Below are 144179 nucleotides of genomic sequence, written 5' to 3' on the forward strand. Positions count from 1 at the left end.
GGGGACCGGCTACTCAAATATGAGATTCATGGGGGATTCAAATCACTACAGCAGGTTCACTTCCAGATATCCATTAACACAAAGAAAGAGTCTAAAGTGTCTGGCCCACTGCCTTTAGACCCCCATATACATTTTCTTTACATCCTCTATATCCGTCAGAAATCATATAACATTTTAATTTTCCTATTTATCTGTTTCCTTTACTAAAAAGCAAGGTTGAGGAGGGCATAGACTGTTGGACTTGTTCACCAGTTTACCTCTGTTACCCTGAAAATACTACATACATACTAAGATGAATATTCAATAAATGAATTCAGAAAATGGGCATTTTTATTACTTGGCTAAATATATGCTCACAGTCTCAAGGCACACCCTCCTGCTTTATTATTGACCTTGTCAGATGTGACATTTCCAGTGTAAACTATGTCCTATCCTATTCAAACCACCACTGGTGAATATGTAATTTTCATCAAATACTAATCAGAATGAAAAGCCTCCTTTTCCAAATGTCCATTGACCTTGACCGTCTCTGGTGTTTGAATAGTGATGTTAAGAAGACCACATTTGAAGCAGCCTAGGGATCTGTTCTCTGCTGCAGGCAAGACAGGGAACAGCAAATCTAATCTAATCAATGGAGGAAACTGAACAGTGAAAAGTCAAAGCTAGCATTTGAAAGGATTGATGAAATGTGCAAGCCTTTGGTAAGATTATTCCGGGAAAAAAAATGAGTAGAACAAAAAGAACACAGGGAATGATAAAGGGCCTACTAAGTGCAAGACATAGTGGGTGCTTAGACACTGTGATCCCCATAGATTCAAATCTTAGGCTGGAATTTTACAGCAATTATAACTTCGCAAAATTAAAAAGAAATATAAGCTCAACATAAACCATTAAACCATCAAATATTATATATGAACCCATTGTAAGGTGAGAAGAGGGTGGTAGAAATCCTTAGCTCATTTTACAGCAACGCAAACCTTGACAGCAGAATACATAAACCTATCCTAAAAACACCAACTAGAGAGCAGGATTCAGTGCTGACTGTTTACAAAAACTGGAAGTGAAGGGAAAACAGATGGGGACTCTTTAATCTGATTAAAAAAGCCCAAACAAAGATAAGCATGAAGGAAATAAACACAGAACTCTGATCCTCATGGATAAAGCTGAGCAGGTGTGTAGGGCTTTGTTAGCTCACGGTCCAAAGAAGGCCTTGGCCTTTAGCAGCACATTGATCTTTGGGCACAAGCCTCTGGATGGGTTAGAGCAAGCGAGTCCACCCCAGCTTTAGAGGACCTGAACTTCTATCAAAGCAAAATTAGGCTCCTGTGCAGTCAGCCTGAGACAGAGAGAGAGAGAGAGAGAGAGAGAGAGAGAGAGAGAGAGAGAGAGAGAGAGAGAGAGAGAGAGACAGAGACAGAGAGAGAGACAGAGAGAGAGACAGAGAGACAGAGAAAGACACACAGAAACAGAGAGAGACAGTCAGAGAGACACAGAGTCAGAGACAGAGAGACAAAGAAGAAGAGAGACAGAGACAGAGAGATACAGAGAGACAGAGACAAATGAATCACTAGTTAATAAGGGAACTATTATGAAGCCTCAATCAAATCAAATAATCTCATACACAGAAAATCAGAACTCAGGAGGCCGAGGCAGGTACATGTGTGTGAGTCTGAGGCTAGCCTGCTCTGCACAAAAAGTTCTAGACCACCCAGGGCTACATAGTGGGGCCCTGTCTAAAAACAAATAGATTATTTATTTGTTTAATTAATTAATCAACCAAAATTAAAAGCTAGATGACTTCACATTCCTGGGGCAACAATCAAGGACCCATCTCCCGAGAACAGTGTGTTTATGTTTGGAAGACAAGACTCAAGTGCATTACAGTCAGCTTTCTTCTGGAGTGTTCAGGTAAGAAAAGCAGACCCCTGCAGACAGCACCCTGGGCAGGACGCCCAGCCACCCCCTGCAGACAGACAGCACCCTGGGTCACCCCTGCAGACAGCACCCTGGGCAGGACACCCAGTCACCTGCCCATTTCAATGTCCTTCAAAATTTTTCTTGAAAGTCTAAACTTCATCTCGATGTTAACTGTCTTTAAATACTTGATTTGAATGAACTTTTCCACTCTGATATTTCTGATTGGCTGTATGTAGAGTTCTCAGTTCCTTTTAATTTCAAACAGAAATCACTGAAGCAGTATACCGCAAACAAGCCTATGGGAAGTGAGCTAATGCTAACTGGTGGCCCAAACCACTTCCCCTCCACTAGCAAAATACCTGCAGGGACGTGCGTGCGTGCGGAGGACACCTTAGGTACCTTTGTGCAGCTGTTTCCTAGGAGTGGAGACCGTCTCTCCTTGGAGGAAAGAGACTCCTGAGTGTGGTGGTAATCTAATTGTACTGAAATGTGATTTTGATTGTATGTTAATAAATAAAGTTGCCCGGGGGTCAGAGCTATTAGAGCCATAGCAAGAGTGTGGCGGTGGTGGCACACGCCTTTAATCCCATAGATATCTGTGTGTTCAGGGATATAGCCAGCATTGGAGACATATGCCTTTAAGACCTAGGGGGCTGTACATTCAGACAGTGACGAGGCAGTCACGTGTTTGGGTTTACAACCAATGAGAAGGCAGAACAAAATACTTTAAATAGACGAACAGACAGGAAGAAGAACTCTCATTCGGGAAGCTGGGACACCGCAGGCGGAAGGGTGAGATTTTAGCTCTGAGCTCTGACCTCTCGGCTTTCTCTTTTGCATTGTTTCTGTGTTTCTTATTTAATAAGACAGTTGGTTACATCTATACCTGAGACTCAGGAAGCATACAGTACCCAGGAAGCTCATGAAACTTACGGCGCTTTAGAAGCTCACCAAGTCCATGGTGCACAGGACCCCTCCCAAAGGCTACAAGAGTTGCTGAAGAGAGAAGATTCACTGTTGGGGCTGCTTGAAAGTTGGACAGGGAGCTCCTGAAATACAGCTTTTGTAGTGATCACCGACGCTGGGGTGGGCTTTTCAAAGATGCAACTGCCTTTGAGTCATCCATGCGCCTGTAATAACCACAATAAACTTATAGATTTGCCATATCAGATGTGGATGGGACATTTTTTTATTTTGGGATGAATACATATTTGTTTAAATCAACCTCAAAACATAAATCATCTAAACAATATTATTTTATAGCTTTATTCCCAGCTCATTTTCTTGTTTCCTTTTTGTACCCAAATATCCTTTTTGGCTAGGGTGTCACGTATCGGGGGGATGGTCTTAGAGTTTGGGAAAGTCAATTGTTTCTTGCGTACTCTCCCAATATCCTCAGCTGTGACATTCGCCTAGAAGTTTCCCAGGAATAAGTGGTTTAGCCCCAGGGATATGGACACACGGTTTGACAAGCAAGAGATTGGAAGGCAATGAGCTATCTCACTGAGGAAAGAAGTGTCAGAGAGCCAAGGGCACTATCTGAGGAGACTGGGAACAGGCATTAGAGGCAATTCACCAGAAAACAGCGACCCTGAGGAAAGAAGCCGAGCTCCAAGGACAAGATTCCCCTCTGCGTCAGTTCTTAGCCCCATTGGCAAATGCCAGGGTACGCCAATGCAGAATTTCCAAAGCTGAGGAGCAGAGGAAATATTTGGGGCTGGAACTCACCTGTGTTGTTCTTTCAGATAAAAGATATTAGCTTCTCCGGTTCATCGACCTTGTGCAGACCGGGCAGCCCCTCTGCCAGCTCTGGCTCCTCGTGAAAAGGATGCTGCAGGCAGCAGAGACTGGGCCTCTTGTAATAAAATCAGCCCAGCAAGCCATTCCAAAGACTCATGATAGGGATCACTACCCAAATTAATTTGCTAGCAAATAAAGAATGGGATGCCAAAATCAACAAGAGAGGGCCGCCAGCTGGTAGGTCACAAAGGCTCTTGTTCCCCTATGTTCTTGAGGCTGCTGCCGAGTTAGAATGCTTATCTTTTCTAAATCATGACTTAATTTTGCTCATGATATTTATTTATTTGGGAGCTTTTAAAATACAATTTTTATTTTTTAGTTTAAGTTTTTATTTTCAGATGATAAATAAGTTTCCATGCTGATAGGCCACAGGGAGGTATTTTTCGATATCGTGGAATAAAGGATAATGCCAGGCAGTTGGCATATTCTTCACCTCATTGACACGGTTACCACTTTTTAAAAGTTAACTCTTTAAGTTAATATGAAAAGCAATTGGTTTCATTATAGTGTTTTCTTTTTCTTTTTAGGTTACTAATGTTGCATGTGTATCTGTGTGTGTGTGGTCAGAGGACAAATTTGTGGAGTTAGTTCTCGCCTGCCACTTGGGTTTTTGCCTTGTGAAGCGTGTGCTGTTACCCACTGAGGCATCCTGCCAGCCCTCACTATGGCGTAATCATGCTTTGTTCCAGCCTGCCCTCTCCCACACTGCTCTCCTCCGGCCTGCATGCCACTCTACTGGCTTTGTCAGCCCCTCTGACAGTTTCTTTTCATGTCACACGAATGCAAGTCCTTCCTTCCCTCTCTCTTACTCCGTTCTGATGATTCCCTTTCTGGTTTCACACACCCCCCCCTATAGTAGTTTGAATGTATTTGACCCCCATAAGCTCGGAGGGAGAGGTGCTACTGGGAGGTGTGGCTTTGCTGGAGTGGGTGTGGCTTTGCTGGAGTGGGTGTGGCTTTGCTGGAGTGGGTGTGGCTTTGCTGGAGTGGGTGTGGCTTTGCTGGAGGAAGTGTGCCACTGTGGAGGCGGGCTTTGAGATCTCCTATATTCTCAAGCCATGCCCAGTATCTCAGACCACTTCCTGTTGCCTGTAGGTCAAGATATAGGACTCTCAGTTACTTCTCCAGCACCATGTCTGCCTGCATGCCACCATGTCTCACCATGAAGATAGTGGACTGAAACTCTGAACTGTAAGCCACCCCAGTTAAATGTTTTCCTTTGTAAGAGTTGCTGTGCTCGTGGTGTCTTTTCACAGCAATAGAAACCCTAACTAAGACATCCCATATACACACAATACCACATACGTGAACACATATACATACACACATTTACACACACATACACACATAATTTTAAATCTGTGTTTTATACATGAGAGAGAAGATGTAGTATTTGTCTTTTCAAGTCTGGATTATTTCACTTAACATAATGATTTCCAGTTCCATCAATTTACCTGTAAATGTTATAATCTTATTTTCCCTTATGACTGAATTAAAATTCCATGTTGTGTATGTACCATGTTTCACAATCTCTTTCTTTCATCTGTTTGGACAGCAAGGCTGGTTCTTTTTCTAGTATCATCAATAGTGCAGCTATGGTCATGGATGTGTAGGTATCTCTGTAATACGTTCACTGGAAGTCCTTTGGGTGTGCCTCCTGTAAGAAATAAAACGTAGGTACTGCAGAGGTGACTCAGTGGTTAAGATCACATGCTGTTCCTGCAGAGAACTCAAGTTCAGTTCCCAGAACCCACATCCGGCAGCTCACAACAGCCTGTAACTCCAGCTCCAGGGAATCTGGTACCGACCCACTTGTGCCCTCTGGGGGCACACAGGCATACATATATACAAATAAAAATAAAAGAAATCTTTAAAAATAAATAAAATATAAACATTCTATTTCTAATATCAGAGGTTCTTTAGACTTAAATTTACCAGATCACAAACAAGCAAGAGGCACCGGGCCCCTGTCTTCCCCAGCATCAGTTGATGAGAACTTTTAGTTTTTCTTAGGGTGAAAATCTGCAGTCAACTATGTGGCTCAGCCCACAAACCAGGGGAGGGACGGGAACTTGGAACCCAGGTATTCATCAAATACAGCTCTGCATCCTTGGAGTACTGACAGCAGACTGGATGGCTTGGGTGGATAGGACCCTGGTGTCTCAGTGAAGACACAAGCAAATCCTTTCCCACCCTCGACTGTAAAACCTGTCATGCCAGAGGAACTTGAGTTCTCTAATTTGGGGTCAGAGAAATGCTTTTGATCCGAACGTTGACTTTAATCAAGAGTTGCGCATCGGGAAGTAGACAGTGGGGGGAGGAGATGCTTTGTCACTGCAGAGTCTTAGGAAGGACGAGATGATCCTGTGGCTCCATGGCTTCATCCGATGGAATCCACGGTGACCTGCCCCTAGGAAGGTTTTGCTCTTGCATTTGCATTAGGATTCTGCATTTGCACATTTTATATTCATGTTATAAATTATTTGGACAATAGGCCTACACATTGTCATGACATGTTAGGGGCCCCCATATCTGTGTGGTGATATATTGTGTATCAAATAAAGCTTTCTTGAAGATCAGAGGACAGAACAAGGCACTATTAAACATAGAGGTCAGTCAGTGGTGGCACACAACTTTAATCCCAGTCCTTGGGAAGCACACATGCCTTTAATCCAGGAAGTGATGGCTGAACAGAAGAAAGGTACATAAGGCGTGAGGAGACAGAGGAAGCCTTTTTAGCTAGAGGCCTTTTGGCTAGGCTCTTTCAGCTGAAGCCTTTTGGCTGAGAGGAACCCCTTCAGCTGAGAATGCAGAGACATTCAAACAGGATTCGTGGAATTGGCGAGGTGAGAAGTGGCAGTGGCTTGTTCCTTTGTCTCTCTGATCTTCAGGCAAGCTTTATTTGATATACAATATATCACCACATATCTGTTAGGATTTAACATTCTATCAAATCAAGTACTGTCTCACAATGACATTTAATTTTCAATGTTTTATTTCTTAACCAGGTTACTTAGAGGTGTTCTTGGGGTGTCCCAAGTCCCAAGTTAGGGAAACATTGCTTTAAGCCTTGCTCAAATTCTCACATGAAGGTTTCAAGCCTTGATGATCGCTAGAGAGATCTGTGTTTTTCCTTGTAACCATATGAAAAATCTAAATGCCGCTGTATACCAGGAATATAGTCTGTTGATTAAAACATTGCAGCTGACTAGGTGAGGAGCAGGGGCAACATTATCAGCGGTGGTGGGTTCGAGTGTCCCTGGCCTCAGATAATTGTTCTCAGTCCTTTGACAGGGGATGAATAAGAAAAACAACCAATGACTGGAAAGTATTTGACAGTGTTTTGTTCCTTCGAAGGGTCCAAAAGGGGGCCATTGGCAGCTCACAAGTAGTGTGAAAATGGGGACGACAAGGGGGAAATGGCTGACTCGGGTGAATTCCTTAAACCCACGGTGTCCTGGCTGCAAGCTCTCTGCCGGCACATAGTCTGCGCCTGGGCCTTTCCCTATCATCCCCACCTGAACATGCATCTTACCCTAACAGACAATGAAACGGCCTTTGCCCCAGAGCAAAATGACGTCCTTCTGGGTAACTCAGCTGGTTCTCAGTGATGCCAAGTACAGGGTCTGGACATAGGCAGGTGATGGGGGATAAAAAGAATAATTCCAGAGGCAGTCAGGGAGCTCCTAAAATGAAAGAGACAATTAAAATGCAATCCCAGGATGAGCTCAAATACAGACTGTCTCCTATTGATGAATAGCTTCTAGAATCAGTGTTTCATCATAGAGGGAGCCAAACCATAGTTGAAATAATGAAAATAAAGGACCAGGAAAATCGTCTCCATTAGCTAAGTTTAGGAACTAATATGGCTTCCTGTGTGACCAGCTTCCCATATGCAGTAAACAGTAGAATATTGCTGCTTGTTTTAAAAAAAATGTATTTGAAGCATCAGTTTTCAAAAGAACAGACATGAAAGCATCTGAGGTCACTTTATGCTTCTGCCAGATGCAGAACAGGATGTCCTCTCCATTGAGGGTGGTGGATGCTTCCTATGGCTTCACAAAGGACAGCATGTGGCTTGGTCATGCTGACTGGGGAGAGACCATGGGTGGCATCTTTGATGTCTAACCTCAAATTATTCACTCAAGCTATTTTCTTGTGATAGTAAATTTTATGCATCAATCTGGAAGTGTTTAAGGTGAGGTTAACTCATGGTGAGAGAAGAACATTTTACAGTATGGTGTTTGGATCTTAAATGCTCTCTATGGGTCTTATGTTCCCTCACAGGATGGACCACACCCTCTGAAACCAGGAGACACAAGGAACCTTTCCTCTGGCCTGTGTTTCAGTTTGTTAGTTTGTTTTTAGGGCAACAAGAAAAGTAGCAAATGTACTCATACTGTGAACTTGGACTTGTTAACCTCTAACATAACGTGAGCTAGTCCCACATGCGTGCGCGCGCACATGCGCGCGCGCGCGCGCACACACACACACACACACACACACACACAGACACATAGACACACATACACAAACACACACACACACACACACACACACACACACACACACACACACCCCTTATTTGTTTTCTTTTGCCGGACAACCCTGATCAATAAAATTTCACTTGATAAGTCAAACTTTTGTGGAGTCCCTGTCAGCTAAACAAAAAGTTCTCCTGGACTCCTGAGTCGATCCTTGAGCACTGTGTGTAAACATGCTTTGCCCCTTGTGGACAGTTGTGCTCTGCTTCCTTTAGATGTAATGAACCATCCCTGGAGTGGCTGAAATACACAAATACTCAAGCAGACAATGAGTTCAAACCCAACCTCTACCTCTTGGGCAAAATGCTTAATTGTTTTAAGCCTCAGTTTCTTTATCGGTAGTAAGAATACCTATCCCATGGGATTGTTGTAAGACTTGGGTCAATTCAGGCAACATGCTTTCCTATGCATCAGGTGCTCAGGAAGTCTTTATGCCAGCTAACTCAGACTAGAAACCTGTGTGCTGAAACATGCAAGTGTTAAATCCTTGTGGGACAACATTAATAATGACCACAGTTTTGTTATCAACACTGCAGGGTGTAGCCAACCTTAATTCATTTCTTTGCTCAGGGAAAAGGGTTCATTCAACATTGGAAATGCAATTTCTTCTACCAAGCATTTTATTTCTCTCACCTAGCAGAGATCATAGGTTCCACTGCTCCAGTGTTACAGCGCTGAGCCTTGGACTCATCAGCAGGCAAGCAGACAAACAGTGTTTCACATCTTAGATATCAGGGAGCTTTCCTTTGGAACTCACCTTTGGTAATAATGAGGAAGAGTTAAAATGCAAATGTACAATTATTGACTAGCGTTCTGAGGTCATGCCTGGTGTATTTCATTCTGAACTTCTTGCTCAATGCCTTTCAAATCTCTCTTGCTAAATTTGGCTCCTTGGAAATTATTCCTCCAGGGCAGAAAATTGGCATTCAAGTAAATTTCATTGGCCTTTAGATCATTGTGTTTTTTAACTTGTAATTTTCCATTGCTCTCTGTTCTCCATTGACTTTCCATTGAAGACTACATTACATGTGGGGTAGCAGCATCGATCTTGACCCATGATACATATTCCCTTGTCAAGAGCCGATCCATTAGGTAGGCTTCCTTCAGGAGTGAGTAGACTATGTCTGTGAATGAAGAATGCCATGTATAGATACACAGTGACAATTATAAATAACTTAAAAACCTCTGCAGAGAGGATGCTTCTCAGGTGCATTGAAAATGCACCTTCTTTATTTCTATCAACTTACATCTATCACGGGCAAGTAGTTTGTGAAAAAGTTCTCAGTTTGGCCAATTGCAAAAAAGAAGCATATAACACAGGAGGAGAGAGAGAGCAAACAAAACATAAAGGCAAAGAAATGGTAAATAACAGGAAGTTAGAGCAGTATGCCATAAGTTTGTTTGGATGTATTTCAGACATCCAAGTGGAGGTGTCAAGACAAGTTGGAAAAAGAATCTAAAGTTTAGAGAGAGGTTCAGGATGGACATGCACATTGCCGAGTCATCAACATGATAGCTTAAAGTAAGCAGTGGAGAGTGCTACCTAGGGAATAACTAAGGAAGAGAAGTGGGTCAAGGACTGCCCATGGTGATATTTTATTTGTGCTGAAATATGATTTTATTTGTATGTTAATAAAGTTTGCCTAGAGATCAGAGGTCATAGTGAGACAGGGACAGCAGTCAGGCGGTAGTAGCCCACGCTGTTAATCCGATCACATGGCAGGCAGAGCCTCTGTGTGGTCAAGGACACAGCCAAGTGTGATGAGACAAGCCTTTAATCCCAATACCAACCATAGAGACCTGGAAGTCTGTACAGACAGGCAGTGATGAGGAAGTCATGTGGTTGGGTTTAGAGCCAATGAGAAGGCAGAATAGGAAGGCAATAAAACACAAGTCACACAGGAAGAAGGTCTCTCTCTGGGGAAGCAAGGTGGAGAGGTGGTAAGATAAGGTAGTCATGACTCTCTGATCTCTTTGGCTATTTACCTCTGTATTTGACTCTGTGTTTCTTATTTACTAGGACTGTTTAGAATTTCATCTACAACTGCCCATTGTATGTTTTGAGGATATGGGACATTGGGACTCTTGAGACATGCCTCAGGGGTTGAGATGGTTGAAACTCAGCTTTGAAGGAAGTATAAAAAAATGACTGGTGCACTCCAATGAAGACTTCAAGAAGGATGGGAGAGAGCAGCCCGAACCACTAGGGACACAGGGTACCATCAAGCAAATGCCTTCACTTAAAGACAAATGGAAAAGATGAGAGTAATCATCATTATTATGAAAAAATAAGAATTCTTGTGAAAAATAGAAGAAATTTGCTTAGATCGTGAAAGTTTCAGTTTGATTTTAGTCAAATGGAAGCTATGTAGGTGACCTTCACCAAACAAGTTTCTAAAATCCTGAATGGGGTAGGTCAAAAAGAATACCCAATGAGAAGGTAAGTGGGTGTGTGTAATTCTGAAATAGCTGTGATCGAATGCACAGAGATAATAAACAACCAGAGCAGCAGCTGGAGGGGATGTAGACCGGAATCCATGGAGATATCTTTTAAAGGAAGCTCATATTCGCACAAGCAGCACTTGTCTTTCTCTTTCCTGGTCAGCTAAGATGTGAGCAAGTAGCTGCCACCAGCTCTGACCACCATGGAGCAGACACAATGCTCGCCCCATGGACTATATTCCCTTAAATCAAGAACCAAAATAAGCTTTTTGTCTATTAAGCTGCTTCTTTTCACAGCAACAAAGAATGCAGATAATAAGAAAATTTGAACCAGGAGTGGGGTTGTTGGTATAAATCTGACATAGTTCTTAGGACTTGGGGACTGAATTACAAGAGGAATGAAGAAAGTCTGAGATTACAGACTGGAGAATCCCTTGAATGCTGCAAATTGATTATAAACAATATTTGCGTGTGAATTAGAAAAGGGCAATAATCAGGGCAGTTTGCTTCCCCCTTACAGTAGAACACAAGGATCTTTTTATTCAAAGAAACTATCAGACAATCAACATGTCCATGAAGGTAAGAATCAAGGAGCAATTTCCAATAAAATAAATCAAACAAGGGCAACATTTTATTTTATAAATGATTAATGTAAATGATGAAGGCAGTATATAAATTATGAAATTATATTAATATTAAATATTGGGGAACATTTTAATAATTATTTAAAGTCAGATCTTTAAAGTTAAGGTTATAAATATGTGAAGTGGAAGATTTGTACATTTATAAAGGGATAGGCTTAATATTAATGAAGAATAAGGAATCAGGAAGGCATGCTGGTACATAAATAAACAAACAAGCAGTGTATCCTGAACAGATTGTATATACTTGGGAGACATGAAGGAAGTCTTGATTTATACCCAATGGGCAGTAAGATACCACCTACCAGAGAGTGATCCTGGATTCTTGAATGAGCCAATACAATGACTTACTTTGCCCAAATCAGTGGATTTATGAATCATTTACTCTAAAACTATTCTGTTTTGTTTTACAGAGAAAACTTGGAAATCAAGAATGTTCTGGAATGATGAGGCTCTCCATGCCAAGACCTAAAGCCCAGCCCAGCACTAGTCCGTCCAGTTCATGCTGTGGCAACTCCCTTGGAGCTCATTTTTATTGTTAGTTCTCATTTGTTACCATATTTAGTGAACACATACTTAACTGCAAAGCTGTCATCAATAAGAGCGCTCATAGTGCCTCATTGTGCAAACATCTTTCATGTGTGCTAGGCATTTTCAAAAGCTTAATAATCTGCATCTGATTTGCATCATCTTATTTAAACAAAGGCAATATTGGCCATACTGCCTACAGAGACAGGCTTTGAAAAATTGCAATAATTTTTGCAGCTATGTGGTAACAATCTGCTTCTTCTGGGTTCCCAGAAATGGTTCTGCTTTGTGTGTTTTTACAAAAACAGGGACCGTGAGTGGGTAGATGGTGGCTGGGAAATGCTTCTGGGATTAAGAAGGTTGAGACCTGAGATACTTAAAGAATGAGTGGTGTATTCTCCTTAAGTCTCCCTCACATCATGGCAGTGACTGTGCTCTTTGCTGAACCCTTCCCAGTGTGGTGGTGAAGCCTTGGATTCCATTTCTTACTGCTCTGGGAAACCCCACAAAGCTGATGTTCCTGACCCATCACCAACATTGTGGTCTGTGGATATGCAACTCTGGAATTGATTCTCGGTCCTGTGGGTTGTCTGCCAATCTTTGCTACAGAGACAGGACTGTACACAGCTTAGTGAGGCACTCTGGGAGAAGGTGACCCATGCTCCTCCTTTTCTTGTTTAGCATAAATCTGAGGATGATGTCTCCACCCTGTGTCATTCTGTACTTAGGCTTCTTGGAGGAAACTAAAGTTTCAGCCAAGTAGTGAGTGGCTGGTCAATATGGAGAAATATAGATACAAGCTCAAATGAAACATAAAAAAATGGTTCAGAGCAAGATAGAATAGTCTAATACAGAAATGGCACAGTCGTGCATGCACATGTGTACACACACACACACACACACACACACACACACACACACAGACACACACAGAATGTTGAAAGCGTTATAATAAATCGGAGTCCTTTAATACTCAGTGCTCTGAAAGCCTGGGGGAGCGGCTTTGCTAACCTGAAGAGAAAGGACAAAGAGAGCAGGTGAAATTCTTGTGTCTTGAGCTGTTAGTGATCCCTGAACTTGAGGATCCACTGGTAAACGTGCAACTTTCTCATGTCCGCATCGTGCATGAGGAGCAGTGTGAGTGGTGGGCATTGTGCGTACTGAGCAAATGCTGGGCTTCACGGGTGCTGGGCACTGCTCCGTGTGAGCTCACGCTGCTACCCTCCTGATGCTCACTCGTGTTCCTGTGAATTCCACATCCGGTGATTACACAAACCTGGAATTCTGTGGTGGTTCTAGTTGATTATTGCTGCTGGTGATCACTCTTGCTCTTCATTAAGTCGGTTCTATTTGAGGTTTAGGAATTCATACTTACATGGGCTTCAGTTTCGGCGCCTGGACCGTCAGTGAAGTGTCCTCTGACTGGATGCTCAGCATGGCTGGTGTCACTGCTTCCGGTTTCTTGCCCTGCTCCCTCCCGACCTCATTCTGTCTATGCCGCTCATTTGTGACACTAGATCTGTGACCCTGTAAAGCAAAAAGCAGCCTGGCTTTAACCAAATACAGATGAGCAAAAGATACACCGTTCATACAGATCCCCTGCTACACAGTACTCGGGAAAACGCCTCTCACTGTCTCCTTAAAATTCAGTCTTAGTTGCCTCTTCTGATGCCAAGCTGTGGCTTTCCAGGTTGGTTGGTCAGTGTCAGGAGAGGCAAGTGCCTACCTGAGGCTAGTTCCAACTTCCCTACGCCTTGTGCCAACAGAAGGGGCCACAATTCCAGCAACATGTTTCAGTTCTCCGTTACCCTATATCCATTAGACACTCGGAGACTCATTGTATTCATCTTAAAATAATTAAGTTAGTTAATTTAATTTGGGGAGGGGAGGGTGCCTGCCACAGCTCACACAGGGAGGACAGCTTGTGAGAGTCAGTTCCCTCCTTCCCCCATGTAGGTTCTAGGGTTCAAACTCAGGTGGTCAAGTTTGTCAGTGGAGACCTTGCCTGCTGATCTAACTCACTGGTTCCGCTCAGGGGACTCTGGCAGGAGAGGCTCTTAGACTCTCAGTGAGGCTGTGGTCTCCTCATGCCCAGAGGCCATCTTGGCCATTTTCCTGTCCCACCAACCAGCCGGAGCTAAGCATGATGGGTACCAAGCTGCCCTCACCCTCACACACACCTGTGTCTTCAGTGTGTAATCAGCCTAGCTCATTGCCTAGCATCTTCTCTTCATAAGAACATCTTTCCCCCGGAAGTAGACTCTCAGGACACTGTGCCAAACCTCAAGGTTTTGCACACATCACTTGTCATTTGGATTTATTTCTAGCTATACAATCTTTGCTTTCCACACCATGTCACATCCCCACGACTTCGTGGTCCCCACCTCTGGTCCCAGGTGAGCTGAGTGAAGTTCCATATTAGAGATCCGCAAGGTCTGTGGTTCGAGAGCAGTGGTTCCGTCCAAAGGCAGGCAGGTTCTGCTGCTGACAGCATCAGCTTGGTGTGTGTTTCTACATGAACATCAATTTGATAAAGACACTGACAGCAGAGTCCGGAGGGCTGTGAGGAACGGTCCTACCCCTGTGACAAGCAATGCAGGAAAGAGAAGAGGAGACCAAGCCTCTGGGGCTGTGGATATGGCTCAGAGGTTAAGGATACTTCCTGTTCTTCCAGAGAACTCAAGTTCAAACCCCAGCACCCACACTAGACAGCTCACAACTGTCTGGAACTCCAGAACTAAAGGATCCAACACCCTCTTCTGGCGCCCACAGACACAGCACACACACAGAGACACATACAAAAAAGTAGAACAAATGTTTTTGAAAGGAAGATGTCAAATCTCTGTGGGCAGAGGGGATATTGTTTGTTTTGTTCTAAAAGGAGAAGAAAACAGCTCTGGGCTCTAAACACAGAATGAAGCCAAGGGTATCCTGAGAGAAACTGAGTCTTGAGGACTCTCAGCTGCTCTGGTTGCATGGGGCCATCCACAGGAGGTTTCAGGATTGGGCAAAGCATCGGGTACTTTGGCAAGAGGGCCGCATCTGGCAACCCTCTGCTGATTTGATGAAGATGAACCCAAGAAGACGAGTGGGACAGCTTCTGTCCCTTCCTCTGCATGGGCACTGCAGCCCCCAGGCCCCTACCCAGTTCCTGCTCATCCAGCTGCCTTCACAGCATATGAGAAGACTTCATATGGACTTCAGATGAAGGCAGGGTAGCCTTCCAGGAGTCCCAAGTCTCTAAGCATCTGGCTTCAGACATCTAACATAACCTCATTGCACACCAGCTCTGGAAAGTCGATGCAAGGGTATTTACCATTCTCTTGCAGAACTTAATGAGATAATCTATAGGGGATGTTTAGCACATAGTATGACCACAAGTCATAAAAATAGCTTCCTCTCCCACTCCTGATCCTCGGTCTCTGGTGATTTCACAAGAACCCCCAGAAAGCATTGGGAAACTCTAAATCCAAGGACAGAGTTGGTTGTAGCCAAGCCAGACTTTGACTTCAGACTTCAACTGGAGGGAAGGTCAACTCGGCCACTAGGGGGCACCAATTGCATGGAAAAGAGGGTAGCTTGAGCTGTTCTGGACAGAAAACTTTGTTGAAATTTGGGGCTGAGTGCAGCAGTAGTGCTTGTTGGTTTTGCTGGGGACCTGGGAGGTCAGGATGGGGTCACATGACATGAGGAAGTGCTCTCAGATCTCTCCCCAGAGACTCAGCAGCTATCTACCCGGCACATGCACCTTGCCTGTGTAACCCAACACCATTTACTTTTTTCCCATTCTCCTCAACCTGAACTTGTTCTGACGTCCCTTTGAGACTGACAATCTGTCCAATGGACAGAAGAGGCCTGTGGGAAATGAAGCGTCGCCACTTTAAAGTGTCTCAGATTTTTCTTTTCTGCATGTGTATTTGTGTGGTGTACATGTGTGTTCACATGTGTAGACATGCACTTGTGTGTGCAGGAGGCCCGAAGGTGACAAAGGGGACCTCTGCAATTGCTCTTTACCTTGTACGTTGAGGCAGGGTCTCTCCCTGAACCTGGAGTCCTTTGAGTTAGAGTTTCTCATTGCTCTCTGGGGGTCCTTGGGAGTTCATAAGAGACTGGGGGTCCGGAGTGGGAGAGGAAGCTACTGCTCTGACTTGTGGCCATACTGTGTGCTGGACACCCCCTGTAGATTACCCCACTAAGTGCTCAAGAATGGCAGCTCCCCCTGCACCGACTGTCCAGCGCTGATGTGCAAGGAGGTTACGTCAGAAATGACCCTGCTTCCATCTGAAGCCTGTGCTTCTTCTTGTGTGCTATGAAGGCAGCTAGATGATCAGAGACCGGGTGGGGCCTAGGGTGCAGTGTACCTGCAGAGGAGGGGGTGGAGGCTGCAGAAACCCCATTTCTGGAGCTCTGAAGTCAGGTCCTCGTGTCTGCACAGTGAACGCACTAGCCACTGAGCCATCTCCATCCTGGATTCTTCTTCTTCCCACCCAGATCAGAGACTCGGGTTTGGAGTTTCACACTTAGCTCACAGGCAGACACACAGTTGTGTTCAGAGATCGCCGGGGTCTGTAGGAATCCTTCGATCAGAATTAGTCCACAATTGCCTTTGAAGGTGACTATACGCAGGGTGCATAAATGTAATGGGTGTCTCAGAATGCACATCAGGAGAGAGGAAACTGAAAGACAGTGAATTGACCTGTTTTGTCCAAAACAGAATCTGACCAAGGTGGGAGGACAGTTCCCCAGAAGGAAAAATGCACAGTGTCTAGCAATGGTCTGCTCAGGACTCTGAACCTCAAAAGGGGCTCATTTCCTTAGTTTGGGAATTATCTGTGAGAAGATTCTCCCCAAGAGAACCTTCCAGAAGATGGGTGCTTTAGTGATCATTCACAATTATGTCATATGTGTAGGCTCTCTCATGAATACTGATAGATCCTCTTCTGAGATGCCAGATACTCCTTGAATGTGAATTACCTGGGACATTTAACTAAATTCAAGTTCAGACCTATGAGATTAGACACCCTGGTGTATAACCTAGGCATTTACAATAAATTTGCAGCTGATTTTACATTTCTTAAAAATGTTAAGACTCATAGATCTAGAAGGTAATTAAACCTCTGCCAGTATTGGAAGTACATTGACTGTGTGCTCCCTAGTAATACCCTTGGGTGGTGTGAGTACTATGAAAATCCCAACCAAACAAGCATGCCCCAAATGACCGCAGTCAGCCGTTTCCATGTCCCAGAGTCACACAGGTGCCTGACACACTCAGTGGGATGGCTTTCTTTGATTTGAGACCGTTAGCTTGCTTATCTGATGGCCCAGAGCTGCAAACCAGTGAAGTAGGACTGTGTGTAAGATGTGGCATCTCCATTACAAGAGGTAACTGATCCACAAAGCCAGAGGGATGTGGGCTGGGAGTTGCAGAGGGGAGGGGAAGGGCCAACAGCAGAGGCGTGCTGTGGAAACTGCTGCACCATCAAACGGCCCAAGGCACAAGAGCACAAAGGACACACTAGTCTGTGCAGCTGACACCATTCTGATTTGAATGACACCACCACCACCACCACCACCACCACCACCACCACCACCACCACCACCACCACACCACACTACCACCACCACCACCACCACCACCACCACCACCACCACCACACCACCACCACCACCACCACCACCACCCTCCGCATGCCAAGAAACCTCCACTGGAATTCAAGGTGAGCTCAGCCATAAAAACAAGATCACCCCACTGTTCTCCTAAGGAAATGAGATGGAGGTCTGTAGAGGAAACTGCTTTTCAAACATCCTGTGTCCATTGCTGCTCCCAGAAAACCACTTTTAGATGCATCTGGACTCTATTCATCTTCCTTTTTGGGTTTCCAGGCAGGAGAGTAGCCAGTGGGTACTGTACTGGGCAAGACCCTGACCTGTCAGCAAAACAGGAAGGCAAACCACCAAAACACTCAGAACCTGAGAGAAGTGCCATGCCGGACACCTTCCCTTAGAGCTGTACCCTTGAGAAAAGTCCTTTCTTGTGTCTGCACAATGTATAGATTTGACACATTTGTTAATGGTCACTAAAGCACCTGTCTTCTGGAGGTCCTTTGGGGAGAATCTTCTCACAGATAATTTCCATACTCACTAAGGAAATGAATCCATCTTGATGGACAGATTAATAGGACAAAGGGCCATGCCTAGACAATTGCCCAAGGACCCCATTCAGAAATGCCCAGTTCTTGTTTTCACATTATGCCTTGGCCATCTTGAAAGTCTTAATATTGTTTGAACATAGAGTCCTGTGTTTTCATTTTGCACTGGGGTCCATGACTTAGTCAGTTCTGGTAAGGTGACTAGGGAACTAGGTAGACCTGAATAAAAGTTGGTTATCTACTTAGTAATTGCCATCTTAGGCAAGAGAGAATACTCTCCTAACATGAGTGTTCTCAGCTACAAAGCGGAACTGCTGAACATCTCTCATGGCATTGTGGGACTATTGTGAAATCACAGGGTTCACCTAGTGAATACAGGTAGCCTTGGCCTGGGTACCAAGCCAGTAGATGGAAATGATTTGCCTGAAAATTAATTAAATTACATCCAGTTCTTGAAATATATGCTTATGCAACTTTAATAAAGTGTGTATTTCCTGAGCAACTACTATACAGCAGCAACATCTGTATTCATAATGAGTTACTGCAGGGCCAATTTCAAGCTTGAAGGATTCTTTTTAATTATAGTTTCTATTTGTTCATTGAAAATGCCATACATTCAAAGCCTCTGGATTGCCCTGGGAAGGGGAAATAGATGAGATCTCCCTGAGTAAACTGAGATCAAGGGGGTTGGGCAATAGAGAGTAGGGGATGGGGGATGAGAACATAAGGGAATGGGATGGTCAATTTGGAACAGGGACAGAGTGGGAGAGCAATAAAAGAGATACCATGATAGAGGGAGACATCATCTGGAACAGGGACAGAGTGGCAGAGCAGGGGGAGCTGGGCTTCCGGTTTGGCATTTCAGAAACAAAATCCAAGTATGGTCTTACCAAGCAGTCGCTGATGAGAGGTCATTAAGTAATAGTATCTTGAAGATTTTAATCAATGACTGTCTCTGAGGGAGGCAACTTCATGATATACAGATGTCTGGGGCCTGGGGCCTTCTTCCTAAGAGCTCTCATGGTAACACCAGAATTAAAATTTGCTTTTGCTTTATGATCATTCAAGAACTTCTATATTTATTCTCAAGGGACTGTGTACAGCAAAGCAAGAATTCTCTGTAGACAAAGGACTCGGAGCCATCACCCTCCTGAAGGCATGTGGCCACTCCTCTTCCAGTGCTGCCTGGCTGGAGCTGGTTAAGAGGTGTTATGTAAAAGAGCAAGGCACGGAGCATCTCAAGCAGGCCCCTTACCTATGCAGGACTCCAGTTCCCTTTCTATACACAACAGGCAAGAAAATCTAGATAATGAATACAGATGGGAGACTCCGCAGGCCTCCCTCTCCTTACAGTCCAAGGTTTGATGGCAAGCACATCCACTGGACACCATTACTGGACATCTGTACCTCCCCTTGCTGTGGCGCCTTTCACCCTTCTTCCCCAGATAAACAAAGGTGGCATGTACCCGTCCTTGATGGTGACATAGGGACCATGTGGAGCTCCATCAGTTGATTCTGGCTGGGCCTTAGAGCTGGGGAAGGAAAGGATGGTCCTCCCTGAAGTCGTCTGTCTTTCTCTTGCCACGGCCATCTGTTTCTCACCTGCTTAATGGCTGAAGCCTGATTTCCATCTGGTCATCACCCCCAAAACACAGGGTACAGAATATGACAAATGGTGATAGATGGGAAGAAAAGAGTCATAGAAGTTTCAACGCTGATCATCAACAGATTTACCAACAATTATAAAATTTGGCTCCTTTTAATTCATCTTCATCTGTGAGCCAGCAGCGGTTGGTTGTATTAAAGGCCAACATTGCTGCTGCGTTTTTCTTGCCAAGTCAGTTGGAGACCAGATGGTGACACCGACCTTCCCCGTGTGCCTCATTCTTCCCAGGAATGGGATATTCGAGGAAAAGTTCGACCTCTGGGCTTGACTTGGGAACTCCAGTTTTTGTTTTTGTTTTGTTATTTTGTTTTGTTTTGTTTTGTTTTTGTTTTTGACTCACCCACACTCCCCAAGCCTCTAACTTCCTGCCTGTTCCTCTCAGGAGAAGGGTGCATGTTTACACTTGAAACTAAGAGCTCCTGTAGACAAGGCAGTCTGTTTCGCTCTATCCCTGAGCCCTCCTGAAGGTAAGATGGCCACCTGGTAGTATGGCTTCTCCACTCCCAACCAAGTCGCCTTCCTGGCTAGTGAATGCTTTTCTCACCTCCCAGAGTTCATCAAGACCTATGCTGGTCCCTTACAAAACCGAAAGGATACAGAGAGAAAGCCATCCTCTGGAAGTGAGCCCACATTCTGACGCTTTCCAGTTTCGCGGTGAGAATGAACTGGCAGGACCCTGTCCTCCCACCCGCCGTACTGACATCAGTGCTGTTTAACTGCTTGAATCTGTTACTACTCAACAACGTCGGGGTGGAAGGGTAGGTTGGGGAGATAACAACAGACCCCACGCTCCAGAGAGTGGGGTGATCTGGACCAATCTGGAGAGCCTGGGCTCAACCTTAGCTGCTAATTGTAAAACGCAACTGAAACTTTTGGCACAGAATGAGTGTACTGTTTGCCAAGCTCTGCGGGGCATCTATCTTATGCCCTGCTAACCACTGTCTTGCTCCTGCAGCACTCTGTTTTCATAAATCTAGTCCTGAGTCAAGAAGCTGCCATCACCTTATGAATGCTCTCACATGGTGACCCCCAAGGATGGAGTCTCTAGCTAGCAGTCAACGTATACGTCAGCGTCTCTCATTCCCTCCTCCGTTCTTCTTGTTCATGCACAGCTCCTCCACTCTTGCCATCTGGTGTCTCTGGGGCTCTGGAGTGAAGCTCTGACTCTGTATCAGCAACTGAAGCAGAATTTACCTGGTTTTAACTCACCAAGCAAAAGCACGGTGTAGAGCTAGGGCAGCCACAACCGTCCTCCAGATGAGGACAAGGAGGTCTAGAGGGGTGAACCCAGCTGAGGCCAAGGCTAACAGTCGAGATTAGAACCAAGACCAAGGCCTTCTGGGTCTACAGCTGTGCTGTCCATTAGAACGGAACATGGGCTTCTCAATTGTGAGCGGTTGTGCATTTGACAGGGGCCTCTTGGCATGCCCGGGACCTTTTTGGTTGTCACTGCTTCTGTGTCTACCTGGTAGGGCCAAAGATGCTGCTACAATGAATAGGACAGCTTACAGCACAGAAGTGTCCTCAGGCATGTTCACAGCTGAGATGGAAAAACCCGGATGAGAAGGAAGCACAGCACATGTGCACATGGACAGAGTGAATCTATTACCCGTGTACTCTGCCTGTCTATGTACCTATCCTCTCTTTATCTGCCTCTCTCAGCTACCTACTGTGATCTATGCCTATGAACCTTTTCTATGGCATCTATGCATCTAGCTATTATCCATTTACCATTAACCTGTCATCTACCTAGTTACCTGTCATCTATGATTATCAGCCTACCTGTATATCTGTGTATCTTTCATCCATTCCCTTAAAACTCTTAGTCTTCTGATAGATGGGACTAGGTCCTTTCAGGGTTTGGCTTTTAGACACAGAATACCTCGTCTTTTGAAAGAGACTTAAAGTATTCATAATTCCGAAAGCCTTTAAAATATTCTTAAAGTTTCTATTTATTTAGTGTGTGCATGTGTCTGTGTGTGTGTGTGTGTGTGTGTGTGTGTGTGTGTAGCATGTGGGTACCTGTGTGTGTGTGTGAGTGCATGTGTCTGTATGTCTGTGTGTTTGTGTGTAGCATGTGGGCAACTGTGTGTGTGTGTGAGAGAGAGAGAGAGAGAGAAAGAGAGAGTGTGTGTGTGTAGCACATGGGCACCTGTGTGTGTGTGTGAGTGAGTGTGTGTGTGTGTGTGTGTGTGTGTGTGTGTGTGTGTGTGTGTGGTGTTTGGCTCCTGGTTGGTTCCTGTGGACTTTCCCTTTGACTGTGGAAAGTCCGGGTCTTCCCTGAGACTTTGGACCTGTATTTTTGTTTGCACACAACAACCTTGAGACAAGACCTGTGCCAAGAGAGGTTGTTTGAGCGAGGCTTTGGTCAAGGCCACCCTTGCCTTCACTCCTGTTCTATTAGTATCCAATTTACTCTAATTCCATGTGGCTTTAGTACACTGCCACGCATTATATCAAGACACATTGCACATGTGTTAACGTATTACATACTATGTTAACAAACACCACACTAACGCATGAACCATTAAGTCAGTACCCATGGTATACTATAGTGGCAGTTACATATTGTATCAATATATATTACATATGACATTAATAATACCTTGAATACTATACCAAAAATGTATACTGTCTCTTAGTTTCTTTTCCAGTTGCTATGATAAGAAAACAAAATCAAAAACAAAAACCTGACAAAAGTGACTTATAAGAAAGGGTTTATTTGGCTTACAGTTTGGGTTACAGTCTGTCATGGCAGAGGGAAGTTAGAATGGCAGGGGCCTCAGAGAAGTGGACGTGCCCTCCATCCACAATTGAGACCCGAGAGCAATGAATTGATGCATACACACTAGCACTCAGCCCACGTCTCCATCTATAGTCTGGAATCCTCCATTTAGGGAGTTGAGATGGGTCTCAATAATAAAAATATAGTTAATCACTCACATCCTCAGATGCTAACCTCCATCCCATCAGTCCCTCACAGGCATGCCTAGATGCTTGCCCCCAGGTGTCAAGTTGACAGTCAGTACTAACTTCACTATGATGCGCAGTATACATTATTTATAGCCTCTATACCACATCATGAACACATTACACATCATACTTATACCCATAACAGTACTGACTGACACACACGGTATTACATTGACAGCACAGTGCATACTGTATCAGCAAGTATTTATGTGAGCAACACATTATGTATTATACTCAATACACTCACACTACATATCACAGTGGTGAGCATGACATACTGTATCATCGACCCCCCACATTACAGCAACAGCATGATAACACAGACACATTTTTATATTATATTAATAATACATCACTCTAGTAATATGCTGCACGGGTAACAAATTACCTGCTCCATCTGCACACAACAGAAACACACTGCATAGTACAAGGTGAGTGCTTTGCACATCCTGTTAATGTGTATCACACTTTCTATCAATATGTGCATCTCGATGTTGAGCTAGAGGAAACTTCATCCCCTCTGGTCATCTCCAGTCCTGAAGCTGGTGTACACACACCTGATTCCACAACAACCAGACAGTTCCCTACCATGTAGCTCCTACCCTTGCCCTCACGGGGTTCCTCAGCTGCCTGAGAGATTCCCAGTCTCCTTACCCCTAGCATGCCTCAAGGCAAGCAGACAGACAGTCCTTTGGCATGACATTCACCCCAAGTGGTCCTGGTCCATTGAATTCACTCACCAGTAGCTGCTCTGCTGGAGGACACACACCAGCCAAGGAGGTTCCAGCTCTCGGTAGCACCCATGGCCCAGATGGCCATTTCTGTGTACTCACCAGGCCCAGTAAGACAGTAACCAGTCCCTAAGCTAAGGAGAGAGAGGATACCACATAGAGGTTGAGATGACTTCCCTGTCCTCAGAGAGGGAGGTGGTGCCCACCCATTAATGAATGACTTACATTTGAAGGCAGTGTGACATTGTATCTTAGCCTCCAGGAAAAACTCATCTGAGTCCAATATTTAAGCCTTCCTGCAGGGTCTGGAGATGCTTACTTGACTCCTGCCTCCCTCCTGGTGAGTTGTTTGTTGGCTTGTCTTCACACACTCGTCCCGCCGGACTTCGGCTCCTTTCCTCACACAGGTTTCTGTAAATGTAAATCTCCAGAGCAGCAGATGGCTGAAGCTTTCCCCTGCCCGGAGCCTCATCCGCCCCATGACTGCAGTCGTTCTAAGTGGACACATGGCAGGAGGTGTCTGCCTCATGCTCACTGTGTGGTGGCCCGCTTCCATCGACGCTGCTTCAAGTGTTCTTTCAGTAAAGTGGCGGTGTGCAAGAGCCCCTGGATGTCGGGCCCTGGGAAGGACCCTGGTGACTCCTGAAGGATCACACAGGGCTGGGGTCCAGCTTCAGCTGTGGGACCTGCAGTGCACTGGTCTCTGCGGTGTCAGGCCGTTGGTGGCACAGTGACATGATGACACAGTGACAGATGACACAGGCTGCCATGCAGGGATGATACTAAGGGACCACACAGTGGAGCAGACAAGTCATGAAGTACACCTTGTCCCTAGCCTTCCTCCCAACACTGCGAAGGTCCGTCCGTCCGTCCGTCCGTCCTTCCTCAACACCGTCCTGCAGACGATGAAAGCGAAAAACGTTGACTTCCCAAGGCCAGCGTTGTGCCCTCAAGTCCAGGGCTGTCCCTCACCTCCGCCTGTTCTCTACTCTGTGAAGGATCCGGGTCATGCTCCCTATCCCCACAATGCCTGCCCTGCTGTCCTCATGCCCTGGGGTGCCTGCTCCAGAATTACCCAATGTCCCTGCCACACAGTCCAACCCTAGCTGCACCTTAGGCTAGCACTGTTCAGGAAAAGCAAGGTGAGGGCATAGGTCATTGAGCTCTAATTCTGCCAACCTAGCCACCCACTCTCACTCCTGATCCATGTGAACATCCACACTGGACAGGAAGCCACACCTCCCTCTTCTCCTCAACTGCATTGTGAGGGGTTGATGAGGCATCCGACGAGTGTGAGGTTTTGCTCTAACTGGGACACTCTGGGGGTAAAAGAGCATTGCTAAGAACTACCCTAGGACAGGAGGTGGAAACTAGACACGCCCACCTCGGATCCTGTCCCCTCCCACTAGCAGAGGCTAGGGGACCACGTGACCGGAGGGAAGGATGAGCAGCTTGGTTTGGTCTTGGTTCTGGATAATTGAGAACAGGAAGCTGTCACCATATTCCCAGACCACACCCGTGGGGGGCGGGGCGAGGGGGGCAAGGAGGTCATATTTTCTTCCCAGAGTCGCCCGAGACCATGCTTCTCTCACCAGGAAGGGAGCAGGAGTGGCTGGTGGACAAGGCTTCTCCTTTCTGTGCAGCCCAGGCTTTGATGGACCCGGGAATGAAGGGACTGTTTGAAGCCTTCCAGACCGACTAGCTGTGAGACCTGCCGTCTCTGGGCCCTTGTCTCCTGGGACAGAATAGAGTTGTTAGATTTCACCATCTCCACATTCCTTCTAGGACTGTCACCAGCAATCCCAACCCCAAACAACTTTCTCTACCCCTGAGAGAAGCAGGAGAAAGGGATCAGGAAAGAAGCTGATATACCATGGAGTTGGGGCGGCGAATGGCCCCATGAGAAAGGCTATAGTCCACTGAATAAAACTAGAAAATCAGGGCAAGCAAAGACCTCTCCATTTCGCCCTTATTGATGAAAATGGCTTAAAAGCATGCGCCACTTAGGAAGTCAAGCCGAGGAAACACAGTGTGCTGGTTCTGAGTCAGGTGCTGGCTGAAGGTCAGCATTTGGGCTCTGAGTGAGTTTTCAATCGGTTAACACTACAGCCAAAACACACCCTTGAATCACCTAGTGCTTCAGCTAGGGAGAGACCTCAGAACACATCCAGACACTCCGGCAACTTCACCTGGAGGTCACGCGCCACTCTGCGCACCTTATAAATATTTACCCACTTGGTTATCACAGAAACCCTGTCTGCAGGCAGTACTACTATCTCCACTTGACAAATAGGGAAACTGAGGCAGAAGCTAAGTCATACATTCAAGGACACAGTGCTGATAAGTCATTTATCTGGCTGAATTGGATCTAAAGCCACTAAACTGCACCCAAGGTCGGAGGACAAGGAGGCAAGCCCAATTTCTCTAACCCAGAAATGTGAGGGAAGAGAAACAGTTTAAATCAATTGGTTTCACAATCTATAACTTCCTCTCCTTCCCAAGAAAAAGGGAAATGCTTTGTGTTCTCTCTCTCTCTCATTTATTTCTTTGGTCTAGAAATACCTAACAGAAAGGCAGAAGATAGTGCTATTTCTGAGCAAGACACGTTAGGTTCAAGCTTCGGGTTTCTGTCTTAGATTGGAAAGAGTGTCAGGAAGCTTATCATGCTACCTTTCTTTATGTGTGATCCTTACATCAGTTCACTTTGCTGAAAGCACAAAGCACTGTCACCCTGTGATTCTCAGGCTCACCTCTGTGAGGGAGAATTCAGTCTTGCAGAGGATAGTGAATAGTCGGAACCCCTAGGGATCAGCATGGCCAGGGATCAAGGTCAGCTTTGTATTCCCAGGCCTCCAGTCCAGCCTGGTGAATTTTTGCACAGGGCAGGTCACCGGGGTCAGAAGGAAGTGCTTGTCCTGGTTTGGAAGGGGCACAGGGAACTAGGAGGGTATCTGAATTCAGGAAGTCCTTGATGGAAGTCACGCAGCCTGGACTGGCCTAAGGGTTTTGTTGATTCCAGATTTACAACCTGAGCTCTATTGATGTTTGACACTCTTGGTCCTGGAGGCCACCCAGAGCACTGTGAGATGGCAGACGCATCCTAGGCCTCCACCACTAGATGCCAGCAGTGACCTCTTGTTGTCACAATTTAAAAAAAAAAAAATCACCACTCAATCAATCCAAACTCCAAAGAATCCTCTGCTGAGAACTGCTGACTTACTCTATAACTTTAGAACTGATAAAGATTGGAATTAAATTTAAATTTAAATTCAGACCTGACCAAAACCCTCTGGACTAAACCCAGCATTCACCTAAATTTCCCAGATATTTGGGGATCAGCCATGAAATGGCCTCTCACATTGGCTCAATGTAGGAGTGAGGAGGATGGAACCATTTGGAAAGGGCTCTTCAGGAATGTCTATTAGGCAGGAAGCTCTCTCTGTCTCATCTGAGACCCTTTAGAGGACCTACCACAAACAGCCTAAAAAAACATGCCACAGTAGGTGAACATGCTCGTTAACAAGGAGGCCCTGAGTGCTAAAATAAACAACCAAGAAAATGAAAATTCTAAATCTTCTGTCCCTTCTCCTGGAGTTCCATTCTTGTCATCGTTAACATTTTCTAGCATCCAGCTAGCTACTGAAGCACTGAAGACCCAAAGCTCGGACGGTGTGTAGAAGTTAGGAGAGCATGCCTGGAGCCAGGAAGGGGCCTAGGCAAGAGGTACTCTCCTCAGACATCACTCTTTTGTGTGCTGAACACGTTTGCTCCATTATGTCGAGCACCCTCAGCACCCGGCTTCCCTACAACAAGAACCCTAAGGTGATGAGGCTCACACACACCAGGCCATTGTATTAACTGCAAGCGCCTTCTGGGATATCTGTGTTACCGGTGGTCCTCAGATTAGAGCCAGAGATGAGTCAAGAGTTGAGTAGATCCCAGGTTAAGTCAAGAGTTAGTTAACTTTCAGAGTGCCCATTCTCTTTGCTGGGAAGCCATATGTTAGCAGATCCTTGCTTTCAACAACCAGATCCATTTCAAACACAGAAAACATTCCAGATGGAAAAGAGAAAGCTTTGCAGACAGCTTGTTTTCAGTGTTGTCCAGAGAGGTATAATTTTCATCTGGGATAGGCAGAGTTCCAACCTGGCTGTGACCTTGAACAACTTCTCCTAGAGTGGGGATAAGAGCTGTGGGCAGGATAAGGCATGACTTCTGTGACTATGTTCTACACGGTACAGGGATTTATGTGGCTAGATTAAGGTCCCTAAACAGGTCATGGGAAGAAAGACCTCCTTTAGTGGACCTGACCCAGTCAGGTGTGCTCCTCTGGTATTGAAGTCTGAGATGGACATCAGAGAGAGCCATGTTCTGATGGCCTGGACAAAGCAAGCAGCCATACTTGATCAGTTTATCTCAGTCATAGTGATATTTTATTTGTGCACCCCAATAAAACTTATCTGGGGATCAGAGAATAGTCAGCCACCAAATTAGACATGGAGGTCAAGCATGGTGGCACACACCTTTAATCTTTTTTTTTTTTTTTTTGTTTTTTTTGTTTTTTTTGTTTTTTCGAGACAGGGTTTCCCTGTGTAGCTTTGCGCCTTTCCTGGAGCTCACTTGGTAGCCCAGGCTGGCCTCGAACTCACAGAGATCCGCCTGGCTCTGCCTCCCGAGTGCTGGGATTAAAGGCGTGCGCCACCACGCCCGGCTCACACCTTTAATCTTATCACTCAGGAGGCAGGCAGAGATTCGTCTGGATCTCTGTGAGTTCAAGGCCACACTGGGAACAGAGCCAGGTGTGGTGGCACAAGCCTTTAATCCCAACACTTGAGATCTCATGCCTTTGCTTGGGAAGCACACACGCCTTTAATCCCAGGAAGTAGTATGGCAGGACATAGAAAGGTGTGCAAGGTGTGAGGAAACAGGAAGTCTTGCTCTGGAGGCTGAGGTGAGATGAGGTTGGCTGTGACTTGTTCTATTTCTCTGATCTTTCAGCTTTCACCCCAGTATCTGGCTCTGGGTTTTTTAATTAACAAGACTGTTTAGCAATTTGTGTTACACTCAGTGGTCATGAGCTACCATGACTGTGACTGGCATGGTGACTTTTATAGTCATAAGGAGCTGAATCCTGCAAATGCTTTGTGAGTCTGGAAGCATGCAGAGCCCCAGCTAAGACTATGCTGTTTCTACATGCCAGTGTACCCCAACAGGAGTGAGTAGAGGGCACCCCACCATTGTGTCAGATCTTGACCCACAGCCATGGTGATTTTACCATTGTTTTTAGCATCAGAGGTCAAGTCTAGGCATCTCTAAGAAGCTGGGCCTGGCCACCCATCCTCCATAGCTCACCTGAAGAGAAAACAACAGTGAAAAGCAGAGAATACCTACCGTGAGAACAGCAGCAGAGCGGCCCAGCGACCCTGGCATCCATCTTTGCGGTCTGGACATGTCCAGGTTAAACAGTGGGCAAGCGGCATACATAACTAAGCTGTCCTGGTCAAGGTGTGGTTCTGTCCACCATCACTGCCTTAGCCTCAGTCTCTCCATCTCCAGCAAAACGGTCTGACAAGTTTTCAGAGCCATGTGACATCTCTCTTGGGAGTCAACTTCCTCTTGTCTGGCACCAAAGTTTTGCTTTTCCTTTTCCTGGTGAGAGACTCCTGGGGAAATGTCAATTCCTTGGGGGCTCATTGTTTTTCAATAGATTGGTAGCCAAAGGGAGGGACACAAGCGCCATTTTAAATATGCTTTCAAAATTTATTCTTTTATAAGTTCATACATACACGTAACATTCTCTGATCAAAGTCTCTCCCTCCCATCCTTCTTTATCCCCCCTCTCCCTCCCACCTTGTTGTGGGAATTTGTTCCGCCAGTAGATTTGGGGTTCAAGCCTTGGGGTGTGGTTTCTTGTCTGTGTATGTGACTGCTTTAGAGGAGAGGAGGGGGGGGGTCATGCTGTCTCCTGGATGGTGAAGACCAGGTCAGGCTACACGAAGCAGCATGTGGTTGGTCCCCAGCTCCCTTGGGCAACACGGAAGGACTTTGTAACTGGATATACCTTGTTCTGTATCTGTGAGTCTAGTCTATTTCCCATAGCACCCCTTAATACACACACACACACACACACACACACACACACACACACACGCACGCACGCACGCACGCACGCACGCACGCACCCATGCACCCATGCACACATACACACACATACCCCTTTGTGGTTCTTGTTTCAAGTGGTACCCAATGGGTGGAGCCCGACAGCCCAGGGTATGCACTAGTCTTTGCAGCCTCCATCTGTGGCCAGACTCCGAGGCAGCCCACGCTTCCCGTGGCCCGCAGAGCCCCACCCCCGACCCCCCAGCATTCCCAGCTATAAAGACACCACCTCTTCTCCCAAGCCCCCTTCTTGTTTTCAAGTCACTCTGTATTTGTGTCTAACCCACTGCATTTAATTAGGGCTGCTTCTACGAGCTTGGGTGGGGGGTCATTTGCTTGAGTGGGGCCAGCGTACCAGTGACCCCATCACTGAAGCTTAAGGCATCTTCTTTCCCGCTAGGACGGTTACAGCAAGATGATAGCTTCGTGATAAGCTAAGTCTGTGTTCATGGGTCATGTAGTCACAGAACCAAGGCGCCTTCGTTTTACTCTTGTTAAATTGTGGGCTCACTGGGTTTTCTTATTGTCTGTTTCTTTTTTTCAAGACTAACAACATTTATTTATTATTTATAATGAACAAGAACTGTATTCTTGATGCTCTGTCATCTGGCCTTGACTAGGGGCAGGGAGTTGAGAGACGGAGAAGGGACCGGCCCTCCCAGGATTAGACAAGTTCTAAAGAGACTGAAGCTTGCCCTGGAGCAAAGGAGCCAGCCCAGTGTCCAAAGGCTGAACCACCTCCTCTCTCTGGTTCTTTTAATGCAGGAGGCAAGTTTTCTCCAGCTGAGTCACATCAGGACCAGGTACCAGACAGTCAGAGATATCTCTGTACTCCAAAGCCCACTGCAGGGGTCCCCATCCAGTGCCCTGCGCCTGCCAGCTCTGGCCACTGTTCCTTGCTCATTCCTTCCCCCAAATCTTTCTGCCCCAGCTCTCCCTCCTCCTCCCTCCTCCTGAAGGTCCCTTGTGCTTCTCCACGTGTTTCCCACGGTGTGGGTGTCTGTAGTGGGTGGCTGTGTGAGCCGTGCCCTGAAGCACTGCCCCCCCCATCAGGCAGTGTATCTGTTACTCCTGCCTGCGATCTTGAGGTACCCGCCCCTGGGGCGTGGCCACCAGGGACCCTTAAGACCTGGGATGCACTAAACCCCTCTCTTGGCTACCTCGTGGTTTTGGATGCTGAGATCTTGGACCAAGCCGTTCAGCGTAGGACATAGCTCAGCTTTCCCAGACACTGATAAATCTCCTGTGGTTGTGAGTTTACCCTGCCCTCTGCCCCAAATAAATTCCTTTGATCATTAAATAGACTCTGTGGATTAATCCCATCAGGTGTCCTCTCCTTTGGGGAATCTTGAGCAACAGACTCTTTTCAATGGCAGTCATCTTTCCATTTATTGCCCTGTGGTACCCAAGTCAGAAGAAATCTAAAGCTCAACCTGCACATCAGTAGGGAAGGAGGATTCAGTGGAAGAGTCAAGAAGACTTAAAAGGCTCCGGACAAACACTAGTGTGTTCCGTAAGCGCATATGGGTTTCACTTTCTATTCACAACTTCTGACAAATGCCTTAAAATTGAAGGCCTCGTTTCTCTTATTAAAATAGTGATGCACGTAGCAGCTCTCTGATGTGATTGTTGAAATCCTGAGAAGCAAACAGCGCGGTGCAGAGGTATGGCAGATATTCATGGAATATTGTCCACTAACATCATTTTCTCAGGTGATGCCGTTTGCCGATGGCCTCTGTGGTTTCACTCCATTTGCCTTGTAGAGTATTGACAGAACTTCATTTAGCTCCACATTTTCTTCTAGAATAGTGACCGATTATAATACCGTCTATAAATTAAATAGAAAAATTACTAGTATTTATAGTTTTTAGGTTGAAATAACTCTAGTCTTTAAAAAAAAACAAAACATGTATGTGTGTGGGTCTGTGCATATAGGTGCCTGCAAAGGCCACAGGAGGGTGTCAGGTCCCTTGGAGCTATAGTTCCAGACAGTTGCGACTGCCTGAGGTGGGTGCTGGGAACTGAACTCAAGTCCTCTGGAAGAGTAACAAGCACACTCAAACACTCAGCCATCTCTCCGGCCCCCAAAGTCAAATCTTAATTCAAGGACTTTGTGACCCTTAATTAAAAATTGTAATCCTTTTACTGTTTGAGGGTTAAATCAGCCATGGGAAAACCACACAGGAAACAATACTTGGGTTATGTTACACCCACCCCTATATTTCTCAAGGGCTGAAGAAGTCTTTTTAAATCTAAGTGAGAACAGTTCTCCTGACCCCAAAAAACAATGAAACAATAAATAAATAAATAAATAAATAAATAAATAAATAAATAAATAAATAAATAAATAAATAAATAAGCTCAGACATGGGCATTTGGTTTTCTGGTCACTGTTTGAAGGCTATGGAGGTCTATTTCTCCCTAAAGCACAGTTTAAAGATTTCTTTTATTTCTTATAATGAAATTCCTCATGATACTTTAAAGATGATTTTCTGTAAAATAGATTAAAATTTGAAAAGCGTTGACAAGAATTGCACTCTCAGCCAGGAACTGCCTTTTAGTTGGCTGACAAGGGGCCAGGAGGGCGGAGGGGGAGTGGATTGTGGTCTTCATCACTTTTATTGCCTTGTTTCTTGTTCTTGGAGCTTGCTCAGTGTGTAAGTGCCCAGAGATCCCAAGCTCGGGCTCTCGGATTGATAGCGCCATTTATAACTGCAAACGATGGGGCAGAGAGTTGCGTCCTCCGTTGCATCCTCCGACAGCTGTACCGCTGCTGTCCCCTCAAGGCTGTCACAGGAGACCAGTAGAGACGGGAGTTTACACTGACCTGAATAAAAAGACACTTCATCTCTGCAGCAAGAGCCGGGAGGGGTAAGCTCTTCCCTGCTACAGATGTAGGCAAAGGGTTGTCCCTTAATGCCACCCCAGTGTGACTTTCTATATAGCTCTGCTAAGTGGCTAGGTGCATCTGCGGCTGGATGTGAACCACCTGCACCCACTGTTGTGTGTCACACAATGGATGTCATTATGTGAGCGCATATGCTTCCTTCTCCTGGAAGTGCCTCGTTATAGGATAACGAGGACAGCGGTTACTCTGTGGATGGTGGGGCCTCTGTTCCAGGATCCATGCTAGTCACCCCAAATCCAGGGGTTGTAAGTCTGCTGCAGGTGAGGCTGTGTGTGCACAGGGAGGGGTGGGTAAGAGCAGCTTGACCCCGTTGGGAAAGGTCCATCCTCAGAGGTCCTGAAATCCGAAGAACCACACAGTGCTTTGCAGCCCCATGTCTTTTCCTTGCTGCTGTGGAGTTGGCTCTAACAGTCCCTGGGGCTCTTAGCTGAGGGCTTTTGTTTGTTTGTTTTCTGAGAACAGTTCCACAAACAACAGTATACAGCACAATTCTCACATCTGGAGAGACTGCCAGTGTTTGAGAGTTTCCTCCCAGGAGACAAAAAGTAAGCTTGCTGTTTCATCTTTGGGCTTGTCCTGACAGTCCCTTGGCCAAACCTGAGCACACCTGCGGGGGACCCAGGAAACCCAAGCTGGGGCTCAGCCACCTCCCCACACAGACAAGGAAACAGTGCTGCTGGGGAACAAGTGTGCTGAGTCACAGTCACCAGGAACTGTTCCCCACACAGTTTGCTGCCCGATAAGGGAGCCTGGGGACAGCAGATCGTGCACAGACCCTGTGACCCCCTCTGTAAGGTCCAAACCCAAGAGGAACATTTGAATCTGCTGATGGTCCAAGTAGGCGTTATGAAGTCAGGAGACTCTGAATGTGTTAGTGTCGCAAGGGTGATAAGTCAGGTTTGAGACAAAGGCCAGGGAGACACAGCAATGGGAAAGGGCGGTGAGTCCAGAGGACCCCGGGAGCCGCCCATGAGAAGACCATGAATTCAAACTGGAGAAAGGTGAGAGATGAAACTGTAACCTCCAAGGTCCCCGAGGGACTCACTGGATTAAAATTTTGACCAACCAGAGAAGCAAGTTCCCGATGGACCTTTCCAGTTCTTCCTTCAAAGGGCTAGCTCAATTCAGAATCCTGACACTCGAGGAATGAAATGCAGCCATACTTCCTGGTGAGCAGATGTGATACATGATCGATCAAGTCGATGTTGTTGGGTCACCAAAGACTTAGAGGGTCACTTAAAGGGATGGATTTTGCATGGCTTCTTGTCCAGGGCACTTTCCAACTTGTTCAAGAGGAAATGGACGGAGCTCGTGCAGACACCTGCAGCCTCGTGGTGCGTGAAGTTTTGGGGTACAGTTCCCAGCAAGCAAACTTCTGAACGAGGGGAAGAGACAGAAAGTAAAAGAGCCGCAAGGATGACAGGAAAACTGCCACCCACGAGGGCAGCGGCTGCGGTCCACCACCTCTGAGAGAGAGCGTCTCTGAACAGGTCTCTAAGACAAGAGCCCTCCATGCCTATGATGATCAGACAGTTGTGGACACGTGTTAGAAACAAACCATCACTCACAGAACAGAAAGAAGCCAGTGTTAGAAGCTAAAGTTGTGGTGTCGTGAGGACTGTAAAGCATCCGTGTAAGTATGTACAAGGATTTAAAGGAAAAGATGGTCACAATGAGTCGGTTGTGAATGTTGGCAAGAGAAAAGGAAGACAGACAGACAGAGAGAGAGAGAGAGAGAGAGAGAGAGAGAGAGAGAGAGAGAGAGAGAGAGAGAGAGAGGTTGTATGCACATATATGTGGAAGTAAAGGTGATGCAACAATTATAGCACTGAAGAATATCTGAGAAGAAAACTTCAGTTATTCACCTAAAAGCAGGCAGACAAGAGGCAGTAAAATACACAGGTGAGAAAAATAAAAAACAGGTAAAAAAAAAAACCCATAAATGTGAATCTCACCAGATAATTAACCCCATAAACACAGATGGAGGAAATCCATCAGGAGGGAACAGGAGAGAATATTCAAATATAAAATCAGCCTCCAATTGGCCATGCTTTGGGCTAATGGAATTCCAACAATGTCTGTGGAGGTCAGAGATCAGGTGCAGGTGAGGGAGGGGAGGGCAGAGACTCCCTGAGGGTTCTGTGGATGCTCAACCACATGTCACCAGTGCCTTCTGCTGAGTCTGCAGATGGCTCCCTGCTTTCTCAGCAACAAGGATGCTTGAGGTTGCCTGATCACCTGTGGCTGTGTGTTTTCTGGCCCTCAAGCCTCAGTACTTGGGAACTGTTTTAAGATAACTGTTGGATGAATGGTTGGATGAATGGTTTTCTCCCACAAGCTTCCTGGAGGCAAGGGGTTGGGAGCTCAGAGTGGGATCTGCTCCCAGGAAGTTCTGCCCTGGATCTGATGGGTCAGAGGCCAAGGCTGAGACTTCTACTTGCCCACGATCCCTAGAAAGAGCAGAATTACTTTCATTCTTTCATAGCCCCACGGAGAGAACGTCAGGGTGATGGACCGCAGATGACCCCAGAGGGGGAGGTCTGGCCAGCGGGGCCCAGAGGGAGGGTGCTGGTGTCTTTGAACTTGGAAGCTGAGACCCACTGTAGCACCACTGTGGGAAGCTTCACTCTGTTTGCTCTGAGGCGGTCTATGACTCTGGACAGAGCATTCTCCCTAAGACGGAGTTGGCTCATTGGTGATTAGTGTGGACTGTGTCACTACGATTCTCTCACAGGCAAAAGGAAACTGCAGAGAAAACGTCCCGGAGCCGCCAGGGAGCTCACTGGTTTGCAAAGTTTGTGAGACTAGAGCACACGACTGGGGGTGCCACCAGGACTCTGTCCTTTCCCCTCTAGCTTGTGATAGCTCAGATCTCAACAGGGATGCCTGTAGTAGTTTGAGTAAGAATGTCTCCCACAGTCTCAGAATATTAACATGTAGACCCTGAGTTAGCGGTTATGTTTGGAAGGTGTGGCCTTGCTGGAGGAAGTGTGTCCCTGGAGGTGGGAGTTAGAAAGATTCACACCATTCTCAGTTTGCTCTCTCTGCTTCCTGCTGGTGATTTGAAGATGTGAGCCCTCAGCTTCCTCCCTTAGTTGCCAAGCCTCTGCTTGGACTCTCACCCCTCCTGAACTATAAGCCCAAATAAACTCTTCTACATTGCCTTTGTCATAAGGTTACATCACAGCAGAAGAGAAGCGAGTAAGAAAGTTGGTAGCACGGAGTGGGGATCTTCCATGATTCCAGAGAGCCACTGAGGCTTGGTAGCATATGACAGGGGAATTCCTACATGGAGAACCTAGCAGGCCATTGCATTAAGCTATGGAAGTGAGCTCTGGATTGCATTGGAGACTTCAAGAAGACAGAAATGCCACACCCATGGGCATCTGCCAAGGAGAGATGATTACAGCTCCCCCAACAGCTTGCACATGAAGTATGCATGAAAAAGCTATATAGAAACACATGATATTGCAACTCAAATATAAAATATAATAAGATGGGATAGTTAAATACATGTGATATGAAAGGGTGAGGGGAATACTGGAGGATTAAGGTTTAGGTGGGTGATGTGGGCATGGGTGACAGAAAGGAAGGGGGAGGGGGAGGGTTAAGCAAAACTAAAGATTTGTGGGAAAGTTTCCTGAAAACCAGTAAGTTTTCTTTAAAGGTAGTATCATTGTTTTATTTTAAAATTTAAGCTAATTCATAGATGCAATGTTACAAAGGATTTTGAATGAGGCATTCCACATGGCTTGAGAATGATGCTTTCAGAAGCATGATCTATTAAATGAAAAACTCAGCCAATAACTGGATATTTCCCCAATGAGCTATTGCTCAGTGAGGCCCTAGAGGCTTCCAAAACCACACAGGCTCTTGATTGCCCACCAGAAGCAGACAGCAAGACCCTGTTGCTGAAGACACTATATTCTTTGGTTGCAAAACACAGAGAAATCGACCTTGAAACTCATTTCATTTTGAGGAATGGTGAACTTCCATTGTGTTGGGAGGTTAATAAAGATTCTTAAAGAGGAATTTCCCTGAACTTTGCCTGGGGAGTAAATGGGACCTCATTCTCTCTTCTTCCTGGATTCCAATGAGCTCTTTGCCCTCTTTTCCTATAATATCTATCATCCATCCAGCCATCCATCCACCCACCCATCCACCCATCCACCTACATATCTACCTACCTACCTACATACATATATATATATATATATATATATATATATATATATATATATATATATATATCATCTATCTATCATCATCTATCTATCTGTCTATCTATCTATCTATCTATCTATCTATCTATCTATCATCTATCATCTATCTATCACCATCATCTATCTGTCTATTAAAACAATCATGGATACCATAGAGATTTTAGAGACCACTTGCACGGATCTTTGCTCATTTCCCTGATGTGTGGAATGTCCCTGCCCACCTGTCATCCACTGCCCATCATCTGAGCTGCTCCTTCCTCTGCTGCAGACAGAAACATGGTGGCCAGGCCCAGCCCCGCCCCCCAGCTCCCACATGCCTTGTTTCTTCTCTATCTTCTCTGCTTCCTCAGGCTCTGAGTCTCTTCCTGTGCATAGCTCCTACCCCAAAGTGGTAGCTTTGGGCCTTCTCTTCCCTCCACTGTGTGTGTTTATCTGTGTGAGAGTTTGTGTATATGTGTGTTTGTTACCACCCCCTGCCTTAAGTTGACTGTGAAATGTAAAAGCAACAAACAGTACTTTAATTCAACAAGGATTTAAAAATGACAAAAACGACAACTTGTGAAGAGTCAACTGCCTAAATTGATCAATGAATTTAGGGCTAGTTTAATAAAAATATTGAGAAGTTTTAATGGCACTTTGTCGTTGTTATTGTTTAGGATCTTACTTTGATTTTTTTTGTTGTTGTTTAGCCAGTCAAAAATTGTTTAATTAAATCTTACAAGATCTGTTCAGCTTGTAGCTTAAGTAAGTGTTCTTCCTTCTTTATGTATCTCTGCATGTGTCAAATACTGATAACGGCTTGAGCAATAACAGACCCTTCACTTAAATGAAATCGTGCACTTACACATCTAATTATGGAGGTCATTGGTTTGGGAGCAATCTATTCATAAGAGTTGTGCTAAATAAGTAGATAAATGTTTGAAAAGCACCATTTCAGAGGGCTTGAAAGATGGCTCATCAAGAGCTCCTAGTGCTCATGCAGAAGACCTGAGTTTGGTTCCCAGGTAGGGTGGCTCACAGCTGTCTGTAACTCTAGCTCCAGGGGAAGTGTCTTAGTTAGGGTTACTATTGCTGTGATGAAACACCATGACTGAAAGCAATCAAGGAGGAAAGGGTTACACTTCCATATCATTTTTTATCACCTAAGGAAGTCAGGACAGGAACTCAAGCAGGGCAGGAACCTGGAGGTAGGAGCTGATGCAGAGGCCATGGAGGGGTGCTGCTTACTGGCTTGCTCCTCTTGGCTAGCTCAGCTGCTTTCTTTTTTCTTTCTTTCTTTCTTTTCCATTTTGCCTTCTGCTAATTTTTTATTATTATTATTATTATATTTTATTTTATTTTACAATACTATTCAGTTCTACATAACAGCCACAGATTACCTTGTTCTCCCCCTTCCTACCCCCCACCCCTTCCCCCAGCGCACCCCCCATTCCCACCTCCTCCAGAGCAAAGCCTCCCCCCGAGGACTGAGATCGACCTGATAGACTCAGTCCAGGCATCCCTTCCAGTGTGCCAGATCAGGGGCGTCCTTGTCATTCTATATTGACTCTCGTCAGCATTCACTGCATTCTTCCTCATTAGTTCACTGTGCTTCTGTTTACTTAAAGAAAGGCTTCTTCCCAATTTGTGTAGTAACAGGAGCCCCACAGATCAAACTTGCAACTTCTTCAAAAAGAAAACCTCTTCTTGGCAAAGAACTGGAGACCACCACTTCCTTCTACCGTGGCACAAGGTTTCATTGCCTCTGTCCCCCTGGAGTCTCCCGGGCTTATTTGAAAATCTTCAGTTTTGTCTTATCTCCCCTTGATTCTAGATTTAAACCTCACCATAGAGCTCGTTCTCTCCACCTGCTCCTTAGAATTACTTTCTCTGTCTCTCCTTTCACGGCCTTTTTCTTTTCTCTACAACCCACAGAGACAGTCAAGCCTCTGCCATACTCCACCCTGCTTCCAGGACCCAGGCTCACTAACAGTACTGTGTGCTGCCTGTAATGGATTCTGCAGGATTCTGACAAAATAAGTGCTTTGTATGACTGTCCGCCGAGGGAAAGGTATGGTCACAAACGGGCTGCTGAGGAGTCCACTTTCAGGGCGTGGGGTCTGGAGGACTTTGTTGTCATGTAGCTCAGAACTGCTTCACTTCCCCGTTTATCTTCATCCCAGTGATTTCTGGCTCTAAGATAAAGAAAAGTTAATGGGTTGCATATTTCACCAACTGAAAAAATCCAGACTGTATATTTTGAGTCCTGATCAATTAGAACTCCTTGCCTAAACGAACCAAGTTAATGGCTTCCTTCTCTTTCAAGTTGTGAAGAGACTGTGACTTCCTTGGTGCCCCTTTGCAATGGCCAGAAGGCAACCTTGAGAAGAACAAGCACCAACCTAGCCCTCCCTGCTTCATGCCGGGGCTCTGGAGAGTAGTGTGATCTCTGAGGCAGAGGTTGGGGAGGCTGCCTGTGAGGAAATCTTGTAGCTCTGGTTCTGGGCTAGGCTCACATATACCCAGTGTGGACACAGGCAAAACCAACTTGTTCCCATGCTGGTTCAAGACCCTCACTTTTGAAAGGGCAGAAAAGGAAACTTTGGGATTTGATCTTTACAGGAAACAAAACCAACTGAAATCTTGCCCAGAAAGGTTGGGTTTTTGTTGTTGTTGATGTTTTGTTTTTTTTTAACCCACTTTCTTATCCTTCTCTGTTTCCTTCTGTTTCTGTTTTAAAGGCAAGTTATAAAATACAAGACAGGGAAGCTTGGTGTATAAACAGGCATCAGAGAAAGGCATCTCCTCCTGATTTCCACTGCTACCTGCTAGCATCAGGATACTGACCCACAGCCTTCAGTGGTTCACCTGTGATAACAACTTTGAAAGCAAATTGGAAAGATGGAAGAAACGTCATGTACTGGGTTCCCGGGATGCAGCCAGTGCTAGGGGAATAGTAACCCTCCGGTCCAGTCTGTCACCTGACCCAGCCACCTCGGGATGGAGAAAGCCTGCCCTAGGACAGCCAGCCAGGCTGGTTCCTGCTCCTCACTGTACTTTCTAGAAATCTCACTCCCTTTTCATGCTGACTTGGCTCTCCTTATGAGAGGAGATGTCACGTCATCTCTTCCATTGCGTCATTAAAGAGAAATCCTGAGAACAAATGCCCTCAGAGACTTTCCAGAGGGAAGGCACAAAGCAAAGACTGCCCAGGAGACTGAGGAATATCTATAGCAGTGATTCTGAACCTGTGGGTCACAACTCCTTCGGCAAACCTCTGTCTCCAAAAATATTCCCATTATGACTCACAACAGTAGCAAGATTACATTTACAAAGTAGCAATGAAAATGATTTTATGGTTGGGGGTCACCCCCACATGAGGGGCTGTGCTAAAGGGTTGCAGCATTGGGAAGGTTGGGGATCATCGATCTGTAGGAAGCCTGTTTCCAGTTAGCAGGATCCTCAGTGTGAGCAGCTCTCAGTCTCAGGAAAGTGCGCATTGTACAATTATTTCATCACAAGCTGAGAGCCAGCAGCTCAGAGTCTGGCATGAACCAACATCTGAAATACCTTTTCCCTTAATCCCCTTCATCTGAAAATAAACTCTCTCAATGAAAGTCTCAAGAGGAAGTTACAAAGAATTTGTTTTTCCAGTTCCTTTTAACAATCTTTCCTAAAATAAGGGGTCATTCATCCTGGCATCTTCCACGCAATACTTCAGTCAAATATGTAGTCAACATGGCCATACCACTTCTTCCAGAATGTTCCTTGGAATCAGTGAATGAAGAACAGGCACCTGATATAACAAGTGGGTACCAGAACGCTGGGGTTCCAATTTTCTGGTGCTCTTGACTCTTGGAGTGAATTCACTTTTTAAGCCCTGCCAAGACAGATGTACCCTTGAACTAGGTAGCATAGTCCTACAACAGATTGCTTAAGGAAGATCAAATGCATTTTGCTGTTTTGAAAGGCTAGAGCAAATATTTCTGAAACCTTCTCCCAAAGCTCCTTGGAACAAGCATCAGTTACTCATTACAGGAGGAAAGGGCCATGCATACATGATGTGCCCTGCGTCAGGGAAGCGTCCACTGGGGATGGTACACGGAGCCTTTTAGAACCAGATCCTAAGTTGGGCCATCATAGCAGAGCTGAGGATGGGGAATTTTTTTTTCCTTCGTAATGGCCATGCTGAATCCCAAGCTGCCCATGGTGTTAGCAGGAGCTTCTAACACTATGTAGAAATGAGTATACAGACAGAATTAAGTAAATAGGGAACTGCTGGGAAAATTAGCAAAGAATTATTGATTTTTCTGAGTATAGAAGCAGTACGTATGTTCTTTGTAGACACCACAAAATTGCTCTGCTATGACACCTCTTAACTGCTCTCTGATGAATGTTTTCTTTTTCTATAAAATTGTCTCTGTTTTTTTAATACTTTTTTATTTTATGTGTATAAGTGTGTGTGTGTGTGTGTGTGTGTGTGTGTGTGTGTGCATCACATGTGCTCAGGTACCTGTGAAGGCCAGAAGAGGGTGTCAGACCCCCTAGAATTAAAGCTACAGGTCATTGTAAGTTACCCAGTGTGTGTGCTGGCTCCTCTGCAAGGGCAGCGGGTGGTCTTAACTGTTGAGCCGTCCCTTTACCCACCTAACTGTGTTTCTATAAAACTCTCATCTAATTTCCATGATTTTTCATTTAATTTAATCATATCCTTGTATTATAGTATCTAATGGCCAACTGCCTACAACACATATCACACACCAGTATTTCTTTGAAATCTGGAGTTTTACCTATAACATTTATTTGACTTTTGCAATCAGGCTGAGGGTGTTGCTCAGTAGTAGAGATTTGCCTACTATCCATAAGCTGCTGGGTCTCATCCTCAAGACTTCAAAAGTATTAAAGTCAAAAGAGTTTTAACAGTTTGCCGTTTACTCCAGAGTATGTCCATATGTTTAAGCATAAAACATAGAGTATATAGAGATTGGAGAGATGGCTTAGCCATTGGAAACACTTGCTGCTCTTCCAGGGGACCCAGGTTCAGTTCCTAGCACCCAAGTGACAGCTCACAACCGTGTGTGGTTCTAGTCACAGAAGATGTGACACCCTCTTCTGGCCTCTGCAGGCACCAAGCATGCACATAGTGCGCAGACGTACAAGCAGGCAGAGCACCCATACCCACGAGATAAAAATGAATACATCTTTAAAAGTATGTTGCCTATAAACATGAAATGCAGGTAGATAAATATAGCACACATAAATACAAAAAGAACAAATAGTACATAAAGGATATCAAAAATAGTGCAGGCCTATTTCTTCAGAATGAAATCTGGTGCTTCCTGCCCTCTTTGAAGGTTTACTTTTATGCCATTTAAATAGCTCTATTCAACACATGTCTAAGAATTCCTTTACCAAATTTGAAATAGCGCACTTAAAATACTCGATACGGCGGGGAGAAAATACGATGTGTGCCGCTCCCCACGGAGCACACGCAGAGAGAGGAACGGCCTCTATTTAGGGATTTCTTAAATGCAGTCTCAGGACATGGAAGAAACACTCTCTTCCAAGCCTAGCATTGTTCTGATGAGACCCCCCTTCACTCCACAAAGCATCAATTTCCAGGAAAAGAAAACTCATGGGTCGCAATTTTTCGCTTCAAAATTCCATCCCTTCAGTCTCAAGCACTGCTTGCCATCTTGTTGGCCCGGGAAAACAGGAGTCACGGCACAGCAAAGGGGGGCCCCGGGCTGTTTACCGGAGTCCCCCAGGCTTGTTCCTGTGTTGCTCTCGTCTGCTGCTGCATGTGGCATGTGTCTAACAAAGCCATGCTTTCTCCCCGCACAGCTTTCCCAGTGGGATTAATACATATCAAGATTTCCTCACACAGTGTCAAAGCTCTTTGGTACTGCTTGACCCCTGACTCATGTCACCACCATAGGGGACCCGCCCCTGCATTCGGTCATCAGAAATAACGATGGACAGAAAGTGGAGACAGCTTTCAGACCCAGAAGGAGTGTACCCAGCTTAGCTCGGGAGCTATTTAAAGAGACGTCTCTGCCACATGACTCACCGGAGTCTAACACCCAACAGTCAGCTCTTCAGTACTTGGTCTTTAGTCCACAGAGGCTACGTCGTTTTCTGCAGTGCAGATATCACCAGGGTAAGGTCATGAGTTTTAAGCTGTCATTTTCAACAGTATCTTGTTGAAAATGGGAAACGACCAAGCTGCCCATGACAGTGCCCTGCAGAAAGGAAAAGGAGTGGAAATGGGAAGAGCCATTTGAGACTTCTGAGGCCCACCTTCAAGAGCCTGAGTCTACAGATCTGGGAAAGCCCTAGAAATCTCTCCCAGGGTTTTTTTGTGGACGTTAGACCACGAGAGCCTGTCACTCCACCAAGATCAGAGGTAGCTTCCCTTGGAGCAGATGAGATGCTCACTAATTACTTCGGTAATGGCCCCAAAGAGGCTTCTGTTGGGCAGTGGACCTCCATTTATCCTGCACTGGTCACCTACTGAATGCTTTCTCAAAGAAGGTATAGTAACTCCTTTCCATGAACACAGTACGAAAGAACACAGTCAGGGCCATGCCACTCTGTCCCCCAGGAAGAGGTTTATGTGGCATCCATTAAACCTCTTCCACCCACTGGGAAATCCTGTTTTCATTGGCACTCCTGACGCTCAGAGTGGTCTGGATGGAGCTGTTTCTAACAGCAGGTGGAAGCTGTCATCAACCGCAGCACACAGCCCCACTGTTCATTTTCTGGCACTGCTGGGATCCAGGCTGGAGCCTTCAATGACAGGCAAATGCAGTCTGACAGTTCTGTTGACCAGGATTCTAAGATGGGCAGGGATGAGGGGGTGGTCTTCTGTAATCTGCTCCTCACCTGGCTCTAAGATGGGCAGGGATGAGGGGGTGGTCTTCTGTAACCTGCTCCTCACCTGGCTCTCGACAGCCTCAGGCATCCTTTGGCTTGTAAGCGGCCACCTCCTTCTTCTGTCTTCACATCTTCCCCATGTGCCTATTGCTATGTCTACATTTCTGCTACTTATGAAGACCACTCATGTTGGATTGGAGCTAAACTTGGTAATTTTCCATCTATTTCTAGATAAACCCCTATTTCCATGAACGGGGGGTTATGACCTCACCGCTTTTGGAGGGACGCAGTGCAGACCATGCTGCCTCCCCAGGTGCCCCCTAGACTGATCACAGCTCTGCCACTCTGTGTGCTTGGCCCTAAGCCTGCTGTTCCTCTTGGGTCTCCAGTCACCGAGTCCAGCCACTGCTAGACTTACCTCTAGATCTTGCTGAATGGGTGGAAATTCAAACACCGAATGTTCACGTCCAGCCATCAACCTCAGGGTGCTCTTTCCAGACTGCCATCTACACCACTGCTTAGTGGACTTCCCCAGACACTTCCAGGCCCTGAGTCTCCTGGTCACCTGGGGAGGTGGAGTTGCTCACAGCCACCAGGGACACTCGGACAGGTTTGGGCAGAAATGGCTAATGTACCAGAGATTAGGTTTAGCAGCCTCATACCAAAATCTGCACTTATGATTGTTGGCCTAACATTGGGAAACCTTGCACCACATCAGTGGGTTAGGTGTGTACTCCAGAGGTCACAGTGAAACCTGATGCTCTCTCCACTGGAAAGATCCCAGGCTTTACTGGAAAGATCCATTCTTGGGAACAACCAAATATTCATTTGTTGTAGCTGTTTCCAGTCATAAACAAACATCCTAATTCTTTGGCTCATTTGAATTTTTTTTATTTATAATGATTGTTCTATTTAAACATCTATTATCTATGGCTGCATAGCAAATTACCACAAACACAGGAACATAAAACACAAATTTTCATTATTTCACTGGTGCTGTGGTGAGGAGGCTTCAGTTGGACATTGGCCAGGATTACAGACATCTATCAAGTGGAAATAGGAAGGAGACGTCAGCTACTCTCTTCATGGACCATTCCCTGGGGTTGTTTGGTTGTCTTCTCTATGATGCAGGGTGGCTTCTTCCATAGCTAGTGATCCATAGCTAACATAAGGTTAGCTTCAACGCATTTTTCATCCTAACCTTGGAAGCCGTGCTCCATTTTTTTTGCAAATAGATGGACTCAAAGGGATAAGGAGACACGAGCAGACGGTGCAAATGCCAGAGTGTGAGGGGTGGCTTCCTCATATGATAAAAATCAGATGGTTCTAATTAAAAAATGACCAATTTTTCAGAAAACTGGCAACTCCATGTGGTTTTACCAGGAATGATTTCTTACTCCATGAAACTAGTGAAGGAACCCACCTCACAAAAGCAAGGGCCATAAAACATGACTAAGCCTTCAAGAAACCTGCCACCCATGGAACTTCAGCAAGTCCCCACCCCTCATCACCATTATAATGCCCAGATTGTGGGGACCCCCAAAAGACCACCATAGAGACTGAATCCCATATGTAAAAGCAAAGAGCCTTTTATTAGCTTCAAGCTCCCGGGCTTGGTCTGTCTGTCTGTCCGACACAGCCGTGAGAGCAGAGAGCCCTGAGCTCAGGTGAGGTGGGGTTTTTATCATAGCAGAGGCTGGGGTGAGGGGATTTCCAGGGTCCAGGACCCTGATTGGCTGACATTTGTCTAGGGATGTAGGGAGTGTCAGGTATTTCCTCTTAGGTGCAGGCCCCACTGGGTGGGGTCAGCTTATGGCTCTTCCTGGGTCCAGGTGTTGCCTGCCAGAAGCTGTGTCTGGGCCTCTAAGCCTGTCATGGCAGCTTAGTGTGGTCAAGCTGTTTTGGGTCCCCCTACACACAATCACATGCCCTGGAGCCTGAAGACTCAAAACAGGTGATCCAGTTCATCTCAGGGTTTGTGAAAACAGCTTGCCAACAAAGGAGCCCCTGGACATGGTGAAAGCAGATAAAAACTGATCCTCAGACCCTGCACAGTGTGTTCTCCTGTGCTCTTGGATACTGAGCCCGGCCACACGGTCTAAGATGCCAGTTTCTCAGACCAGTAAAGGATTGCTGTAGCCACTCTGAGGTTGAACTGACTCTATTCTTTCATTCTCCTACACTGACTTCTTACATTTGGTGCCAGAACTCAGGAAGGGCTTTCTGGTGTGTCTGGCTGGACCCAGCCCCTTCCTTAGCCAGACACCTTTATTTCTTACAGCTAGAACAGTCTGATACTCACTCTAACATGGATTAAGCCTGGCTGTAAAGTTACAGAAATTTAAAATGCGTGCTATTTCATCAGAGCCAATTCAGTCAACTAAAAAGCTGATATTGGAGGACCTGGGAAGCTGGTCATTTGCTTAGATGTTTGGTACATTGTAAAGCAAATGGCATCTTTAATTGGTAATAAAAGGATAAAATGCCCAATAAATGCACTAAAAACATTTCATTTTCCAAGTAGAAAAAAGTGAAAGTGTAATTCTTGCTCTGTACCATCAAAAATAAATTCCAGATGGATTAGACTTAAATATACAAAACCAATTTTAAAGTATTAAAAGAACCTATAGAATAATTTATGTATGAGATTGAGGTAGAAACAAAAGCTTAAACCTAAATATAAAATTATAAATTGTAAGAGAATCTTTGGCAAGGGGACTTACGCAAGGAAGAGCACCCTGTGAGAGAAAAGATGACAGAAAACTCCAGGAGTGACTACTCATGACAGGGGTGTTTACAGTGTGCAACAGGAACGGACTAAGGTGTATAAAAGCATCCGGAGTCACCACAAATTGACTAAAAAGACCCAAACACCAAATAGACTACTCAGAGAGCAGTTTACCACCACAACACAGAAGCAACCTGAAACAAGGTAACAGAAAAGTACTATTTTTATCCCCTATTCTACAAATTACCAAGTAACAATTTCACTGAATTTTCCTTATTTACCATTGAATTTACTTTTTTCAAGTATTCAGTTCTGTATTTGGTATACTCTCAGAGATATGTAAACACCATTGATTGAAGAATATTTTTGTCATTGTCCCACAGAACACCCATATCCATTGGCCGTCTCTCTCTATTTCTCCCTCCCCACCACCCACAGAAAACCCTAATCAACTTCTTGTTCTTATAAGTTGTCATATTCTGAACATCTCATATAAATGGAATCATCGCATGAGGACTTTTGTGACAGGCTTATTTCATTTAACACATTGTCTTCAAGGTTTGCCCACACTGTGATCTACAGTCACACTTTGTTGCCTTTTAAGACTAAATAATATTTTGTTTGGGTATACCTTTATTTATTCACCCAACCATTAGTGAGTAAGCATTTAGGTTGTTTTAACCATTGACCATTAGAAATAATTCTTCTATGAACAGTCCAGGACATCTTCCATGGTATGGTGTCACCACAATTAAGATGTGTCTTCCTAAATAACCTAGGATAGATAATCATGGACTTGCCTAGAGGTTTATTTATCTAGTAAATTCTCATGGATGTGCTCAGAGTCTGGTCTCCTACTTGATCCTAGAGTTGGCAATATTTTTTTTTATTTAAGAAAAATTTCCACTCATTCTACATATCAAGCACAGATAACCTGTCATCCCTCCTCCTACTCCCCCAAAGCCTCCCCTCCCCAATTCACCCTTCATCCCCTCCTCCAAAAGGGTAAGGGCTCCTATGAGGAGTCAGCAAAGCCTGGTACATTTAGTTGAGGCAGGATCAAGCCCTCCCCACCACATCAAGGCTGAGAAAGGCATCCCACCATAGGTAATGGGCTCCAGAAAGCCATCTCATGCACCAGGGATCGATCCTGATCCCACTGTCAGGGGCCCCTCAAACAGACCAAGTTACACAACTGCCTCCCATTACAGAGGGCCTAGTCTGGCCCCATGCAGCTGTTGGTCTGAAGTTCATGAGTTCCTACTAGCTTGACTGAGTGACATTATGGGGTTAGAGAGAAACCTGGTGTTAGGGAAATTCCTAGGAATCCACAAGGATGACCCCAGCTTGGACTATTAGCTATAGTAAAGAGGGTGTCTGAACTGGCCTACTCTGGTAATCAGATTAGTGACTACCTTAACTGTCATCACAGAGCCTTCATCCAGTAACTGATGGAAACAGATACAGAGATCCACAGCCAAGCACCAGGCTGAACTCTGGGAGCCCAGTCGAAGATAGGGAAGAGGGATTATATGAGCAAGGTGGGGTCAAGATCATGATGGGGAAATTTATAGAGACAAATGTTTTTATTTCTTTGGAGTATGCCATTAAAGTTGGTGGTGTTTACCAAAGTAGTTTGAACATTTTGCCATCCCATCAATTTCTCCAAAGATCCACCATTACATGGGTTGGTGTCTGCCTTTTGGTAACAGTCATCCCACAAAGCAAATGGGTTCATACTGCAGTTTGAATTTCTGATTTCCTAGTAACCAAGGATGTGGTGGGGTGAATGGCCTTGTGTATGTCTTCTTGTGAGAAATGTCTATCTGAATTCGTAATTTTAAAAACCAGGCTATATTTGTTGAACAGAAAGAGCCCTTTATACATTTTGGAAAACACAGCAGCATCTTTGAGATGTAAGTGATGAGATAATTGAGATATTAACGTTTCCTCAAACCCTCAAGATGGGAGATGAGGAAACTGGGCGGCACATGGAGAAACGACTCATTCCAAGTCTCTCTGCAGTGTGCCCATCAGTTCTCACACAGAGCAACTTGTCGATGCAGCTGCAGGTCATGATAGGCGTTCTCGGTATTTTTCCTTTATTAGTAGCTTATTCTTTCGATTTTCTTTTTCTCTCACCAGATTAATTTTCACCTGTAAGTCCTTTCCTCCATAAATTTTCTCATAATTTACAGTTTTCACATCGTATTTTAAAAGCCAGTTTCTATCCTGATGACAAATGTTATTCTTTATGCTGTCCCTACAGCTTCAAATTTTCCCTTACACATTTCTTCTTTTAAGTATTTATTTTTTTTATTTATATGAAAGGGTTTATTTGTCCGTGTGTCATGTATGTGCATGTATGTGCAGGTACCTGTGGAGACCAGAAGAGGGCATCGGATTCCCCAGGAGTCATAGGAGACTAGACTATCTGCTGTGTGTGTTGGGAGCTGAGCACTGAACAGTGTTTCATCGTAATTGCTGAGCCAGCTCTCCAGTGCTCTGTTTCATATACATAAGGAGACCACATCAGGGATCTTTACTGCAGCTCTGTCCACCAGAACTCCAAGCTGGAAATAATCCCAAGGCTTGTCAAAAGCGGAACAAAGTATGTGAGATAAAGCCGTGCAAGGGGCTTTCACAGGGAGTAATCAAGTTGGTCTATCTATGTGTGTGGGTAAAACGCAGGAAGACCTGTGGATGGCAAAGGCAAGATGCAGACAACACTCTGGCAGGGCCCGGGCAATCGCACCCTAAACCACGTCTTCCCTGACTGGCTCCATAGCTCAACCTCCTTTGCAGTTAAGTGTGCCACGCGTTTGACCTATGGATGAGGCCAGATGGATAGACCAATGTGGGTAGCCTCAGGTCCTGGCTATGGAACCTCCCATGCTACCCTCTTTGTCATAGGCCAGCTTCTAGGGGAGCCTTGAGTTCTTAGCAGCCACAGTCTGGAAGCGACTACAAAGAGAGAGCCCTTGTCTTCTCACTCCAGATCAGCTATGCTCTCTGGCCACTGAGATAAACCTCCTCTGAGATTCTTCTGCTTGCATGTTACAGAGGCATGCAGTAGCTCCTGGAAACAACAGTCCAACGAGTCTCAGCACTTGGACCAGTTAAGAGTCTCTGAATTAACTTCTGCCAGCTGTAGAGACAGTCCACTGGCTAAGAGTGAGAGTAGCACACATCTGTGTGCATAGACATAAATATTTAGCAGTCAGGTAATGAAACAGTGGCGAGTTTCTACATAGACCCTTTACCTTCCTTCACCATGGGCTTTTGACCAGATTTAAAATACCAAGCATGAATTCTCCCTTATGGAACAGGCCTCAGATCCCATCAGAATGCGGTTGGTTACCACACAACAGTCACGCCTCCAGTACATCAGTGAGCAGATCTTGGTTGACAGGTCAATATTGAAACATTCAGGGTCCAGTGCTAGGTAAGACCATTGATGCCATTTCTCCCCCACTGGCCTACACAGCACTTCCAACACTATGAAGGGAGGAAGTTTTCAGGTCAGTTCTAGCTTAAGTCTGATGTGTTGTGTCTTTAGTGATATGCTCTTATCATTTGTTAGGGTGGGCAACCAAGAACAAAGACAGTAACAGTCCTAACCAGAAACCTACTGTCTTAGTTAGGGTTTCTATTCTGTGACAAGACTCCATGGCCAAAAGGCATGTTGGGGAGGAAAGGGTTTATTTGACTTACACTTCCACATCGCTGATCATCACTGAAGGAAGTCAGGACAGGAACTCATATAGGGCAGGATCCTGGAGGCAGGAGCTGATGCAGAGGCCATGAAGAAGTGCTGCTTACTGGCTTGCTTCCCCTTGGCCACCTTCTTATAGAACCCAGGAGACCACCTGCTTAGGGACGGCACCACCCACCATGGGCTGGACCCTCCCTCAATGATCACTAAATGAGAAAAAGCCTTACAGCTGGATCTTATTAAGGCAGTTCCTCAACGGAGGGTCCCTCCTCTCTGATGACTCTAGCTTGTGTCAAGTTGACACACAAAAACAGCCAGTACACCCACAATAAGGTTTCCCACACATAGCACTGAGATTTTCATGTCTTCTGGGGTAAGCATAGTCTACTCATGAAGGACACCCAGGTTTAAACTCCTTCTTTAAAAAAAAATGTCATTATCTTGTAAAGTAGTGGGTTTCCATAAGGGTTTTTTATACACCCTTAGTTTTGGTTAACCTGTCTCCAACCTTTCTTGTCCCCTCCTCCTGCCTCCCGCCAGTGTTAACCCTTAACCCCCAGTAGCCCTACTCTGCCTTCATAGTGTATTCTACTATCTCCTCACCCTTAAGGTTCCCCCTATAGGTCCTATCTATCTTTCTGACCTCTATAGATACCCTAAATTAAGCACACAAATCTAGAAATTTGAACCAAGGGTCTATCAATAAGAGAACATATAACTTGTCTTCCTAGGCCTCGGCTACCTCACTTAGTATAATTTTTCAGTTCCACCCATTTCTCCTGTAAATTTCATTTTTCTTTATAATTGAATAAAATTCCATTGTGTGTGTATCACATATTCATCACCTGTTCTTAACTCTAGGCTGATATCCGTTTCCTAGCTATTGTGAGTGGAGAAGCCACAAACGCGAATGTGCAGGTGTCTCCACATGAGGATATGAGTTCTTTGGGTGCACTCCAGAAGTGGCATAGCTGGATCACATGGTAGTTATTTCTGGCTTTTGAGAGAGTGCCATGTTTATTTCCATGGTGACTGTACCGGTTTACAACCCCACCAGCAAGAGGCGAACTTTCCCCTTTCCACACAGCCTCATGAACATTGGCTGTCATTTGTTTTCTTGACAGCCACGTTGACTGGGGGGAGTGAGAATCCCAGTGTAGTTTTTTTTTTTTTTTTTTTTTGGTTTTTTCGAGACAGGGTTTCTCTGTGAAGCTTTGCGCCTTTCCTGGAGCTCACTTGGTAGCCCAGGCTGGCCTCGAACTCACAAAGATCCGCCTGCCTCTGCCTCCCAAGTGCTGGGATTAAAGGCGTGCGCCACCACGCCCGGCTCCCCCAGTGTAGTTTTAATTTGTGTTTCCCTAGTGGCTAAGGATGGTGAACACTTTTAAGCATTTTATTAGCTGGAAGTTTTCCTGTGTCCCGCCGAGCCCTGAGGTCCCACAGCCACTTATAAAATAATCATTCAGAGGTTTATATTAATTACCAACTGTATGGCCTATGGCAGGCTTCTTGCTAGCTAGCTCTTTCATCTTAAATTAATTCATTTCTATTAATCTAAGTATCGCCACTTGTTCCGTGGCCTTACCTGTGTCCCATTACATGTTGCTCCTTGGAGGCAGTTTGGTGTCTCCTCCCACTCTCCTCTCTCCTCTCACTCTCTCTCGGATTTTCCCCCCGTGGCTCCACCCTGCCCTACAATAGGCCAATGCAGCTTTATTTATCAACCAATCAGAGCAACACATATCCACAGCATACAGAGAGATATTTCACATCATTAGGCATTTGTATTTCTTCTTTTGAGAACGTGTTTGGTTCTATAGCTCACTTTTAACTGGGCTGTTTATTTTCTTAGTATTTGGTTTCCCAACTCCTTGTGCAGTCCAGCCCTCTCCCTCAGATGCACAGCTGGCAAAGGCTCCCTTCTTCAGGGGTCTAACCTTTGACTGGCACTTTCCTTTGCTGTACTAAACATCTTTAATTTCCTGAGACTCTATTTGTTGATTATTGGTCTTATTTCATGAGTGACTAGAGTCTAATTTAGAACTCTAGGTGTTCAAATGCATCCCCTGCCTTTTCTGATAGCAATTTCAGGGTCTTGGGTCTTCCACGGATGTTCTGTTCCATTTGGAACCAATTTGGGGGGCGGGGGTTGAATGATGAAGATTTATTTTCATTCTTCTCTGTGTAGATGTCTGTTTTCTATACCATTTGTTGGAGATGTTGTATTTTGTGCAGTATGCATTTTTGTTACTTTAATAAAAAAATCAGGCGATTGTAGCTTTGCAGTTTGTGTCTGGGTTCTCTATTCTCTTTCATTGATCTATGTATCTGTTTTTGTGCCAGTGCCATCCTGCTGTTGTTATTATTATTATTTATTATTATTATCATTATTATTACTCTGTTTTGAAATCAGGCATTGATACTTCTAACAATATTCTTTTTATTCAGGATTACTTTGCCTATCCAATGTCTGGTGTGCCTCCATATAAATATTTGGATTATTATTTTCTATTTCTTTGAAAAATGTTACTATAGTATTGATTGGGATTATACTGAATATATAGATTTCTTTTGGTTACACAGTCATTTTCATAAAATTGATTATTCCAGTCCATGAACCAGCATCCTCCACTTGAGGGTATGACAGTCCAGAATAGATGGTCCAGTTCCTACCAGTACCAAGCACCTGTAGAAATTGCTTTTGAGAAGCATAGTCTTGAAAATCCGTGGTTTGGGGTCTTGGTTTGGGCAGTTCAAGGTACCCTCTTAACTTACATTATACATAGAGCAGCAGAGATACACTAAGCCTGTGTGCACATAAGTGAACACATACACATGTACACACACACACATGTTCAAATGCATTCAGATCTATAAGCTCACATACACACACACACACACACACACACACACACACACACACACACACACACATCTGAACTGTAGTAGTTTTAATGAGAATTGTCTCCCACAGTCTCAGACAACTGAACACTTGGTCCCTTAGTTGGTGGTGCTGTTTGGGAAGGTTTAGGTGGTGCCACCTTGCTTGAGGAAGTACATCACCCAGGGCAGGCTTTGAGGTTACAAAGTTTCACCTACATCCAGTCCACTCTCTTTCCTGCTCATGGTTTGAGAGTGAGGCTTCTGCATCCTGCCTTACTGCCTGCTGCTGTACCTGCACTCTCGTCAGGGACTGCCAGTTCTCCAGAACCATAAGCCAAAATAAATTCTTCCTGAGGTCACACTTGGTCATATTGTCCAACTGCAACAACCAATACAGCTGCACACTCACACGCGCTCACAAACACAGTTACACAGTCTTGTGAGCACAGATGCATTCATGCACGCTCCAGGGCTTTTCTCACCTTCTCTCCCTCAGCACTCCTCAGCCCCAGAGGTTCTAGAGGGACAAAATATGGACCAGTGTGGAAAAGTCAGAATTTTTTTTTTTTCGAAATAGATAGCTCTGTGGCTAGGGCCCTCATTCTTCCTCACGCAGAGCTAAAATCACCTGGGACTTTAGAACAAGGTCCACATGAGTGAGGCAGAACTGCAAGATGGAAAATGTAGGATTTCATCCGCAGAAGAGGAGAGAAACAAATTGAAAATATTTACATGAGGGTACAATGATGACAGTCTCTCTGAATGGGAGAGGCACTGAGTGAGGCAAGAGGCTCCTAGGGGACTTCGGAGGCATGCTCAACCATGCTGCTGTCATGCCCGCTGGCCAGAGGAGGTGCGGAGGTAGAATGCAGAGCCTGCCCCCCGCTCCACACCTCGACACACACAAAGGTAGGTGCCCCTGAGTGACAGAAAGAGCATTCTGTGCATTTTGTTGAAGAGGGGAAGTTCTTCGCTGTGAGATATGCAGCTATCTTAACATTATAACTTAACAGTCTGTGACAGCTGGATTTCCCACTCACTGGGGAGCAATGTTGAGCTCAGAGGATGTGTGTTACAAACTGAGATTATTGCCCATTACTTTGGATCATGGTTTTATGGTTCTGCTTTGGATTGCTGGAGCTCTTCCTGGAAGAAGGTGATGCATGTCCTTTACCAATAGCCGACTCACCAAGCTGTGTCTTCTCATTTAACTCTGGGATTCTCCCTTCTGACTCAGGTCTCTCCTGGAGCACCAACATCGGCCAGTGCGTTCCTCTGTTCCCCTCCTCTCTTTGAGTCGGGGAGTTTTGGAGAAACCACAAACCTTTTGATGCTCCTGCCAATCAACTTTTGCATCTTCCAATCAGTGGGGTTCACTAAGCATCATAATAACGAAGTTACCAAAAAACTAAACTCATATTAAGCATTCTTGTTTGAGTTTCCATGTAATTTTTTTTCCTTTGCAGGAACATTCATGGTATTTATTTGATCACCAAGCCAACTTAGGTTAAAAAAATACATTTTATTATTCTTCTCAAAACACTTCCTGTTTAGGACTGCTGCATTAATTGTATGGAGATCAAACTTGACACAGGGGACCCTTGGTGCCTTTGGAGTATCAGGATACCCATGTGGACCAATACACTCAGGTCTATATGAAGCAACACAATGGTTGTGTATAACCTGCAGACATCCTTCTATATACATAATCATTCCTGAATTACAGATAATACTCAGTACAACACTAATGATGTACAAACAGTAATTACCTTGCATTGTTTATGGTATAATAACAAGAAACATCTCTACAATTTAGATCAGACAGAATTTTTAAGAGAGAGAGAGAGAGAGAGAGAGAGAGAGAGAGAGAGAGAGAGAGAGAGAGAGAGAGAGAGAGAGAGAACCTTCCTTGCTTATGCCTTGAATAAACATCTGTATAATAATTAGTTGTTGTAGCCCAGGGCTCCTGGCCAATCAGAGAAAAACACTCCAAAAACACTTCTTTCTAGGGAAATGCAACAATGTAATTAATTGATATCATGGCTGGGCCTGAGCTGAGGCCAAAGGTCCCCACTAAGTCCTTAAGGACAGTTTCTCTGGGATTCCTGCTTTGACCGTGATGCTCTGAAGTTACCTCAGCTTCTTCAACATTGTCTTTTCCTAGGGTTAGTGAGAGCCAGTACGAGAGAGCTCCCACTGGCATCATCGGGGAGCTCCTTCAGGCCTATCTGAGCTGCTCAAAATGTGTGTCTTTATAGTAACAGATTTTCCTCTTCGTGGGGAAGCCAAATACTGAGTGATTCTTTCTTTTTTACCATTCTTTCCCTTGGTTTTAAAAGCTACCTAAAATTAAGTCAAACAAGCCCAAGAATGGAGCAAACACAAAGCGGTGTTCTGTGACATGTGGCTAAGCCACACACCTGCCTGCAACACCTGCCAGGCAAGTTGGGTAAGCTGCTAGATCACTTTCTCCTGCTCAGACCACATCAAGACAGGAGCCCTCACCTGCCTTATCAGCCAGGAAACAGCAAGACACAGAAGAAGCCAGAACCAATTATCCCATTCAAGGGCATGCCCTTACTCAGACTGTCCCTCTAGGCTCCGCCTCTTAAGTTTCCCCACATCTCGCTACTGGGAAGTGTGATCTTGCCTTTAACATGTGGATCCCTGGATGACATTCAACATCCAGATGAGAGCATCCTGCCCCCACCCTGACCACCTCATAGCCATGTCCACCTTCCACCCCCCTCTGAGCCCAAACCAATGGTTAGTGTGGAAGTTCCGAAGCTGTGAGCCACACTGAAGCACTTTTCCTTTATGAGTTCATTGTTACAGGTGACAGAAAGCTGAATAATTTGCTTGTTTTTAGAACACATCCAGTTACAAAAACAAGAATGTTCTGTTAGTTTGAGCAGCCTTATCTATCCCAAAATGAATTCAGCACTGGAACTATTCGGTGATTGCCTTCACGGTGGGATCCCCACTAAAGCCTGTGCTCAGGGGCGGGACATGCTTTATGACCAGTTCACACCCCAGGAAAAATACTGAGGTATTTCCAGTGAGGAGGTAGTGGATTGTATTCCAGCCGTGAACTTTACATTTGAGGCTATCTCTGGCTTCCAGTGGCTGAATGAAATAAGGTTGATAAAGACTGGAGATGCACACAAGCAGGTGGTTTGGGGGTAGCATGCAGGCGGAAGTTTCTCTCCGGCCTGCCTGTTCCCAAATACCCAGGAGCCGCTTCTTAAATAATTGACTCTGAGGCTTAATAATACCTATAAATGCTTGGCCAGTAGCGCTTACACTTAAATTAACCCATAATTCTTATTTATGTTTAGCCACGTGGCTTGGTACCTTTTCTCAGTTCTGCCTTCACATCTTGCTTCCTCTGCATCTGGCTGGAGACTCCTGACTCCACCCTTCTTCTTCCCAGAATTCTCCTTGTCTGCTTATCCCACCTATACTTCCTGCCTGGCTACTGGCCAATCAACGTTTTATTAAACCAATTTGAGTGACAAATCTTTACAGGGTACAAGAGCATTATCCCACAGCAGGAGAGTATCTTAGTTACTGTTCTATTGCTGTGAAGAGACACCACAGGCCAAGGAAACTTACAGAGCAAAACATTTCATTGGAGGCTTGCCTAACAGTTTCAGAGGGTAAATTCATAGCCATCATGGCAGGGAGCCTGGTGGTTGGTAGGCAGGCATGCAGGCATGGTGCTGTAGCAGTAGCCGAAAGCTTACCCCTGACCCACATGGAGGTAGAGAGAACCAAAGACTGGGTCTAGGGTAAGTTTTTGAAACCTCAAAGCCCACCTCCAGTGACACACCTCCGACTCCTTCCTAAACAGTTCACCAGTTCAGGACCAAGCACTCAAACATATAAGCTTATGGGCCGTTCTTCCTCAGACCACCACAGAGGGTCTCACTGTGGATCTGACCGCTCCTCCCTGTCCACTCAGTCTTCCTTATCACCATGCTTGTTACCCCGTATCATAAGACAATGGCTGGCCCAGAGTCAAGACGATGCAGGGCAAGGGGCAGAGAGGACATGTCCTGTCCGCACACTCATTTAGAGAGGCGGGATAAACTTTCACCCACAGTTTGGTAGAAACTCTACCAGGAAAGCCAGGAAGAGTTTCCCACTCCATGACGAGGTTCCCACAGGAGTGTAAGGTGGACTCTCAGATGACGGAAAACTGTCAGGTGAGTAACGGAAGGTGACGTGCTGCACTGACCGTGGGTGGAGGATGGTCATAGCACTGGGGCAGGCATGTGTGAGGTCTGAACTTGTCATCAATGCTGATGGAGAGAGACCTGGGCTTTCCTATCAGTTTCCTGAGTGTGAGGAAAAGGAGATGAATGAGGAGTGAGATAGCTCAGTAAGTATTCCCGTGTGCATATGAAGACCAGAGTTTAATACCCAGAGCCTGTAAAACAGACAGGTGTTGTACCACACACTTTTATTTTTGTCATCAGGAAGCAGGAGTGGATCCCATGGTCATTTCACGGCTGATCAGCCAGCCTAGTCCAATCATCTAGGGAGACCCTGTCGCAGGAAAGCAAGGCAGACAGCACCCTGCAAAGCAACATCTGAAGCTGACTTCTAGCATGTGCGCATGCGTGCGCGCGCACGCACGCACGCACGCACGCACGCACACACCACACATATCTACTCCCTCATACACATATAAACATGCAGACATGTGTACACTTATACATACACATACACAGATAAACATACATACACACATACATATACACACACATACACACTCATACACAGTCACATACATACATATACATACATATGCACATACACATATATACATGTACACACATGCACATAGACCTTAACCACTCCCTCCACACACATGAACATGCACAGACATGCACCTTTGCAGGATTATTTCACCCCAGCTTTCTGTCTCCTTCCTGCTCACTAGCAGTGAGGTGCCTCCTCTGTTCCCCACTCGCTGTCAGACGCACAACTCTCCACAGACCTGCTGCTGGGTGACATTGTTCTGACAAATAAAGCTTGCTTGATGTCAGAGGGCGGAGCTAGCCACTAGTTAACCATAGAGGCCAGGAGGTCTGTACAGATAGGAGACAGGAAGTGATAAGGTGGGTCAGAGACAGGATCTCAGCCCTTTTGGTTGGAGGATCTGGAGAGGAAGTGACTGGCTGTTCCCCTGCTTCTCTGATCTTTCAGCTTTTACCCCGATATCTGACTCCTAGTTTTTATTGATAAGATTAATTAGGTTTACACATCACTCTGCAACATCAGAGCCAAGCAACCATGGTTAGAAACCTCCGAAACTGTGGGCACAGATGAACCTTTCCACCTTGGATTGTTTACCTCGGGCATTTTCTTGTAGCAATGGAAAGTAACTGATATGTGTTGATGATCCTCCCTTGAGAGCTCATGGAGAGAAGTCAGGGGCTCCGCTGCCCCAGTGGACAACCATCAGTACAGAAAGAGACGCAGGCAGGGGTGAGCAAGGGAGTGGCAGGCTCACCAGCCCAGCATCAGGACCCTCCTGTGAGAGAAACATACAGATGCAGGCATCTTGACATTTGTTCCAAATGCTGCTTCCTTTGGTGAAGAGCAAAGACAAAAATTATGATTAAACAAAACAAATAAACAAAAATAGTCTAGGGGCTGGGGAGATGACTCAGTCAGGAAAGTGCTTCCTTTGCAAGTGTAAAGATCTGAGTTCAAACCCCGGAACCCATATGAGGAAGCTGGGCATGGTGGTGCCTTTGTGATTCCAGTGCTGGGGAAGTGGAGACAGGTGGACAGGTCCCTGGGGCTCAGTGGTCAGGCAGCCGAGTCATCAAGTTCCAGGTAAAAATGAAGGGAAAAAATCTTTTAAAGGCAGATGGTGTTCTGAGGAACGACACTCCAAGTCGGCTGCTGGCTTCCACCTGTGTGAGCACACATGGGTGCACCCATGCACACACCCATGCACTCTGCTTCATATACACACATGAGAGAGGGGGGGGAAAGAAAGAGGGAGGGAGGGAGAAAGAAAGAGACATAAGACAATCACACACACACACACACACACACACACACACACACACACACACCCCGTGTCTAACTCTGGCTTCCAGGCTAGAGGGTGTAATGTTTTAAACCCTAGATGGAGCATCATCTAAAAGATTATTCCTAAGAAGAATTTTCCACAGTGGAAGGAAAAGAGGGGAGGGAAAATGTCAGAAGAATTAGATAAAACTTTTCCAATACACGGCTGTCTAGGGCTTGCCGTGGAAGAACAAAAGTGTAGGAAAAAGTGTGTCTCCTTCCAGTTCCCCAGGCTCCTACCTCTCCTCTCCTCGTGAAACATTCCATCTACAGATGTTGCTTCCAGTTAAAGAACAACCCCGAGGACGGGAATCTAAGGACATGGGACCCTCCCAATAGGATGTAGATATGACATCGAGTGTCTGGGCCGAGTCTGTGCCCAGGTCCATCTGCAAAATCCAGTCCCTTCCCCCTGAGTCACAGACACTGATTTTTGGCCTCTCGTTACAGGGGAAAGAGAGGGGAACACCCTTTCCATGTGGGGCTGATGGAGAAGCCAACGAGCTGGCTGCTTCAGGGAGCTGCAGGTTCCCGGCAATGTGCTCACACTCATCTCTAAGGATTCAACCAGAAATCACTTTGGTTTGACATTTTCTTTACAACTTTGATGTGTTTAATCCCTTCTGTGTTTCTTCAAGGTTTTTGTCTGACTAGTCCAAGTTCAAAAACCCACAAACAGAAAGGACATAAAATTCAACAACCAATATAGATAGGTATCCAGCTAAGGTGTCCTGCCTCCCTTCCCTCATCATCCCCTGAGAGCCAGAGGGCTCTGCAGACAGAGATGGGCACAGGAGGTCTGAAAGACGTCTTCTTAGGATCTGACTCTTTATTTTTCCCTCTTTTGAAGCACTTGAAAAAAATTCCACTGCAGCCTGGTCCACAGGAAAGGTGCTGACTTTAACCACATTTTTGGTACTCCATAAAAGCTAAATAAGAATAATAAGGTTGTGTTTTTGTTTTTGTTTCATGAGAAAGGTGCCATAGAGAGGCACAACACAGCCGCAGGCCACCGAGCAAGCCAAAGACAGAGAAAGGCCCCATCCTTCCGGCTCATCTGAAAACAAAAACTGGGGTCACAAAGGAGATGGCCACGGTGGCAGCATGGGCTGGGTGCCCCCTCTGCTCTAAGAGAAAGCAGAGCGTGTGTCTCCTGTGCTGGCCCCGTGGCTCTGACTGCCCCTGCCCTGCGGTGGAAAAGGACATTCCTCCTTGGATTTATCATTTGATGCAGATGTTTGGCTCAACTTTCCTGATCTTGTCAGCAAAGCTGATGTTAAAACCTTGGAACGATCATCCTGCTTGCTTATGTTTTCTTATGAGGTGTAAATTTGTAGAATGGGCATTGCTTTTTTGTTTTTTCTTTTAACTGTAGCCTCAGAAGGAATTTCCACTTTGTATCTTCTTGATACACACACACACACACACACACACACACACACACACACACACACACACACACACACACACACAAGCAATATGGACTTTGACCGAGGCGTTGCAGATGGCTAACCCTCTCTCAGCCTCTGAACTTGTCAAAGTCTGCAAAGGACACAAACAAAGAGGAATTTGCTGGATTCTCAAGTTGAGACCTTCCGTAGGGGCAGACGACCGGATGCCAGTTCACCCACCCAGCTTCCTGGTCTGAAATGGTTAACGAGTAGCTCGCAGGTCCCGAGAAGCCAAAGAGGCTGTGGTAACAAGTTAAGCATTAGGGAGAAGCCGCTCTTGAGCTTGAGTGCCGAGGACCGGCTGCTCCCAGGAGAGACCTACACTGTTGTGGACTTTCCTATCTGAGATGAACGGAAAGTTATTTTCAAATGCATCCGAGCTGCCGAAGATCCATTCTGTCGGGGGAAGCCATTCCTTTCTGAAGCAGTGTCCATGTTTACAGACTCTGACTTTAAACAGAAACATTTATTTTCTCACTAGCTAAGTTCCTGGCACCCTCTACGAGGGAGGTTTACTTACTTTTTTTTTTATCAACTAACACTTGACTAAACATGAATTTCAAAACTGACTTTTCATTTTTATTTTAAAAATATATTTCTTTTGCTAGGGAACATCATATTTACGTGTTTGGTCCATAAAACTCAGCTTCTCTGAGCTGTCTTTCAACTGTAGCTTTTATAAATGGCTTCCACAATCAACAGGTGGGACCAGCCACACGCATTCTGCTTACTAAAAACATCCTACATGTGTATTATCACTGCTATCGAATTTAATGATCACCCCAAACCTGATGCATTCATTTACATGATTGATGGATTCTCTGCAATTTACTGGAATTAATGAGGATAGAGACACAATTTTTTTTAAGTGCCCAGGATCTGGACCATCACGGAACATATTGTACCTTATTGTAAAACAAAAATAGCCTTGGACAGACCGTGGAATGTGCTCTCGCAGGATAATCAGTTCTTTACTGCGGCTTTCCTGCCAGCCGGGGAGCCCTGCGTCACACAGAGCGGATGCCAAGTGTCTGGTTTGCACTTTGGTAAGACATGTTTTTCTTGCTGCGAGTTTTCAGGTTTGCAGTTTCCCCCTGAGTGAGCACAGAGCCTTCGGGTCACCTTCCCATGCACTGGGAGCCTTGCTTTCGTTCCAGGTATTTCAAAAAAATGGTCGGCATATTGGAGTTTCAAACACAGGTGGGCAGGAGGAGCCTCCAGACTTGGGGTGTTGCCTGCTGGACACTGTCGATCTGTGGGTGGACATGGAAGTCTGGGGCAGCTTGGTGGAAGTGAACTTTCTCCTGGCTGAGTCCTCTTCTATCAAAAACAAACTTGTTAACATCTTCAATGAAGTGTTGGAATGACGCCTTTGATGAACTTGGGTGGAGACATGTTTCTGATCTAATAGTGGGTTTTTTATCCTCATAAAAAACGGGACGATACCTCTTTGGAGTCAAAGATTTGAGCGAAAAATTTGCTCTCTGAACCCCTTGTCCGCTTGGTGCCCATGGTTGCTGTTTAATAACCTATCTGCAGACAGAGACTGCAGGACAGTGCAGCAGTTTGATGACTGGCAGGAGCCCTCCGGGGTCTGGTGACCTCTCACTCACTCTGTTCATGCCTCACGCTGCTTAGGGCAGGCAAGACTGTGGCGCACTTTCCTAGTTTCTCTTGGATGTTTACCCAGGCAGAAAATGCAGTCAAAGACCGCATTAGGCATCCAATGCTGATGGGCTTTCCAGGCTGATTTGAGGTTGTTCCCGAATGTACACTCTTCTCACACATCCTTCTCTGATGCTGGTTTCTGCCACATTAGTGCTAGTCCAGGTCACCTGTGAGCCAGGATTTCACATGTGGTCACTTGTGGAAAGGCACTCTACAATCGCTGTTACACACACACACACACACACACACACACACACACACACACACACGTCCTCATCCAAGGCCAAGCTGGGGAGACACCTGGGCTGAGAGGAAGGACTTTGATAAGGAGAGGATTTGGGGGTGGGGAAGTGGCTCAGTCAGAAAAAGACTTGCCACACCAGCTTGAGGATCCACATCTGATGCCCCCCAGGTGTTAAAAAAAAAAAGCATGGTCACATGCCTATAACCTCAGTCCTGGGGAGGCAGAGACAGGAGGATTCCTGGGTGTATTGCCCAGCCTGTCCAGCTGGATCAGTGGACTCCAGGATCTCTGACAGACCTTGTCCCAAAAAATAAGGTTGGGAGTGACTATGGAAGACACCAATGGCAACCAATGGCTACTTTGGCCTCTGAATACATATACATATACATATTCACATACGCATACATACATATATATATATTCACATACACTTACTTGCATATACAAATTCACATACACATACGTGTTCACACACACACACACACACACACACACACACACACACACACACACATTCTTTTGCTGAAAGTCCTCCCGGCTCACACAGTCCAGTCCCCACATCAGGCTTCCCCAATGAGGCTTTCTCTGTGACTGCTGGTTAACTGCTCCACCCTTCAGGGCTCTGACAGCTCTCTAGGTAAAGGTAACTGGGTACCTGGTTGGTTTTATTTATTGCTGTCACCGTAACACAGGAAGAGTGTCCACCCACAACAGATGCCTGACTAAAGCTTGGTAGATGCTAAGTCAATAAAATTATTTAATCAAACATTACAGTGTCCAGGGAGAGACAAACTATGAAGACTCCATCCTTGCGTTCCTTGTTTAGACTCCGTTGACAGCTGAGAACAATACATTTTATGCTCTCTTGGCAAACTTTTATCTAGAAAAGGCCAGCTTGCAAATAGTTTTAGCTTGTGATACTGTTTCTTTGTCAAAGCCATGTAACTGTGCCATTTTACCCGGAGAGTCTCAGTAAACAATCTGTAAACATATGAACATGGAGTCTCAGTAAACAATCTGTAAACAGATGAACATGGCCACTGTTGCAATAAAACTTTACTGAAACAGGTGGCGGGTTGCATTTGGCCTGGAGAGTGGGGTTTTCTGGTCCTTTGACTAGACTTTCATTCCCATCCAAGAGCCATTTCCTGAGAGCTGGAGTGAGCTGTGTTTCCAAGTCAGGGACACGCAACCACTTCCGTTTAGACTGTTGGTCCTTAGTCCTCAGATAAAGACTTGCTAAGTCGCTCTCCGTCTTGACTCCTTTTCATTCTGTCTTTAGATTTGATACCAAAGCCTGACCCACATAAGAAATGGTCTACGCATTCTCTTCTTTTTCCTCCTTCCTGCTTCCCTCTCTCCTCAACTCACCCTCTAGCAGACAGGCCATGGCCCACGCCAGCCTTAAACTCCTTCCTGTAGAGCTGAGAAGGACAGAGAAGCTCAGACCCCTCCCTCCGCCTACACCCCTGGAATGCTTGGCACTATACCTGCTTCCGGCAGTGCTGGGGACTGAACCCCGGGCTTCTGCGCGCTGAGCATGCACCCGGCCAACTGAATGCCAACCCCTGAATTGTTTTCCCTTTCTGCCTCATCTTTTAAAAATAACACCCATCCTTGTGAGCATCTTGTTTACTTAAACTACAGAGATGGGGCCTGTGGTGTAGAGTTCCTGAGCTCTTTGTGGTTAAACTGGTTTCTCAACCACCAGATTCTAGACAGGAAAAGAAAGGCCTAGGGCGGATTAGAGACCTTTGCCAGGGGACCTGTGTGTAGAAGCCAGGTTGTGCCTCCTTCAGTGTTCCCTGGCCTAGAGTAAGTGTTCTCTGTGGAAGTCGGCGTAAAGGCATGGACTTCTACCCCTGTCGCCAATTGGCTGGGCAAGGGTTCTTTTCCTTTAAGTGGACAGGGCTAAGCTCTTCAAACACTGGCCACACCACTGTCCTGACAGCAGCAGCAGCAGCAGCAGCAGCAGCCGGCCGCCGCCGCCGCCGCCCTGGGGAGACAGAAGCTGCTGCCTATGCTGCTGTCCCTGTGCAGACCTCAGCCTCACAAGTGTCAGAGTTTCACCTTGCAGGCCTCGGGTGTCAGGACTTTTTGATCTGGGCCGGTGGCCAGTGTAACATCTCTGAGACTGAGGACTGAGATCTTCAACACTGAAGAGTTGGCAGTTCCCTGAAACTCTTCAGATGAGACCAGAGCCTGCCGGTTCTCCTTGCTGGCTCCCCAGAGACTTTCATGGGTTCCCTGCTGTTGCCAATCATCTCTCTCCCTCCCCCTTCCTTTCATCCACCCTGGCACCTTCAGACTATTCAGCTCCTCTTTTGGTTGTCAGAGGCAGCTAACAGGCCTGGGGCACTGCCTCTGTTGGAGCAACATGGGAGCGACAGATTGAAACTTGGATACCTGCTGTTGCTAAGGGTTAGGGTACCCAGGGGGCAAGTCAACACCTGGGTGCCAGGTTCAGCCAGGACCACTCATCTGCAGACCTGCCCTCTCATAGGAACAGGATCCTGGCAGGTATATAGGGTTATCTGAATGGAATTGGTAGGCTGTCGGCATCCACCAGGTTCATGCTGCTGCTGCTGCTGCTGCTGCTGGCTGGGCCAAGGCCCCTATAGGTAGCTGTTCCTTCTGGCCTCAAGCCGATGCATGAAGGCCTCTGCTCTAAGAAGTAGCATTGCCAATGTTTTTCTATGGCAAGTCAGGGACCAGCGCTGGGGAGCCATGTAAGCAGGGCTACTCAGTGTTCGCCCATGTGAACACTGGGGTGGTGGGCGGTGTTGAGTTTTCACGTGACCACAGGAAGTCAGGGATCTATGGGTGACACCAAGTGATGTTGGGCTTGCATGGCCATGGGATCTTCTGCCGTCCAGCCACCGGGTAGTGCCCACATTGCCCAATTTACACAGAGCCCGTGGGGTCAGGGTGCTACTTGTCGACCTGCCAAACCACCTCTGCAGCCCGCTGTCCTCCTCTGATGCTTCTTTCTTCTCGCTTCCAGCACAGCCCGATGTGCTGGGTGGAGGCGAGACCCCTCCAAGGCCGACTTCATTTTACCTGCCACTGCACTGCCGGGTGAGGTAGCTTAGCAGTGTCTGCCAGTGAGCGAGCCTAAGCAACCTGCTTACTCAGCCCCAGGAGGGGTCTCTGGACCAATCACAGCCACTTGCTTGGCCACTCACAGTCTTGTCCCTTAGCACCAGGCACAGGGATTAAGGTTTGTGTCTTAGGCAGGTCATACCCTTGTCCTTCAGCCCTCCCTGAAGGAAGTGTCCCCCTTCACCAGACAGGGTGCAGGTGGTTATTTGAGAGTTAAGGCTGCAAACAGCTGGTCTAAACTGTTTCCAACAGCACTGACTGGGGCTGAACCTTCACGACAACCAGGACAACCAATCACAGGTTTTTATATAGCCGTCTCAGGGTGTGTTTAAGGAGCATTAGATGCCCGGTGATAGCAGAGCAATCTGACTGTTAAACTGTAGTCCTTTTGCTCAGGGCAGCTTGGGCAGTTCAGGTGAGTGCAGCAGCTGCCAATTAGGCATTATTTATTGCCTTTGCTTAAAGAAAAATGAACAGCAGAAAGAGTGCTTACAATCTGAATTTACAGAACTTTTGTTAACAGGGGCATTGATTTTAGCAGATCTTCACAGCGCTTTAACAATGCTCTATCCAGTGACCAGAGGGACATGGGCCCTCTCTGTCTCACTGCCACTGATGCTAAAGTGAACAAGGGAGCAGAGTCTGTATTCCAGGCTGAACACAGACACCGAAGCAGAACTGGACCTTAGGACCCCAGCATAGACATGCTGTCTGTCCTTAGTCTGTACCTGACCTGTGCTGATCTCAGGTTTCCTCTACAAGAACGGGAGTAGATTTCCCTGGCAGTATGGGCTGCCCTGAATCTCTCCAACTTTCCAACTGTTCTTGCTAGGCAGAACTGAGTCTAACAGCTCCAAAGAGATCGCTACCTCTGGTTCCATCCTTTCCTCTGTATTTTTGCAGAGTTCAGAATTTTCTGGGGAAAACTGTTCATCGCAGGCACTGTGGGCAGCGGTACAGGTGGGAAATGACAGTGGTGGTCAGCCTTGCGCTGCTTTTTATTTTAAAGGGATGTGTGTGTGTGTGTGTGTGTGTGTGTGTGTGTGTGTGTGTGCCGCGCGCCACTGTGCACGGTATCAGATTATCAGATGTCCTCTTCTACTACTCTGTGACAATTCAGTTCAGACAGGGGTTCTTCTGTCCCTGGAACTGGCATTTCATTATTTTTCTCAGCTGGTCTGGAAGCCAGCAAACCCCCAAGATCCACTACCCTTGGACCTGGACTACAGACATTTGCAGGATTCCAGGCTCAGATACTGGTATCCAAATTCTGATCCTCATGATTGCTTAGCAAGCATTCTTAACCTTTGAGCCAACTCTCCAGTCCCAGACTTGTGACTTTTAAGGTGTTTATTTTATAGAATAGATAGCTCTAAGTCCTCTGAACCAATGATAATCTTTTTCTTCTTAAGAAAAGATATTCTAAGTAATTGGATTGTGGGTTGGATGCAGTCCAGATGGCTAGCTCAGGAAATAGGACATATCCTGATACAGATAACCACATGGGCACTGTTGGCCTCATATGCTCTTTAAAGGGTGGTGACTGACCCAGAGCTGACAGGAAAAAGCAGAGTGACCTCCATGGCCACAAGAGGTTGCTATAGGTACCATCACCACAAAGTCTGAGGACAGCAGAACGGCCAGGGAAGGGCATAAGGGGCTCAAGACCATGAGAAGGCTTGGGGACAGGGGTAAAGCAGTCAGAGACTGAAATCCAATTTCACCCTGTCCCTGTTGCTGGTCACTGTCAGTATACGATGGCTGTAGCTAGAGTTTTCCTGCCTTGCCCACAGTCAGGACAAATCTTTGTCACCTGCCAGTCCCACAGCCGCTCAGACCCAACCAAGTAAACACAGACTTATATTGCTTACAAACTGTATGGCCATGGCAGGCTTCTTGCTAACTGTTCTTATAGCTTAAATTAGTCCATTTCCATAAATCTATACCTTGCCACGTGGCTTGTGGCTTACACACTGCTTGTCATGGTGGTGGCTGGCAGTGACTCCTTCTGCTTTCCTGTTCTCTCAATTCTCCTCTCTGTTAGTCCCACCTATACTTCCTGCCTGGCCACTGGCCAATCAGTGTTTTATTTATTGACCAATCAGAGCAACAAATTTGACATACAGACCATCTCATAGCAAATGGCATCTTTCTACAATGTGAGGCAGATCACTCTGGGCCTGCCTTTGATTTCCTTGGAGCTCTTGGCCATTTGTGTGAGGGCTGTGGTTCCTTTTAGGTTTCCACAGATGACCTGGAGGGAGTACATTAAAAGTCTAGTAATAAAGTGAGAAAAGGCTATGAATGTAATACCTGATAATCAGAATGAGAGAATAAACCTCAGTATACAAAGTTAACATCTGAAGTTTGTTCTTTATAATACCATAAATGCATTCTTGGGACCCAACTGGAATAGAGACCTTCTGACAGGAGGTTTACATGTCAGACATTATCCTTAGCTATAATTTTAAGAGCAAGGCCAAGTCAGATATAATTTTAAGAGCAAGGCCAAGTCAGACGATAAAACTAGAAAATGAAAGATAGGTGATGTCTACATGAATGCTGTCATAATTTGAATAGGAAACATTCTCGACAGATTCATGCTTTGAAGACTTGATTCTCCTGCGAGTGGTACATTTAGAAGGTTCTGGAAACTTTAGATGGGACCTAATTATAGGAAGTAGGTCACTGGGGCTAGGGATAGAGCCTTGGAGATCTCTTGTCTGTGGTCCCTCATGGTATCGTTCTCTACTGTCTGCCTATGGAGAGCTGAAGGTGCTGTAGGTGCTCTTGGGCACACATTCCCTTTGACATAATGTTCTGCTCAAGTGCATAAGACTAGCAACTTGGATTGACCTGTCTAAAACCATGAGCCAAGAAGCCTTTCTCCTTCAGATTGGTTCTGTTGGGTATTCGGTCACAGTGGTACATAAGTACATACAGGTAGACAGACAGAAGGAAAGATGGAGACATTGATGGAATGATTGACGAGAGATAGTCACTGGCAGGAAAGCCAGCTCTGAGTGCTCCTGTACTCTTCATGGCCACTTGTCAAGTCCACCTTATGATGGAAAGTTGGCTCTCCTCTTATCATTCCCAGTTCATCTTCTACCTGAGCTCTTTGTTCTCTCACAGGCACATGGCCAGCACGTAGAACCGAGAAAAGTACTTTCCACTTCCTGCCTCCTTCACCCTCTCTGCTCCCTGAATTCTGAGGAAGAAACTCAATACCCAGCAAACACTCGAAAGTGCTCTACTGACGCAGACTACTCTCTTAACTAAAAATTCCATCTCTAGGACTCAGTGAACTGTCAAATGTCATTACTCATAAATGTGGGCCATGCTGGCTCTACCCATGTGAATTTCTGTAATTCAAATGGCAGTTTGGATGCAGAGAACAGCAGACAGTATTATATACACACACCCCACTTGCTCAGATCAGCACACTATTTCTCTCTGTTGGCTGACTCAAGGTTGGACCGCATAAGCACTCTGTCAACAAATGCTCAGAAAGGCTGTTCCAAGCACCATCAAACATTATTTTAGATTCTGCAATTATGATAGGAGATAGATTCTCACACTTGATTTCTGGAAATGCAAGCACATGATCAAAGTCAGAAAATAATGCTAAATAAACCAAGTGGCATAAACCCTACAAATTACTGTCACAGCACAAGGCACTCCAGGAAAGTTAGCTTGATTAAATCCAGTTTCCTAGGAACAGGTTAATGAAATCTATTTATTTGAGTAATATAACCTATTTAACCACTCAAAGGATTTGACCCTCCCCTCACCAAAAGAAACAGAGTAAGACACAGGAACCCACAGGGCTCCCCACTACTCTTCTTGGGGAAGCTCTAGTTCTTTGAAAGAATGCAAATTTTTGGGGAGTATTTTAAGGTAGCTCAGAGCCACAGAGTGCAAATGGTGAGCACACAGATCTCGAAGGGACTGGGGCGTGCACAAATGAAGAAAGACCTGTAGATTTGCACAGGGAGGTTCCTAGGCATGAGCTCAGGTAAACACATAGCAAAGGACTTGCTGCGGTGATGAGCAGATGAAAAGCAAGAAGTGTGACTTGATTTTAGGCACTTTCACTATTGAACTCTGATCCTTCATGTCTTCTCACAGGAGACACACAGCACAGGGTCACTCCACGCTCTCCTCCAGGTGCATCGCGCAGGAACCCTGGAGGAGAATTTGTTGTACTTAGCTGACTAGTGCAAAAAGCAGTTTGGATAAGGGGTTAACTTTTCCCAGGCCACAATTCACAAGCAGCATCTCCAGACTCTGAACAAATGGCTAAGAGGAATCTATATTCCCCTTCACTCTTCCATGTCTACTCAACTTCTTGCCCAGAGGGACCAGTGTGTCCGTGATCTGGGTGAGGACTGTAGCGCTGCTCTGGGCACTGTAGCCAAGACTTGACTCATAAGACAAGCCACTGAGTAACTCAGAAGTCCTGCTTGCCCAAGACATTAAAATGAGGTGAAATTGGTAATCCAAGTACTCTAGTTGGGGTGCATTCTTCACGGGGTACTACGAATCCTTCGCTCATTCATAAATCAGAGCCCTAGACCCTTGGGAATACCACTGCCTACCAAATACACACAGATTTCAGAAAGGAAGTCAGCTGAGCTGAGGCAGTCAGCGATTAGCGGAAGTTCCTCAGTGAAAGTCATCACTGAACTCCCACTGTGGGTTAGGGTGACCACAGCAGCAAAGCCACGCCAGTGGGAAGACACGAGTGACAGAGGCAGAAACTCTGCCCCGGCGGGTGACCAGGAATGAACGCAGCAAAGAGGCTGGGGGATGGCTTCCCGGGTAAAGCGCTCGTCGTACAAGTGTGAGGACCTGGTCTCAACCCCCAGCATCCGAGTAAAAAGCCAGGTCTGGGAGCACATGCTCATAATCCCAGCACTCAGGAGGCAGAGATGGGCAGATCCCGGGGGCTTGCTGGCCAGCGAGTTTGGACTAACTCGTGAGCCCAATATCTCAGTGAGAGACCCCATTTCAAAAATCAAAGTGGATGGTCTGAGAAAGGATACCTAAAGTTGACTTCTGGCATCCACTCACACACATGTGCTACACACTTAGGAACACATGTGGACAGACAGACACACACACACACACACACACACACAGAGAGAGAGAGAGAGAGAGAGAGAGAGAGAGAGAGAGAGAGAGAGAGAGAGAGAGAGAGAGAATTAACACAAGGTGATCCTTTCTTAATGGAGAAGCTAAGTAAATCCCCTTTTCAGTCTGTATGAGTGTCAAATGCTGAGATCAATGGAGTCTTGTCAGTTTTGGGAGCTTGACCTTGACTCATTCGTAACTGTTTAGCTGCTTTAATTTTCCACGCTGGTTTGTTGAGGGAAAGGACAGTCAAAACATATCTCCAGGGTGTCTCCATGTGCTCTTCATTCAGATGGACATGTGGGAGTGAGTCCAGTGAGGTGACCATGGATGTGGCCACAGAGAAAACAGCCAGGCTCAGCTCTCCTTTCGGCTCACCTTTTCATTCGCTGTGTGTGCATGGCTTTCTAGATAATGCCCCACCAATCCCCACCGTGACTTAGCTAAAGAAGATAAAAAGTGGGTAGCGCTTGCAGCCAGGGATCTAGAGTTAGAGGCACCCGCTTTTCCAACTCCTATTTCTTCTTCAGCGCATTCTTGGAGACCTTAATGACAGCTTGGCTGGGCTCTGTCATTTGACATTGTTTAGCCAATTTTCGTTGCTCAGTTTTTCCACCATAACTGGGATATTTGGCAAGAAGTGACAGCTGTGCAGTGGGAAAATTTCCAACATCAAAACCCAAAGGGCACAGGTGTTCTCCCTTTCCTGCTTATAACAACACTGCAGATGTGCTTAGGGGCGTCTAAGCTTTCCTGCCCGTGTGCAGGGTGGGCACAGGGTGCTTGTGAAGAATTGGGGTGACTACAGGGAATCCATTAGGGTGTTTCAGTGAAGCTTGCAACATAGTTGTACCACTAAGTGCTATAGTTAGATAAAATAACGGCCCTCAATTTGCAATATGAACCCATGGTCTCTGCTGGAAGCCAAGCACTAACTCTGAAAAAAGTAGTAGAGAGGCCTTGTCTGTGTTCAGGAGTGGAAGTTTCATCAAAAGGCATATAAGAACTGTTGGGACCTAAAGGGAGGAATCTTGGTCAGTGTGATGACTGGAGGTGGCAGAGGACAGCAGCTGCACTCAGCAGATAGAACCAGGCGCCTCCCCTGATGATGGCCCTCACCAACCTCAAAAGAGAGGTGCCCCAATACAGCATCCGGTGTATCACCAAGTGAGGACCCCTGGGGAAAGAGCAGAACAATCTACACCCATCTTCTCCAGCTGTCTTTTAAGTTACCCAGGCTGACCATCACAAGGTCTGCAACGTTCCATTGCAATATGTGAAACATGGTCCTTGGGGTGTTGGGCTGAGAACATTCTCTGCTAGGCCATCTGGTGGAGACATGCCAGGACATCTCACTGTCTGGCTTAGGTAGTTGCCCATCTATTCAATGCAGGTAGATAACAATAAGACAGAAAATAAGAATTAACATAAGCCAGCCAGCCTTCAAGCACACCTTCAGATGAACGCCCAGGTGAGGATATCGAAGGAAGGGAGGGTGGATGTGGTTGCAGTGGGCCAGAGCTGGTCCTTCTACCCTCAGGCAAGGCTCAGCTATTCACCAGCTCACCGTGTCAACAGTGAAAACTTGTCTTCCACCTGTTTTTACGAGAACTGCCAGGAAACGGTTCCATTGCTGAAATGTGTTTGAGGGGAGCAAACTGTACATTAAACGCAGTTGTAAGGTTGCCCAACAGAAGCTACCATAATAAAGTCTAACTTGGTTGAGACCAGAGGAAACATGGCCACCACCCGGCTGGGCCAGCGGGTCCTATGCCATTCACGGACACCAACTGTGTCACCAAGAGGGACCGAGAATCACCAAACAGCTCAGGGGGGGTTGAAGAGTGAGCGGTTTCTGAGCAGAGGCCCACGTGCCATGAACTTAACTTTTTAAGAACTGTCTACTTAGTGCGACCATGTTAGACTATTAGAATAACAATTTTTATTTTCAAATTAATTTTTAATATTAAGCAGGTAACTTCAAAAAAAAAAAAAAGAGAGAGAGAGAGAGAGAGAGAGGATGACCAGGTGTAGTCATGTGTAGTTTTAATCCCAGTTACCTAGGTGGATCTCTGTAAATTCAAGGCTGGCCAGGGCTACATTGTGAGACCCTGACTGAAAAAAAAACAAAGGAAAAAAAAAACAAAAAACAAAACCAAAGATCCACCCTGGAATAGGCAGGGAGTTTGCCTGGGACTAAGGGGGTTTCTTAGCATTTTCAGTGCTAAACCCAGGGTTGTCACCCCACAGGAGAAGAGCTTGGAGGCAATGTTTCCACTGAGTCTCTTTGTGTTGTTGATTTCATGCCATTTGGCTAAAGGAGAGTTGGAATGAACCCTGAGGTTGCCTTGCTCCTTCTTCCCAGAGGGGAATCCTTCCTGCTGCGGATGGTGCTGGGACCTCAGCAAGCCTTCTCTAAGAGGCCAGTGGTGGCCATCCGTCCAGACGGGTGTGTGTGTGTGTGTGTGTGTGTGTGTGTGTGTGTGTGTGTGTGTGTGTGTGGTTCCTGCTCCATGTCTAACCTGACTCCCAGAAGCTGTTCACAGGTAAATATATAATTGTTCCTCTCATCACACTTCAAGGCTCTTCATGCTTTGATCCAAGTCAAGAGGATTAAAGCAGTGAAGCTTTCATGCCGCCCTTTTAAGGATGACTCTGGGGAGCTGGAGCTCTTGAAAAAGCCAGATACAAATGCAGATTTTAGATTATACACTATGCAAATTAGACACATCTATTGCTTTAACTGAAAGGAAAGAAGAAAGGGAGGGAGGGAGGGAGGGAGGGAGGGAGGGAGGGAGGGAGGGAGGGGAGGACGGATAAGGAGATTATTGACAAATCACCCTTCTTGGGTTTTAGGCTACCAGATCAATTACTTTCACCAACTTGGACGACAACACCCAGTTGTGTTGTATCACACAGCCAATCCCAGACCCTGCCACTTAAAACTCTGCACCTTAACCCCAGGATGGGGAGCAGATTTTATTCACTGGATAAAAAAAGGGACAGAGTGACACAACGTATTTTTTTTTTGCCAGGATTAAAAAATGTTTTCCTACTCTCTTCAGCCTCCAAAATTTCCAGAAATACCTAGCCGAGTCACTGGGCTATTAAGTCATGCAAAACAGTGTCTGTTTCTGGTGACTGAAGTCTCATGGAGGGTTCTTCTAGAATTTTCTTACTTCCCCAGTGAGCACTCCGTTGTGTTTTTTTAATGCCTCACTCTATTTGGCGAATTCTTGTCAGATCTACAACCACAGGATCTAATTATTGATATATTACCATTACAAAGAATGAAAATGTAAACATTACCACAATGAAGAATATTGTCTTAGAATTTAACTTTTCAAAGGTGTTTGTACTACTTTTGACTAATTTTCTTCTTTCATTGTCATTATTATTATCTTATAAATTATTGTCATTTTCTTCATTTATATAAATGAATTTTGGCTCTACTAAACATGAACCTGCAAGAAACCAAACTTGCAACTATTTTAAACTGCATGGGGTACATTATATACTGCTCAAAGGAACCTCTGTACACACGTGTGAATATCCCTAGTAGTCAAACAAGGGAAATGCAGAGCAATGAAACACACACAGGCTGAGGCTGCGGAAAGGGCTGTCTTGAGAGTTCTCTGCACCCTGTAGATCTGACTTTGGGCAGATCAGTAGCTCTGGCTTTCCTTTTCTTCCCCATAAGCAACAACTAATCATCTGCTGTCCTGGTCTAAGCATTGAATAGGTAAAATTTTTGTAAGAGTTTTATACTTTTGGGTAAGAATATTCAAATAATTGATGCCAATGCTGGAAATATGCATCAAATCCAGAAGAACTGAAGCTGTGTTGTGTTAACTATATCCTCCAGGCATGGCCTTTCAATCTACTTGGCAAATACATATGGATTATATATCCTGATACATATAATAATACCAGTAACATGTAAGTATGTGTAAAAATCATACAAGGAGCAAGGATACTTATATGGATTACGCTGTGTTAGATGCTCCTGGAAAGTCACATCTAATATACAAGACAAGTGAGGAACTTGAAAATGGAACACAGACAGTAAATTTAATATGTCAGTGGTGATAACTGACATATTAAATATCAAGGTGCTGTGGGATGTTCTGTATGTCCTGTGGGAGCCCTTCTTGGGTTCTTTGTGGCGTTACCCAGCAGGTCCGCATAGAGGATGATTAGGACCATGGGCCTGAGTGCAGGTGTCTGAGATGGTCTGCACTTGGCTGTGCTGGGGGATGGTCTGTATGTCAAGTTGTTCTGATTGATCAATAAATAAAACCTGATCGGCTGTGGCTAGGCAGGAAGGATAGGCGGGACTAATAGAGAGGAGAAATAAAAGGACAGGAAGGCAGAAGGACTGACTGCCAGATGCCGCCATGACCAGCAGCATGTGAAGATGCCGGTGGGCCACCAGCCACGTGGCAAGGTATAAATTTATGGAAATGGTTAATTTAAGATAAAAGAACAGTTAGCAAGAAGCCTGCCATGGCCCTACAGTTTGTAAGCAATATAAGTCTCTGTGTTTACTTGGTTGGGTCTGAGCGGCTGTGGAACTGGCGGGTGACAAAGATTTGTCCTGACTGTGGGCAAGGCGGAAAACTCTAGCAACATCAAGGAAAATGGAGATCCAGAGTTGGGATAGGCCTATGTTAGGTACGATCACCCTGGGGACGCATGCCATGTGGGCCTAGCCTGGACCAATGGTAATGACATGGGCCTTGAACAAATACAGAGGTGTAGGCACTTGGCAAAGCAAGGGAGGGGCGGGCTAGTATGGCATCACGTTCTTCGTGATGAAGAGACTTTGCTCCTTCTGGTACTTCCTTTGGGCCGGCAAAGGGCATCTCTACTCAGGAAGCTCCATGAGAAGCTCATTCCTCTCTAAGGACACTCCAGGATCCCTATATACACTGCTATAAGGCGGCAGAAGGGTATCGAGGCTGTGGACTTCCCTCCCTGGACTTAGGGGAGATGTAGGAAGTTCGCAGACCCACAGATGGGTTCTAGAGTACACTCACTCTGTTTTCACATCGCAGAGCTCTCCCTGTAGGGGCTGCTCCCAGTATAACTGACTATTTCTTAATAATAATAATAATTAATAAAAAACAAGACTCTGAGCAGGAATGCTAAAACCCTAATTCTAACCCAGAACCTCAGCCCAGCTCCGTCTTGTCCTGAAGAACCCAGCTTTACTCTTATCTTTCTAACGACTTGACAAAATCGGTCCAAAGGAAAAAAAGTCACTGTGGCCACAGAGGGCAGGACTACAAGCAGCGGTTCCCTCCCCACGTGACATTCTCCTTGGGCATAATCTGGGGTAGATATGCTCTGAGTGCCTTTGCTGTCCCCTGCTTTCCCGGGAGCCAGGGTGCTGATTAGTATTCATCTGGGGTGGGGAGAGGGAAGAGGGAGGGAGGGAGACAGGCGATTCAGACAGGCTCCTTAAGAAAGATAATCTGTTTGTTTATAGTTTACTTAGGCAAAGAGACCTTCGAAAAGACTTTGATAAGAGGGGACAAAGTTTCCCCAGAAATGGACTGGTGTTCTTTAGTAAGGATGTCAGTTTCTCCCATACACAGGTGCCTGGAGAGCCAGGGAGTCGGTGCCATTCCCAGCCGCCCTGGTCTGGTCTGTACATTTCCTTAAGACCTTAAGTCACGCTGACATCACGGGATCCTTTCTCAGATTCCTCTCTCTCTCTCTCTCTCTCTCTCTCTCTCTCTCTCTCTCTCTCTCTCTCTCTCTCTCTCTCCCTCCCTCCCTCCCTCTCTCTCTTCTCTTTCCCCCCTCCCCCTTCTCCTGTCTTCCCTCCCTCCTTCTCTGTCCCTCCTTCCCCACTCAGCCTCTTCCAATCTCTTTCTTTCTCTCTTCATTTCCCTCAGGTAATTCCTACAGAAACTTGTACCAACTTGTTTTTGACTGACAGCGAACAGCGAGAGTGTTTCTTCACTTTGAACAACCTTCAGCACCTATCTTTCCAAGGCACCCTGCGTGGACTGATCATTTCCCTGCCTGGTCATAATTTCCCATCCACCCAGGAGCCGGCACTGGGCACTCTCTGCAGGTAAGGGGCAGGCGCCTATGTCAACGTGGGGGCACTCAGCGTTCCGGAGATGTTTCTGAAAAACTTGACTTCTAAAGGTAATGAAAACATTGTCATTCTTTTAAAACTTTCTTAAGTCGTTCAAGCCGGCCAAGCTTATCTGAGGAAATTTACAAGTGCTGTTTACATGCAGGAAAAGGGTTTTTCCTTAATGATGGGGCAAAGTCGGGGGAGAGTGCCTTAACCTTGTCTGCAGGAAATAAAGTAAAATAAAACACGCAGATGCCGCCCAGCATGCCGAGGGTGTAAGGGGTCTAGAGTAGGAGAATTACTGAGTGCTCCTAGGAACGTTTTCCTGGGCTGTGTCAGAGCGAGCGTGTTACTGATTTTCAGTGACTGCATAGTTCTTTTTAAGTCCCCTGGCTGTCACTTTCTTCTGTCACTGGAGAAGTCAGTTTAGGTGGAAGTAAGACAAGTCCTCAAGCACATATTTAAGTCTGTCACCCACCCTAAAAAAAAGAAAGGGTCTGTTAGTTTCTGTGGTAGGTCCAGGGGTGGAAGGGGTCTGATGTGAGGAACCGCTTTGCTCACGGCCCATGGAGAAAGCGTCTCTCCCTCATGGACATACAATTTCACGTGGATTCAGACTGCTTTCAGCTAATGAGCACATTGCCGGGTGAAGTCTCCCACCGGCCCCTGCAAAGCCTGCTTTTGTCCACACTTCCGCGTTCGGTCGCCTGAAGGAAGTAAGAATTTGTTTCTTAGACATTTCATGACCCCACGGATGCTTGAAGTCACAGGTTTAGAAAACGCACAGGAAATGCGGAAATTAAGTTTGGAAAACTGCAGTCCAAACCTTGCCCCGCACAATCCAAATGTTCAGCTTCCCTTCTTTTTATCTGAATGTGCACGCCCCTCCACCCCAAACCCCAGTTTATTGTCAAGGTTATTAATGAGCTTCCAAGTTCCTTTTTGGCAATCTCAGATCACAGGGTCACACTCACAGAGCAGCCTCTGTTACTTCAGACCTTCTCTGTTCTGCCCTCCCTCCTGGAGGTTTAAACAAACAGGTCACCATCCCTAACAGCCTTGGGTGACAAATTCTCTCCAATTTACAACTGTGCTTAAAAAAAAAAATCAAAGGAAAGTGTCACATAAACCTGGCATGTGCATTTAAATGCCATCCACGTGTGAACACAGCACATGGGGGTAACTTAAGATGAAGAATTAATTACAGACTCACCTCACACGTGGCTCCCAGGGCAATGCTCTTTCCAAACCTTCCTGGGGCTTGATTTCCCCACAGCACCCCCCTCCTGAAGTAGAATAAATGATCACGGACCGTGACCCAGAGGTCACGTGTGGGGCTTCCACACAAGGCTGGAGACTGACAAACTTTAGCCGGATCGCCTGGAGTCCTAGCCTCAGAAACATGAGTCAGTAACAGATGGAAGCCTTTCTCCTGGGTTACACACGTGAGTACTGTGAGGGTCTTAGGGAAACAGACGTAGCTAAAGCGTGTGATTCCGCGGGCTTCGGGAAAATGCATTTCTAAGAAGCCTTCTCTCCTGCCGCTCCTTCCTCCCGCCAACATCCGTGGCCACTTTACACAAAGTGCCACGCCCCCAATTTCCTACCTCACACTTGTAACCAGTGTGGACAGCTCACATTTCGGGGGGCAGAAGAGTGAGTCCACAGTCATCTCATGCCAGCAGGCTCAGAGCTAACAAAAACAGGTTTTTTTCTGGCTTCTTTCCTCGGGGCTGAGGGCATGCCTCCTCCCTCTCTTCAAGGAAGAAATCTCTAAGGGCTTCTGTGCTTGTTGTATGCATGTTGCATGCACATGTATCTATGTGTGTTTGTGTGTGGATGCATATATGTGTGTTCTTGTATGTGCACATGTGGATATGTGTGTATGTATGTGTGCATGTGTGCTCATGTGTATGTTTTATTATATTTACCCGAATGACAGAATGTGCTGAGGACCAGAAAGCCCACCCAAGTGGCTTTAGGCAGCACAAACAGAAGAGCCTTTCTCTGCTTTACACAATCAATGTCAGACACGGCCTTCCCTGGGCAGTGGGCCCCCTGTTTGAACCTGGGTGTCCCCCGAACGTGTCCCTTTAGAGTGAGGCTGGAATGAGTGTGTCCACAGTCCCAGGATGAACACAGCAGCAGCGGGGAGGGGAAGTGGTCAGAGCCAACGCCAGTGCTGGCCTGGGGAGCATCTGTAGGGGCTGAGGTGCCTCGGGAGGGTTGCCTTCCGATTTTCTTACAGAAGCAACAGGTTTTCACTCTCCCCTGTGCACCAAATGCAAGGGCCTGGTTTACATCCTCGCCAGTGAGAACGGCGGTTACGTTCTCAACTGCAAAAAGAGTCAGGAGGTTCCTGTAAGGATTAATATTGGTTTTCACACCGGCAAAGCAGAGTGGCTTGTGGGTGGTCAGAGGCTCTTAAAGAAGGAAAGCAGGAGGAGGCTATCCCCTGCTCTCCCGCTACTGTGTGTGCCCTTCACATCTCTCTCCTCAGAGCTACCTCCATTTTCCTGGAAGGAGGGGGTGGCGGACAGAGCAGAGGAGCGAGGCACAGACAGGCCCGGCCCGGCCCTGTGCTTCTCAAGGGCACGGTGCCCTGCAAAGAGGCAGATGTGACCCAACGCGCTCCTTGCTGCTGCTCAGGTAGCTTCCTGGTGCCAGTTCCCCTGACAGGTAAGAGAGAGCTTTGCAATCAGAAGTTCAAAGCCAAGCCACCCCAGGAAAGCAGATTCCTAGAGTCCTCACTCTGAGGGGAAGGGAGGGAATCAGCCTTTTCCTTACTTTCAAAGGGCACGCTGAGGGCAGCATGTGGAGAAAGCAGTTAGCTGTGTAAGGAAAGGACTCTCAGGCAGAAGTGTTATTGACTAAATGGTGCTTTGTTAGGAACACAGACAAGGGCAGAGCTCGGTAGTAAAGCATGTGCTTAGCAGGCACAAAGCCCTGGGTTCTGCCTCCTGCACAGAGGAAAAGTCAGGAGAGAGTTGAACTTGAGAAAGGCAATTGCGCCAATGTGTTCTCTGGATTCATTAAGACAACTCTAGGTGAGTGTCCTCTTACAATGCAGCTAAGATCCTTGTAGAGAGTTACACACATCCCCAGGACATCGAGTCACACACACATTTGTGCCTTTCTTTAACAAGCGGGCCAGAGAAATGCAGCAACCTGCATTCCCTCAGGCAGTGGAAGGCTTCAGTGAACCAAGGGTTAACCAAAACCCAAGCACAGAGCCCTGAGTGTTTCTCTACCCAATGCTCTGTACCACAAATCCCAGCTATTTCAGTCACACTGTGACAATGAATCAAGGTTGCCTGGTCATGCTTACCTCAGAAGACACACAAGAAGAAAACAGGGTTCTGATTTGGGGCATTAATGCACACAGGTGCCCGGAGCTGGTCTGTGCCCAGTAAGAAGCAGTTCCATAGAAATGCATGTGTGTGCCCCATCCCAGCTGAGGACATAGAGAGAAAACCATGGGAAGAATGAGGGGCAGAATGATCTGGGTCTTGTTGGATGCTCAACCTATGACCCCACAGTTTGCACACCCTAGGCCGCCATCATCCACACCAGCAGAACTACCTTTGATACTAGGATGCTCAAAAATCTCAGTGACAGCCCTGGATGCTTCCACTTTGCCCAGGAGCCGGGGGTCAGTCAGGGTAAATAGTATCTCAAGTCTACCGTGGCTCTGAGGTGCTTAACCATACAGATCCACTGAAGTTCAAGGTGGGTGAATTTGACACAGAGAAGGAGCAGGCCAGTGAGGAATGTTCAGAGGACCTTGGAGGTCTGGCTTGAGTTCATCCTGTTTCAGTCAGAGCCATCTTGGTGTCAGGCTGACTGTTACAGAATTCTTGTGCATTTTTTCCCCAACTGCTCCAAGCAGGGGCTGGTCAAGACTTCACAGAGCTCAAAGATGATACAATACAGGGCTTCCTTTAAAGAGCATAAACTCAAAACCATGACTGTAAAACTAGAAGGAGGTTTTGGAGAGGGTTTGTGCATGTAAGGAACCACACAGCCAGAGTCCCATCAACTCACGATAAGTCCACTCTGGGTCTTATGTCATGAAGCCTCAGTGTGATTCCTGGGGGAAGGGACAGATGAGTGTATGCAAATGGTAGTCACTAGCTGCCTGATGAGGAACTCTGGGAAACAGGCAGAAGTATGGACCTGTGCCTCTACATATCTACTCACCAGTGGGACATGAAAATTCAATCTCATGATGTCTGGAATGCTTCTTATCTCACTGGCAAATGACCACAGACAGATTTCCATATGATGGCTGGCCCTCTTGGTCACATGTAGGCCTCAGGGTAAGATGCAATCAGTGTATTCATTCCTCTTGCTGTAGAGTACATGCACCGAGTCCATGATGTACAGTTTCTACCCAGAAAGCCCTGACTTACGACATAAAGAACAGTTTTCGGATCATGAGCCTAGAACCCAGAATGAAGCCAGATTCATCAACAAGGCATATCTTTTCCAAGGAACTCTGAGTAGCTGCCTCAGTGAAGGCCTGTGTGCCGGGCTAGGGCTCTCCTTCTCCCCCCTGGTTTCTGTGAAGGAGGGCGGTTTCTGATTTCTTATATAGCTAACTGTCATTTCTTGGGATGAATGCTTGCTAAACTCATGCCGACCAACAATGCTCTTCCTCGTTGACGTTTGTGCTCGCTGGTATTTCTTGGCCCATATCTGCTCTGTCCTTATCCCCTCACTAAAGAACACAAGGTCGAGTTCCACACCTTGCTGCCTCCATTTACCTTTTCTATATATTCCTATACTTACAAAAAAAAAAGTTCACATCTGGTGAGCCCACCTGGCCATCATTTCCACAGACCTGCTGGGAGTTAGGAACATAAGAGTCTGGACACAACTGGCTGTTATGCAGTGTCAGACCTGCTGGAATACTACATAAGGGTCCTCCGGGGTTCTTCCGTAAAGTCTGTGGAAAGAATTTAGACATGGCCAGCAGGCTGCACCACACACATGTGTATGCAAGCAAGTGACACACTGTGGGGCCTTTTGGCAGAACAGTAGTAATAAAACTAAAATTGTGCAGGTCTGGTCTGTTCTGAAGACAGCCATGTCAACGCAGCTACGTGTTGTTTTCAATAACTTGTTCAATACACTTCAAATCTGAATTTTAAAAAGATTTTGTTTTTATTTTATACTTAGGTGTACTCAGAGGCCAGAAAATGGCATCAGATCCCTTGGAGGTAGAGGTTCAGATGGCTGATGTAGGGGCTGGAACTTAACTCTGGTTCTCAGCAAGTGCTGTTAACCACCGAGCTGCCCCTCCAGTTTCTGTATTCTAAGCGGTCTGTCCTAAAGGCTAACTGTAGCTGATATCAGTTGATAGAGTGCTTGTCTAGCAAACACAAATCCTTGAGATGTATCCCCAGCCCCACACAAACTGTGTGTGGTAGCCTAAGCCTGTCATCCTGGCTTTCAGGAAGCAGAGACAGGAAAATTGGGAGTTCAAGGTCATCTTCAGCAACACAGTGAGTTCAAGGCCAGCCTGGGAACACAGGACTTGTCTCAAAAATCATCAATAAATGAAGTATAAAGGTTACATGTGAAGAGCCAAGTCCTCTCTGCTGATTTTTAAGTTCTCCTATTGCATATACGTGGTACTAAATGATTCTAGCCAAAACAGTGCTGTGACCCCCCAACCAACATATACTCAGGAACCCAGCTTCTGGCCCTACGAACCGAAGTTTCACTCCCCTGGGATATTGAGAACACTCTTAGATACTAGTCCTGTTCTGTCTACTATCACATAAGGAGCGTCCTGGTCTGTTACACTGGTGTGCAGAGTCCAAGGAGGGTCCCATGCCACTCCAACTCTACAGGAAACAAGAGAGTCTTGCTCTCGGGTTCAGGAAGCCCTTCCAAGCCTGCAGGTCCTGGGCATTAACACATCAAACCTCCAAACTCCACAGCAGAGCGGCCTTTAACGGGGACACCCTGCTGTACACCTGTGCTAGACAGAAAACTCACCTCACCCATGACTGTTTACTCTCCTGACTCATTTTCATATGGCTGCACTGGAGATTAGGGTGGACAGTGATTAGTGTGGAATGTCAAGGCGTCATGCGATCCCTTTGAGAACATTGTGTAATGACCTTACAGTAAGTTGTGTCATAGGGGCCTACGTTGTCCCTGCAGGTGACTGCAAGTGATGTGCACCAGGGTACAGAGTGGACCTGTTCAGTCAGCCCTCGAAAACGTATTCTACACTTTGTCTCAAAGCCAAATGTCATTCGTTTCTCTTTAGCCACTTGGTTCCAAAGTTTCAAAGAAGCCGTTTGATTGAATCTCTTACACAGACATTTTCTACAAATCACAGCTAAATGCACTAACATCCACAGTGGCAGAATCTTGTTAGTAACTTTGAAATTAAACATAGCTTTGAAACATGCTTTGTGTTTGAATCTGGGAATATACTGGGTATTCGCTAGAGCTAGTTTTCTGTTTTGTTTTGGTGACTCTTCCTTTTCCTTCCTCCCTTCTTTCTTTTGGGTATGAATGTGTACGTGTATACATGCATGTATGTGTGCACATACACATGTGTGTACCATGTGATGTGTGTGCAGGTCAAAGGTCAACTTGCAGGAGATGATCTATTCTTTCTTTTTTGTTTTGGTTTTGTTTGTTTGTTTCAAGACAGGGTTTCTCTGTGTAGTTTGGTGCCTGTCGTGGATCTTGCTTTGTAGACCAGGCTGGCCTCGAACTCACAGAGATCCGCCTGGCTCTGCCTCCCAAATGCTGGGATTAAAGACATGCGCCACCACCGCCTGGCCTGGTCTATTCTTTCATGTGGTCTCTGGGGATCAAACTTAGGTCTTTAGGCTTGGTGGCAAGTGCCTTTACCTGAGCCATCTTGCAGGCCCCATGAAGAATTGGTTTTGCGTTCACTATTTTATATTCACTATTTTATAACCCTTCTGAAGACACTTTCCGTTCTCTGTTGTGCGTGTTTTTAACTTTGCCCGCTTCTTTACATTCCTCTATGTATCATTCAGTTGCTGACACTGATGTCGTAAACGTTCCCCACTGGTTTACTCTCAGATCTAGCCTCAGCATGAGGACCCCATCTCTGGCTTACAAGACTGAGGCTAGCACCTTCCAGCATTTCCTCCCATTCCTGGATATAGGTATTCCATCGACATTATAATAGCCTAGTTACCCCTCCCTGCAGTCCTGAAGCCCCTTTGGCAATGGAGATTTTGCAGCTTCTCCTCTGTGCTGCCCACCTTTCATGGGGGAACCCCTCCAGCCGAGCTGATTGCGTCTGCATGTGCACCCACAGGAAGGTAGAATTTCTCATGTCTTTTCCTCTTTGCTGGCCTTCCACATCTATCCCAGCACAGACCTCTCCAATGAAATGTTTTGAAATACATTTCTGAAAACTAATAAGTGAAACTTGATCTCCCTGGGTGAACAGTGCGGTACAGTGGCCTAGCTGCTGGAATTGGACTGGTGGGGGACGCGGGAGGGAGGTGATTTTCATAAGTGAGAGGGCACCAACATCGTGTGCTTACAATACAGGGATGCTCTACACCCAGAAAGGGGAACTGGGAGACACTCAGAGCGTTTTGGGAAGAAGAATCTGGAGAGACCTGAGGAAGAGCAGGAAAGAGCTCAGAGGCAGCAAGGCACAGCATGGAACTGAGGGCCGGCACATCTGACCTCAGGGAGCCAAGAGGAGCAAGGTGCAGCCTGGGGTGTGGAAGGGGATTCGATCCACAGCAAGGCCCATTCAGGAGCCTGCTGAACTAGCATGTGTTAGCCTCCCTCAGATGCTCTTTGATGAGGGCTGTCCTGGGTACATGGCATTAAAGGTATTTGATTCTCAGAGGTTTTCAGGTTTTAAGTCAAAAAGAATTTTCTAGGTTTTCCCGTTGAGAGCATGAAATACTCTTTCAGACCCAAAGTCTGAAGAGCTGCACTGTGCGTACAATCAAAAGTGTCTTGTTCCAGCTCGGAGAGGCCCGGCCTCTCTAAGCCTTCGTGAGAGTATGCATATTTAAACACAAATTCTTGTAATTATGGATATTAACTTGTCTAGTCCAATATCCTGGGGAGGTTTCTTAAACTATGCTTTCCATGCAGCCGTTTGTTTACTTTTCAGTATCTGTAACTCCTATGGTTGGTAGAAATGTTTGCTAAATGAGATTGAAATCAACTTCCTTTGTATCTTGACTACTTAGGCTCTGACCTTCAGTTACCTTTCCCCAGCGGGTTCTTGCTGAGAGCTTTCTCTATTGGAAGTTAAGCAATCCTTTTTATCTAACCAGATGACAAGATTTAGCCCTTTCAATTAATATTTTAAAATTGCGTTTATTTGGTGTGTGTGTGTGTGTGTGTGTGTGTGTGTGTGTGTGTGTTCCTATATGTGTGTACCCCTGTGTTCATATTGAGGTTGAAGGGCAGCTTGTAGGAGTCAGGTCTCTCCTCTACTATATGTCTTCTGGGGATCAAACCCAGACTGTCAACCTTGGTGCCAAGTGCAATACCCACCAAGCTCTCTAGCTGTCCCCAAAACTTAGGTCTTGACCTTAGAGAAAGTCTGGCTGTTGCTGAGGGCAGGTGTGGGTGGGAGGGGGATGGGAGAAGCACAGACACCCAGGCCTGCGAACACCTGTGGTCCCTGGCAGAACGTGAGAACTGAATGAGGGACCTTTGCAGAGGGCTGGGGAAAGTCAAGGGGCAAGATTATGGGCAAGGTACTAGGGCATTTGAGACAAGCCGCGAACAGAATGGACTCCAGAAGTGAAGGTAGGAAGGCGCCATCAGAGGCCAGAGAGCAATGGGAATGAAATAAGGCTAGCCAGGCAGTGCAGGGTGGCTGTCATGTGCCCAAGGTTTGGGTTTGTTGTGGGGGAGGGGCAGGAAAGAGATGCAACAGTTAGCGTGCCTGACAGACTTACCACACACAGAAGACTGGACACCGGGCTGAGCACCTCCAACCCGAACAGGGAACCTTATCACCAGCCCCATGGAGGTCAGGGGAGCATCGGACAGAGAGTCAGGGGAGCAGGGACAGAGGGTGAGGGGAGCGGGGACAGAGGGTCAGGGGAGCGGGGACAGAGGGTCAGGGGAGCAGGGACAGAGGGTCAGGGGAGCGGGGACAGAGGGTCAGGGGAGCGGGGACAGAGGGTGAGGGGAGCGGGGACAGAGGGTGAGGGGAGCAGGGACAGAGGGTCAGGGGAGCAGGGACAGAGGGTCAGGGGAGCAGGGACAGAGGGCAAGTCTTAGTTGCAGACTCCAGGAGGGGCAGTTGACTTGGGAAAGGCGCCGCCCGGGAGAAATGAGTGAATACCTGGCTTTTGCCAGGGATGTGCTTCAGTTTTCCAGGACATCGAACAAACTACAAGCCCGTTCTTGAACGCGTTTCCAATAAACTAAAAAACAAAACAAAAAAGACGAGGAAAGGTACTGCCGGGTCCAAATTTGCTAATTACTGCCGAGATCAAAGCAAGGCCTTTCATGTCAATTCTTTCATAAGATCTGAGACCTTGGAACACAGACAGGACCTGAAAGTCAGTAATGCCAAGACAGCGCGAACAAGAAAGCCATGCCAATTTCCCGTGGGCCCTGGGCCTTCTTACCGCTCCCAGTTCCTGTTTCCGGGTCTGTCTTCAGGGTTTTCGGAACCGTGCTGTGACGATGCAGAACCGCAGAAGCTGTGGTAGTCCATCCGTCGCTTGAAAAAGTCATCGCAGCTTGTTTGTTTTAGAAAGAGTAGAATGAGATCCAGGTGTGGTCCAGAACCTTCCCCAGCTCTTGGGAGACAGAAACGGGTCTGTAGGTTCACAGTGTGCCCGGGCCATATGCTGATGGGCACCTGAAGGAAGGGAAGCAAGAAAGACAGGGAGAAGGAAGGAACAGAAACTAATCAAAGGAGCAGTGCACACTCTAGACGTTTGTGTGACAGGACAGAGAACACAAAGGCATGATAAGACTGTCTAGAATTATGAAGAGATGAGATTGGAGAGGTGGAGAGGAGAGAGAGGTAGAGAGAAGAGAGAGGTGGAGAGATGAGAGAGGTGGAGAGATAGAGAGAGAGGTGGAGAGAAGAGAGAGAGGTGGAGAGAAGAGAGAGAGGTGGAGAGAAGAGAGAGAGGTGGAGAGAAGAGAGAGAGGTGGAGAGATGGAAGAGAGGTGGAGAGATAGAGAGAGAGGTGGAGAGATGGGAGAAAGTGAGGTACAGAGATGAGAGAGAGAGAGGTAAAAAGATGAGAGAGTGAGGTGAAGAGATGAGAGTGAGGTAGAGAGATGAGAGAGAGGTGGAGAGATGAGAGAGAGATAAAGAGATGAGAGAGGTGGAGAGATGAGAGGTGGAGAGATGAGAGAGAGATAAAGAGATGAGAGAGATAAAGAGATGAGAGAGAGGTGGAGAGATGAGAGAGAGATAAAGAGATGAGAGAGAGGTGGAGATATGAGAGGTGGAGATATGAGAGAGAGGCAGGCCCCTAGGGTGTGGAGGAGGAACTGCTGAGGGTCACTCTGATGAGACAGGCAGCCTGGCCCCATGCGGTTTCTGGTCCCTGGAGTCCAGGCATCCCTGATGTGAATTCCCGGTGTCAGCACTGCAGGCACCAGTCAGGTGTTTCAGACATGGTGGAAGTGGTCCACGAGGATAGATTTCCCTCAGCAGTCTGGGCCCCACCCTTCCCTTTACCCTCATCCTCTTCCTTTCCCAGCAAGCAGAGTGCATGCTCGTTCCTTGGGTTAGTTTCAGAGAGAAGGTGTGAGTTGGAGAAAGAAGGCCTGGACGGGTCTCCACTCACAGGGGCAGCTTCATCGGGGTGAGCTATCTACCTTTCCCTACTGGAAAATCCCACAGAAATGCCCAGCACAGGGGTGACGAGAGGCGCATGGGATGATTTTAGTTGAAAGTGTTGGTAGCCACAGTCTTGTGTTATATGAACTGATAGGGAACAAATGTCCTCACATGACCAGAAAGATAATTGCTAACTTCCCCCCTCCTAGGACCCAAGTCCCTTATTAAACAGTTCTGACTTAAAAAAAAAAAATTACACAAAGAAATCCTAAATTATTACTCTTACAAAATGTTTAAGAAGTGTCTTTAACCTATAAAGGGTATCACAGGGCTGGGGACATGGCTTTTTGGTAAAGTGCATACCTTGCACCATGAAGACCTAAGTTTTACCCTCAGAATCCATGTTAAAACAATGGGAGACCCTGTTTCAAATGATAATAATTTGAGGAAGGGCACCCAAGTGTGTCACACACACACAAGGTATCATGGCCACATCACCACCGAAACTGACAAACAAGAGAGAACTGATTAGCTGGCTTCTTTCTGGAAGCACTGTTGTTTTCTATGCAAAAATGAGTTAGCTATTGTTCTTCTCATTCTTCGGGAGCCTTCCTTCTTGTCTGCGAAGAATGCACAGAGGCCTTTGGAAGGTAACGCGCCTGTGTTTTAGTTAGAGAAACGAGTGACAAAGAGTAAAAGTCTGAACTTGGCACGCAAGTGAGCCGTGCTCTGGAATCCGGGTGGGTCTAGGAAAAAGCACAGACCTCAGTGGAAAACAGAGATGGGTGTGCAGGAAACCCCCATAAACTATAAACTGGCTGCATTCTGTTCGCGCTGGGATGGAGAGAAACCTCAAGGCGGTTAGAAATGAGGAGCAAGAACACCACGTACCTCCGGCTCTCCAGGAGCCTCTCTGCTCCCCTGGGAATCGGAAGGAGGCTAACCACCAACAGCTTAGACGCATCCCCTGAACCTGAGCATTCAAGGCACCTACCATTGTAGCCTAAGTGGCTGGGAGCATGGGGAAGGGGAAGCTGGCCCTTCAACTCACCCTCACACCCGTCCCTTCTCTCCCTGTGAGGTCCTACTCAGTTGCCAAAGGGTTCTTCCTCATCTCATTGCAATGCCCCTTCTGGGAAAGCCAGTCTTTGCTTTTCCTATTAGCACCTCATTATCCATTCCCCCAAGACTCTGAGTCCCCCAGACTCTGATTTTCAACCTCATAAACATGGCCAAGTCTGCATTCCCCAAATTTCATCTTCTCGAGGCCGAGCAGGATTTCAATATGTCTGTGATGTGTCTGTGACTAGTGGTCACTGGTCTGCATCTGAATGTGCGTTTGGGGTAGATACCTTTGCATGCTCAGGAGACGACAAGTCCCTAGAGGACTGACGACATCTTGTGCTTGGCTACCACAGGGCCTGCTATCCTTTGCAGGGCCCAGCTCTGCGTCAGAGTTAGGTGGGGATCAATGGTTACCAACAGGTTTATTTGGCTTACAGATCATCCGTCATGAAGGGAAGCTAAGACAGAAACCTGGAAGCAGGAACGGAAGGCCACCTGCTGGCTGGGTCGTCCTAAAAATGGAGAGACCTACTGGGGAGGGGCTGGGGCAGGGACTCTGGACAAGTCTGGCTTTCCTTCTGCTCCATCCTTTGGAGACAGTGCAGTGGAGAAGGTTCACCTTCGCTGAAGTGGAGTGAGCTGCTAGGTGGCCCTAGAAAGCAGGTCCATAAGCATGAGCTAGGCAGACCTCTACGATGTGCTGTTTATATCTCAGTATCCATAATCTTTAGCAGCTGTCATTCCGTGCAAACTGCCTGTGTGCTATCCATGCAGGGCACTGTGGGACTAGACATGTAGAGCTCATGAGAGCCTGGTTAGGTTTTATTTCCTATTTAACTTTTATAAAGGTATTTTATTCTATGTGCTTGCGTTTTGTGGTGGTTTGGAAGGAAATGGCCCCCAGAGGGAGTGGCACTATTAGGAGATGTGACTTCGTTGGAGGAAGCGTGTCACTGTGGAGGTAGGCTTTGAGGTCTCATATTTGCTCAGGCCATGCCCAGTGTCTCAACCACTTCCTGTTGCCTGCACACTCTCAGCTACCTCTCCGGCACCATGTCTGCCTGCACACTGCCATGTCCCACCATGATGATAATGGACTGAACTTCTGAACTGTAAGCCACCCAATTAAATGTTCTCCTTTATAAGAGTTGCCATGGTCATAGTATCTCTTCACAGCAATAGAAACCCTAAGACAGGTTTCTTGCCTGAATGTGTGTCTGTGCACCATGTGTGTGCAGTGCCTATGGAGGCCAGAAGAGAGTGTTGGATCCACTTGAAATGAAAGCACTCACAATTATCAGCTACCACATGGGTTTAATAATTGGAATTGAACCTGTGTTCTCTAGAAGGGCAGCCAATGTTCTTAATTGCCAGGCCATCTCTCCAGCCCTTATTTCCAATATTTGAGAGGGATAAAAGAGGAGGTCTGTGTATTGCTCTGAGTCCATCTGAGCCCCTGGGGAAGAGGCACATTACCATAGCATCCTAACTCTAGAGAAGCCCCATTTGCTCTCAATTTTCATCAAGCAATCAGCCATTTTGCAAGTACCGGGGACTTAAAACATTCTTAATCATTTTCTAGATGGCCTGTGTCAATGTTCAATCCACCTCTCTACCAATTACCAGGAACAATTCTCCAGACCCCTGGAGATTCCTCCCAGCAGAATTTAGATTGTGTATTTTCAGAGGGCAATTTCTTTTAAAATCAGGTAGGTTCCTAAAACCCAGAGCTTTGACGGTATAGGTCTGGCACTGCATTTTTGAATATGGATAGCTAAACATTCGAAACAACCGTTAAAGATGCCAGTGGACACTCAGACTTTTCACCTTCACCATTCACCAGGCTGGAAGAGAACCCTGAGGTCATTTCGCCCAAACCTCTCATTTTACAGATGAGAAAAACGGGGCTAATTGATAGCCAGCAATGCTAAATTACAGCTCTTCTCCAGCCAGACAGCAGAGCCAGCGGGCTCCTCCGAGTGTTCCGTTAGTTTAGAGATTGCACAAGCTGACGAGTGAGCTATGACCCTAAGAATCCACCTTCTGTGGCTTGCAAGTGTTTATGTTTCTAACGTGGGGCTTGCAATCTCCTGCTGCGGTGACCTTTTGGGGCCTGCAGTCAGAGTGACTCATTTCTTCCATACTCAGCCAGCATTTTCAGGCTTCTCAGTATCTGTGAAGTATAACAGGTGAAACAAAGCGCAAGTTCACGCTTGGGACCATGACAAGACCCTGATCTTGGCCAAAGGCTTTCTTCACACTTGCTGCCTCCTACCTGTGATTCAGAGGGCAGCCTAAGTTTGTCCAGTGTCCTGGTTCCCTTGGCCCTCTTCCACCAAAGTACCTGTGTTCACACCCTTGAGTGGGAGTTGTTGTCCTCCTTGTTTGTTCCTGGGCGGGATCTCAAGTAGCCTAGGCTGGCTTCAAATTAGCTATGTAGTCAAGGATGACGTTGAACCTCTTCTCTCCACCACTCACGTTCCAGAACCAGAGACACGCTACTAGGCCCAGTTTCTGTGGCACTAGGAAGGAAAGCCAGGACTTGGTTACGCTGGGTTGGGACTCCACTAGGTGAGCTACATCCCATCCCCATCCCTCTTCAATGTGATCCCATCATTTCACATGAACAGAAACCCCACGAGAGCAAACATCTGCCAATGTCTAAGCTGCACACCACTGTGCATGTAGTGGGTTTGTTCTCTGAAGCAGGTGACTCTTCCTCTCCAACCCTTACCTCTGTGAGCATTAGTGCCTCTTTGTCTTCCATCAAACCCTCAACCAAGCAGCCTTCTTAGTTAGCTATTTGGGTAAACTTTCTAACCATCTGGTGGCTTCTGTTCTGGTCCCATTCTGGATAGCTCTCCTTCCTCTTGGTACAGCAGATCACTGGGCTTGTCTCACCTTCAGTACCCTTTCTCTGTGTTTCTTCCCCAGTTTCTCCATCGAATCAACAAGTCCAGAATCCTTCCCACTTCCAGTCACCCATCACCTCTTCATGTATAATATTCTGTGTGAATTTTACCTGATGGCAAACCAAGGGGAGGGTCTACCTGGGCTCTTGCACTGTTCATCCAAGTTCAGAATCCTCCAGATGATCTCCCAAGGGCACTCTCCTGGCCCTCAGTTCCCCCAGCTGTGAAAACCATTCTTCCTGTCTGTTGAACGATCAAACTCCCCAGCCTGGCCCCCGTCTCCTTAGGAAGGCCATTACTAGTGTGCCGTGCCCACAACCTGGCCTTGTTCTACCTTTGCTCGTGGTACCCCAGTGATTCTCAACCATGGATGCACATTAGAAACAAATAAGAGCTTTAAAAAAAGAAATGAGCAAGACTCAGGTCCAACCACATGCTCCCTCCAGGGGATTCTGATTTGATTGGCTTGTGCTGGTGTCTAATGAGCACCCTTACCAGCCAATGGAGAACACTGCACATTCTTCACCAACCCAAATGTTTGCCTGGGTGATCGCTCCCTTGTGGCAAGGCTTTTTCTCCTGTCTCTTCTTTGCTGTAAGAAGTTTGCATACCCTTCTTTGACTCTTTGAGTTGAAACAAATCTGACTTCCTCCTGGGAATCCCCACTCTTCTCCACTGATGACATTCATTCAAGCATACGCAGCCAACTCTGTGTCAGAGGCAATGTGGAGGTGCAGACCAGATCATTATCCCTTTTCACAACCTTTTGAAATAAGTGAGACACGTGAAACAGGGAATGCTGAATTTTATCATAGAAATGGATAAGCATCCATGAGTAAATGGCAACTATTTAGACATGAAGGGTCTGTTGTGCTAGGTATAAAAACAATGTCATACAGGGCATCTCCTCTACCTGATGATGTATGTTTGAGTGTTTGAACATTATCATATTCATCTTTAAGTACTTGAAAGACCAAAAACTGTTAAATGCTTTTAGAATGAATGAGCAAACAAAAGAATAATGTTTTGGAGGTGAGGCCTAACTGGGAAAGAATGGAATTTCTGAGAAAATAGCACCATAGTTCAGAGTTTAAGGCAGGAGTAAGAGGTTCCACCAAGGCTCAAATCAAAGATTCATATCATAATTTGCAGTCCTAAATCATTATCCGATTTCTACCAACCCCTACCTTCCTGCAGTGTTTTTAAAGTGAGAATGAGAATAGCACATTTAAACTAGGTCCTGGGCTGGAGAGATGGCTCAGCCGTTAAAGGCTAGGCTCACAACCAAAAATTTAAAACTAGGTCCCATTTCTAGCGACTAAGAAGTCAAAGCCCCCCTTGACATTAGGAAATAAATACTGGAGATGAAAAGTGATACTTAGGTGGATAGTGGAAAGAATTGAGGAGCATTAAGAGAAACCCACCCAACAGACCCGCAGGCCTTCCCTCCTTCTCCCTTGACCTTGACACGATTCCCAAGTTGAACTCTTGGGCTTCTTAAAAGTGTTATTGATAAGGCTATTTTAACGGTCGCCTATGAGTGTAGCAGTGTTTTCGGTGCTAATTTTCTGTAGATGTGCTTTTCGGTGGAGGCATGCAAAGTAAGTGAATGATGAGCTGGTGTGCATATAAAGGCTGATGCTTTCCTCGGTCAAAACCCCTGATCAAACACAGCCTAAGAAAGGACAACATTCTTAGGAGAGAAGCTGCCTCTAAATGTTGCTGGGCTCGCACTCTCAGAACACCAGTGACACCTTCAAGAGTGTCTGAATCAAGATGGATAAAAATACATGCTTCTTAATTCAGAGGATACTGGCACCACGAAAACTCATTTCTCAGAGAGTCATAGCAATGTGCAAGCACAGGACATTTCAAAGTCAGAAATTTAGAAAACTTTGCATGCAGTGATAAGGGCATAGGAACCACTCATGTGTTCTTTGTCATGCTTTTGATGGTAATTTATGTTTCATCTTATGAATTGACTAATAATCCATTTCCTGGTTCATGTGTTGACACATTTCTAGAGTCATGAGTCATAAAAACAGTTTTGGAGAGACCAATCCTATGCCAGGGTCTGCTACTGAGAGCACAGGATGAACTCAGCCTAACCCATGTCCTTGAAGGGTGGGTCCCCTGTCATCCAAAAAGGAGGAGCACAAAGCCCTAGAGCATTAGGCTGCGGGAGTGATGGCGGTGATGTCACACTCCCTGGTGGTGAATGGGAAAGAGAGCTCTTCACTGAGTCTGCGCTGGGAGTCAGGGGGAACAAGCACCGATGACAGCTGGAGGGGACTTGATATCAGCATGGTTGTCATTTCACACAGGGAAGACAGTAGGCGACGTAACAGGTTGAAAGAGACAAGGTGACTTGGACTGTGAGAAGCAACTCCAGAGATATGGCCAAAATGGTAGGGGTCTAGATGAAAGAGATCTGTAATATGGGTGCAGAAGTTGAGAGTTCATAAAATAGGAGATGAGGAACAATGAGGCTGAACCAGGGTAGACTGGGATGGGAGGCTACAGGTCCTTATCCACACAGAGGTTCTCATTTTTGAAAAACCGTTTTTGCATTTTAGAAAAATTGACTATAAAAGGGGGATGGCATGAAGAGGGTCAGTAGAAGCCAGAGGAATAGCAGCCAACATGCTAAAATAATTAGCAGAGAAGACACATGGGGTCTGCACCAGGATATTTTCAAAAGAATAGAGAATCAGGGATGGGAACAAGATTGCACAGGAGGTAAAACAAGATTACAGGGCTATGGGCCCTAAGGAGGGGAGATGAAGATGAACTCCTGCTTCTGGCTTGCATGACCACGGGGCCGTTCAAAGAACATGGAACAATAGTAGGTTCAAGGGAAAGGTTGATGACTTCCCCTTTGGTGACTTCACACCATAGCCTCCAGGGAATGCTGACATCTTCCATCAGCAAAGAGTATGTATGGTACAGAAACAGATATCAGTCGCTCCCTTGACTCAGCTCCTAACTGTAGCTGATATGTAGTAGACACATTCATTATGAGACTCTGAGCTACTACTCCACAAGCGGCAAGTTCAAGTTCCCTTTCCTTTTATTCATTCATGCACGCACTCTACATACACTACAACTCTGCTGTGTTCTGGGCCCAGGCACATATAGTATAAGTTGTTGACACTCCAGCGAGAAACTCTGAGCTATGGTGGAGGTAGGGCTGGCTTTGGAGACAAACAGACCAAGGTCTAGGCATGATCTCAGGTCAACTCTTAAGTTTATCTGGGCCTCCATTTACGTATTTTTATCAGAATTTTACCAGTCGTTCTGAAATTTGGAGTTAGAAGTATCCACACTGTCAACACAGTGCTGGATGCCTGTACATTCTCACCTCTCAGGTTGCTAATTACCTTATTCTATATAGTCATGGAAGCAAGCAATTCCACATGCTGAGCTGAGGGTTCTTGGAGATAAAAGCACAGTCAAGCATGGAGGGAAGGCATTGAACACATCACCACAACTAAGGAAAGCACCTGCCTAGAAAGATCAGTGTCTCAAAACAGAATCTGAAAAAATCAGGGGCGGGGCAGGAAGGAGGAGGGCTTTGCAGAAGGGAGACCACGGTGAAAGGGTGAGAGGCATTGTCAGTCAACAGGGCCAGCTCATCGGGACAGCTGTGAGTCACTCAGCTTGTGTAGGCAGAGGGCTGAGGAATGGTTGGTGCCAAGGCCAGCAGATGGGGTCTTATATCCATGTTCAAAAGCCCAGGAGTGAAGTTTTGATTGGCAGATGGTGGATGCTGCTGAGCTGGACAGCCAATGGCTTTACGGGGACCAGTGAAGCTGCAGAATGCAGAACATTCTTAAAGGAAGATAACTTGAGACAGGAACCTCAAGTGAGAGGCTATTGTCATCAAAGTACGAAGTGATGGGTTTTACACCAGAAGAACCTACTAACTGGGGACTTAAAAATGTTTAAAAGTGTAGAAAGTTTCAAAATGCAAAACTTGAATGTGCCCCACACGCCAAGCCCTGTGGGAAGTCTGTGCTAGTGAAGAGAGGTGTAACCACACCCTGCCAAAGTCTGGAGCCTCCCCCAGCTCATAGATGCCAATCTTTGGCCCACACAGCCTGAGCATTGTTCTCCTTGAATCTTCTCCTTATACTATGTGCTGAGGATAAAGTCCTTCCTTCTATCATTAGCCTATGTTTTTTCTTTGTTATAATTCCTTTAACAAACTAGTACAACTATTTTCTAGAAGCAAAGCCAGGAGAGCAGGGCCAGCTATAGATCCATGTTCAAAAGGTCAAGAGTGAAGTGTCAACTACCAGCCCTAACCTAGACATTTGTGGGCTCTAGAGGGATCACTGCGGTTCCACTATGCAGAACATTCTAGAAGGAAGATGACTTGAGACAAGGACCTCAGGTATGAGCCTGTTGGAGTTTCACCAGAACTAACACAACCAGAGATGACTGGAAGTTGCAGAACTGTGAAGGAGTGCCGGCAGTTGTCTGGGGGATGGCCAAGTTCATGCTGTGGAGCAAACTAAGAATAAGCAGCTGGAAAAGACAGAAGACTGATCTGCAGAGAAAGTGAAACAGCTCCCTTCAGGACGGGAGGGGACCCAGAGCTGAGAGTCCATGAGATGGAACCTCTGTTGAGTGTCCTGTGGAAGGCCCACGAGTCCTCCTTTTCCCTTACTGGAAGTCCTCACAGCCCCAAGACAGGTATCTTGGGTTTTATTTTCATCTCATCTCATCTAGTCTGTTGGTCTAGCAATGACAAAACCAACTGGAAGAAGTGGGGCCACCAGAACCATTGTGAAGGCATTGCCAAGGATTGCCAACCGCAGTCCCAGGCCCAGATCCACCTCCAAAGTGGGAGCTCTCGTCTGCAGATCCAAGCAAGAATATGGGCACTGACCAACTAGCTTTTATAAGAGTAAACTCATTTCAACCAGTAAACACTATGTTCTTCAGCCACTTCCATCACTCATGGGCTTCTTCCGTCTTAATATCATCTTCCCAGACACCGAATGATTGGAGGGTGGCACTCTTCTGCTTTGTTTCAGCTTCTGTGAGCTGTGGACCCAACTTTGGTGGTACTCACTCCCATATTGTTTCATTTCCCACTACATCCAGTTCCACAGTAGAGCATCTACGTTATTTAAAAATTTATTTCCAGGTCTAGGGCAATAGCTCGGTTGCTTAAGTGTTTGCCTCGCAAGCATCAAGACCTGAGTTTGATCTTCCAGAAACACCCAAGAAAGCAGTGTAGTGGCTCATTCAGTCTCCACAGTGGGAAAGCAGAGACAGGGGCATGCCTGGGTATCTCTGTGTAACCCACCTTGTCTATTTGGCAAACTCTAGACCACTGAGAAATCTTGTCTTAAAAACCAAGGTACATGGCACCTGAGGAGCAACGATCAATGTTATCCTCTGGTCTCCATGTATACCCACACACAAGTGCACATGCATCCCCACACATGTAAACACACACACACACACACACACGCACGCACGCACGCACGCACGCACGCACGCATGCACACACATGCATGAGAACAAATCTCCTTTTCAACTGCTTTTGCAAAATGCATACATATAAAACAAAACAAAAGTAATCTTTGGGAAGCTGTCATAGGGCACACAAACGTGAATTGAGAGTTGATTCATTTAGTCTGTGATGCTGGGTCTGTGTGTGTGCGCATGTGCGTGCGTGTGTGCGTGCGTGCGTGCGTGCGTGCGTGTGTGTGTGTGTGTGTGTGTGTGTGTGTGTGTGTGATGCTTCTCCTCTCATATTGGATGAAGAGGACCTGTCTTCCCTCCCTCACAGTGTGAGTCTCATCTGGTGACTTCTGCAGCCAGCACTAGTCAGAGTGACTGAACCAGAGCTGCCTGTCCTGACTCAGCACTCGCAGCTTGGTGTGATCCCCACAGGAGCTGCGTGACCAGGAGAGGTCAAGACCTCAGTCTCCAGCTATGTTCCCCAGCGGGAAAGCTCTTACATTAGAGCCGGCCCTGGGAAGGAGTTGCTGACTACAGGATCCTTATATAACACTGCACAGTGACATACAAATGATGCTTTCAGCCTTAACATTCTCCAGAGAGAAAGCCTTCTGTTCAAGCAGATTTCCCTCAAGGCCCTTCCTTATAGGGATCTGTGGCAGAGCCAACCTCTGTGTCTCTGTGCCGTGATTTATGGGTTGAACTACCTTCCCTTTTGTGCTTGGGGTGACACTAGTATCTGCCACCCACAGGAGGAATGGGAAGTCAGCCACTCAGGTCCCTTCCTGTGTCATGTGTGCTGTGGTTCAGATGGGGACCCAGGCTCACCACTGTGCTGTGTGAGCTGTGGCCCTTCAGCCCTAGTTGGCATCACATGGGGTCAGTGGGAGCCGAAGCTCCTCAGACATCAGCCAAGAAATTCTGAATAAGAATTTTCATGCTAAGGGATTCCCAGGAAATGGGTGCATATTTTGAAACTCAGTGACCATTTGTCTCTAAAGCAATGGGTTCACCAGGCTTGGTGGCTCATGACTATAATCCCAGTATTCAGAAGTCAGAGGCAGGAGGGACACCGTGATTTCAGTTCCAGGACACTGTAGGCTGCATAGCTAGACCCTATCTCAAAAAAATATTAAATATACATACACATATGATTGAAATATTTATGATCATTCATCTCCCCTGACCAAGATTTGAGATTCACATACATGATATATAAAGATTCTTATCTTAATGGACTTGTATGTCCACTTAAAACCACATATGATGTATGAGCATTTAAAGGAATAAAAACTGAGTAGGAGTCACTCTGCTATTCATCTCTATAACCACCTGCATTCCACTTCTCCATGCTAGAGACACCTGGGCTAAGCGGGCAGAGCACAAAGTAGAACCCAGCCCTCTGGATACACAGATTGACACTCTATGTATGTGCTCTTCATGGAACACAAATCGGGAGACTTATCAGGCTAAGCTGGATGCACTTATGCCAATCAATTGGAGGAATATACAAATAATTTTCTCTCCAAGCATGTGCTTGCGCTGTCACTTGGTGTATGAAATCTAGATCTTTGTTTCTGGTTGATCACTCCAGTCAGTGAAGGGTCCCCTGTGTGCTTAGCTGTGGATCCATGTTCTCACTGAGCTGGAACACTGGGTATGGTTTCTGTTATGAACCAGGGATCTCTTGAGTTCACTCAGACAGCAGCTCTGCCCACCTTGGTCTTCCCTTAAATGTTAAGTCCCTCACGTGTCAAGTTTTATCTTTAGCATTAGTGATTTGAAAAGGGATTAAGGACTAGGCAGAGGTCTCTCTCAATAAAGTGTTTGCGACACACGCACAAACACCTGAATTTGATCCCCAGGACCCACATAAAAGCAAGCTGGGCTAATGATCTGCATCTATAATTCCGGTGCTAGGCGGTAGAGACGGGTGAATCCCGGGGCCTGCTGACCAGCTCAGAGACTGACTCAGCAGTGTGCTTCCAGGTTCAGGGGGAGACTCTGTATCAAGAGATAAGACAAGCAGTGATCGAGGAAGACACACACATCAACCTTTGGACTTCATACACACATGCACACACGTGCACCCGCACACCTACATGTACACACACACACACAGAAGATGAACTGAACCCCCATCCATCCAGAACCCATCTTTTAGTATAAAAGAACATTCCAGAGCAGAGTTCTACAGCAGCAGAGTGAAGCCCTCACGAGATACTGACAACAGGCAAAGGCCAAGAACAGGAACAAGAGAGTCTGCCTAGAATCAGGGGCGTTGTTTCCGCTGGGCTGTGAGGAATGAATAGGAGTTTGCAAGAAGCAGAAAGATCTCTGGAGTAACTGACCTGCCTGAGCAAAGGCCTGGAGCAGGAATCTGCTTTATCAGCACCGCCTCTGGGCCAAGTGCAGACTCCTCAGCCAATTAGAGGATGCCTTAAGCTAACATAAAATAATAGTCCTCGCTGCTCACTGCAAACTAAGCTCTTGGACTTGAACAACTGGAACATGTCTGAGAGTAAATGATTCCACAGATTTGGCTATAGCATGGTGTGGAAAGTTTCTCAGCTGGACACTGTAAGTACATCTCGTTTACAGTAATATCTGGACAGACTGAGAATGAGCCGTGCCGGGGAAATTGAATTTTCAGATTAACGGCATAAAATGGAAAGTCTGGTTGGAAATCCTTTCTAATTGTGTTTCCTTTGAAGAGATGAGTGCTGTTGGCGTCGTAAATCCATCTCACTTTAATCTTACCTGGAGAAGCAGAGAGCGAGCGAGCACACTGTGTATTCAGCCTTCCCAATTGCTTTTTATAAGACATATTAGAACCAGACACAGTGGTGCGTGCCTGTCATCCCAGAACTGGGGATATAGAGGCAGGGTGATTACTACGAGTTAAGGCTAGCCTGGTCCACTTTGTCAGTTTGATACCAGCTATCCCATCATCTCTGAGACCTCATCTTCCTCATTCTGTGCCCCCCAGCTGTGCCCCAATCACCCCCTGACTCTATGGGAACCCGCAGCTCACAGGTTCTCATTTCTCCCAAGCAGCTAGCATCAGCCTGGTCTATACATCGGTCATTTCAGCTTGAATTACTGGAAGTGCTAATCAGTCAGGATGTCAGTATCTAGGTTTGCCAGACCATTCTCCATGGTTTCAAAAGCAATCACCTGGTGAGCATGTTAAATCTTGTCTTTCCTTTGACTAAAACTTGAGAAGTTCCTCATTCTCCCAAGATGAAGACATGACAGTCCTCAAGGAGCTTGGAAGGCCCTGACTTTCACCTGGACCCTCTCCCCTCCCTGAGACCCACCTTCTTTCTGGAAGGTGCCAAGCTTCATCTACCAGGGGCTTTGCCATGGACACCCAGTTCTCACTTGTCTGGAAGTTCTTCCATTTCTTCACTCTTCCTTGGAAAACTTTCCAGGAACCCCAAACTAGAATACACCCTATGCCCATGTTCTTTCCTGTCTTCCAGTCTCCCTCCCCAGCACAACCATGTCCATCTTTGAATGGAGGTCTAATGGCTTATGCAAGGCCTTACTTCCCTGTCTCCTTCTAAGCTAGAGAACAAAGACAGTGACTTGTATTCACTGCTGGGTCCCATGAAGCATTCAGCTCATAGTGGGTACACAGGAAGTTCTTGCTGCAGATGAACAAATAATGAAGAATTGAAATGTCTTTTCAGTCTGTCATGTGTTTTGATCTGTGTGTTTTTAGATGCTGTAGATGATGGGTTCTTGTGGACCTCTGAGAACTTCGCAGACATAGAATTCTCTACACTTCCTCTGTGGTGAATGTGATTTCCTTTTGGCCAGTGGTCTTCTGTGTGTTTCTTTTACTGTGGGTCTGTAAAAGTGACAGTCAATTCTCTTGTGATAACTTGGTATGGCAGATAGATTTCAACCTCTCACCGTCTCTGAGGTACAGGAACTATCATGATCTCCATTCTGTACTTGAGGACACCAAGTCTTAGAGGGTTAAGAATCTGTCCAAAGTCACACAGCTAGTGTCGATAGGAACAGAGTACTCTGCCCTTCTTTACACTACAATGCTCAATGCATCTTTAAGTACAGAGGATGTTATGCTCAACTTGACTTCTGAAGGAGAAGTGGGATGAGCCAACAGCGGAAGAAAGGAGAACCTTCAGGAAAGAATCAAGTGTTCCCAGACACGGAGCCCTGAGGGCACTGAGCTATTCTGGAAGAGGCAAGCACAAAGCTGGAAGCCAGGCTCATTCTAGAGAGAGCAAAGCTGAAGAGTGAGCATCAGCAAGGGCTGAGCAGCAGGCACAGTGCCTTCTGAAGTTTTCTTGGGATCTGTCCGGCTGCCAGTGAGAGCCACCGGAAGATTTGTGAAGAGCAGCCCCGTGTGTGCGGGCGCTCTGCAGGAAGAGGATGCTTTCTCCTTCCTGGAAAGAGCTTTGCTGCACCCATAGTCACCTAAACCTGTGTAGGACTCTGTGGTACTTTAAAACTACAGCTCCCTGGTTCTTAGAAACACCACGTAACATTATGAAGACCAATGATGACGTATGTATCTCAGCTGTTTTCTGTCATTTCCTCATTCGTTTCCATGTCAGAACAAAGAGTGCCATGACTTCTGGAGCAGTAGGTGTTGGACCACTTCTCTTGGGTGTGAGCCCAACATATTGATGTAATGTCCATATTGGAAGTGGGATTAATTTTGGTTATTTATTTATTTTTAAAGGTTTTGTTATATTTCATGATGTGTGTGTGTGGTGTGTGTGTGTGTGTGTGTGTGTGTGTGTGTGTGTGTGCAAGTGCCACAGCACATGGGTGGAGGTCAGAGGGCAACTTGCAGGAGCTGGTTCTCTCCTTCTACAATGTAGGTCCCACAGGTTGAAGCCATATCATCACACCTGGCAGCAAAGATTCACGCCGTACTTATATAAAATAAATACTGTATTAGATATCTGTCTGGGTCTTTGGGGAAAGTAAACCATGAAGCCTGGAACAGGTTGACTGACTGACTGACACTATCAGAATTGTTGCATTCAGAATGTATGTCTGAATTTAAATCCAGCTCCACCGTGCCTGGTGAACTAGAGAGGGTCTCCGACGCGGGGAGAAGGAGAGCTCTTTGTTTGCAGTGACTTCACAAGAACTGCTGTCTCCTTCACTCTCAAGTGTGCAGCCAACTAAGCTGCATTGGCCCCAACAGTGCCCTGCCGCAGTGACAGCCGCACACCACCATCCGCTGGCTCCCAGTGATTCTGAACGACCGTCTCTGTTCACTGCACTTCAGAACAATAGCTTTTACTTAATGACTGTGAAGATAGACTTTTGCACAGTGACTTACCTCAGAATTGTAAGGCATGTGTTTTAACAGTGATGCTGTTGTTAGTAATCTTCGTGGTGTGCCTTTATCTACTTAAATGTTATGTTCCAAGAAGGTAATCATGTGTCTATCTAGCTCACCAAAATACCATAATACCATAATACAAAAAGTGGTTCAGAACCAGGCGCCATGGTGCACACCTTAATCCCAGCACTCAGGAGGCAAAGGAAGGCGGATCTCTGTGAGTTCGAGGCCAGCCTGGTCTACAGACCGAGTTCCAGGACAGCTAGGGCTCTTATACAGAGAAACCCTGTTTCGAAACCACCCCCCCAAATGTGGTTCAGAACCCCTGAACCAAATTGTCAAAAATGAGAACAGAGCTGGGGAACATGAGTCAGTTGGTTAGATGCTTACATAGCATGCGCAGAGTCCCAGTTTCAGTCCCTAGCACCTCAGAAACCTGGCATGGTGGCACATGCCTGCAACCCCCAAAACATACAAAAGAAACTTGATTGCCAGCATGCAGGCTCTTCTGAGAACCATGCAGAAAAAGGCTGCATCCTGATCCCACAGTGCCACAATGCCCGCAATTGTTTTCAGAGTTTCTAGTACCAGGATGCTGTTTTTCCAAGAAGATGGTCTATGTACAAAACCTTGTTCTTACATGTTTAGGCCTTCTGATCTACTCTGGAGAGTAGATTTGTTGTTCCCTAAGGATATGAGATTTTCCAAATAAAAATAAGGACCTGTGTGCCATCTCTATGTCTATATGCAACACATAGAGTACATACATATCCATGCATTTCAGATCAACCATGAGTAATTTTAGTATATCCATATTATTATTAAATATTACCATAGTTACAACAAAAAGTATTTGCTATCCATCTGAAATTCAAATTTAACTGAGCATCTTGTATCATATCTGGCAATCCTAACATGACCAAAATCGAGCCAACCGCCCCCCAGCTAATTAAGTACAGATGGCTTCGGTGTATTGTGTTTCCCTGTTTACTGATGCAGGTTAGTTAACTGCCAAAGGGCTAAGATTTTGATTGACCATGAAGGCATTTTGAAATTGGAAAACGACCCTGTCACTCAGAGCTCACACATGACTATGTGTACAAGAAGCCAACAGTTCAGACATACCCCTGTCCCTATCATCTTCCTCCATGATAGACTGTCGGTATGAACTGTGCTCCCCCGAGACCTGCGAGTTCCAGTTCCTGTGTCACAGACATGTGGTCAAAGCATGGACCAAGAACGAGACTGGGTTGTGAAACGTTTTGACACGGGTCCCGCTTCTAAATAACTTGGTTCCCAACCAAGCAAGAGTCAGTCATTTCCTTTGTCTGGAATACGATTCCCACTAGGATAATAACAAGGAGGAAAATCAACAAGGTGGGGGGGGGGACTTCAGGCACGATGGCAGGTGAATCACACTGAAATCCACTCATCACCATGTCATCACTCAGATCACAATTCCAATTGTTTTTTTTTTTTTTAAGAAAAAGTATGCTGAAGCCAGAAGAAAAGGACACCACATTTACAAGATGTGTCCTATGTTTCTATGTCTTTGTCACCTTAAAAGGAGAACAGATGCATTTGGGTGGTAAAAGGTTCTCTCCACCCAGGGGCTTCACAAGGGGGATTGCTTTAGGGGAATCAGTCTGAAGCGTTGTGAATTATGTAAGGATGCATGGTGAGAGGCGGCGCGGCCCACTCAAACGCTTTCAGAATCATCAGAAGAGCTGAGAACTGAGGAGAGCCGTCTCCGTGTCTGCTTCACACTTGCTGGCTTCCTCCCTGCGAGCTCCGGACTGCACCCGGTTTGCTGCTTCGTTAAAATACACAATATGAAATACTCGATTCCCCCCCAGGGCTGTCTGCAAAAACAAATGCCTTCCCTCCACTGTACTCGGGCACACTCAAGTCCAATAGTCCCCAAGGTTCTGCCTTTCCCCTTCCTTCACCACACAGCACCGTGTTTGAATTGATCCAGACAGAGTAGCCAGCGAGACCGACTGTGTGAGCCTCTTGGAGAAACACGTTCCCTGAAGAGAATATTTTGGGAAGTTAACACAACACTGTTTGCCTTAGGTTTTTTCCCCCCGCCAGACATAAATTTTCCTGTTTCGCCAATCACCTCACAACAATGCATGTCCAAGCCATGCTGTGATTAAAGGGGAGAGTATGCTTATTACCCACGTTCTCCACATGTTGGAGCAAGCGAGATGGAGGGTGGTAAACCAAAGGAAATTTCCACTTGCCCTTAGTTGCTGCACGTTCCGAGTCTATAAGAGAGCCTGCTGTTATTAAGAAAGAATGTTCAGCTGAAGTTGGTCACTCGTAACAACAGACAGATGTATAATGTTTTATTTGGGTTAGCTAGCTCTCCTGCAAATAAAAAGCCTAAAATTAAACCGTCTTTACAAAAATACACAGCAAATGATAGCTCTGACTTACTCTAGTGCTCAGATTCTTTGCCATGGAAAAATGGAAAATGAGCCTCTGCTGAACGTGGTATCCGTTCAGACTTGTCCCTGCTGGGGAGAGAAGAGGCTGAAGTTCTATGGAATGAAAAAAAATTAAAAGGAATCTGCATTGAGGAGTAAGGGTATAACTATGCAAACCACATTTAAGGATGGAAAACAATTTTTTTTAGTACTTATGGAATTTGAAAGAATAATTATGGAACAAAGACATAAGAAGAAAGCTAAATATTTGACCACAGAGGCAAATGGGTTCCTGACATGGTTACACGGGATGCAATATTGGGTATCAGTCACTGAAGGAACATTTGTTGCTCTCCCTGTGTCACTGGGTAAAGGATAAATTTCTCCAAGTCACCAAGCCACGCCTGCAATCTTTTGGGAAACTGAGTTCCCTTTAAGGCTCAAGTTCGTGGGAAGCATTTCCAGAAGTTTGGGCTTATTAGCTCAAGGGTGGGACCCACGGGAGGAGGGTGAGCTCCTGAGGGAAGCCGATGCTACAGTTGAGGGGTGCATACTCTTCAAGGCCTCCTGTGTTCAGTGAGGTGGACCGCTCATCTGGAGACATGTCATGTTAACCAGGAGTGGCATCTGCTCATGAGAAGGCCTGAGAGGCACAGTGTATTCCGACCCTAAGCCAGTTAGTTGCTGGCTGAAGAACCTTCAACAAATCCTTCACACTCTTGGATCCTCTTTTGGATCTGGGCAGTTTGGACAAGATCAGCATTCCCTCAAGTGCTCCCAAATGTCAGATCAAGGCTGGACTCTTGTGCTCAGGTGTGGTATGAGTAACTGCCACACACACTTCTTGTGGTACAGGAGGTAACCCTTGACCCCACAAAGGCAGAGCAGTGGAAGGATGCGGAGGTAAGCACATCTCTATGTGACTGCATCATTCTTGACTAAGAACTTGTAGCAGCCTGTCTTAACTAACAAAACATCCAAGCCGGTCTTCTACAGATGCCTTTAATGCTACTTTGCCTGTGCCATGCTTGAGTCAGATGATGCTTGGGTACCCATCTCTGGAGTCCTGCAATCTCTGCATGTCAGGCCTCCAGAGTTGTTATCCAGTGTGGCCCTGAGGGCCACAGAAGGATGGTGGCCATGCAAGGGAGGTACTTGGAGTAATTTTCAATGGAGTGCTCCCCAAAGCTCTTCAAGCTCTGTGTCGTTGTTGTTTATTTTCTTTTAAGGCAGTCCACTTGAGCTTCTGTTCTCTAGGAACACTTCTGGGACAACTGCCCCTTCCTGGCAGTCCCACGTGGCATGCTGAGCCCCATCAGTTCCCTGCCAGTTCCCCACCGTGTGTTCGCCTCCCCCATATTAGACTCTGTTCTCCAAGTGTGGCCTCAAGATTTGCAGCACTGGCACCCCTAGGAACTTTGACCTTTGGACTTTCTGGCTCCACACAAGCCAGTCTCCAGAGGTTAGAGGGCTCACAGACACATACCTAGGGTCTTTACCTGGAATGTGGTTGTAACAGAAGTAACTATGTTAGACGGTACATAGACACAACCTGGCAGGGCGTGAGTGATGAATCAATGATGGCTACTTACTCTATGATGGGTGCAATCATGCAGTACGTAGTAGTTTCATCGCAAGCCACTGACAGAAGACAGGTATCACCATGTCACTATGACGGTGTAGCTAAAAGGCCAGTGCCAAGGGCAGACAGGCCTGGTTCTCTGGACAAGGTCTTCTGTTTACTGGCTTTATGTATAGGCATAAATTACTTAATCTCTCCACTCTTAGGCTCCTCACTTAGAAAATACATTTTTTTTTCTTCAGCTGGTAAAGAGAACGATGAAATAAAAAGTGATGTTGCTTTGGAAAGTCCCCCTCCTGAAATCAAAGCTGTCAGTAGCACAGAGGTCAAGGCCTGGGGCACTCAGTGTGTCTGTCAGAGTACAGGTCACCACGCCATCAGATCCACAGATCAGAGGAAGGTTGGAAAGGAAGAAGGGTATCCCATGTGCCATGTTCTGAAGAGTCACCCTGTGTCTTGTACCTAAGTGCTGACTATGAAATGACCTCCTCCCCTAGCCTGTGCTTAGATCAGACACATCCATCTTCCTATTGACGTCTGGTTAGACTTCCACTGTTTCTCTGCTCCAAGTTCTCATCCTAGACCAGTATTTGTAGTTCCCATTAGGATGAGTTCAGATTTTTATGTCTTTCCCTTAAATTCTATTATCTTATAGGCTAACATAGAATCTGATACCAAATCTTGAAGTGAGGGCTTCTCTGGTGCCCATTTTCACCAGGCCTTGTCTCTGGAACCCAGAACTCTAAAGCCTCCATGACTCACACAAGTATCCCTTCTCACCTGTGACAAGTTAGCAGTGACTCTGCTATGGTCCAGCTCTGGGCATCTTCTTCCTCCTCCCCCTTCCCCAGAATAAGGAGCCATGAAACTGAAGAGCAGCCCAGCAGCATTGCAAGACCCATGTGCAGAAAATCACATGACCTTCCCACGCAGGAAGTAGAAGCACATTCAGCCCAACAGGACAGGCCTAGGTAAGGATCCTTTGCGGGATCCAGCAGAGAAATGCTGAGAATAACTGGAATCAACATCCAATCACGCACAGTAATCAGAACATGCTTCAGCTCCACTGTATAGACCACTACCTAGGAACCAGCTCGTGAATATGCTGGTGTGCTGTGCAAAGCAACTGGTGAGCTGCCCCATGTTGGTGAAGTTAAGAACTGGGTTCAGAACTCAGCCAGCCTTTGAAGTGAACGGTAGATGGTTTTGAAGAGGAGAGAATTTGGTACAGGGCTGTAGCAAAGATCTCCTGGTGTGTGTTTGTGTGACCTGTCACAGGGTCCAAAGAACAGCAAGCCTGGCTGGTTTTATTTTCAATTACTTTAAACCCTTTGAGTTCAGTGAACCCTGAACATATTCTTGTTAAGCACTTCGTCCTACTTAATATTTAAGCCTGCGTATACTTAACATGAAATTTAAACTGGGTAATCTTTGGACTTGTAGGTCATCAAAATACAAAAAACAAAAACCCAGTGTGTCAGAAACAGCTAATGTCTGAGAAAGCTTTTCAAGCAACTTTTTGTATCCACAAGAGGTTACATGTGGTCACAGTTTAAGTCAGACCCTTTGCATTTTGTTAGTCCAGAAAAGCTAGGTATTGAGTCAGGCTTTGGTCGCCGGCCCTTCCCACCACCCTTCTGTGAGCACATGGAACAGGGACACTAGAGACCTGACTGAACAGCAGGCCACTGCATCCCCGTAAAGGGAAAGCTGTGTTTTTCTTTTTTCTGCTGGTACACCCACCTTGTTTGTCCGCCATGGAATACAACATGATGTTTTCCCAAGATAAACACACAGAAACCTTACAAAATTCAATTAAAATAATTTCAAACCTTTAGGAAGTCCCAAAGCTATGCTAACTAGGAGGGGGAAGTGATTCTTAAATGAGTTTATTTTTCTTAAGAAAGTATCTGTGGCAGGTGGAAGATCATATTTTTGAGAATTAGAAAAAAAAAGTACTGTGTAAACAGGAGTGGGCTAGTAAAAATGATGGGTGAAAACTGTTGTTTGAGTTAAAAATATCTCTGTATTTAATTTTGGCCAGAATTATTTATATTATATCATAACATATATTTAGCCCCAAATATAAATAACGTATTTACATAATTAGTGTAGATTAATTTTAGCTAAAATTATTGGTACTGCACAAATAACTAATATATTATGATACTTATTTAATATAAATTGCATAACATATATATTTGGTATACATTTCATAATACATAATATACATATACTTTGTAATCTATATGTCTTATAAATGTAAAATAAATATAAACAATATGTCAGAGTTTTGACTAGGATCTTTATGTATTTCTGATTTTAAAAGTTTTGTCCCTGGCTCTGGACACCTGGGAGGTGGCATTTCATCTACAAGGATGGTGGAATTGGACATGCCTGAAGAACTATGCAGGTGTATTCAACACCTGGGCGACAGAGTATTAGTCAGCGTGCTGAGAGGAAGCAGAGAGAGTAAGGCTCATCCTAGTGGAGGAAAGCAGTGCGTCACACCGCGGTGGAAATAGCGCATGCTCCCAGAGCAGCAGCAGCAGCATGTGGGGGTTCATTAGACATACACAATGTAGGCTTCCCATCCTCCACGTGGTTGGAGGTCTGAACCCAGAGCGCTCTGCCAGGCTGGTAAAAAGGTGTGGTCCCAGGAGTACAGTACTGCCATGAGTCAGTGCTGGGGCGTGAATGAGTCACTTCTCCATGGCCGCTCTGTGTGTCTAGGTGTCTGGAAGGGCAAATGGTAGCACTCACCTTGGAGGACCATGGTGATGCATACCGAGAGCTCCGTGTAGAAAACACATGCTGAGGCGTGACTGCCATGTCAGGGTGTTCTGTTGGTGCTCCCCTGAACCACTGCGCTGTGGTTATCCAGATCTTTCTGACTTGATGCCTATCACTACATTATTTTAATCTAATCTGCGTCTTCTCCACTTGGGACGCTTCTAGCCCTGTTCCTGCCTCTTATTTCCTTACATGTTTCTTCTAAACGGCCCCCAGCTTCCTGGCCCTTCGCAGGTTGTTTGCTTGCAGCAGGGAATAGGCCCCAGTGCACTCTGCTTGGTTTCCCAGATCCTCCATTCTCACAAGACCTCTCTGTCAGGAGATGTTTCTTCCTGATGACTCTTCCCCAGTTCCCTGCCATCCTCGTCTCATCCCCAGAGCCACCAGACCAGCTGTCCTCTGTGCTTCATGCAGCCAAGTGCCTTCTGGACCGTACCTACTGTTCAGTTCAGTCCCAACCTGGAATTCTCTTTCCTTTGTCTTCAGAATAGAAATGGCATACTGCAGAATGAACTAACAAATTCACGCCCTGTGTCTTTCCTGGCTAGAAGTAGGAAAGGGCAATCCTGACTTCTCTATTCAATATCTTGAAGGACTCTGGTGAAGATATCACAGTTCTGAGAATTATAATCCCAACCTGTGAGCTTTGATAGCAAAAAAAAAAAAAAAAAAAAAAAAAAAAAAAAAAAAAAAAAAAAAAAAACAACCTGGGAAACTAAATGTTATTTCTAGAGACTAACACTGTGCGTATGGTTTTAGTAGGGTATTGCTTATCTGGAGGATTAAGAGAGATATTTCTATATCTAACTTGTGGAAAACTATTGATGTCTTAACAGGAGATAAGCCCTGTGGATTGCAGAACCACTAAGAAAAAGATCAAAGGCTATGGCATTAAAATGTATACAATGGGAGTGCAAGAAGCGATTTCTTTTTTAAATGTTATATGTGTATTTAATGTGTATGTGTGAGTTTGTGTGCACCACTGTGTATGCAGTGTCCATGGAGGCCAGAAGAGGGGATCCAAGCCCCTGAAACTGGAGTGACAGATGACTGTGAGCTGCCCTGTGGGTACAGAGAATCGAACCTGGGTCTTCTGAAATAGTAGCAAATGCTCCAAACTGCTGAACCATCTCTCTAGCCCCAAGAAGCACACTTCTTCAAAGGAGGCTGCAGAAGAGCAGATAAAGGAAATCAAGCACATGTTGTGAAATATAAACGCCGGTGAAGCAGACAGCTAAACCAATGAGCACCAAGCAGATTACCAGTCTTAGCAGAGCAAGGAGCAAGGGGCTGTCCTCCAACCAAGCAGTGGACACACTGAGATCCGGTCTGTGTGAGGCTGAGGGAGCGGACAGGAGGGAACATACCAACTATAAACCAGTAACTATGTAAATAACGACTGATCAGCAATAAGAAGCATGTGTACCTGAGTGAGGTGTAAAGATCGATAGAAAAAAAGCATAATAGGCAAGGTGGGTAGATGGAGGACGTAGGCAGTAGCCAGGTGGTAGGTGAAATGCAGATAGATAGTAGATTAATAGGTTATTTGATAGATGCTGTTGCATAAGTTATAGATTGATGATAGGTAGTGGATAAAAGATAGCAATATAAATGATAAATGATTAGCAAATCACACACACACACACACACACACACACACACACACACACACACACACACACAGTATTTCAGAAAAGAATAATGCAGAAGCACCTCGAGTTGGGTTTAGACGGGATCACATAGAGCAGAGGAGAAAGGGGATTTGGTGCATTGGGAAGAACACTGGTGTGTCTTCCACAGGCTTGGCGCCTCCTTCTTCTCCAGTGCAGCTCAGTCTGTCATTCCCTGAGATGGTCTCCACAGTCCTTCTTACCTAACTCTCTCTGAGTCAACAGGAGCAGTGTATTCGGTGGTGGGACTATTCTGGACTCTTCCCCTCCAGTGTGTGCTGTTTACTTCCTCCACACTTCCCCTTCCTGCCTCCTGCTCAGATCACTGTGGCCCGGGTGGGGGTGGGTTGACCCTTTCTCTCCAGCGCATTTTGCCAATGAGCTCCCTCCAGGGGCTGGATTCCCAGCAAGGGCTGTGGTGGTAACAACGGTTTCATTCTTGAAAAATTTTGGCCATTTAGCCTGTACTGGGCACTTGGCCAGATGGCCAGGGATTCAAAGGTAAATGCCACACCCTTTGCCTTGAGGGAATCTTCAGGGGCCATTTTTGGTGGGTGTTCTGGATCTACCTGTAAACAGCGTGTGTCTGTCCCTCTTTCTTTCAGGCCCTAGCAGAGGCCCATGGTAGCCAGGTGGGTGAAGGGGAGCAAGGACGTGCCACTTGCCCTGCAGAAGATTCCTGACCTACAGAGTGACTGACCAGGTAGAAAAGGGCTTGGAGGGTGGAGGGTTCCAGACTGGGGCCAGGGCTTGGAGGGAGGAGGGTTCCGGACTGGGGGCAGGGCTTAGAGGGCGGAGGGTTCCAGATTGGGGGCAGGGCTTAGAGGGCGGAGGGTTCCGGACTGGGGGCAGGGCTTGGAGGGCGGAGGGTTCCAGACTGGGGGCAGGGCTTAGAGAGCGGAGGGTTCCAGACTGGGGGCAGGGCTTAGAGGGCAGAGGGTTCCAGACTGAGGCCAGGACTTGGAGGGCGGAGGGTTCCAGACTGGGGGCAGGACTTAGAGGGCGGAGGATTCAGGACTGGGGGCAGGGGTCTGAGGGCGGAGGGTTCCAGACTGGGGGCAGGGCTTGGAGAGCAGAGGGTTCCAGACTGGGGGCAGGGCTTGGAGGACGGAGGGTTCCAGACTGGGGCCAGGGCTTGGAGGGCGGAGGAGATGGGCTTTTCCGAGACCCACGTCCCTTAGCTGTTGTCTTTCCCTCAGACAGGGAACCACACACTTCTGAACTATGCACTTGCAGAGGCCCGGGGTCCCAAACCCCGACTGCTAGGAAGCGCTGCTCCTGCCACTGACCCCAGAACCAGGTGCTCAGGCTTGGAGCCAGCAAGCGCTTAGCAGAAACAGGAAGGCACTCAGTTCATCTCGAGCCAGGTCAAGTCCTCAGCAAGGACAAGGGAGAAACAGAAGCCCCACAGTGCTACTTTCCAGGGAACGAGGCCACAGTCCCCAGAGTCTGCAGACTGCTGTAGGGCGGGTATCTCTTCTGTATGCAGGACAATCATGTTTCACAGTCCCTAGAGTCTGGAGACTGCTGTAAGGCGGGCATCTCTTCTGTATGCAGGACAATCATGTTTCACAGTCCCCAGAGTCTGGAGACTGCTGTAGGGCGGGCATCTCTTCTGTATGCAGGACAATCATGTTTCACAGTCCCCAGAGTCTGGAGACTGCTGTAGGGCGGGCATCTCTTCTGTATGCAGGACACTCACATTTCACTTGTCCTGGAAAACTTAAACCCTTGTTTTGGTTTCAGTGGACTGAGTGGCATGCATGTCCACCACCGCTTTCTTTCCTCTGTCTTTCTCCTGAAGTACATCCCGTCACTTGCACGTAAGCTGTGTTTACCTTCAGCAGGGCTCTGTCACCAGCTTGTCGCCACACTCAGGCATGCCAGTGTGCTCTTTCCAAGGCTCCGTGGGGTTGGTTTTTTCCTCCTTATGGACTAAGAAGTGTTGTTCAGGGTACAAGAAGGGAGGCCCTTGCTCCCTGAGATGACCCCAGAGAGGGTGCAGCAGGCTTCAAGAAACTAAAGCTCTGAGTAACAGATGGCTTTCCTTTACAATGAAATCAAAACAGTGACTTTCCAAGAAAAAAAAAAAAAGTCATTTCAGTAAGGGTCATTCAGTAAGAGACATGCCTTTCATTCTGAAGCAGGAAGATTAAATGGCCCAGTGGCTCCATTTTGCATCCTGAGCAGGTGCTGGCCTCCAATGGGGACCATTACTGTTTCCGTGAAAGGATTTGCCTGCAGTCATTCCAAAACTTTTATTGGCATAATGCCCCTACCAGAAAGATTAGTGTCTGCATCATAAGCCGCTGCACATCCATCAATTGTTTTTCAAATGGGGGATTTTTCCCCCAATTCTTAAAATACCAATGAGGTAGGGTTAAAAAAAAATGCCAGCCAGGTAGAGTTACTCTGTAACCGCCAACATTATGTTTTTCACGTAATGTAGGGTCATTCATCTCCGTCAGCCGGCAGGTGCTGTAAGATGCTCTGTGGTCTCTCGGGCAGCTCTTCTCCGGCTGTTGGGTGTTGAGGGCAGGGCGACGCCTCCCTGGGGCTGAGCTGGGAACCCAGTGCTGCTTCTGGGTAGGTTTTTTAATTTTTATTTATTTAGTTTTTTTTCTGCTACTACATTAGATACCCTATATACCCTTTAGTTTTTAAATATGCTACATACCCCTCCGTTTGTTCTTAAAATAGACTCCTCTGGCTGGTTCTATTTTCATCTAAAGAACAGGGCAGAATTTTGTGTATACCTAAATATCATACCTCAAATGACATTGGTGGTGCTCGTCTAAGAATAACCTGCATGGCAACTGAGACGCTAAGAAAGTTTAATCACTTGCTGTTAGTGGGACTTTAGTTGCTTGATAATTTGACTTTTCCCAAATGTCATTAGATCCAAGAGAAACCATAGACACTACATTATTCATTGGATGGGGGAGGCAAATGAATTGCTCTAAAGTATGTGAGTTAAAAAGGAGGTCTGAAAATGTACTAATACTACTTTGACTCTGCAGGTTTGCAATAATATTCTCTATTGCTATACCAAAACTATTTTATAGGTGGTTGATCTAACATATGTAACATTTGACCAGTTCTGGATCTGGTCACATAAGTTTTAAATATTATCATGGTAAACCATTAAAGTTGACGACAAATAAAAGCTGGTAACATTTTGTAAGATATTTGCATAGCCTTTTGTACAGTCAAGAGAGAAGTAACTCTTTTGTTTTTAGAATATGGCTTTGTTTCAATGCTGACCTAACCACCACAAAACCTTGTGATGTAAAGTAGGACTGCCATAGTTCTTGTCCATTTCACACAAATACAATCACCTGGAGGAGAGCAATCTCAACTGAGAAATTGCCTCCACCAGACTAACCTGTAGGTACATCTATGGAGTATTTTATTGATTGATGTTGGGGGTACAAGCCCACTGTGGGCAGTGTCATCCCCTAGGCAGGTGGGTCTGGGCTGTGTAAGAAAGGTAGCCAAGCAAGACAGAGGAAGCAAGCCGGTAAACAGAGTTCCTCCATGGTTTCTGCTTCAGCTCTTGTCTTGAGTTTCTGCTCCGACTCCCCTCTGACTTGTAACCTGTAAGATAAACTAAACGCTTTCCTCCAAAAGTTGCATTCCATCAGTGTTTTATCACTAAGCAACAAAAAGTAAACAAGGACCGAAGCTGGTTCTGAGAGTGGGCTAAAAATGCACGCAAGCATTAAGGACTTGCTCCCACTTAAAAATTAAAGAGTTGAGGTCTAGAGACCTCAGCTGCAGAATCAGTGTCTCCCTCACGCTAGCTCTCCCACAAAGCCTCAGTCCCTTACTCAGCTGCTCTCACCACGTTGGCACAAGTCAGGTAGTCTTGCCTTCACAGTTCCACTTTCTTACTTCTATCCACACTTGCCTTTCCTTTTACCTGCTGTAGGTCTGAACGACTGAGGGTTGAGATACTGGGGACAGTTGCACCTGGACTGGGCACATGCAGACTTTGTTCAAGCGGACAGCACAGTAGCTGCTTCTCTATGCATTATGCACATCATATTAAGTTTTATAAATCATCTAGAGAAGGTTTAATGTACTGGGAATGAGATGCACAGATGACATGCAGATTCTTTGTCATTTACATAAAGGAATCACAATCCACAGCAGAGTTTTGTATCCACAGGGTAGGGGGTGTCCTAGAAACAAGGGGTCCCTGGAAACTGTCTTAACCTTGCTTCCTGATGCTATATGAAAATATCCTGACAAAAAGTAACTTAGGGGGGACTCTGGAGAGATGGTTCAGCAGTGAAGACAGCTTGCTGCTCTTGCAGAGGACTGGACTTCAGTTCCCAGCACCCAAGTCCGGCAATCCAGGCAATCATAATCACATGTAACTCTTGCAGCTCTGGGGGATCTGATTCCTTCTTCTGGCCTCAGTCAGCACAACTCCTCATCACACATATATCAACAAGTGGAGAAAGGGTTTATTTTCACTCAAAATTCCAGATTACAGTTCATAATTGAGGGGAAGTCACAGGGACGGGAGTTTGATACAGCTGGTCACATTGAGTCCATACTGGAGGAAGGGAGCAGGGAGTACATGGTTGCTTAGCTCACTTTCTATACTCTTCTACAGTTCAGGATCCCCTGCCTAAGAATGGTGCCACTTACAGTGGGTGAGTCTTCCCACCTCAATTAAGAAAATCATAAAAATCATACCCACAGACATACCCACAGGCCAATTTGATCTAGATAATCCCTCATTGAAACTCTCTTCCCATGTGATTTTAGATTGTGTTGAATTGACAATTAAAACTGACACAGATACCAAGGGACAACTGAGTATTCAACCTTATTACACATGGCAATAGAGTATAATTATTGCATGTGGTAGAAGGTCACAGGCAAAATGTAATCAAAGGATTGTCTTTTCTACTTTCTGAAAGTCCCACCAAAAAAAAAAGTTGTAAGATACATCTTTGTCATTTCTTTAGGTGGTCCAAGGAGCCTGAAAATGGATGCCATTCACATTGGCATGTCCAGTTCCCCACTGGTGAAACATACCAATGGAGTTGGACTCAAGGCCCACAGACCTCGCGTCATGTCTAAGAGTGGACACAGCAATGTGAGAATTGACAAAGTAGATGGCATCTATTTGCTGTACCTTCAGGACCTGTGGACAACGGTCATTGACATGAAGTGGCGATACAAACTCACCCTGTTCGCTGCCACCTTCGTGATGACCTGGTTTCTGTTTGGAGTGGTCTACTATGCCATAGCCTTTATTCACGGTGACTTAGAACTTGGGGAGTCCAATTCTAATCACACACCCTGCATCATGAAGGTGGATTCTCTCACAGGAGCCTTCCTCTTTTCCCTGGAATCCCAGACAACCATTGGCTATGGGGTCCGTTCCATCACAGAGGAGTGTCCTCATGCCATCTTCCTCTTGGTTGCCCAACTGGTCATCACCACATTGATCGAGATCTTCATCACGGGGACCTTCTTGGCCAAAATCGCAAGACCCAAAAAGCGAGCCGAGACCATCAAGTTCAGCCACTGTGCCGTCATCAGCAAGCAGAACGGGAAGCTGTGCTTGGTCATCCAGGTGGCCAACATGAGGAAAAGTCTCTTGATCCAGTGCCAGCTCTTGGGAAAACTACTGCAGACACACGTCACCAAAGAGGGGGAGCGCATCCTTCTCAACCAGGCCACCGTCAAGTTCCACGTGGACTCCTCTTCCGAGAGCCCTTTTCTCATTCTGCCCATGACCTTCTACCACGTGCTGGACGAGACCAGCCCCCTGCGGGACCTCACGCCCCAGAACCTAAAGGAAAAGGAGTTCGAGCTGGTAGTGCTTCTCAACGCCACTGTGGAGTCCACCAGTGCCGTCTGCCAAAGCCGAACGTCCTACATCCCAGAGGAGATCTACTGGGGCTTTGAGTTTGTGCCCGTGGTTTCTCTCTCCAAAAACGGAAAGTACGTGGCTGATTTCAGTCAGTTTGAGCAGATCCGGAAGAGCCCGGATTGCACCTTCTACTGTGCAGATTCTGAAAAGCAAAAGCTGGAAGAGCAGTACAGGCAGGAGGATCAGAGGGAGCGTGAGCTCAGGAGTCTCCTGCTACAGCAGAGCAACGTCTGACCCCGGCCGGCCTCTGGGAAGCCCCAGAGCTGCTCCTCACCAGGGTTCCTCGAAAAAGCTATGGCCGCTGTGCACGTGGGAGGGTGGGCCCGATACCAAACCACACAGACATTCATGACCCATCTTTCTCTTTGTTCTGGCGGCTGAACAAGCATCTCTCAGTATAAAAGGATTTCTTCAGAGGCCCTGGTCAGAGGTGAACACTCAAATTCAGATCCCCCGCCCCCTAAAATGGAATTATATATTGAAGAAGTGAGTGTAGAAGATGGAGAGAATACCTGTTCTGGCGACAGACATGTAGCAACGTTGATAGCGAATGGAATGTATGTCTGTAGAAGAACATCAGCCTATAATTCACAGTATTTATTTAACCCACCTGTCAAGGGCATCAGCAGCAGCTGATTCTGAGGCAGGATTTGCTATTGGCTTGTGTCACTGCTTAAGAGCCTGCTCCTTCTCATGCCCAAGTGTGTTAGTTATATCTGCAGTGATGGGGAAGCAGGGACTTCAAAAAATACAGTCATTTGGTTTTTACATTTTTTTCAGTGGATTAATTGTGTAGAGTAGAAGTAATCAAATCAGGATTTAAGAGTTCTGAACATACGTCCACATCTGAATTCTGGTGTCCCCGTCACTTTCGGGGAAAGCATGCACTAGCCTCTTTTTCCTTCCAAATGTCCCTCACAGACAAGTCAGACAGCACCATTTAATGACATGTTGGCCATACACACAATCAGGTTTCAGCCAGGCTTACAGAACCATCACTATTGTAAGCTCTGCTCTGAGTAATATTGTCAATGTCATTTTTCTAGAACCACACAGAAAAATGGCTGCGTGGGTTCCATGTCCTTACGGCCTCCAGAGCTGCCCGTCTGTCAGTGCTGTTAGTCCATGTGTCTCTCAGACATTTCAGTTTCCCCTGTGAACATACCTTGGCCAGAGAGAAATTGCACAAAATTACTGATGTCTTAAGAACGGAGGGGCTCCCTGAGAGCTGTGATTGTCACAGCCACAATAAGTACGTGGCTTGATGATTATAGTCACCACAAAAAAAAATTGAAGCTGTGTCACCGTGTAGGACGTCAACCTAGATGCTGCAGCCCGTGAGGCTGGGTGACAGCAGGAAGAGCAGCCGAGGGAGGGGCGTCTATAAGCAAGAGGACCCCTTGTGCAAGAGTCCAAGCACATGCTTGGTGTCCAGACACACCTCATACAACTCAGTGTTACAGGGGGAACATTTCCCTCGAAAAAACTAGAGTTTAATGCCTGCATTTTTGGGGAAAGAGAATAAATGGCCAGGAATGGTTAAATACGTAAAAGGTGTGTGTGTTCCTTTTATTCAAATCAGGACAAATTGTAAATTCACTCAAGTGCCATGTGACCATGAATGTGCAGGCAACACACACACACACACACACACACACACACACACACACACACACACACACACACACAAAATCATTCAAGAGTATTTTTTCTGTTCTTGATTTCATGGCAGGCTGTTTTAGATTGCCTCTCTTCAAAAACTTTTGGATGCTTGCCTGTTTAGATACTTGTGCCTCTAGCTACTAATCCTGTGTATTTGGGTTGTATATTATAGTAGAATCAATAGGAAAATTCACATCACAGAGTTGTTTGTGGTGACTTTTCTATTGCATTATGAAATCCTTCATACAAAATCCACCTTGGCGCCCATCTGAATCTGATTGATAACCAGTAACTCAGCTCACTTCTGCTGTATACGGTACAATGGTGACATGTCAGACTCAATCATCTTTGTATAATCACTGAGGATATTATTTTCAGCCAGATTTGGAATATTTGAATATTTGATTTATTTTCAATACACACAAATATATGTAATGCCTTCAAAACCAATGTATGGGACAGGTGTGCTGGCACATGCCTGTAATCCCAGCACATGGGAAGTGGAAGTACAAGGATCAAGAGTTCAAGGCCAGTCTTGATGACATAACGCCTACACTAGATGAGTTCCTCTATACAAAAAACAAAAGTACAATAAATCACATTGTTACATAATATTTAGTAAGTAGTTCTATAGTTGACTGGTTTGAAACTTAACATTTTCTAGAATCTCTTAGCTAGTATTGCTTTGAATCACATGTTCTCATGTTAATATGCTAACAGAAGAGTTAAGTGGTGGATGTTATCTAGGCAGGCTTCTGATGGAAACAGACTCGTAAGAGCCATCAAAGCAATGGAGTGCTTAACCTAAAGAAAGCTTTGTGATTTTCAGAAACCCAATGCATCAATCTTCTCAGTGGCTGTTCAAATGTGCTTCGTTTTGGAGGCCACAGGGCCCACAGCAGCGGATCAGTGTATACCGCAAGCCACTGATTCTGCTTGCTGTTGTGACCCCAGACACGGGAGGAGAGATGCACCCTTTGCCCCACACAATGAGCCGCCTTGGGGTGGGGTGGGAGCTAAACATTGTTTCTCTTTTTTCTTTTTATTCATGGGGAAATTAAAAGCACAGTTTTTGAATATCTAAAATAAATGCATAATGGTAAGAAAAATAATAATATTCATTAGTGGACCAAATATTTAGATAAATGTAAACACCCATTTTGTTTGATCTTTATTTGAATTAAATTTCTACTTTGAATTGGCTGTGGTTTTGATATCACTGAAATGTAAAATTAGGAAAGATATGTGTGTGTGTGTGTGTGTGTGTGTGTGTGTGTGTGTGTGTGTGTGTATGTGTATTTGGGTGGTGTTTCTATTCTGATGCAATTCTCTCTCACTTAGATCATTGTAACACATGAAAAGAGGACATGGCAGACTGGGATGAAAGAAAATGGGGAGAGAAAGGTGAGGGAAAATGTGTGTGTGTGTGTGTACGTGTACGAACTCGGGACCTGGGCTTCTATAGGGCGCTCAGCACAGACTCATCATAGGTGTTGATTCTGTGCCTGAATTGCAGGATTTTCTGAGAAACACCAGTGGATGGAGTCCAGGGTCTTTCCAAAGCTTTGCCACTAACTGTGTCCCAGAAGAAGAAACAGAGAGGCTTCATCCAGCAACTTACGGGAGCAGATGCAGAGATCCACAGCCAAACATTAGGCAGAGCTCAGGGGAACCCCGATGAAGAGGGGGAGGAAGGATTGTAGGAGCCAGAGGGGTCAAGGGCACCATGAGAACATGGCCCACAGAATCAACCAAGCAGGGCTCTTAGGTGCTCACAGAGACTGAAGCAGCAATCATGGAGCGTGCATGGGTCTGAGCTAGGTCCTCTGCATATATGTTATGGTTGTGTAGCTTGGTGTTCTTGTCGGACTCCTAACAGTGGGGATGAAGGGCATCTCTGATTCTTTGCCTGCTCTTGGGACCCTTTTCCTCCTACTGGGTTGGAAAAGTATGTACTACTACATAGTCCAACCTTATGTGCCTAGTCTTATGTAGCATGATGTGCCATGTTTGGTTGATATCCCTGCGAGGCTCTTTTTTGAAGGGAAATGGAAGAGGAGTGGATCTAGGAGAGAGGGGAGGGGAGTAGCCACGGGTGTGGAGTGGGGGAAACTTTGGTTGGGATGTAAGGTATGAAAGAAGACTGGAAGAAAAAGAAGAGGAGGAGGAGGTAAAGCCAAGCTCCAGCCATGCCACCTCACCCCAACTACTACATCCAGTCACATTCTGTGTCCTTGGCACCAGATGCACTGTCTGTCCAGCTTAGGCAAATCATTTTCTGGGTTAAAAAAAAAAGTCAAACCAAACTAGAAACACTTCTGTATCCAAAACTTGCCCATGGGAACTTCTCTTTTCCAGTTCTTATACTATAGGGTGTTTAAAAATAGAACTGGGGTCCATAATCAATCGTTGATCACTAATAAAATTACAAGATTGGAAGTCAGAGGACGTAATAGATGCATGAATATAAAAGCCTCCAATGAAGCTGGGGGTGTGGCTCGGTGGCAGAGCACGCATGCACTTAGCTTACACAAGTCCTGGGTTTGATCCCCCGTACTGTAGCACAGAATTAACAGACGATGAGGCTGCCACAGGAAGGTGAATGCAGTATCATCCCAGAACACTTAACTTACAGAGTAGGGGATGCTAGGTGGACTGGACGTCTTTTCCTATGTCCTATATCTGGTCATTTTTGTCCTGTGTCCTGTGAGGATGCCCTTCAAGTCCTGTAGTCAGCGGTTTTCATTCATAACCAAACTGCCTAGTCAACCTTTAAAAAAATTGTCAAATGTAGTGGCCGGAGAGATGGCCTAGCAGTCAAGAGCCCTTGCCGCTCCTCCAGAGGACCCAAACTTGGCTCCCGGCTCTCACTCGGCAACTCACGACCACTGTAAGTCCAACCCCCTGAGATGAGACACCCTCTTCTGGGCTCTATGGACACTTGCATTAAAGTGCACATAACCCCCGACATCTGCACACAGACACACAGACACGTGATTTTAAAGCAATATAAATTTTAAAAATCTTCAGGTATAACTGGAAGTCTCTACTTCACCTGTCAAGCCCATGGAGAGCACACACATAATCCTGAGCTGGGCTCGGTTCCAGAAAGGGTATAAATGCATGTCACGCTCCTGGAAGTTAGATTGTTCACACTGCTGCTACCACAGAAGCGGGTAATCCAAGAACACGTTTCTCTGGCCCACTCAGTCAGCAAAAGTAGATTTCAGTGGAGTGTGGAGCCATTTAGGACCCTCCTAGCCAGTGCGGAGCCTGCTTAGCCAGGAAGCCTTTTCAGGTCACAGCTCTAAGTCATAAGTGCCAAGTCCCCCTCTCCTGGATGTGGAGAATGCCGTGTCCAGGGCTGTGGGTAGGCCTCTGCTTCCAGTCTCCTCATCATCTCTTGAGAGGTGGATCTACAGAGTCAGCCTTCATCCATGCAAGACATTAAAATGTCACAGGAAAGCTCTTTTATTTGTATGGTAACCAAAAATATTCATTGAAACCTTGAGAAAGTGGGGTTATCTTAAAATCCCGTAATCAAATTCCCTATAGCTAGCTACTTACTCTAGATGATACAACCCTTAACTATCACTGCATTTTGATCGTGGGTCAAATTTTATTTAATAACCTTATCTCCCCATGCCTAGTGACATCTAATTTGGTTCCCCCCAAATGTACAAGTAAATAGAAGTTAGAAAACAGTCAAAGTCAGTCTCCAAGGGAACAGCTGTTAATGATGGCACACGCTGTCCCTAACAAGCTAAAACTCAGAAGTTACTGTCTGCAAACGAAGACTGCACATCATCTCCTGACTTATCAATACTCTGAAAAGTAGTTACGGATCTGTCTAGTATGTGGAAAAGGAAAGAGCTGCCATGAAGGCTGGAGGGAGGCCCAGGGGCTGTCTTGTTTCCATCAGAGTGCATCCGTTCTTCTATCTCCTGTCACCGCTAAGGAGCAAGGATGTTGAATTGGACCAAACTCTTACAGGAAGTGTGACTGTGTGGGAGTTTTTTACAAAAACAAGCCTCCAGATGACAAAAGGAAGCTCTGTTTGTGTGCAGACGGAGTATTAAAGAGCAGTCAGGAGAGGAAGGCAGGATGATAGCCAGCCAGGCCTATTTTTGATGGGTTATTTCTGTAGGCTGTTAAGGAAGCCTAAAGTACAAAGAGACTTCGTACACAGACTCTGTAATCCAAAAGGATGCATTCCAGGAAACTGCTTAACAAAATTCACAGGCAGGTGTGGGGACCCCATCCCAAAGAATACTGACTTAGGAGCCATCGGCACACTGCTTAGGACAACGGGCAGTGTACTGTCGCTCAATCATCATGCCCCAGGTTCTTGTTGTCTGTAGAAAGACACGTGACCTCTGCACTGTGCACCCAAGATGAATGGCCCTGCTTTCCCCCCGATTTGTATCTGCTCTGATGCTGCCATTTACTGTAGCAGGGCAGCGACGCATGTTTTTCAAAGTTGGACCATTGTTTGGGGCATGACAGGAAGACCACACTGACTTCCGTGTGTGTGTGTGTGTGTGTGTGTGTGTGTGTGTGTGTGTGTGTGTGTGTGTGTGTATGTATGTGTGTGTGTGTTATTCCTGAGCCCAACAACTTAATGGATGAACAAATTTAAATATATCCTCTAATACTCTATGAGCCCATTTCTGTTTGTCACAGTAACTCACTGCTGCAGGTCTATCCACAAGCAGCCTTATTTTGTCCCGTTACCATGTGGACCACTGTTATCCATGAAAGCCTGGTGCTATAGGGTGTTTTGTTTGCATTCACTGGACTTTAAAGGTTTCATGCTGATGCTGGCTCAGATGGAGAGAGTTCTATTTTGTCCTCAGAAATATCAGGAATAAACTTACTTGGCTGTAATAATAGTCACAGAAATGAGGAAGTGACTAGGAACTAAAGTCTATTTAAAGCAAGGCGGCTGTTGGTGTGAGTGTGTATACGCCCAATGCTCAGACCCAGGGTCTTGAGCATACTAAGTGTTTTTTGGTTTGGTTGGTTGGTTTTGTTTTTCTGCCATTGAGCTCTATCGCAAGCCCTGTTGTTTTTCCTTGTTTGTTTTATTTTGAGACCAGGTCTTGTTGAGTTGCCCGAGTGCACACAAACTTGCCAACCCTCCTGCGCCGTCTCCCTGGTAGCTGGGATTCCAGGAGTGACCCACCACATGTGCAAGGTGCTGTTTGATATCTGAGCCTACAGGGGTGTGTTTGCTGCCTTCCTAGTCCTAGAACAGAAAGTGAAATCCCTGCCTCATCTCTTTCTTCTAATTCCTTTCATTTTTTTCCCCTGTGATCAGAGATCCACCCAATTACTTTGTCAGGGTATCCTTTCATCCATGAGTCCTTTACTCAAATCTTTAACATGCCCCAGCTCTTTGATAGAGCCAAAGAGAGACGCTTCTCGACAGATGTCTTTGAGTCTTGCATACGGGTGTGGCTGTAAATCAACACACCTCTTTAAAATCCACATGGCAGAGGTATGTGTCCATCAGACAGCTGCTAGCTGTCTCCAGAGTGGTCTCCCATGGATACTAAGCACACATACAACAAAGAGACCGACCAGGAGTCCCTCTCAGGAGCCTTCTCTCCAGGAGGCTTCGCTTGTCTCATGTGACTTCTGCTGACACAGAAGTGTTCTTGGTGTGAATATTTGGAAATAAATAAGCCGGTGCAGATGGTAGGTTAATTTTGATGACTGCATTCAGAGGAGGACAAAGCCTGTTTTAGGGAACAAGGCAGGGCCCTGAGGCTAGTCTGTGGACTTTAATTTTCACCGAATTTCTCACTCTGCTTTCTACTCCACTATTCCATTGAAAGACCTCGTCTGAGAACTGAGCTGTCCCTGCCCACAATGCACAGAGTTCTTGCCTTTTTTACACCCCTTCCTGGGAGACAGGGGATATGGACTTTGTATGTGAAGTTGTAACTCTAGGGTAGCCATGTGGAAGCTCCATATTCTCCTGTCAGAAAGCCCCGATTCCACCCGACTTCAGCCTTGAAACATCTCACACAAAGGTTGGAAAGATGACCCAGGATGAAGTGTTGGCCACACCACCATGGTAATTGCAGCACCATCCCCCAAAACCATATAAAGGAATGAGGAAGGAGGCCACAAAGTTGTCCTTTGGCCTCCAGGGTGGCTCCACACATGGCATGTCACACACACACACACACACACACACACACACACACACAATCAATAATAATAATTAGCAAAATAAAAATCACAAACAGGTTGAGTGGTTAAATTTTTAATGAAAAAGCCCATATTTTCCCAGAAACACCTGGCCTGTGAAATCTTTTCTTTCTGAAGCTTGACTGCTCCTTTGCTTGAGTTTAGTAATGTTTATTTTTTTATGTTTATGTTTATATTTTTAATGTTTATTTTTACATTCTTCTAAAAATTTATATGTCTTTCTAACTATGAATAAGTGTATGCTTCTGGGTGGGTGGGTATGCAAGTCCCTCAGAGGCCAGAGGTATTGGACTCCGTGGAGCTGGAGATACAGATAGTCATGAGCCACTTGATTTGAGGGCTGAGAACCAGACTGGATTCCTCTGCAAGATCAACAAGTGCTCTTAACCACTGAGCCACCTATCCAGCTCCCAAATAATAAAGTTCTATAGCTCCAAAGGTTTCGGGGAACTGCAGACATCCCATAGGCTGTGAGGGAGGTAGGACATGTCCAGCTACACATTGTAAAAGACGCTGGAGGTTCACTTGTCCAGAGTAATCCAGAAAACCAGCAGCAGCCATTTGAGTCTTGCCCTCCTCATCTGTCATCCTAATGCCTAGGTTTGTCACATACTTCTACTCATGAGACAAATTTCCACATGAGGTGGGTTAAACCCTGGGCAACTGTGATAGCAGAATGGATTACCCAAAGACTGGATGAGACTGGAAGCCAGATGGAGTCCTTCTATTCTTCAAGGGATGTGTTATTTAGGAACTGAGGATGTGGGTTAAGGATCCAGATTAGGGATGACACAAAGTGACCAATTAAAAAGCATACAGGAAGGTCTGGGTAGCTAGCTCAGTGGGTATGTTCCTTGATAGAAAAACATGAGGTCCTGAGTTCAGAACTGTAAAATCCACATAAAAAGCTGGCCATGGCCAATGCTAGGCAAGTAGAGTCAGGTGGACCTCTGGAAGTCTGGCCCGTCTAGCTAATCAGTAATTCCAGGTTCACTGAGAGAAACTGTTCTCAAAAAACTAAAGAGAACAACTGAGTAATATACACAGGTCAATGCTGACCCCCATAGACATACACACACACATTCACAAATATACAGCACACAAGCAAAAAAAAAAAAAATAAGTACCTAGGAATATGAATCCGAGTCACCAAGATCAAAAGAGAATACCCAACTCTGGTGCTCACCTTAGGCTGGACAAATACTTGCCCAAAGACAAGTCTTGGGGAGACCAGAGTTAAGTAAACACCAGAGGAAAGGTCATGGTGTGTAGGCAGAGTTTTTCATCAGGACTGCAGGTTCCCAAATAACCACACAGAGACTTATAATTAATTATAAATGATCAGCTAATAGCTTAGGCTTGTTACTAACTAGCTCTTATAACTTAAACTAACTCATTTTTTATCTATGTATTATAACATGACTCAGCGTCTTTTTTTTTTTTTTTTTAGCAGAACAAGTCCATCTCCTGCTTCCTCTGTGCCTTCTGGTGACTCCACCCTCCTTCATCATCATGTTCTCTTTTTTCCCACCTGCAAATCCCACCTAACCTCTTCCTGCCTAGCTATTGGCTATTTGCTCTTTATTAAACCAATTAGAGCAGCACATCTTCACAGTGTGAAGACTATTCCATAACAATGATGACCAAGAGTATCTATCTAGCTTGGTTCAGAGATCCATTATGATTAAATTGTGTCTCATCAAAACAGATGAGTGCTGTTAGGTCTTCACTTTTCAGATTATGATACTGGATCTCAGAGAAGATAAGCAGCATCTCATTTCCAAGTTTACCCATCTAGTGAGCAGGGCTGGCTTACACAAAGTCTGCCTTCTATCCTGTGTTCTATCCTGCTACAGAAAGACCATGTCAGAATGCACTGGAAGCAGCCAGGGGGATTTAGCAGTTGATTGCCCTTAGAGTGAGGTGAAATGTCCTAGGTTCTCCAGCACTTTATCAAACAAAAACAAAACTATGGTGGAATTGCTATGTCACCACAGGCATGCTCTCTAGACATTGCTTACATAATAAACAACAATGGAAATAATAAAGAATTTTACCAGAGTGCTCCCAGATGCAGATAGAGTGGGTGAGCTCCCTGATGGTTCTGTAGGGGTCTGAAAACCAGACTTGAGAAACTCTTAAGGTCTTGGATGATTATTCTGTGTAGTGATAAACAAACCTGACAGAGTTAGCAGAGCCAGCTAGAACCAGACACCTGGCCTCTGAACCTAATGAAGGCAAGTAAGCAGTTCCAGAACAGTGCTGCTATAATAACCAAGCAGGGGCTGGAATGATCCAGCTCCAGACACCAAAAAGAGCTAAATACACACTTAAGAGAACAAGAGCATCTTCAGAAGCTGACTAAAATGATCCAGCAGACAGGTCATGGCATCAGGGAAGACCCGTCTAAGAATAGCTATGTTTAGTGAGCTTTCTACCACTATAACAAAATACCTGAGGCTATGAAGAAGAAGAGCAGCATATTGGGTCAAGGTTTTGGAGGCTCTCGTCCATAGGTATCAGCTGTGTTTTCTGGAGCCTGTAGTTAGGCAACAAGACAGGAGAGGGGTGTGAGGCAAAGCAAAACCCTCCCCTTCTGGACAAGAAGTGAAAGAGACAGGAACCATCATTCCGTCTGTCCTGTTCAAAGGCATATCCAAACGACCTAAAGGCTTCTCAGCGAGTCCCACCTTGTTGAGACTTGACTACCTCCCAATAGCACTAAACAGAGAATAAATCCTTTAATACATGGGCCTTGGGGGGATAGTCAAGAGTCAAACTCTAGTGACTTGATGAAGGGAGGGGTGAGCAAGAGAGTAACATAGTACAAGTCCACAGTAACTCCTGAAGATCAAGAGAATGAAGCTCCAGAGCACGTGTTTAGACACAGCACTTCCAAATCAAGACAGAGTCGACAAAGGATGGAAGCAAGTCAGAAATTCTATTTCTGGTCAAAACAAAATGAGGGCTGAACCTCTAGTAGCAAGAGGCGGGCTAAGACAGGAGTGGAAAGCGGCTGGGGGGAAGCTGGATTGGGTAAGGCTCCCGGATGTGCTAAGGGGAAAGAGGGTTTGTGGAGAGCTGGACCTGAGGAGGGCAGGCTTGGCCCATGGCACCGCTAGGTACCTCAGTGTAACCGGAGATGGACACAGAGCCCGTTTCACAGTGGAGGCTGGGGCAGAAGGAATAACCACACCGTAGCCTACATAGCTAGTTTCAAATGTCAGCTTGTCTAAAATGATGGACCAGCTCGGCCTGTGGGCACGGCTGTGAGAGATCGTCTCAATCACTGGGGGATGCAGGAAGATGCAGCCCATTGTGAGTGTCTCCATTCCCTAAGTCAGGGGTCTTAAACTACGTGGGACAGGAAAAGGCTGGATAAGAAGCTGAAGTAGGCATCATGGGTGTGCTCACTTCTCCCTGTTCTTGACTGTGAATATCATGTAACCAGCTACTTCACGTTCGTGCCTTGAATTCCCTTCAAAAATGGACTGCAACCCAGAAATAAGCCAAGCAATTCCTTCTCCCTGTTCTGAGAAAGGAACAAGTTCAGATCAGATTCTTATTCTTCAGCCCCAGCTGACCAGACACCACGTGTTCTTAATCAAAATACCACACTGACACATGGACACACAAACACACGGACACACAAACAGCCCCAGTAAAGTATTTGCTTTCCTCTGGAACTTTACAAGCCAGGCCTCCATTGTCTGCATTGCCCTCAATATTCTCATTTTCCAAGCACCCACAGAACATCCCACTGAACTCTGATAACTCAATGACTTTTCAGGCCTACAGCTCAAATGCCACTATAGTCTTCCTTGAAATACGTGGTTGGGTCTGTCACATCAATACGCCACTCCTGGTATCAATTTCTGTCCTGGTTAGGTTTCTATTGCTGTGATAAAAACTAGGACTAAAAGCAACTTGTGGGGAAAAAGAGTTTATTTCACCCTACAGTTCCACATTGCAGTACGTGACTGAGGGCTTCCCTCCAAGGAGCACAACTGCCCTGGGTTTCCTCATCCTTCAGAATAGACAGAGGTGGCTTCTAGCAGGGCCATCATGCTTTGATGTTAGTCATGCTAACGGACACTCTGAGACACACCTAAGACAGTTTCTGGTCACCTAAACTGCTAGAGTTCAAGCTGTGAATATTCATCAAAGACTCATGTGTTGAAAGTTCCTCTGCTTCAGTTGGTGCTGACTCAGTCCTGCCCTGAGTCTTTCACTGAAGGACCGCTACCTGGAGATGTAAGATGAAGTAAACGTTTTCATCCCCTAAGTTCTCTTGTATCATTGTGTTTATCACAGCAACAGAAAGCAAACTGGAACACTGGGGCTTACATTATATAATATAATCATATACATTGTCCACACATATCTGGATAATATATGAGCATCACTGGAGTTGACCTTTGCAACTATGGTATGCCCACTTTAGAAGATGGTTCTCCTTTAGGCCAACTTAAAGCCAATGGTATAGAGAATAACATGAGATTCTGCCATGGGTGGAACGTTTTGGGGGCGGTGTGTGTGTGTGTGTGTGTGTGTGTGTGTGTGTGTGCGCGCTAAAATCTCAGCAATCAAGATAATATCTTAATGTAATATCTTTATATAAAATGAATGTAACATCCATGACAGACACTAAAGTTTTAGATAAAAATGGGGTCAGTAAGAGTTTGGGGGTGTTTATTTTAGAAGGGAGGAAACATCTAAAATTTCTTACCTAAGCTACAACTTTGAGGAGTTAGAAAAAGAATAAATTAAACCCCAAAATAGGATGAAGAGAATCAATGAAATAGAAACTGAACCATCAAGAGCTTTTCTTCTAAGAAACCTACATTCTCCAGAAGAACAAAAGTATTAGAAAAGTACTTAAAACCAGCTATCCAAGGACTTGAGAGAAAGAAGAAAAGCAAGCAAACTTTGGAGGGAGCAGAATGTTCCTGAAAGCAGATAGTACATGCAAGTTCCCACATTCCTTGGCTCCATCCTGAGGAAAACACCACTCAGGTGTTCTTATTTTTCTGACTCTTAAAAACAGGGTACCCAGGATAGTGAAGGATGAGAGGCATCCAAGGATACAGACCAATATTCAAAACTCAGAGCATCACAACCACATCAACACCACGGAGACCAACTCTGGAGCTTAGCTATCATCAAGTTTCATTAGAACAGGGGCCTAGATGCCCATTGGTAGATGAACTGATAAAGAAAGTGTGCACACACACACACACACACACACACACACACACACGCACGCACAATGGGATTGTATGCGTCCACAATGAAGGAGAAAATAATCAAATTTGCAAGAAAATGAACAGAACTGGGAGAATTATATTAAAGCGAGGTCACCCAGGCTCAGAAGGACAAACCCAGAATGGTTCCTCTCGTGTGCAGAGGGTCCACGTGTATAATCTATGTATCAAGGTGGGGGATATGAGAAAGTGACAGAGCCCACGAGAGAAGAAAAAAATCTAAAAGCGAGGCTTTCGGAAAGTGTGTCGATGGGGTGACAGAGCACAGGATGTGAAGGCAGAGGGGCACTGGGGCAAAGGGCATGAGCAGGAAAAGAGTGGGGATGGAAGGGGGGCCGAGGCCGGGACAGGAGGTGGCGATCCACCAAAATGAAGGATGAAATCGCAGAAAGGAACCCGGTTGCTCAGTAAGCTAACTTAAATACTACTGATAATTTTTTAAGAAGAAAATAAAGAGAAGTCATTTTTAAACCATCCTCGGATCTTAATGGAGATGTTACTGCAGATACTCCTCACTGAACGGGACAAGGGAAAGCTCTTGTGGCCAAGCCTGCTTGGGGAGGCTGTCCCCTGCAGCTAGAGCACAGTGGAGCTGAGAACTTCTGCATCTCCGTAACATTTGGGAAACAATATAAAAGCAAACAACACGCAGTCACCCACTCTCTAGGGAAAAAAATTCAACACGCTAGGATGAGCAGATGCCAGACTTAGGATAAGAAGGTCTTAAAGCAGTTAACTGAAGCGATGCTGGAGGAGGCTGGGACTCCACCCAGGGATGGAGGGTTTGAGTAGCATGTGCTCAGCACTGGGTTCAGCAAAGGCAAAACAAATCAAAGCAAAAACCCTTATGTTCAAAAGGTAAAGAAACACACAATAGCCATGAGTAAAAATATAATTCTCACCAGAGGATGAAGATATCCAAACTGAAAATTTAGAACTAAAAATAAATCATCTAACAAAATTTATGTAAAGAATTAAAAAAATGGGAAGAGAAGAATGATAATTAACCTGAATATAAATCAACGGAATTATGCAAACCAAAGAAAGAAAAACATTAGAAAACATTTATCATATTCCAAGAACCTGTGAGACATCAAATGTCTAATGTGCAAGGAAACAGTCCTCAAAAATGGGGAAAAAATGATGCAGGAAAAAAATTGAAAATACAGTCACAGAAACCATTTAGTGAAAGACTAAATTCAGATTGACAGGCTCCAGGAGCCCAGGGGTCCCTATACAGGACATAAATGCAGGAGTGTGTACTCAGAAACGCCTGTCAAAATTCCTTCAACAACAATGGCAACTTTGAAAGGAATGAGAAAACTGATCCAATATTTACAGAAAAGCCAAAAGATTCCAATGCCCACAGACCCCAGAGTGAGTGGACAGGGACAGTGTCAGGAAGTACCAAAATGAGAAACTGTTAGTCCAGAATTCTAGTTCCACCAAAGAGGACTTTTTTCAAGAATGATGACAAAATACACTTCTCAAATATGAGAAATTACTCTTCTACCAGAACCACAGAGAGACAGAGGGGTGTGTGTGTGTGTGTGTGTGTGTGTGTGTGTGTGTGTGTGTGTGTGTGTGTTAAAGGCTTACAGGAAGTAGCGCCAGATGGAAATGCCAATCCTCAGGAAGAAATGATTTCCAGGAGAAACAATAAATACATGGAAACAATGGCTTGCTCCTAACTTCCTCAGAACATATAATCCTACAAGCTCCTTATGGAATGTATAAGTGTGTTCACTACACACAGAAACACATAAGCAACTCCTTATGGAATGTATAAGTGTGTGTAGTACACACAGAAACACATAAATAACCACACAAAAGATGAGGGTAGCCAGAGCACATAACAATCTCAGGACTTGTATGTTTAAATTGGGTATAATATTAATTCTAATAATCTTGAAAAGTTAAAGTATCAGTATTAAATCCTTAGAGAAAATTATTCGAACTGCTAACTTAATTTTATAAGGGCACATGGTATATAAAAGCTCGATTACATAATAAAAACGTCAATTATATTTTTACAAAAGTTCAATTTATATTTTTAAGAATCACTGGTAGCACAGATTTAGGAAATAAAATCTAAAAACAAAAACAAAAAAAAAAAACCTGTCACTCTATCCCTTGGGTATCTGATACCCTCTTCTGGCCTCCAACACTTACGTGTACAAACACACACGTGCACATGATTAAAAACAAAGAAGTGCAATATTTTAATAACCACTGCCAAACCAAATGTGCGAGACTCTTTAGAGAAAATGGAACCATCATATTCTGCTGATGCTTATATGAAGCAGAACAGCCACTCTGTTTTCTTTAAAAATTAATCCTACATCTACCAGAAAGATCTAGCTGAGCCAATCTTCCAGCGTTCCACACTGGCGTGAAACCAGCCATCTCCTTGGACACCCACACCACTGTCCATAGATGCTGTACTCAGAAACATCCCTGAGTCTGTAAACAGTCTGACTGTTTACCGGGAGATGAGAAGATACGCCAAATGGGTCCACCCAAGGGGATACCATTAAAATGTAAGATCTCTGATGATGATAGCAGTATAGATGAATTTCAAAGTCTTCATTCTGAGCCAGACACAAATACATGCCGTAGGATCCCACACAACAAATCCTAAACCATTCAAAACACTCCCATGGCAACAGAGTTGCTGAGGTTGGAAGTGGGAGAGATGGCATTCAGAGGAGTGTGGTTGTAGGTTCTTCTTGGGGTGAAGGAAATTGTATTTTTTTTCTTTGACTGACGTTGAAGGAGGGTCAGGGGAACTTGGATCAATCTGGAAAACAGAGACTGATCCCTTTAAGAGTGACTGCTCCTGGCTCTGGGAGTGCCCCCCCTTCCCCTTTCAGAGAATATTGTAACCATTTATCAACCATCACAAGCTGCAGAGCCCCTGGGTGGCCCCATGGGGGGGGGAAGGACAGGAAGCCTGAAGTGAGGTGGGGTTGAGCCCTTATGAAAGGCCCAACCCAGAGTCCCACCCCTAGGTAGATACCCACCTCTGAGGCTCCTCCCATCCCTTGGATGGATCTCTTTGTTCTAATAAAGTTGGTCATTTTGTTGTTTTCTCTATGTGGCTGGTTTTTCTCCAGCCCTTTAGATGATCGACAACTGTTGCTTTCTCTCTCCTCAGCTCTTTGTCTATGGCACTCTCCTGTCACTTCTCCCTACCCCTCTACCCCCCAATCCCAGGATCTCCAAATGTCGCTCTCTCCACTGCCCCTCCCACCCCCCACTCCACTTTCCAGTCATTCCGCTCCTCTGCACGGTCATCTTCTCAGGATGTACAGACTCAGCAGTACCCCTAGGTGACCTCCCCTCACCCAGGACCTCATAACAAAATGATGGTTCGAATCTTAGATGGTCTTTTAATAAAAACAAAAAACAAAAACCCAGAGCCAGATATCAGAGTGAAAGCTGAAAGATCAGAGAAGCAGAAGAGGCAGCCACTAGTCCTTACCTCTACGAAACCCTCAGCCTAAAGAGAGTAAGTTCCTGTTTCTTCACGCCTTATATAACTTTCTCTGCCCTGCCATATTACTTCCTGGGATTAAAGGTGTCTGTGCTTTCCAAGCAAAGTCATGAGATCTCAAGTGCTGAGATTGAAGGTATGTGCCACCACTGCGTGACCTCTAAGTCTAATCTAGTGGCTGGCTCTGTCCTCTGATCCTTAGGCAAGTTTATTAGGGTACACAATATATCACCATAGTTCATAAGTCCCTATTTCCCTTGGGACATCAACCTGGACAATTAAACAAGTGTATGTACATTTATCACTACACTTTGGATTTTAAAATTAGTGTCATGCTGGTAAGTGATGGGCTGGTTAAAGTGGAGCTCCTCTTTCTTCTAGCCTGGGTCAGTTTTGAGTTTCTACATTTGCAAGGCTCTCCCAAGCAGCATCTCAACTACTGGGTGGAGTTGCTAACTTCCTGACCCTCAGAGCCTTCCAGTGCCAGGTGGTACACAGCTGTAACACTGGAGGTAGAAGCAGGGGGCACTTCAATTTGAGGCCAGCCTGGCATTCACAGTGAGACCCTGTCTCAAAACAAAAGATTGCCCCACCCACATAAGGTCCGCCCGGAGAGTATTTGATGAGTCCTTTTCTCCTGTGTTACTAACGCACCCCGCAGTCTCTCAACAGCGCACAGCTGTATCGTGTGCCTCGGTCCCTGTGCTGAGTGCCACAGACCCGTGAGTGTGCTGGGAACAGAGCAACAAAGGCTGCTACGCATCCCACGTTTACATCCTTTCAGCTGCACCGAAACCGGCTACTTCTCCATCCAAAAGCAGGTTATTCCATAATAACTACCGAAACTAAGCCTTGGAAAGTTGAAAGGACTTTTCCCCAACACCGCAGTGTGGTAGTTGTGACAAAATACCTGAGAAATCAAGGGAGGAAATACTTGTCTGGGGCCACAGACTGGGAAGTTTCCATGGGCTCCGCCAGCTCCGCGGCCTTAAGCCTGTGGTCGGAAGAACATCACCGCCGCGGGAGGAAGTGTGGCCGGAGCAGCGACCCTCCAGGGGTGCGTGCTGGAAGCAGAGGGAAGAGGGAGCCCTGGGAAAACATCCCCCAGAGGCATACCTGCATCGACCGACCTCCCTCCTCCACCCGCGCCGCACCTCAGCTATTAACTCCTCAACTGCTCATTTCGTGGATGAAGTTGGCACCTTCCTCATCCAGTGCCCTCTTTATAATGCCACCAGCTAGGGGCCAGGCCTTTGTCAGGTGAGACGTTTGGGGAAACATTTCATATTCAAATCAATGTGTGTCAGAAGCGGAAGCTGCAAGTCCAAGCGTGCCACAACGAACCTCTCTGCACCGCCCCCCCGCTCGCCCCCGCCACCGTGAGCCCTGGGCTCCCCCTCCCCACCGCCATGGTGAGCTCTGTGCCCACCCAGCCCCTGCCACCACCGTGAGCCCTGTGGTCCCCACTGCCATGGTGAACTCTATCCCCACTGTGGCAGATTGCTGTAACTCACACCCATTCGCCCTCGATTCTCACCATCAGTTTCTTTCCCTATTGCTGTGATAAAACACTCTGACAAAAAGCAACTTAAGGGAGAAGGGCCTGGCTCCCAGTTCCAGGGCACAAGCCATCACCGCAGGGAAGTCCAAGCAGCAGGGGCTTGAAGCATCATCACCGTGGTGTTCACAACCAGGAGGCAGAGAGCAATGAATGCCCGAGCTTAGTTCTGAGTTCTCCTTTTGATGCGGTCCTGGACTCAGGCCCAGGGAATGGTGCCACCGACTCATGCTCCATCAACATAATCCCTCACTGGCCGGCACAGAGATTTAATAATTCCCAACAGGTGTGCATGGACGGTTGGCTCCTAGCTGGTTCCTATCAAGTTGACAATTAGCACTAACCATTACCCTCGTACAAGAGTATTCTGCCACACTTTGTGGAGGCCCTGGCCGTCCACCGCCAAGCACCGATGGAGCATTGTCGTGGGCCGCCTGGCCCAAGCCAGTTCCTTGTTTGCTCCTGAGAATATGTCGTCCTTTACTAAGTTATCCAGCACTGTCAAAGTCTACTGGGTTTATGTTTACCAAGACTAAGGACTGTCCTGTCCTCGACATTATCCTCTGTTCCCCACCAGTGGGGTCATCTTTCTGCAAAGGCAGTCCTGTACTTTTCCCTATGGTCTCATTTAAGAAAGTTCACACAACGAGAAAAGTATGCTATGAACTTCTGGGGATTTGAGGAACCGTTCCAGTCTTTATCAGGGAAATGGGAGGCTATTCGATTCCCCTGGAATTGAGGAACTTTGTTTAGACCAAAGTGTGGCGACTGCGAATGAGATTGAAGGCGGTGTTACAACTCACCTCTGCCAAGCCAGCCAAGCATTTCCATGCACTTGAGAGAAAAAGCAGGCCATCACCCTTCCTAAGGACTCCTGATTCCAGCCGATAAGGAATTGGGGGGTGGGGTGGGGACGGACAGCTGGGAAAACGGTCTCAGGGGAGCCCAGTGACGACGCATCAACGATGCCCACTACAGTAGGCTAGCACTGCACGGGAGGAACTTCCTGAGGGGAAGAACACCGTCGGCAGAAACCATTAACCGTGAAGCTGGGACAGAACTGGAGAGAAAGGACTCTGAGAATGAACCTTAGAATCCGCACTGAAGCAGGAGACTGGATGGGTTGACCCATCAGAGCCCTCACATAGCTATGGGACTGCCTCAGCGAGTTTTTAATTCTTTAGGACTTTGTGGGTTCCGCGTGGAAGACAGAGAGACTGGGCCAAGAGAGGCACTGGCCAAGCCCACTTCCCAGCTGAAGCAGTGTGGCTTAAAAACAGCCTTGCAGCAGCTTCCCGGATGTCCCAATGCCCCTGACCAAACAGCATGTGGTGAGCTGAATGGCCATGAATAAGAAACAGCTGGATTTAATTTCCCTTGAAATTAAGGATGGGTGAACCCTGCCACAGTTTGGAATTGCTGAATGTCTCAAACTATTTTTTTTCCAAGTGCTTTTGGTTCAGGAAAACCAAACCCACAGTTTTTGCAAAGCACAGTTCCCCTCATTTGGAAGAAAAATCATGTATTTTAAGGGGAATTTGATCTACATTGTTCGACTTCTTTACACTTCATTTATCGAAATACATAATGAAATTTCCAAGAAATATGAGAAACATTTTATCTTTTTAAAAACTGGTTTTATTTAGGAAAAGAAAGAGTCTGGGGAAGTTTGGAAAATTGTTATCCCAGAAAAGGTGAGTTCGGGTGGAAGTTCACACTTTTAGAGGGTTCTGTGCCCCCAGAATTGCACACATATTTGTCACATTGTGCTCAGGGAACATATTCAAAAATCTCTTGAGCCGGGCGGTGGTGGCGCACGCCTTTAATCCCAGCACTCGGGAGGCAGAGCCAGGCGGATCTCTGTGAGTTCGAGGCCAGCCTGGGCTACCAAGTGAGCTCCAGGAAAGGCGCAAAACTACACAGAGAAACCTTGTCTCGAAAAACCAAAAAAAAAAAAAAAAAAAAAAAATCTCTTGAAACGTTTGGGATGTAGCTCAGTCAGTAGACCGTTTGCCCTCTACAATGCTCAAAGCCCTGGGTTTGATCCCTGGCACTTCATTAACTGGGCTTGGTGGCACATATCATCGCTCAGGATACAGGGGCTGGGAAATCAGTTCAAAGTTATCCCTCCTGTATAGCAAGTTCAAGGTCAGCCTGGGCTACAAGAGACACAGTCTCAAAAAGAACTATCTTGAGAAGAAGAGAGAGTTCATTAAAGACGCAGGCTCAGGGAGAGGCAGGAAGTGGAGCTATGTTGCTGGTGTTTTCTCACCTCTGGTTACCAGGTAACAGGTCCCTGGTGCTGACTGACAGAGTGGAACAGAGCTACAGCCTTCTCCCACCTCCCACCAGCCCACCACTCTACCATGGTCCGTCACTGCTTATCTCTCGAGAACACGGAGGGAGAAGTTGCCCGGAGAAAGGTCAGGAGCAAGTCGAAGGGCACAGGGAAGGCAGCGCAAGTCTACATCAGGAGGGGATGGAAGGGTGTTGCTCCGGGGAGTGGCCTGAGACTTGTGTGTCAGCCCTTGTTGTAGGTCTCTACTGCTGTGATAAACACCATGACCAAAGGCAGGGAAAGAGTTCACTTGGATTACACTTCCATGTCAGTCTATCATGAAGGAAAGTCAGGGCAGGAACCTGGAGCAGGTCCTGATGCAGAGGCCATGGAGGAATGGTGCTTACTGACTTGCTCAATTTGCTTTCTTATACACCCCAAGCCCAGGGCTGTCACCACCCACAGAGAGCTGGGCCACTCTATATCAATCATTAATCAATAAAAAGCCCCCACAGACTCACTTAAAGGAGGCATTTTCTCGGTCGAGGTTCCTCTTCCCAGATAACGATAGCTTGTGTCAAGTTGACAGATAACTAACCAGGACTGTCCTGAAGGACTATCCTCAGGTGAAGCTCTGGATGAGATGTCAGCAGACCAAGATGGAAGGAGAGAGGAGCAATCATCTGCCATCCAGAACACAGCCTCACTGCACGGTTACTGAATACTCCACACACTTCTCTCCATCTCAGTCTCGGCTGATAGTACAGTGGTAGAGACTGGCTGCAGGAGTGAAGACTGAAATACCACCTGTCTTTGGTATCGATTCAAGTCTGCCTCAAGTGCCCAGGAGGCATCCTGTGGAAAATGTGGAATGGTGATTTTCTATAGGGAATGACTACAATTGCAGATAAAATCCAGAGATTAAGAGTGGAAGTATTAATATAAAAATTAATATAATTAATTAATAATTAATATAAAATAGAAGTATTTTTAGCTACAGATTGATGTGAGAAGAACAAACACTGACTACTGATGTCTTCAAATGCATGAGTATTCTAGATTTGAAATAAAAAAACAGGATCTGCCTTCCAGATATACCTGTGCAGTAGAGACACAAATATTGTAGGAACAACCGACCATTTTCTGAATGGACTAAGGGCTCATTCCACAAGATGGAACCCATGCCTGACATGGCTAATGTGGACAAGAACTTGAGACTAGATAGGTGTATTGTTGTTGGTGTTTTTACTCTTTGGGGGAGGCCTACCACCCTCCTCCAAGTAAGTCATACATAGAGGCTTATACTTAATTATAAATGTCTGGCCTTAGCTTGGCTTGTTGCTAACCAGCTTTTCTTAACTTTAAATTATCCTATCTATTTTTGGCCTCAGGGCTTTTGTATTTCTCTATTCCTGTACACCTTTTCTTTCCTTCTTACTCCATGTCTAGCTTTGTAGCTGAGTGGCTGGTGGTTAGGTGGCTGGGTGGCTGGCCCCTGAAGTCCTCCTCCTTCCTTCTCATTCTTTCTTTCTTTTCCTCCCAGATTTTTCCTTCTATGTATTCTCTCTGCTTGCCAGCCCTGCCTATCCTTTCTCCTGCCTTGCTATTGGCTGTTCAGCTCTTTATTAGACCATCAGGTGTTTTAGACAGGCACAGTAACACAGCATCACAGAGTTAAACAAATGCAACATAAGCAAAAGTAACACATCTGAAATAATATTCTACAACATAGGCAGGCCTAGTGTAAAACCTAATACTATTATTCTGTTAAAGACACATAGTAATAAAATAACTTGTAATAATATATGGCTATGCCCATAGATCAGCCCTCATCAGAGAAGCTTCTCTTTGATGTAGATGGGAACTAACACAGAGACCCACAACAGGACCATGTACAGAGAGGGTGAGATTTTGGAGCACTCAGTCCTAAATGGAGTCTTCATCAAAGCCCTCCCCTCAAGGCTCAGGGATCTATGCAGAAGCGGGGCAGGAAGAATGTAAGAGCCAGAGGTGATAGATGACTCCAAGGAAATAGTGTCTTCCAGGACTGACACACACATGAACTCACAGACTGTGACAACATGCACAAGGCCTGAACATGTTCAAGCCAGATGGGGTCCCAGCACTGAGTGGGAAAGTGGACATGGGCTCCCACCCCAAGCCAAGATGCTATCTGCAATCAGTGCCTACTGGCAAGGGAAACATCAGTTTTCTCTAATGGAGTTTCGCCGGGTACATTAACCACACTTTGAGGCAGGCCAGAACGCAATGGTATTTTCGTAGACTTGTGTCTCTCTTTGTTTGATCATTTTTTTTTGTCTTATTGGCCTTTTGCTTATTTATTTTGATTTCCATTTTTTGTGGGGAGTTTCAGGGGGTGGGGAGGGTTCTTGGTTTTTGTTTTAAAGAGAAAGAGAAAGAACATAAAGTTAGGTGAGAGGAACTGGGGGAGAAGAAAACAGCATCAACATTTTTTTCAATAAAAAGATAATAAAACAGGACTGTGTAGCACCAAATGCATCAGCTGTGCTTTTTCCAACGTTCCTTGGACTCCTCTCTACTTCCCAGAAACTTTTTCTGTAGCTTTGAAGCAGGCACACATACTTTAGTAATGAACACACACACACACACACACACACACACACACACTTACAAAATGGCAATATCTACAGCTGTCTGGTTCTAGCCATGCCTGCCTACAGTAAGAAGAGGCCATGTAGACCCTGGGTCTCACACTAGGCTGTGACTGGCTTGCAAGAGACTGAATCCCACTACTCAGAAATTAGCACAACTATCATCTGTTCCATTTGCTAGAGGAGGTTTTTGTTTGGCAGGGAGCAGAATGGAAGGGACTTGGGGACAAGCCACTTTCTTCAGAGTGAAAGGCAAGGTAGCTTACCGAGCCTTAATGGCAGGCCTTCTACCTCTCATCCTAAGAACCCTCTATGAACCATCATCACAGCCTTTTACCCACGGTGGGGTTGGCGTCACCAAGGCCGAGCTGCCACTATCTACCCAACAAGAGGCTGAGTTAGTAATCTAACCCAGGTATGTGACTCTCAATGTCTGGTCCTCAACCTTCCCAGCATTGTGACCCCTTAACACGGTTCCTCATATTTTGGTGACCCCCCCAACCATAAAATTATTATCACTGTACAGTCATTATCATAACTGTAATTTTGCTACTGTTATGAAATGTAATGTATGTATCTAATATGCAGGATATCTGATATGTGACCTCGCCAAGGGGTCATGACCCACAGGCTGAGAATCACTGCCTTAAGTCATCCAGTTGAGAGAGATTCAGCAAAGTAAGAGGGACTGTGCCCGACCTCCAAAGCCAGAGTTTTACTTCCACAGTCCTTGACTGTGGCCACCCTTTGGCTTTCTGCGTCCAGGCCACCTTCTTGGCGGGGGTCAGGAAAATGCAGCCCCACTGTGCACTGGCAGCGGGGGGCCCTGCTCAGGACTCCAGGCTCATCCTTCACTCAGTCCAGGCCCTGAAACACCAAAAGCCCAGCCACTCCGGGGTTTCTACCAGCTACGCAGTCCATCTACTCAGACCAAATGCAACCAGGCGCTTCAAAGCTCCAGGTCAGGGGGCACACGGGTTAGCCACCCTTTGGCATGTGGGCCATGCCGAGGGAATCTGACCTTCGAGAAGAAATCTGTCTGCACCAAAACGGTGCTTGGCTCCCTTCCAGCTTAAGTCCCTCATTTCACAGTTAAATACAGTAATCAGGGAGCACCCATGGCCAAAGCTGATGAGGGCAGGACCTACTGGTGTCACATCTTGGGCTACTTCCTATAACTATGATACCCGAGACTGAGAGGTTTCTGAAGAATGGAGATTTTACTTTCTTACAGTTCAGAAGTCTGTGAATTCCAAAGGGGCCCCATCTGGGCTCCAAGCTATGCTGGATTCTCTCTCTCTCTCTCTCTCTCTCTCTCTCTCTCTCTCTCTCTCTCTCTCTCTCTAACTAACTGACTAAACCACTCCCATGATAAAAGTCTAAATCCTTTCATGAGAACAGAGTCCCCATGACATATTCATCTCCATTAAGTTTCGCTTCTTAATAAATAAAGTTGTTACACAGGCAATTCACGGATCTGGAGAGGCGGCTCAGTGGTTAAGAGCACCTGCTGCTCTTGCAGAGGACCAGGTTTGGTTCCTAGCACCCAAATGGTGGCTCACAACCATCTATAAATAAAGTTCCTGGGGATCCAATGCCTTTTTCTGGCCTCTATAAAGCACTACATACACAGATATAAAAGCAGACAAACTCCCATATACAAAAAAGAAAGGAAGGAAGGAAGAAAGAAAGGAAGGAAGAAAGAAAAGAAAGAAGGAAGGAAGGAAGGAAAGGAAGGAAGGAAGGAAGGAAGGAAGGAAGGAAGGAAGGAAGGAAGGAAGAAAAGAAAAGAAGAGAAAAAAAAAAGAATGTTTTTAAATACCCCAGCACAGTTCAGTCTCCACAGGAGTTTTGTGGGGGACCAAGATTGAAACCCGAGCAGGTATTCTTCCATCTGCTTTGCCCCTTCCTCCATACTCCAATGAGGGGGATGTTTCTGCTTCTGCTTAGTGATCTTCTGACTCACTCCAGACTGTGACAGATGGGACTCTGCCCGAGGGAGACCTGGAGAAACTGCCTCTCAGGAACAGAAAGGCATGGAATGTGCCAGATGCCATTGCAGCTCCGTAGAAACAGGCCTTCCCCGGAATTGCTGGGCTCCTTGAACTCTTATCCTGAAACTCTCCTCTTCCAGTCCTTCCTTCAAACATCCCTGGGCACAGCATTCTTGCCAGGCACCTGTGCAGCCCTAGGGGCTAAAGGTAGCCTGGCAAGAATGTAGCCTGGATTCCTTCTTTGTTCCTCTGCCTGTATCAAATTCTTGGTCCTGGCTAGAGCTGTTACGTTTTCAATTGCAAAACACAACCTTTCATTTAACGATCACTTCCAATGCTCTAGCCACCATGATAAGAGGTGCATTAAAAGCCGGGCAGTGGTGGCACACGCCTTTAATTCCAGCACTCGGGAGGCAGAGCCAGGTGGATCTCTGTGAGTTCGAGGCCAGCCTGGTCTCCAAAGCGAGTTCCAGGAAAGGTGCAAAGCTACACAGAGAAACCCTGTCTCGAAAAACCAAAAAGAAAAAGAAAAAAAAGAAAGAAAGAAAAAGAAAAAGAAAAAAGAAAAAGAGGTGCATTAAAGGAGCTGTGTTCACCCATACTCGCTTAATTAGTGCTCACAGCTTTGATTCTTGCTTGTGGAGGATGAGTTCTACTTTACAGTCAGGCATGCAGACTTGGCGCAGGCAGCGGGGATGACTCCAGACTGCACAGGTAGGAGGGGGGTGGACCAGACACAGCCTCTCCTCACTTCCCTGCTCACGTCAGCCAAAATCCGAGCCTTGGCCAATTCTTCCTTCTCCTGGCAGACAAGCCTGGTTACGGTGGGGGCCGCTTAAAACAGACCAGGTCACTAAGTCTTGGGTCTGGCTCTCCCTAGCAGGCTTGCTCGAATCACCCAGTTTCCACAGTCCTGGGATCTACACGGTGTGGGGGACCAGCCACACAGCTGTCTGCAACCAACCCAGCAGCAGACTTTCTGGTAGTAAGAGACGCCTCCTTGTGCAAACGTGTGGGTCTCTTCTACGGCTGCCATTTCTGCTTGAAATGGGGAGGGGACTGAGGTGATGTACTTGATGTGCTTAGCACAGGACCTGAGGATTCGGCAGAGGCAATGACACAGGGACATTGGCAACTATGAACGCTGAGGGCCCAACTCACTCAGGCTCCCACCCTTGCAGGCCTGGTGGGCGCATGGCAGAGAGACAGAGTGGCAAGCCCAGGTCCAGGTGAGGCTTGGGACAAGTCTAGTCCACAGTGCATAGCCAGCTGGCCTGGACCACCACCCAGCAGAGACTGCTAGAGACCCCCAGGTGGCACCGTAAGCCATGGGGTCTGTCAACCCCCGTGATGCACTTGAAGGTGACGTTTCCACTCGGCTCCAAGGCCTGTCCACCTGAAATCCAGCCACTTTGGCCAAAAAACTCAGCCCTGGGCTACTGAGTTCCGGCAACAGATCTCAAAGTCCATGATTCTCTGAACTTCTTAGAATGTTCTACTGAGTTCTTTCTAACTGCAGAGCAAATCAGAGGGTCAGAAGTCAGGAACAATAGCCTGAAGCAACCCTGTAATGGACATGAAGTGTCTTTGAAGTTTTGTACTGATCTGAATAATTCATAAGAACCCTACATTCTGCTCTATAGTCTGTTTATTTGATATTAAATATAAAATTAATGATTGCCTGAATCCTCAGGAACACACCAGGAGGGTTTGTCCACAGTCCTCCCGTGGCCGGGTGCCCTCAGGTGAAGAACTGCGTATGCCTGGAGTCAAGATGATCGATCCAGGTGAGAGACAGATGTAAGAGCCTGACTTCACCGACTCCTGGAACTTTCTCTAGCCCACAGTTAGAAAGACCATGTGTCTGAACTCACGTAACAAGACCATAGGGCAAAACCTACACTGAGGGCAGAATCTCCAAGAGGTGCTTTCATAGAAGCATCGGGAGCCTTCTACAAGAAAGGTGGAGGGAGGGGAGACCGGAGGGGAGGTGGGAGGGGGCAGAGTGGTGTCTGGCATTTGGGGGCTTTGTCCAGAGGTGTAGCTTACAGAGATCATCCTCAAGGAAGAAGCACCGTGTAGTTTCTCAAGTCACAGTGTCCTTTGGAGGTTCCGGAAGTCTGAAACCAGCCATGGGATGCTAACAACACAGGGGTTCTCACTGGTATTTGTCCTAAGGACCACTGTAGCGGTATGCATTGTTTTTAAAAAATATATTTTCACCGGGCTGTGGTGCTTTACACCTTTAATTCCAGCACTCGGGAGGCAGAGGCAGGTGGATCTCTCCAGGTCAGCTTTGCTCTACAGAGTGAGTTCCAGTTCCAGGACAGTCAGGGCTACACAGTGACACTCTGTCTCAAAACCAAATTTATATACATACATACATACATACATACATACATACATACATACATACACACATACATACATATATATACATATACATTCATTCATCATTTTAAAAAGTGTGAGA

General features: G+C 46.0%; 1 protein-coding gene and 3 long non-coding RNA genes across 17 annotated transcripts; 1 reads left to right on the forward strand and 3 right to left on the reverse strand.

Moving 5' to 3' along the window:
• Positions 1-5066: 5066 nt before the first annotated feature.
• Positions 5067-17415, reverse strand: LOC143268171 (uncharacterized). 2 transcript variants are annotated; one of them, XR_013043890.1, is made up of 6 exons: positions 16234-17415; positions 14257-14453; positions 13248-13399; positions 8895-9018; positions 7253-7403; positions 5067-5374 (listed from the first exon to the last, which is right to left on the reverse strand). It is a non-coding gene; the product is annotated as an uncharacterized LOC143268171 (long non-coding RNA). The 2 variants fall into 2 exon arrangements; XR_013043889.1 differs by having other exon boundaries at positions 14257-17415.
• Positions 17416-17563: 148 nt separating this feature from the next.
• LOC121821637 (uncharacterized) lies at positions 17564-24657 on the reverse strand. The gene is made up of 3 exons (XR_006062414.2): positions 23617-24657; positions 23401-23525; positions 17564-17799 (listed from the first exon to the last, which is right to left on the reverse strand). It is a non-coding gene; the product is annotated as an uncharacterized LOC121821637 (long non-coding RNA).
• A 34273-nt stretch (positions 24658-58930) lies between these two features.
• Positions 58931-86739, reverse strand: LOC143268172 (uncharacterized). Of its 2 annotated transcripts, none has more exons than XR_013043892.1 (4): positions 86268-86739; positions 85979-86060; positions 77861-84028; positions 58931-62238 (listed from the first exon to the last, which is right to left on the reverse strand). It is a non-coding gene; the product is annotated as an uncharacterized LOC143268172 (long non-coding RNA). The 2 variants fall into 2 exon arrangements; XR_013043891.1 differs by lacking the exon at positions 58931-62238 and having other exon boundaries at positions 78056-80101; positions 80848-84028.
• Kcnj15 (potassium inwardly rectifying channel subfamily J member 15) lies at positions 76057-118281 on the forward strand. 12 transcript variants are annotated; one of them, XM_076549276.1, is made up of 6 exons: positions 76059-76202; positions 76457-76638; positions 111312-111409; positions 113156-113292; positions 115331-115370; positions 115689-118281. In XM_076549276.1, the coding sequence occupies exons 5-6, from the start codon at positions 115352-115354 to the stop codon at positions 116834-116836; spliced, it is 1167 nt and encodes a 388-aa protein (XP_076405391.1). In that variant the 5' UTR covers positions 76059-76202; positions 76457-76638; positions 111312-111409; positions 113156-113292; positions 115331-115351; the 3' UTR covers positions 116837-118281. The 12 variants fall into 12 exon arrangements, with proteins under 12 accessions (XP_042115536.1, XP_076405391.1, XP_015855350.1 ...); XM_015999864.3 differs by lacking the exon at positions 115331-115370 and having other exon boundaries at positions 76060-76202; XM_076549274.1 differs by lacking the exon at positions 113156-113292 and having other exon boundaries at positions 76060-76202.
• The last annotated feature ends 25898 nt before the right edge of the window (positions 118282-144179 follow it).

The sequence above is a fragment of the Peromyscus maniculatus genome, chromosome 12 (assembly GCF_049852395.1).
Source record: "Peromyscus maniculatus bairdii isolate BWxNUB_F1_BW_parent chromosome 12, HU_Pman_BW_mat_3.1, whole genome shotgun sequence".
NCBI classification, from domain to species: domain Eukaryota; kingdom Metazoa; phylum Chordata; class Mammalia; order Rodentia; family Cricetidae; genus Peromyscus; species Peromyscus maniculatus.